Consider the following 144,179-nt stretch of genomic DNA (forward strand, 5'->3'; position numbering starts at 1 on the left):
AAGGAAACTTACACATACTTAAACAATGTTGACTTAAAACTCTCTTAAACAATCATTTATATAAAGATATACTTATTCAAACAGGAACTCTTACAATCTCTTACTCTCACATATACTCACTTATATACATCAAAACTCACATACACTAGAATAAAATATATGTCGTTACTCAAAAACACAATAGTGAGACAGTCATTCACTCACTAACACACACATATACACACTCATCCACCCATACAGTCCTGCACATATGCTGTCTTCAAAACACATACAAACAATGAGTCAGTCACCAACCCATGCAGCTACTTATACACAAAGTGAAACACGTGATACATATATTTCAATATTTAAAAGTTACTCGCTAATATATGTATTCAATAAAATACACTTAATAAAGCAGTTAACCAATCATTTTTTTAAAAAAAACATCCATTTACACACTTATTTAACCATTTATTCTTCCACCAACCTTTACAAATACAAATATTAAACATATTATTTTAAAGAAAGACACACATTCACTGGCTGGTGTCATCAGTGATGTCATGAGTGATGTCACTGACGATGTCATGAGTGATGTAATATGTGACGTCATCAGCAGTGCATTGCAGGCACGCTTGTTATAGTGTTTCCAACTAACTATAACGTTGGAATTTCTATGGTTTTATGTCAGTAACATTTCCAGCTAACTATAACTGGTGTGAAACCTATGGTTTTTCAATGAATATATAAATATAAATATATATATATATATATATATAACTGTATCTGTAGTTCTTTATTAAGTGATGGATATATATATATATATATATATATATATATATATATATATATATATATATATATATATATATCCATCACTTAATAAAGAACTACAGATACAGTTATGGTCATGAATTAAACCATAAATGTCACTGCTATTTGCTAGTTATGGTTATCTCTGTAAACCATAACTTACAGAACAGCCATGTAGATCGCTAACTTGGAAAGCTTACCCACTTTGAAGAGCCAACCCCAGCTACACAACAGATTTTCCTCAAATGAAAAGGGGAGGTGAGAGGAATATCCCAGATGGGCTTATCCTCCTACTTACACACCTTCAAAACAAGAGAGCCCATCTGCACTCTGTGTGCTTATCCTCCACAAGATAAAGAGAAAAATCTAGGTTTTCCTACATAGACCTCCCCCAGCAGGGTTGCCCCCTGGTGGCAAACTTTATGATAGGGTTCCTCTCATTCTGCTGCAGAACTGGGCGTGCTACGACCTGAGAGTCACACAGGAGTACTAAGCAGTATGCTCTAAACGATGAAATGACTAGGAGCGGGAGAGGTATTGTGGAAGGTTTAAAAATACCTGCCTGGGAGGTAAGTAGTACTTTCATCCATCCTCCAGGTGGTACAGTTAAAACGTGGGGAGAGAAAATAGAAAGTGTAGGTTGCAATGTGCCTTCCTTTCTATAGGCCTTCATATTTCAAGCCAATTGCCAGGGATTTTCTTCAGGACCAAGGGCCTCATTTATGAGGCAGTGCGTCACTTTTACGCCACTGGTGCGTCACTTTTTGTGACGCACCAGTGGCGTAAAAAATGCGCCTTGTTGCGCCATATTTACATGTGACGCATCTAGGTAGATGCGTCACTTTGTAAACCCCTGTGCCACATTATACCTGCGCTGGGTATAATGTATGCAAGGGGGGGCGTATTGACGCAAGGAAGGGTCGTAGAAATGACGCAGTGAAATCTATGAGATTTCACTGCGTCACTTTTAGGACGCCGTTGCGTCAAAATCTTGCGCCTGCCTCACAGCAGGCGTAAGACTGACGCAGGCCCTTTCACATGGGGCTTGCCCCATGTGAAAGGACGCATTGCTGGAGTTGCGTCACTTTTGTGACACACTCCAGCAATGTGTCACTTTTGCGCTTACAGATACGTCAGAAATACTGACGAATCTGTAACTCCTTGCGACATGATGCGTCATACATTAAATATGACACATCAGGAATGTCGCAAGGAGTGCGCCCTGGGAAGTAACGCATCGCTGCTTTCACGAAGCGATGCGTCATTTCTCATAAATGAGGCCCCAAGGATCTAACTCCCTAATTCCACTCCTTAAGTAGTATTGGCGTAAAGTGTCGTCACACACTCTGCTTTCTAATAGGAAACATTTTTAGCACCTACTTGGTGTTACTGCTTGTCAACCTTAAATATATAATGAGAGAGTTAGCATGCCAAAGTTTGGCAGAGTGGTAAATTAAAGATAGCCTGCTGTTTATGCTTATTATATATTCTTAAGAAATCACCTCTGCGTGGCAGGTTATGTGAACCAAAAAACGATGCTTGCTGAGGTGAGCACATATGATTAAACAATGATCCCTGTGACATAAAACACAAAGAACAATAACACACATAAAAGTAGCACAAACACTACAAATGGGGCAAAACCTTTGCATTGTAGGTCCTTCGGTGAACAGGCAAGTCTGTAGCTACACTATATGGGGTAAAGAAACATAAATCATGGGCATCATGTTGTATTGGTAAGAATGAGCTCACTCCGAAAAGTAACTATTCCTTATGGGCACTTTAACGGCTGTGCTATTCTCACTGCTTCAAGGCATTCCCTAGGCTGAATCACCTAAGGAACTGCACCAGGCCTGAATATTACCGTCCTCGCCCCATTGAACGTTCGCATACTAAGTGCTGGTGAGAGGGTGCAAGGCCTGTGCGCTCGCTCGTTTCCAAAATGGCGACCGCGATTGGAATCACTTCCTGGTTCTCCTAGCAGTGCAGCGGGGTGTAGGCATGGACACGTTCTACCTGCATGTCCTTTTCTGCTTTGGGCCTGTCTTTAGTAGTTGTTATGTCACTTATTCATGTTTTCACCTTCCGGGTGGTCATTGCCACCTAGTGGAGGTTACAGAAAATACATTACTCTCTGGTATTGCAATTTGTAAATTTTCGAAGTTCCCACGCATTGTTGTCATTGAAAGATACAGATTTTGTACCCTTCGTTAGTTGACATACATTTCACCCACCACATGGGTAGTGACCAACTACTGGAGACATCATACCCTGTGCCTGTCTGATATCCGCTGTGGTCCTACGAGGGAGTGTGCGTATTAATACGTTTCCTCGACTTTTTCCTCGTCTTTGGGAGAACCCTGATTGCATTGGCTTGCCAATTTGAATGCTAGTACCCGTCCTTCCCAAAAGGTGGGACCTTTGAGTATGGCCCTCATGGTGATTTATTTGGGGCTAGGTTCTTGTCAGTTATTGTGAAGAAGTCAGTGCAGTCAAAAGGCAGTGTTTGTTTTATCTCAGTGTTTAGGGCATGTCTAAGGCTTGTAATTTAAGCAGCTTCGCTCTACATGGCCTTGTTTCTGCGCCTCCTTGAAGGAATTCTGGTATTTGTTGTATGAATGTTTCAGTGGGAGACAGTACTGGAAGAACTACTTAGAATACTGGGAAAATTAAGTTATCAAAAAGGTGACAGCAATGTGTCTGAGTCAGGTTGGTCACATTAAAGGATGGCATGTTGTTGTTCAGCAAGGAAATGGGACATAGTTTAAGACAACAAGCTACTAAGGGATTGTGGAATAGGCAATCAAGAAGTGATGGCCGTACATATGGCGGTATCAGTGCGGGCGCATGTCATAGTTCAGCAAGTGTTTTATGGGTGAGACATATGGTGTTGTCACTTGAACAAGTGTGGGGCATCCTCTCCCTCACCAAGGACCCACACACTGTCAAAACCAACCTCCACGAGGGAATGAAGGCGGTCGCCGTCTGGATGAGGAGCAACCGTCTGAAGCTGAACTCGAACAAGATGGAGGTCCTCATCCTCGGACCCGCCCCCTCAGCCTGGGACGACTCCTGGTGGCCGACCACACTGGGAACAGCACCAACACCCACCGACCATGCACGCAATCTAGGATTCATCCTCGACTCCTCCCTCTCCATGTCTAAGCAGGTCAACGCCGTCTCCTCCTCCTGCTACAACACCCTCCGCATGCTCCGCAGGATCTACAAGTGGATCCCGACCGAAACAAGAAGAACGGTGACACAGGCCATCGTCAGCAGCAGACTGGACTACAGCAACGCACTCTACGCAGGAATCCCAGCCAAACACCTACGACGACTACAATGTATTCAAAATGCCTCCATCCGACTGATCGTCAATGTCCCCCCCCCACAGCCACATCCCCCCCCCCCCACCTGAGAGACCTACACGGCACCCGGTCGAAAAGAGGATCACCTTCAAGCTCCTCACCCATGCACACAAAGCACTCCACAACGCCGGACCAGCCTACCTGAACAGCAGACTCAGCTTCCACACCCCCACCTGCCAGCTCCGCTCCGACAGCCTCGCCCTCACCGCTGTCCTCCGCATCCAATGAACAACCTTCAGTGGCAGATCCTTCTCCTACCTCGCCGCCAAGACCTGGAACACCCTCCCTACCCACATACGGCAGACCCAATACATACTCGCCTTCAGAAGACTCCTCAAGACCTGGCTCTTCGAGCAGTAGCAGCTCCCCCTTCTCCCCTCAGCGCCTTGGGACCCTCATGGGTAAGTGGGGAGTTGTGGTCAAGGATTATTCATTAAAGAGGCTAACAAGCAGTCAAATGGTCATCATCCTGGAGCTATCCAATGTTTGCATTTCAGACGTTTTACTCAAACCATAGTGGGTGGTGTCACATATCATAATCATGAAAGCCTCCGTTTTCAGGGGAAGTTTGTCCATGTCACTACCTCAAGAGGCAGAGTGTATAACATCAAGAAAATTTATTTTTTATTCTATTTCAGTATAAGAAGATTTGCAAAAATGCTGACCAATAGTTCAGTGGCCACGTTGCATCTAATTCGAGATTGCTGTTGGCAGACCGTTTTTTTATTTCATGCTTGGTCTTGCTGATGTAATTTTTTTGTTTTGATTTTACAAGGGCATAGAATACTATGACTTTGACACGGTCGACCATGTCACTCTAGTCGACCGTGTCACAGCCCTGGGGATAAACGGTCTGGCCAGGGATCTCATCTCATCTTTCCTGGCAAACCGTACCCAGACAGTGAGGCTGGGAGACTTCTACTCTCCTATCTCTGCACTCCCTTGTGGAGTCCCACAAGGCTCCTCGCTAAGTCCTATGCTATTTAACATCTATGTAGCGGACTTAGCGAGGGTAATAAAGGCCCATGGGGTACGGCTTACATCTTACGCAGATGATACCCAGCTGGTTCTTGGTATCCACAGGGACGGCCTCACTGTGGCAGCCAACTTCCAGAGAGCTATGCTTGAGGTCAGTATCTGGATGGCCTCGAATTGTCTTAGGCTCAACTCGGACAAGACCGAGATTATGACCTTCGGAAAACTCTCCCCTGAATGGTCCCCTAGTTGGTGGCCGGAAAAGCTCGGCCATCCACCTGTCCCAGTGGAAAAAGCCAGAAATATGGGAGTGATTTTTGACAGCAAGCTGGCTTTTGACCTCCACACTAACAAGGTTGTCTCGTCATCATTCTTTATTTTGAAAAAAATGAAAAAACTACTACCTTATCTCCCCCCCTCAGCTGGGAAGACTCTGGTCTCCACCTTAGTCTTCTCTGAAATAGATTATGGGAACGCTCTTTTTCTTCATACCCAGAAGCGTGTCATAACTAAGCTGCAATCCATCCAGAATGCGGCTGCCAGGATCCTTCTAAACATTCCTCGCCGCAAATCCACCACTCTTGGCATTCGTCAGCTCCACTGGCTGAGAGTTGAGAGCCGCATTAAATTTAAGGCCCTCTGCATTGCATATAAGGCAGTACATGGCATAGGACCCAGGTTCCTGACTGAAGCTTTTCAGCTATATACTCCCAGAAGACAATTAAGATCGGCCAACACCAGTCTCCTCCCTGTGCCAAGCACAAGAACGGCCACCTGGGGAGACAGGCGCTTCCTTGTGGCCACTCCAAAACTTTGAAATCTTTTGCCACTGGCCATCAAAATTGCCCCGAACCTGATGAGCTTCCGCAGGCTCTTAAAAACATGGTTGTTTAACCAGTAAGAGGATGGCTGACTCCAGTAGTTCCACAGCGCCGAGACACCCCAGGGTATTTGTTGCGCTATAAAAATTACGTAAATAAAATAAATAAATAAATTAGGTTTATAGCTTGAGAGCATTTTTGAGGTGAAAACCATGCCTTCTATAGCCTGAGAACAAACAGAGCATCCCACACAGCAGTGATGTTCATGAACAGGTTCATGCTTCCACATATCTCTGATTGTTTGAAGAGCTTTTGTTGGTGGAACAATATAGGCTCTAACTAAGTGGAGATGGTACCTGGTTGAGTTCTAAGTGAAGAAAGGATGTGTTAGGTTTACTTAATGTTCTTTTTGAATTGATTTGTAGAGGGACGGAAGGTGGACACACAAACCATGGCTTTTTGTTAGTTCTTTAGTTTGCGTTCGAGTAATGTTTCTTGTGGGGTGTGAACCATGCCCTTTTGCAAGCTTGTCTGCCAATTTTTTTGATATCCCTATGCATCCCCATACGTTTGTTTTTCAAGATATCAGAGTCGGTAAAGTATTCATTTTTTTTCCTTGTAGTCGTTCAAATCCTAAGGAATTGGCCTTAGGTAAGGTTGTCACATAGATTTTTTGGATAGAAGCTGTCCTATCATAGGAGGATTAAAAAAAATATATATTCAGTCCTCATTCGCCTTGAAAAAACAAAAAAGAAAGACTCTGGGGCCCCCTTGATCAGCACCTACCGGAGATCTTTGTTTTGAGCCAAGGATTGTGCACTTTACACAGAACCTCTCCTTCCGCGGTTTACTCTGACCAGAAAGGCTGCCTGCAAAAACTGCAGTGAAGTAACACAGTATAAAGGCATAATTATAGGACTATTCAAATCAGAAGATTTTAGCCAATTTACACATGGGTACCAAAAATCATTTCTTTTATTTACCAATGCTCTATCTAGCCTAATCGCGTATTTGACTGATTTAATCCAATCTATCCTAGTCGGGGGGACTTTTCTTATCCAGTTTTAACAAATTTTTCTTCGAGCAAGCAGTATCAAGTAAAAACCCAGCTTTCTTACGTTAATTGACATATTGGGCCAGAACCTCAAAGAACACAAAGGCTGTGCTTACCTGAAGTGCCACACCCAGTATCATAGACATACAATTACTGACGTCTGATCAAAAACATTGAATCTCAGGGCACTCCAGGAACATGTGTAAGCCATCCACCTTTTCTTGGCTTCATTTTGGGCATCTCGGAGTAACATCCTTCCCCAATTTGGTGAACCTTAGGGGTGTCAAATAAGCTCTGTGAAGACAAAAAATGAGGTTTATCCTTGAATTTGCAGCATGCCTGTGGAGTACAGAATGTTACAAGATACTTGCCATAAGTCTTCTAACTGCGTCCCCGGCAAACTCTTTTCTCACAAGTCAGTGTGCAGTCTAAAATTACCATCCGATAGGTCCATCAAAAGCCAGTACAGGTTTGTCACCTCTTTCCTTCTTGGCACTTTGCCGGCCAGCATGGACTCCAGCTCATTTGAGGAACCAGTCTACTCCAGAAGATTGGTACCAGCTTTTTATTTGGAAATACTTGATCCATGATAACTTGTTTTTTTTTCTCTGACCACTTGTTCCATGGAACCAAATTTCTATCTTCAACTAGTTGTTTCCATATCATTGTCCCTGCCTCCCTCAGAGGAGCCGCCAGGCTATCCTTAGCCAACTCTGGGGAACCAGGCGCGTCCCATATTGGTGCCAGCCCACTGTAGTAGCTGAGTTTTATCTCCTTTCTGATCTTATACCACGTGACTGCTAAGCCTTGTAGAGTCTTGAGACGCACCATTTTAAAATATTTAGGATCTCCAAATTTGTAGATAAAGCCTTCCTCCCCCCTCACATCTGATATCATCACTCTTAACATTTTCCCAATGTCTGATCCATCCGATTCATTCAGGAGCATTTTCTGAATCCTTAGCAGCAAAGCCCAGGCATAATAGTGATCAAGCACGTAGCCAATAAATTGAGCCGCATTAATACTCAATATCTTCCCACTACTTTGGCCCATACATATTCACCCAAATCCCTGATGCGCTGGGGTCAAGTTTATGTATCTTTCTTCAACCTTCCTTACTGCTAAAACGTATATTTAAACATCCTGCATTATATCTAAATTTAACATATGTAATCAAATTTTCATCTACTTGGTCCATGAAGCAACTGGCTGAAAAGTCGATGGTGATGGGAATTCTAAGAAAATTAACAATCAATAATTTGACAAAAGGAACCACAGACTCTTGGTAAAGTTATGTAATTTTATCTAGTAATAATAAATGCTCAAAGCAAACGTTGTAAACTCAAACACTAGAAACCTCAAGAGAGAGTAACAAACTAATCATATCATAAACGCAAGCAACATCTCAAATAAACGTTGCATACAGTGGATAGATCAAGAGACATTAGACGCAAAAATAAAACATATTGGCATTAACCATCAATTTCAGAGGGATAGAGGAAGAGACAAAAGCACAGAAGAAAATATAACTGCGACAAATATATTTCTGCAATGTTAAATACAAACCCAATGGATCTGTAAAGGGGAAACCACCATCCAGGCATAGGCAGTAGTGAGGGACCCCTGAACTAAGAGTCAAGGACCCAAGATTCTGGAAATCGGGATAGGGCAGGAACAGCAAGGTCTCTCAGCAAACTGACGAACAGTGGGGCACCCTTCTCTCGGACACCTCAACCTACGCAATCTCTCTCCCGTCGGCATCATCTAAACCACACTCCCAAAGCACCTATTATTATACTTTAAAATTACATGACTGTCCCACAATATTTGCAATCTTCATATTTTCTAAGTAAGTGATTGGTTGGTTCCTAGAAGTGGATTGTCACCCCATCATGAAATCACTCTTCTTTCAGCTATACCATTGTTCAAAAAAAAAATTCCCCTCCTCTCTCTCATGAGTACACATGTTACAAAATTGTTATACAATTTAATAAATTCATTGACTACTGGTTCTGCTTCTCACGATGACACCAGCTTGGCTGGCAGTCAACGTCTTGGTCCTTCACCAGGTCAGGCTCTTTCAGCTTAGCACAGCATTTCAGTTACGTGGTCACATGGTTCTTGATCGCACACAAATCTACCCTCCCTCTAGTTTGGTCAAGTTATGAACATGGAGGACTCTTTAACCACTAACAGAACAGGAAATAGACATTTATTAGTGAAACGATTATACAATTCGCACTGTTTACCACCCAATTTAGCACTAATTCAATATTAACGTGTCAACCTAGCATAGCTTAAGCAGAAAGCAGCGTTATTTGTGAGTTTAAAGCATCACACACCATCCATTTTACGAATTGCACATGCGGCCTTGCCATGCAAAACCCTTTAATCCATTCTGAACACAAGATTATTACATTTACGGGTTTTTTCACATTAATTCTGATTAGTTCGTGAATATTTGCAAAGTAAGCTTCCCGCGTGTAGTGTAAATGTGCACATTAGTCGTTTAGACACTACTTACCGTTAGTACGTATTAAAAGGGTGATCTATCGAACAGGACTCTTTTCGCGAAATCCCGCTCCATCAATAAGATAGGAGGGTATTTTTATCCCTAGGGTTAAAGTAACAGGTGATTGTCAGGTATTTGTTGTTTTTGGTAACGGTGTTGTCTAGGGACTTGAGGTTCAATTGATTGGGATTCGATCACTGAAAGAAGCCTTGTAATGTATTTAAGCTTCCATTTTTAGATGTAGAAAATGTCATCTGTTTGCCTGTACCATAAAGATATGTTATCTATAAAAGGATTGTTCTGGTAAATATGTTTCTCTCCATATTCGCCATATAAAGCATTGCCATCTCCAAAGAAAAGGGACTGCCCATCACCATTTCTTTGGTCTGTAGATAGAAATCACAATTAAATAAAAAGAGATTCCTTGTAAGTGCAATATTGGCCAGTATATGGTAATTGATGTCTTTCAGTAGCTGGTGAGCTCTTTCTCTTTTATCCAGATAAATTTTGACGATTTCTAGTGCATGATCCTGAGGAATATTGGTGAATAGAGACACAGCATCCAGTGTGACCAGAATTTTCTCCTCTTTCTTGAATGGCAGCCCTTGGATGTAATGAATGAAATCCGTGGTGTCCTGTATGTACGTTTTTGTGGTCCATAGGAACGGTTTGAGGAAGAAATCCACACACTTGATTAACTGTTCCAAATTGGAGTCCCATCGTGAAACATGATCAGACTTTCGGTTGGATTCTTGGGTTCTTGCATATTTTGGGAAGGAGGTGCACACAGGGATCAAAGATGATTTGTTGTGCAGCAAGTCAAATTCTTTGAGTCCTAACCAGCCTTTTGCCACACCATATTCAATTCATTGGGGGATTTCCTCTATCATTTGTCTTGAAGATTCACTTTCTAGTTTCCTGTATTGGTCTGGATCTGAAACCTGACTGAGCTCTTCTTTACTGTACTTATTTGTACGTGTTTATCTTTATTCAACAAAAATATAGCACCTCCTTTGTCAGCAGGTTTTTCTAATCCAGTTGCGATTTTCTTTTAGTTCAAAAAGAAATTTAGTCTGAGCTTTAGATGCCAGGAGGTATTTTTGCAAAGTAGTGGAGAAAGGGGATGTGGCCTCTAGTCACCTAACAGCAATCCAGCTGTGTGGGGCTTACTAGAGGTAACAGTAGGGCTAGTTGGCCCCCAGTGACCTTCAAGAGGCAAGGAGTCTTCATCACCCAACCAAGAGCGTGCCACAAGGCAGGTTTGCAGAGTGGAGGAGAAAGGGGGCGTAGCCTGCGACTACCTTCTCTTTAGCAGCTGTAGAAAACTATGATGAAAATGGGTCACTTCACTGTATTGAACTTTAGGTAAACACAAGATACATTTGCACACCTTTGACATCATTTGCTGAATAGAATAACACTTTACTTATGAGTCAGTAGTGCGCTGGATATGATGTCACTCGTTTACCGCAATTGTCCTTTACCAAACAGTACATACCTGCAAAATGCCGGTTTTGTAACCAGGATTTCCACATTATAGTAATGTTTGACTTCATGTCATCAGGTATGGTGTTTCTTTTGGCAGTGGTGGATACAATCCACCAAATCCACTTTAATATGTGGAACTCTTGATGGGTGCTTCCATTACGTGGCCGTGACATCACACCATTAAATTCCAAACTCAAGATGGAGCATTCAGTGGGTTAAAAAAATCCAATTTATTGTTCCACAGATGCGTTTTAGCAAACATGCCTTTATCAATCTGAATACGCAAAGCAAAAAATGGTGATCACCTGACAAGCTTTTAAATCAGTCTTTGCATACTCTCTTTGGAAGGTAAATAGAAACTAGAGAAAATTGACTTTTAAATCACCATGGAGTTTTTCCAACATCATGAGCCATCAGTGAGATATTCCATGTATTAACTTTGTTAGTGACTCCCATACGTTTTCCTTCTCTTTAGTAGATCTTCAAAACTATTGAGCTAGATATGATGTCCCTCGTTTACCGCAATTGCACTTTACCAAACAGTACATACCTGAGAAATGCTGGTTTTGTAACCAAGATTTCTGCATTATAGTAATGTTTGACTTCTTGTCATCAGGTATAGTGTTTCTTTTGGCAGCAGTGGTTCTGGCATTTTTCTGCAATACAATCTACCAAATTCACTTTAAAATGCTGAACTCTTGATGGGTGCTTCCATCACGTGACAGTGGCATCACGTCATTAAATTCTAAACACAAGATGGAGCATTGTGCAGGATATTTGTGCATCACAAGATTTCAAACTTGATATTTCTGCTCCTCAATACTTTTTTCACAATATTTTGTCTGAATACCGTTGTAGATTTAGTTGGAGATGTTGTATCTGCATCGCCCATGGTTGGTCTCCTCCTGTTTGTCCTCTGCCCAAAAAAGGCTGTGGGATGAGGTGTCTTTTGTAGATGTTTTTGTTGGATGTTCCCTCTTTGAGGTCGTGCTTTGATTCGAATGATGAGGTATCCAAGAATGTAATGGATCTATGGCTTGAGGGTCCTTAGTAGTCACTAAGGAATCTGGTTGATTCTGGTCTGGAGTAAGTGTCCTCCTTCACGCACAGCTAGGTGACCTCAAGTTTGAAATTCTTCTTGTCTTTCTTAATTTCCACAATCCATCAGCAGTTTGTAATATTCATATGTCGCATTTCCTTTTTGAATTATTGAAGTTTTGTCTTCAATACAGCTATTTTGAATGATACCAATAATATTTTTTGCAACTTAGCGGAACATCAATGGGTTTTCCCGGAGCACCAGCCTATGCCAACACCTTCATGGCTAATTTTGAACACAGAGTAAATTAAGCCTGGTTGAGAACCAGGACACCAGTACGCACTACTTAAATTGAATTTAGACGTTAATACATTTATTGAATTTTCTTCAGTGAGTTAGCTTAAATCAACATAACATTCATTTTCATGTTACATTTGCTCTGGCGCATATACTTTTGCCAACAGATACATTGTTGTTTGCAATAATTAAATCATAAACATCAGATTATCAATACATTCAGCGTTCACCCAATGCATTTCGGGGCGCGAAGCCCCTTCGTCAGGGGTCGCGAACTAGGTAGGGTATGTTGAACGAATCGCGAGTTTAGGTGAATGGTGTGGATCTGTATCAATGTACTGGTGTAATCTTGTAAGGGCTGATTTGATAATAAGGAGCCTTAACGTCCTGCTCAGTGGATGTCAGGCTCCACAAGTACTCAAACAAGAAGCCTTAGAGTCCTATAGCGTGGGCGTCAGACTCTACAAGCGTTCAAGCAGATTTGTAGTAATGATCGGAGCTCGGTGTTTGGTGTTTTCGTATCAGCGTTCTAAGAACGCAAACAACAATGTATCTGTTGGCAAAAGTATATGCGCCAGAGCAAATGTAACATGAAAATGAATGTTATGTTGATTTAAGCTAACTCACTGAAGAAAATTCAATAAATGTATTAACGTCTAAATTCAATTTAAGTAGTGCGTACTGGTGTCCTGGTTCTCAACCAGGCTTAATTTACTCTAGATTTAATAGTTTGCAGGCTACATACCAGCACAGCACACATACCGGATTAACGTCCCCACACGTTTAGTAAAAAGAGTGCAGTCACCCCTCTAAATCCATTAATTTTGAACACAACCACATTTTGTCGAGCTCCACTTGGACAAATGATTTGATTTTCTTTTGTCATTTCATTGATGACATTTTTCTCATTTGGAAAAATATGAAAGATGCATTAATTGAAAACATTAGAATACTCAATACCAAGGATCCCAGAATACAATTCACACGTGCCATCAATAAAAGAGGTCTGAACAAGTGAGCAACCCAAACAACCCTTGAGGGCTTGGGCAAACATAAATGAAAGGGTAAGAGGTGCCTTCAAGGGAATTTATTTTTGATAATTGCTCGCATTTAATGGGATCAGTTATAAGGACAATTCAATGGTCCCTAGGTTGAAAACTCAATAAAAAAATTTCTTCAAGTTATGTAAACATACAAAAAATGTTATTATGAAAATCCTTAAGAAACAAACAAAGCGGGTGTATATGAAATATTGAATTTATCAAAAAGAATAAGGCAGAAATACATACAAATATGAAAACAGACCCACAGGAATATCTGTAATAAATCAATATAAAACACTGTAGGCTCTGCAAACACCTTTCATATTTGTATGTATCTCTGCCTTATTCTTTTTGATAAATTAAATATTTCATATACACCCGCTTTGTTTGTTTCTTAAGGATTTTCATAATAACATTTTTTGTATGTTTACATAACCTGAAGAAATTTATTTTTTTGATTGAGTTTTCAACCTAGGGACCATTGAATTGTCCTTAGAACTGATCCCATTAAATTCGAGCAATAATCAAAAATAAATTACCTTGAAGGCACCTCTTACCCTTTCATCAATAAAAGAGGGCTCGCGTTTTGGGATGTTTGGATAGAATTGTAATCGAACAGGATAACAACAAGGATGTATTCATCACCCGAACTTGGTCAGGAATTTACCATACTCTCAGTTCCTGAAATCACAGAGAATAGCCTCAGAAATAACAACGTATGCACTAACCATGGAGATGCAAAAAAGAGCTACATGGAACAGGGATACCCAAAGGAGCTGCTGGAAAAACACACACAACTGGCTATTACCATTGAGAGGGAGGATTTGTTACAGAAAAAACAAAAAAGGTAACTAAAAGAATGGTGTTTGTATCCAGGTTTTCCACTTTGTCCACAGAGATCAAGACGAGCATATGTAAATGATGGGAACTTTTAGAGGAAGAGTTGGATTTTCACGGATTGTTCACTGAGAAACCACTTTTTGTATAAAAAAGATCACGCAACACTAAGGAAATCTTATCATGTAATAGGATGAAGACACCATCATGGAAAGAAGGAACTAAGAAATGTTGTAATTTCATTCACTGCAACAATGTCATTGCAGGAGACACATTACTTCATCCTAGAACAGGAGAATGCATTAAACTAACACACTCCGCAGATTGCAATGCCAGCAATGTAGTGTACGCCATTAAATGTCCATGAGGCCTATTAGATGTAGGTAAAACATAAAGGAAAATTACAAATTGTCTCACAGAGTATAAAAGCAAACTAAGGAATAAAAACATGAATTCAAGTTTGTCAACATACTGGATTCAGAGTCGACACACCATTGCACAATAACATTTCAAATCATAGAACAGGTACCCATCCTCCAAGTAACAGATAATTCCCCAACATTATTGCAACTAGAAGCTTTTTGGATTAAAAAACTGAATACTCTAATTCCGAATGGTCTTAATGTCAAATTTGAAATGGCATGCTTTTTATGATAGTGGAATAATTTCATCAGTCATTCTAAACAAAGATCCTCTTAGACACATAGTTTTAAATCAGCAGATGCACACCACACATCTAAAGTAACCTGGATATGAGCACACACCCCACACAAATAGGAGATGGTAACGACTCAGATACAAACTCTGTTAAACTTACAAGGTGATAATGTCCAGCAATCTCAATATTGTCTATTTAGACATCCCATATGTGAGATTTCTGATATAATTTGGATAGTGTATATTTTTCCATCAACTTGTGTATTACTTGTGGGAGATTGTCATTATGTGATGTAATCATGTCACCACTGTTCACAGTTTTTCATAGAACATTTAATGCAGATGGCTCTGCTAGAGTTGAGGCACACCACAAGTTAATGGGAATTATAGTGTGGCACCGTAAATGGGCAGCGTGACCGTACTTGCGTCTTGGTAGAAGTGTAGTAATGCTACATTGTGGAAAGCAAATAATATTTAGGACCTAGGCGGTCCCTTACTGTGGATACTTGAACATTTGTATGAGTTGTCCCGGATTCTTCATGTTCTTAATCCCCTCTAATATGGCACCCATTCGATAGGTTGCAAGGTTATTCTCTGCTACCTACTCCTAATTCCAATATGGCAGCCATGGGGCAAGTCACGAGTGATTTCAATATTGTCCCATTCGTTTTTCATAGACGTATTTTTACTGACCGTGACACGATCGTTCGAGGTGCGTAACATTACAATTTACAGCCAGGAATTAGGTTAGCTGCATATGTTTATTGAAATAAACTACAATATGGTGCCTAACGTGGAACATGCACGATATCGTGAGACTATGTGATCATTAAACATTCCAGGTGCGCCAGTGTCATTGATACAAGGACGCGTAAAGTTGGTGAAGAGTGTTGCTAGAGAGGTAAGCTTCACTCATAACTGGAAAGATAGTTTACAACGTTTCCGATGTGGTAAGCTCATGGGATTTTGATGGCATGCTGTTTCCTTTTGTTTATTAAGAACGCATTGGAGCGGTTGTTCTTTTCATTCAAGTACACATTGGAGCGGCTGATTGCAAGCTCCCAGTGATCTAGAAGAGGTCCGAGTATTGCTTTGGTGTATGTTTAACAACAATAGGGTGGTGAGGAATGAGGTTACCATGATTCGTGTTCTTGTAGGTAGCTGCTGATTTTGGCGCATGGTGGCAAGTCTCGGAAGGAGACCTATGATTGTAAGTAGAGGCGTTTAACACACACATCCTTGATAATATTGGAGGCATGAGCACTCTATCTCTAAACATCAGTGGGTAATCACGTAACAGTGGTGGCATGTGCAAAAATGGTCATAGTAGGTTGACTTTCACTATAAAGAATTGTATCATGACAAGTGAGAGTACATGCTGACGTGTTTTGAACCAGTGATGTACATTAGTTGATTATTGTTTGTTTTCAACAGGTTTGCCCCTGACAAAGGGACAGTGGTCCCGAAATGCATTGGGCGCCGAATATTGAATCCATATAATTTATGTTAATTTACGCTGTTTATTTTGTTATGGCAATTTGAACTATGTAATATTACATGTTTTGTACATATGTTTGTGAATATTCAATGACTAACATATAACAACTAGAAAAATAAATTCTGGAGTATAAAAGGAAATACATTTGGTTGTAATAAAGTGATTGCTGTCTACGCTTGAGCTCAAGTTGCCTCTGGAACTTGGCCACTGTTACATGTATTTCACATGCAAAGGCCAGCATTAAAAAGCATGGCAAGCTGACCACTTTAACCTTTGAGAACTTTGACTAATCTCAATATCATTGGTGTGCACAATCTACTCGAATTCTCATTTCCTTGCTGAACACCAACAAGCCATCCTTTATTTTACCCAAACCGACTCCTTCAGATGCATGGCTATCACTTTTTTGATTACTTAATTTTTCCCAATAATGTTATTGATTCATCCAGTACCAGCTCCCACCACAACATTCATACTACAAATCCCATGATTTCTTTATGGGCCGCTTGTATTGCTGAAGGACGATCAACAGCATCCAAATTGGAGAGCTATGCAATTGATTGTTTTTGGTTTATTATGGAACCACACATATTTTTGCCCCTTCTTAAACTTTGATAATGCCTAACTTCTGCCATCAGAAGCTCAGATACAGACTTCCATATAGTATTGCTCATCCAATATGCTTTACAAGGCACTTGGTGACTCCAGTTTCCCCACAAGCACTTCATATATTAAACTAATGTAGCCTTTTACTTTATTTTAAACCACAAAAGGATGCCACTGTGAGTCAGGGACACAGTACCTATCCAGTATGCAAGTAAACCCCCCAAAACCACACACCAACTCTCCTTTTTCATTTCCTCCCCTCTCTACCAGCCCATCCTAATTGTGGCATTAAAAGAAATCATATATATTATTTTCTCTTGGCTTACCCCAGAGCCAGCACATCAGCCCCTGTCCTGAAAAGAACAATAGGGGCAAAACGTGTCAGAACAAGATGTTAAGGCAAACAGGACCCTAAAGGACATTAATATTCAAAACCATGTGGTCACCCTGCTGCACATCACAATCGAGGGTTTAACTTTTGGGTCTCACCCTTGACTAGACACTTTCACAGTGGGGCCTCGGTAAAGTGGCTCTACTATACTTACTTCAGGCCCCTATTTGTGTTCTATTTGTGTTCTAAATCATTGGACTGATGTCTATTTCACTGCATCTAATTTCATTCTGTAATTTCAATACCATGAAAAAATTTGCTCAATCAAATTTTAAATATTCACGTTTCACTCACCTTTATGATTTTCATTGGTGAAAGGCGATTTCACCCATTCTCTCCTCCCGACATTGATTGTGGATATTGCTGCGAAAATAGTTTTAAGGAATATTGTACGTAATGAACTTTTATTTTTTTTTAAGTTTGAGTTTATTGAAGTATGATGAAGCAAAGACAGAAAATGAAGAAACAGTCAAAAGTTATAAAAACAAGAAATCTCTCTTACATAAAAGTATATATGATTGATGAAACGATACGTGAAAACATATTAAGTAATAATGTTACTGATAAAGAAGTAATGAAGTCATAACCTGTAAAATAAGACACGTAATGATATGAAAAACATTAAATGCAGTTAAGAGAATAAAATCATGGTGGTTTTTGAACTTCATCAGTGCGAACCTGGAAAGCAGGTGGTATTGTATCAACTCTGGATAAATACTCAGTAAGGGGAAGCCATAAAAGATCACGTTTGATTGCAAGGGAAATGGGGGAGACAAAATGAGTATCTAGACGGTCGTTCAAACATACTGCATTCCACCAAGCACGAAATGAGACGTCATTAGCTTGTTTCCAATAAGAGGTAATATGATATAAGGCAATAACTATGAAAAGGTCAATTAATTTATAGCTGTGTGGGGGATTGGCAAAAATAGGGGAAAGAGAACCTAGAAAAATGTTGACAATGGAAAAAGGAAACTGGAAATTAAAAATCTTCTTAAACTAGGACCAGACCAATTGCCAAAAACGTAAAATGGGAGGACAATCGAACAACATATGTTTCAAATCAGCAGAAGAGCAGGGACAGGACCAACAAGTGGAAGGAGTGTCTGGGGAAAAGGATGACAAAAGTAATGGAGTAAATAATGTACGATTATGAAAAAAAATAGGGTTTGAGTAATGTTAGCAGCTCTGGAGGTACTATTGATTTTTGACCAAATTGTATCCCATAAAGTGAAAGACCAAATCTGAGAAAAATCTTTTTCCCAAGCCAACTCAACTTTAGATTTGATTCGATCAGTAGAAGATTGAATTGATTTATAGAGAAAAGAAGCAGAGGGTGAGTGATCAAGCGCAGCGGACACAGGAAGATAGGCAATAGGGATAGAATTTGTAGCAGGGAGTGAATGTAGATATTGGGTAAGAGAGGGAATAAGTGATAGATATTGTGAACGAGAAGAGGAGGGTAAGGAGAATTGCTTCTGGAGATCCTGAAAGGGAAGTGGTTGATTGCCCAAGAGAAGTTGAGAGATCCATTTTAGGACAAGAGAGTGCCAGGTTTTCCAATATAAAGAGCGATTACGAATTTTGAGGTGCTTATTATGCCAAATAGGTTGGAGATGAGTGGAGGAAGCAGAGGGGTAAGAGGATGGTAAGTATGGTTGAAGAAGAGAACGAGAACGAGAAATGATGGGGGAGCAAAGAGACGTCACATTGGAAGAGAAGGAGAGAACCTCGGTAAATTCAAAAGGATGAAGGAAGGAAGATTCTAATTTAAGCCAAAGAGCAGGATAAAATGGCAGGTCAGAAGAAAGCCATCGTAAAGTTTGCTTTAATTAGAAAGCGTTATGATAAGATTTGAAATTAGGAAATTTAACCCCTCCTAGTGATTTATCTTTTTTCAAAGCAGCAAGAGCTATTCGAGATTTTTTACAAATCCACAAAAACTTGAGCAGAACAGAGTCTATCGACTTGAAGTAATAGTCTGGAATATGAATGGGGATCATTGAGATGGAATAGAGCACCAGAGGTGGCAACATCATTTTGATGGAATCGAGACGGCCCCACCATGAAAGGAAGAGAGGGTTCCAGCGGACAATTGCCGCATTTAGTTTTGTAGAAAGCAAATCGAAATTAAACTTAAGAGTACCCGAGAGACGTGGAGCAAACCAAACACCCAGGTATTTGATTTTAGAGGGTTGCCATAAGAATCCAGAAGCATCAAAGAGATGCTTTTGACAAAGAGGATTTAGGGGTAAATTTTCACATTTATCAATATTAAGACGGTAACCAGAAACATTAGAAAAAGAGGAGACTTGATTCAAAATATCATCAGCATAAACTGATAATTTAACTTGTTGTTGGGAGCCAAAATGAAAACCAGAAATGTTTTCATCAAGTCTGATCTTTGTCAAAAAGGGTTCTAAAGCTAAAACAAACAAAAGAGGGGATAAGGGGCAACCTTGTCGTACGCCCCTTTGAAGGGAAAATAATCCGATATTATACCATTTGCAAAAATTGATGCATGAGGGCTAGAATAAAGTAAAGAAATGAGAGAAATAAATTTAGACGAGAAACCAATCCAACGAAGAGCTTGAAACATGAAGTCCCATCCTATTCTATCAAATGCCTTTTCGGCGTCAAGGGAAATGGCAGCCAATGGATAGGAAAGTGAGGGAGCCTTACTTAAAATATCAAAGAAAACACGGGAATTATCCGACGAAAGATGACCTTTAACGAAACCTGATTGCTCTGGGCCAATAAGTTCTGGTAAAAGGGGGTCTAATCTGAAAGCTAAAATATTGGCGAAAATCTTATAATCAGTATTTACAAGGGAAATGGGGCGAAAATCTTTACACAGGGTATGGTCTTTGTCTGGTTTGGGAATTAGACAAATTAATGCTTCCTGAAAGGTCCCCGGAGAAGATCCAGAATCGACGAAAGATTGAAATAACAGGAGCAGTTTAGGAAGGAGAAGAGAGGAAAAGTGATTGTAAAATTCGATAGTGAAACCGTCAGGTCCAGGCGCCTTACCACGACGAAGCACAGAGACGGCGTGTGAAATTTCAGAGAGGGTGACATCCGAATCGAGTGTGTGAAAATCAACATGAGAAGAAAGAGGGGGAGGAATGTTTTGAAAATAAGTAAGAAGATCAGTGGGGTCAGGACGGGATTCAGGAGTATATAAATTTTGATAGAAAGAAACAAATTCATGTAGTATGTCTTTATCTTTAAACATAGATACTCTAGCGGGGCCTTGGACAGATTCAATCTTTGTCCTTCCTTTCCGTAATTTAAGATAGTTGGCTAGTAACTTTCCCATTTTGTTCTGGCCTCCATAATATCGGGAAATACATTTATGTAAAGAATTAGAAGCAGCATTTGTGGTAAATTTATTAAAATCGAACTTGGCTGAGATGAGCTCGCGAAGGGAATTTTCAGAGCCAGAATTATATTAAGTGTATTCTAACTGCTTATTTTTATGCAAAAGTTGAGTTGACTTAGATATCGACTTCTTTTTCTTTTGGGAGACATAATTAATGACGAAACCCCTAACAGCTGCTTTAAAAGAATCCCATACCATCACAAAGGAAGAGTCAGGGAGATGATTAAGTGTAAAAAATTCAGTGGCAAAAACAGTGAATTGGGTACAAAAATCAGAGTCAAGGAGTAAAGAATTATTAAATCTCCAGCATCCGGGGTGGGGAGAAAAGGGGATAAAGTCAATATCAACAAAAACGGGAGCGTGATCTGAAATGAAAATAGAACCAATGTCTGAGTGAAGGACAAGTTGAGCTAAGGATTTGCTAAGGAAAAGGTAGTCAATGCGCGATTGGGAGTGATGAGTAGGGGAATAAAAAGTATATTCTCTAAGGTCAGGGTTACAAAGTCTCCATATATCTACTAATGCGTTGTTATGAATAGATGCAGTGAATTGGGAGTGCATTTTGGAGGTAACAAATTTAACCTTAGAATTCCTGTCTAAAATGAGGTGGAGTACTTGGTTGCAGTCACCACCAAAAATAACATATTTCTCCTCAAGCGTAACTAGTTTATCAGAAATAGCAGGCCAAAACAATTTATCAACACCAGTGGGAGCATAAACATTAAAAATAACTATGGGTATTTTATCTATGAGTAGATTAACAAGTACCCAACGACCATTAACATCACATTCTTGGGATATAACAGAAACAGTTAGCTTTTTATGACAAAATATAACAGAACCGTTTTTCTTACCCAGAGCAGGAGAGTGAAAAACATGACCCACCCAACAACGTTTGAGTTTCAAAGCCTCAGTTTCCGAAAGCTGGGATTCTTGGAGGAGAGCTACATCAGCTTTAAGTCTAGTCAAATGTGTCAAAACTCGTTGACGTTTAATGGAGTTATTTAACCCCTTAACGTTCCAAGTGACTACTCGAAATGTAAATCAAGATAGGATGATACGGAAAATTAGATAAAATAGATAAATGAGATGATGAAAAGAGATAATAGTGAAGGAAGTGGAGACAAAGTGGTAGGTAAGAGAAGTAAATAAAGAGAAAATGGAGAGAATCCAGGAACAAAGAAGGAGAGAAAAGAGTGAAGAAAAGAGATAGTAAAATAGATAATAGAAGAAAGAACAGAGCAATATAAGAAGAACAAAGAAACATACCAACAGATACAGAACGAAGAGTGGGGGTGACAACGCCAGAAGATGACGACATCAACAACGGAACATACGCCATCAAACACCTGAGGAACCAGCATAGGACTGAACTGAATGGATAACACCGGGGTGAAGAAAAGGGAGAGCATCTGCAAGGAAAATAAAAAATAAAGAAGAATCTTAGAGAAAAGTGTAATATACCAGGGCAGGACAAAATCAGCAGAGAAGAAAGAACAATAAAATGACACGATAGGATGATGAAAAAACAAATAATTCAATCAAACATAATTAAACAGCTCTTGCAGTGTCCATGACGTCACCTCCTTGTTGACGAAGAAATTCTTGAAGGACAAGTGGGTCATCAAAAGGTGTTGTCTTGTCTTTATAGGTCACCTTGAAGAGACATGGGTGAAGCAAACCGAACCTGGCATTTAGAGCTCGTAGCTGTGGTCTCAATTCTAGGAACTGCTTCCGACGGTCCGCTGTCACCTTAGCCACATCCTGGGATAGATATAACCGATGGCCTTCCCACATAACTTGCTTTTTAGCTTTGGCAGCTGAAAGAACCTGAAGGAGATCGGTATATTGTAGGAACAGCATGATGATGCCACAAGGTTTAGCGGAGATTTTAGGACCAAGTCTATGCGTACGCTGTATATTGAGTGAAGAGGATGGAGGAAGGTCCAACATTTTTGGCAGAAAGGATTGAAAAAATGCAGTTGGGTTGGACCCCTCTGTATGTTCATGAAGTCCGTAAATTCGTAGGTTATTTCTTCAATTACGATTTTCCAACTCCTCCGTCTGCCTCCTCAGAAGTGAAACATCTTTTTCCAGAAGTGAAATCCTAGAGCAAGAGGCTTGAAAGGACTCCGTGGATTGTTCCACTAAAAGAACACGCGATTCAAGAGAGGACCATTTGTCATGAAGAAATTGTAATGTCTTAGTGGTCTCAGCCATGAAGGGTTTTAGCGCACGAATTTCCTCAAGAATGAGATCCATAGAGACAGAATGTGATGAGGAGCCTGGGGAGGGGGGATCTTTTTTCAGGCGTTTTGTCAAAGCAGGTTGCAAAAGTTTGCTCGAGGAAGTAGTTTTTGGAATCGCCCCAGGAGCTAAGTCAGACTTGTGAGAAGCAGGATCTTCCATAGTTGGAGGTGTAGAATCAGAATCCGAGGAATTATGTGGTTTGACCGAAGAGGTAAGCTTGAGGGTACGCAATTTCCCCATGTAAGAAGAGAATAAACAATGTTACAACTACAGTCTTCAGGAAAACCTCTGTGGAATTAGTGCACAAAGGAAAAACACAGTGGCACACCAATATTCAATGCGTACAGTACATGCGGTCAAAAAGGCGCCAAACAGAGACAGCAATGTTGAGGAGACGTAGGTTCATTTAATATGGCGGCTGTACATCACAACCCCGTCTTCAGGAAAACCTCTGTAGAATTAGTACGCAAAGAAAACACTGTGGCACACCAATAGTCAATGCGTACAGTACATGCAGTCAAAAAGGCGCCAAACAGAGACAGCAATGTTGAGGAGATGCAGATTCATTTAATATGGTAGCTGTACTTTACAACCATCATCTTTAGGAAAATCTCTGTAGAAATATTGCGCAAAGAAAAACACTGTGGCACACCAATAGTCAATGCGTACAATAAATGCGTTCAAAAAGGCACCAAACATAGATAGCAATGTTGAGGAGAAGCAGTTTCATTTAATATGGCAGCTGTACTGCAATAGGAGAAAAGGAGAAAATAGAACTGTGACTGAAAACGCATCCCACAGGGATTCCAAGGTTGATGAAAGAGGAGGCAGACAACATGAGGGACCGCAAACAGGAGAAATGAGGCATTCGTGAAGGAATTTGCACTCGTAGAAAGTCTCGGCAAAAAAGAAAATGGCGGCCGCGGTAAAAGCGGATCGCGTCACGGCGAAAATTAGCGCATATCGCTGGCTTTAATAAGAAAGGAGCAGAGCTACTTGCTCACCTCATGCTCCTACAAGCGATACAGGGCTTTGCAGTTGAGGAACTCCGGTGTGCGCGAAGAAATCTGCCGGCGCCGGTGCTCAAAAAGCGGAGCTCTGACGCTAAGCCGCCATCTTGTGCGGCGCTCAAGCCATGCCCCCCCATACGTAATGAACTTTGACCTAATATTTTTATTTTACCGTGTGTTAAATACAAGTAGCACGCTGCTTGATGTAAACAATGTAAAAATACTACCTTGCGAATCCTGTAATGGACGTATTGAATTTATTCATATACAACAATGTAAATGTCTATATTTTTTATCACAATATTAACAGAGGATGTAAATGTATTATTTATTTGGCAAAAAGGTGACAGTTAATTAGTGATAGTTGCATCAGAATCTTCATAATTAGCGGGAGATTATCTCTGAAATTTTTGTGGCTTCAAGACTAGCAGTGTTTTCTGTGGGAGAAATTCATGATAACCCTGGACATGCGTTACTTGATGCAAATAATACCAACATGCAGCTAATGCCCAAAACATGGCCCTCATTCGTCAGGGGAACGAAAGACACCATAGGGCTTCTTGTAGGGCCAAAAACATCTAAACTGGGCAACATTTTGTTTCAGTCAATAGAAAGTAGATTACTCAGAAACATACCTCAAGTAGTCCTTCTGAAGCCTTCCCCTAGTATCTACTTATTCTTTCTGATGTGCAGACAAAAGAGGAATTCAAAAATTGTATCATCGTCATCATCAGCTTACCAGAATTGAAAGGTGACAGTAGAATAGGTTCTAATTTTTAGAAGACCATAAATGTTATGTTTACTCCGATTAATCCTTTTTTAACGATCTACAGATAAATAAGTTACAGAATTGCAGACGCTTTTTTCCGCATTAGCATATTTTAATTAAAAAGACGGGTCACATTCTTTTCTCACAGTGATTTCTTACAGTTTCGCAGTGAAGCAAGAGAAAACAGTCATTGGACCTCAGGAAGATTTTGATGGCAGTATACAGCAAATTAAAGATATTTAAATAACTAATTATTAGATTGTTCGTGAGTACATTTCAGATTGACCTGTAGATGTAGAATTTTTTTATTCATATAATGGGTCAATAAAATATAGATTCTCCCAAAAGCTGGAGAAAAAAAAATCTAACAACAACAAGCATTGCTTTAGTATTAGAGTCAGAAAACCACGTTGTCAGCAACTTTACTTTAATAACCGACATTATTAATGCTAACGTAAAATAAAGGGTGTGAGAAACAAAAAGTTTCTGAAAGATTAAAGACTTGAAGTAGAAAATAGTGGTACTTTGTATTTCTCCAAAAAGCAATGGTAAGGTAATTTACTGCATGATTATATTTATAATTAACAATACATTTTTAGCTACTGTATTCCAACACAGTTTTGCTGCTTTTAACGCTAGATAGAACAGAGTTAAATTTACCTAAATGAATGGCACTGAATGTAATGGAACAATAGAATGGAAACTGTAATTCCACTAATACAGAACCTTCCTTAGAAGTCTTGTTGTGGAGGAAAATACATTACAATTGCTTTTTGGGTGATCATAAGTTACTACTTTTTTCTTTGAGACTATAGAAAAAGAAGACAATGGCTTTCATTTAATAAATGGTACACAGTCACCTAGGAGGAAGAACAAGCAAAAGACATTAGTGAGTAGGTAGCTTACTACTGACATTTTTACGGTATGCTGCAGGTTTAGCTTACCCTTGATGCTTGAGATGGCTCTGTATGTGGAATGCCCCAGCCTGTATTTCCAGAGGATGGCTCACTCTAGCTTTTAGCCAGCTGTGGCCTGTGGAGCGAGTTCTGTGGGGCGGAAAGGAAGGGCGGGGGAGGGGAAGGGTGAGGGGTAGTAAACAGCGGAATATGGATGATTGCAGGTAAGTAAACAATTAAATGAATAAAACGAATTTCGTAGCGAATGCTGCATCGCATTTTGCAATGGAGGGTGCGCAACGAAATTCATTTTATTCATTTAATTGTTTACTTACCTGCAATCATCCATATTCCGCTGTTTACTACCCCTCACCCTTCCCCTCCCCCGCCCTTCCTTTCCGCCCCACAGAACTCCCTCCATGGGCCGCAACTGCTTTTAGCCCTTCAGTAGCAGCCTTGAACCCGATTGCCCAAACCATACAAACCAATTTCACCGGGGGCACAAGATCCTTTCCATGCCTCCTTGTACTGATATGACGGTAATCCTGAAATGTTGTGTAGTTGCTGTCTTGACAACGTGTTGCCTCCATGTGTGCGCAGTGTGCCTCCCACAAACATATAAGGCAAGAGAATAACAAGCCATGAATGTTTGGTGTGCTTCTGACTTGATTATACAAAATTAAATGCATTTTTTTATTTATTTATTTATGTTTGCACGACTGAGGAGGCTAGCCCTTATGATAGCATACATACAATATTATTGCACACATACAATATAAACACCGACCCTTAGAAAATGTTGCTCGGATCAAGCACTGAGACTCGAACCCTGTACATCTATAAGCCAACTTGGCAGGTCTGTCAGTAATGCCACCTATATTAATTGTGTCCCTGTAACTACCAACAGTTCCTGGTTTGCAAAATACTTTTAACAGAGTTCAAGTCTTCAACGCCTCCCGAGCTGTTATGCAATGTTCTGCATGCATTAGGTTGTTACTGCATGATTTTTTAATATTTTTATTATGCCCTGCCTAATCGTAGGCTATAACATTATTTTAGCGAGCACACCATATTAGATTTACAAGAACAAGCATTGACATTGAGCAACTGTGGGAATTTCTATAAAGAGAAATGTAAGCTGGAAACATGCCCGCCCCTTTTGCTTAGGCTCCTCAGTATACAATTCACAATGTGAGTGCAGTGGTTCCTGTCCCCCTTAGGGACCGGTGCCACTGTGTCTGCTGCACTATTGAAGGCTACATCTTGGGCACCGCTTCCCCATAGTCTTCAATGCCTCGTTATCTTAACACCATACACCCCTGATTAATACCAAGTCCTGATGCCCACCATGACCCCATCCAAATTCGCAGGACTTATGAAGAGTACACAGCAAACTACACCCCAACACTTTGTGATTGGCATATATTTCTAATCAGTACACTCAATTTCCAGCCTATGTTTGAACTCCTAGCGGATTAGAGAGCCCGTTTTTTTTTAATGAACATAAAAACGAAATGTAAACATTCATGCTTTGTTGTTGTTTTTTTAAAAAAACCCTTCCCTCCGAAGCGATGGCAGGAATCAAACCCATGACTGCCGACTCTTGCACGAACCACTGCGCTAATGGCATTGCTCTGAGCTACAACGGAATTGACTGCCATTCGTATCAAATATTCCATAGCTGTACCTCCAAAGGCAATCATGTGCAGCAATTGAGCCACACCCGTTTTTTGGAAGAATGCGTTTGAGTTATTTACCCTACTGTCCCTGTGGTTTTAGATTGCAGTTCGAAGACATTGCCAATTCATATTTACACTGCTTATTTATATTCCACTGCCTACTCCTATTCTGGAAGCAGGACACACTCCCCCAACCGACCTCGGGCTGGCCTCTGCACACCGCTGCAGCCTCACACCCCAGCTGCTTTATTATTGTGCCCCTGACTGGGATCGTCCCCAGAGCAGCTCACCAACAAGACTAAGGGCTAGAAGTATCAAGCCGTTTGCGATTCGCAAAGGCCGGAATTCACAGAATTCCGGTGTTTGCGAATCGCAAACAGTCTTTTTGCGAAGCCTTATTTTGCTTAAGCACTTAAGGAATCGCAATTTTGCAATTCCTTAAATGCTATGTATGTAGCATTTTGGAATTGCGAATTTAGGTTAAGAAATCGCAAATCACTACCAACTTGTAGTTGGTAATTTGCAAATTCTTTTAAAAATGCACAATTTGGCATTTGTGAAGGTGGCATGTGATGCACATACATGCCCATAGGGCATGTATGTGCGCCATATGCACAAACATGTAAATTTCAGGGGAGCAGCAGGGTGTGTTTGAGACACCCCTGCACCCTTGAAATTATTCTCAATTTGCGATTAGCACATTGCGAATCGCAAATTGAGAATTATTTCACAATCATTCCTATGGGCCTTCTGGCCCATAGGAATGAATGGGAAATTATTCCTTAATTGCAAATTTGCAAATAAGGAAGATTAAGAAATCGCTAAAAAATTGCGATTTTCTACATACATCCCATTTTTCGATTTCTAAATAGCGATTCCTTAAAAATCGCTATTTAGAAATCGCAAAAGGATATGTTGATACATCTACTCCCAGGTTACTACATATTGAAATGTAGGCAACCGTGTCCACGCCCCCCACCAACTGGGCAGCCGCGAGAGAGGGGGACTGTCTCTTGCAGCTCGATAATGATGAATAATACCGCGTTTGAACCTCAAAGCAAATGCAACAACGGCTGGATTTCCAGGTTCAGAACCCCACGCTAGTGCTGGAGCTCGCAGGTCAAACCTAGCGATGAACAGCTCAAGCCTTCATACAGCATCTGCATCAAACCCACACACCTTCTGCAGCGAGAGTACGGCACAATATGGCATGCTCAATCACTGCGCTATGCAAGGTCTGTAGTAAGCTACATAACCCATGCAGGGCCACTTTCACCCTTCCAACAAGCCCAACGCGCAATAGCCTCTCGAGTTCTCCTACTCAGGTGTGCGTCACTGATAACCAGATGTTTTGTCTAATTTTTTGTGCCCCTGAATGATTGTGCAATGCGCCAAAAAAACGCACCAGCAAAGCCATCTGTCCCACACCGCGGCGAGATCCAAGGCCTGGTACAGCTTATTACAAAGTAGGAAGCCGTGGCCACGCCCCCCCCCCACCAACAGGCAAGCGGGCCCCTGCATACCGTGGCAGCCTCACAGCTTTTCAAAGACGCATCTCCCTTTTAATCATAAATATAATAAGGCGCACAATGTATTTTAAAACCGTCAATACATATAATCATAAAAAGCACCATGAAGGAGGGATAAAATGAGAAGAGGAGACTAAGCCCACGTTACGTCAAGTTAATCATATATGTTATTTTGCTACGCGTTCAATTCATGATGTGCAAGTACATCGTACAGTGCATTCAATGATGAGAATTTAAGTGGAACAAGTCTGTATCTAGGGTTACCAACTGGCAGGGTGCAAATTCAGGACAGTCAGTGTAAAAATTCAGGACAAAGGGTCAAAATTCAGGACAAAAATTTGGGACAAAACATAAGTTTTACAGACAACAGAGGAGGTGGCACAATAATATATAAGTAAGTAAATAGACAACCAAAATAAATAAAATTCAAAATAAGTTTATATAAGGTTAAGCCAATCGGGCACTGCACAGTTTTTCAGTATGCGCGCAACTTTGCAAAGCGACATCGGGCCCTTTCTGCAATCAAGATTTGTGCTAATAACAATAAACATTAGTAAATAGTATTTTTTTTATTTGTATGTTGAAATCTGTCTTTTAAATGTACAGTGAAAACGGGTGTTAGTTATTTTATTTTTATTTTCTCCAGCATGGCGCCAAGACAAAAGCAGAATTCTCTGCCCTAGTCCAATGCAGGAGAAGGCACACCACATGCTGTCACTACAATTGGGCCCATTGTCATTCTAAAGTGCTAATCAGCTGCAGTCTCAGAATGACAATGGGCCAGTACACAGTCTGCACGAGGGAGGTCGGGAGGGGCCGCTGCAGGCAGCCTCTTCCGTTTAAAAGATAACTACGAGAGGCCCAGAGTGTAATCTTATGAACTCAAGGGCCTCTCGCACGGGTAACAGCATTCCTTACTGAGATTTCCCATTTCGATTTTAGTATGATGTCTGTAAGGCGTCCGTAATTTGGGATCCCCAAATTACGGACACCTTATGACAGGGGCGCAACTAGGTCTTAATTTCGGGGGGGGGGGGCTAACATTGCAAATGAAGGGGTGTGGCTAATGTTAATCAATGGGGCGGGGCTGAAATGGCAGATAATCAGGATCGATTAATGCTCAGGTCAAGCGGAGAAAACATGCAACCCTAAAATTACCCCCTGGCACCGCACAACCCATTACCACCCTGAAATCATCCCCCTAGAACCCCAAACCCCATACCTGTGCTGATCCCTAAAATTACACCCCTACCCCCCAAAACCCATACCCACCCTAAACCCTAAAATTACCTCTGGCACCCCAAAACCCATACCCGCACTGATCCCTAAAATTACACCCTTGCCCCCTCAAATCCATTACCACCCTGAACCCCAAAATTACCCCCTAGCACCCCACAACCCATACCCACCCTGAACCCTAAAATTGCCCCCTGGCACCCCAAAACCCATTACCACTCTGAACCCTAAAATCAAACCCTGGAGCCCCAAAACTCATACCTGCGCTGATCCTTAAAATTATACCCTTGCCCCCCAAATCTTATACCCACCCTGAACCTTAAAATTACCCCTGGCACCCCAAAACCCATACCCACCCTGAGCCCTAGAATTGCCCCCCTGACACCCGAAAACCCACACCCACCCTGAAACCTAAAATGTCCCCCCTCACCCCCTAAAACCCATACCCGCACTGAACCCTAAAATGAACCCCATGGCACCCCAAAACCCATTACCACCCTAAACCCTAAAATTACCCCCTGGCACCCCAAAACCCCCACCCAGCCTGATAACCCTAAAATTGCCCCCCTGACTTCCGAAAACCCACACCCACCCTGAACCCTACAAATCCCCCCTCACATCCTAAAACCCATACCCACCTGAAACCTACAATTAACTCCATAGCACCTCAAAACCCTTAACCACCCTAAACCCTAAAATTACCCCTGGCACACCAACACCCATACCCACGCTGAACCCTAAAATTACCCTCTGGCACACCAAAACCCATACCCACCCTGAACCCTAAAATTACCCCTGGTTCCCCAAAACTCTTACCCACCCTGAAGCGTAAAATTACCCCTGGCACCCCAAAACCCACACCCACCCTGAACCCCTAAATTACCCTCCTGGCCCCCAAAACCCATACCCGTCCTGAACCCTAAAATTACCCCTGGCACACCAAAACCCATTACTACCCTGAACCCTAAAATTCCCCCTGGCACCCTAAAACCCATACCCACTCAGATACCTAAAATTACCCCCTGGCACCCCAATCCGTAACCCACCCTAAAATTACTCCCTGGCACCCTAAAACCCACACCCACCCTGAACCCTGAAGTTACCCACTAGCACCCTAAAAAATGAACACTACAAACTTACACTACATTTGCATATTCGGAGGGAACTCTCCTCTTTGACGTTTCCATGTAAGTGAAAAACAACATTCACTTAGAGTAACCTAGATATGCAGGCAGTAGGTAATGCTTTGCTGAAGAATGCTTTAAAGTTACTGAAACTTACATAAAAAAACGGCTGCCTGCTCTTCTGATACTATTCAGTTGAGTTGGGCTGATCAGCAGCACTGCATCCTGGCATCTAGCCCCTCCCGAAAATCTCACAGTGTGGACAGGTGTGGGTCAAATGTTTCCTGTTTTCTCCTTGCCAGGACCTCCTCTGCTTCTGCGTCGTTGGTGCCCTTGGATGCAAAAAGAGAAATGGCTCTGTTCACCATTTATCTGGTGAGCAGTGCCCTGGATGTGAATTCCCTACAAGTACACAGACAGCAGGGGGAAAGGGATGTCCAGTGCAGGTGTCGCTTTTCCTTTGTAAATTAATTCCTGCTGGCATCATAGCCCAGGGTTTGCTGTCTGTGCACTTGTATGGAATAGTCAAGTCAAGTCAAGTCAGATAATTTATATAGCGCACTACATACCCAGAGGGTCTCAAGGCGCTTAGGAAGGGGAGGAGGATTACTTGTCGAATATCCACGTTTTAAGTTGCTTTCTGAATGCTAGGTGGTTCTGGGTAAGGCGAAGGTCAGCGGGGAGTGAGTTCCATGTTTTGGCAGCCAGGTATGAGAAGGATCTGCCTCCCATGGTGGTCTTATTGATGCGAGGTACAGTGGTGAGGGCTTGGCTGGAAGAACGTAGTTGGCGGGGGGGGTGTAGAAGGACAGTCGTGAGTTGAGGCATTCTGGTCCGATGTCGTAGAGTGATTTGTGTGCGTGGGTTAGCAGTCGGAAAGTGATTCTCTTATTGACGGGTAGCCAGTGGAGGTCTTTGAGGTGACCAGAGATATGTTCGTTGCGCGGGATGTCTAATATGATCCTGGCTGATGCGTTTTGGATTCGTTGGAGTTTCTTCTGGAGTTTGACTGTAGTACCTGCGTAGAGGGTGTTTCCGTAGTCCAGTCGGCTCGTGACCAGAGCATGGGTGACTGTTTTTCTGGTTTCGGTGGGGATCCAGCGAAATGTTTTTTTGAGCATGCGAAGAACGTTGAAGCAGGATGAGGAGACGGCGCTGACTTGTCTGTTCATTGAGAGTGAAGAATCCAGGATGACGCCTAGGTTCCGTGCGTGGTCTGTCGGGATGGGTGCTTTTCCAAGGGCTTCCGGCCACCAAGAGTCGTCCCATGCAGAGGGGGATGTACCTAGGATGAGGACTTCTGTTTTGTCTGAGTTCAGTTTCAGACGGCTTTGTTTCATCCATTCGGCAACTTCTTTCATTCCTTCGTGTAGGTTAGTTTTGGCGGTGCTGGGGTCATTGGTGAGAGAGAGGATTAGTTGAGTGTCATCCGCGTAAGAGATGATGTTGAGGTTGTGTTGGCGGGCGATGGCTGCGAGGGGGCTCATGTATACGTTGAAGAGGGTGGGGCTGAGTGAGGATCCTTGTGGTACTCCACAGATGACTTCAGTGGCCTCGGACTTGAATGGTGGAAGGCGGACTCTCTGGGTTCTTCCGGTGAGGAACGAGGTGATCCATTCAAGTGCTTTTCCTTGTATTCCGATGTTATTGAGGCGTTGTAAAAGGGTGCTGTGGCAGACTGTGTCGAATGCTGCAGAGAGGTCGAGGAGGATGAGGGCGACTGTGTCTCCATTGTCCAGTAGAGTTCGAATGTCGTCTGTTGCTGCGATGAGGGCGGTCTCAGTGCTGTGTTTTGCTCGGAAGCCAGATTGTGAGGAGTCGAGGGATTTGTTGGCTTCGAGGAAAGCGGCGAGCTGGTTGTTGACAGCTTTCTCGATGACTTTGGCTGGGAATGGAAGGAGCGAAATGGGGCGGTAATTTTTGAGTTCGGTGGGGTCCGCTGTGGGTTTTTTCAGAAGGGCGGTGAGTTCGGCGTGTTTCCAGTCTTCCGGAAAGGTGGCGGAGTTGAAGGAGCAGTTGATGACGTCTCGGAGGTGCGGTGCTATGACGGAGTCTGCTTTGTTGAAGATGTGGTGAGGACATGGGTCTGTGGGGGATCCTGAGTGGATGGAATTCATCAGGCGGATTGTGTCCGCAGTGGAGATTGGGTTCCAGTCGTTGAGGGTGTTCACGGGGGGAGAATGTTCAGCAAATGGTTGAGTGGGTTGGTCTCCGGGTTGGTTGTCGAAGCTGTTGTGGATGTCTGCAATCTTGTTGTGGAAGAATGAGGCTAGGGAGTCGCAGAGGGCTTGAGAGGGGGTGATGTTGTTGGAGTTGGCCGAGGGATTTGAAAATTCCTTGACGATGTTGAAAAGTTCCTTGCTGTTGTGGGCGTTGTTGTCAAGTCGATCCTTGAATGCTGCTTTCTTGGCGTTACGGATTAGTTGGTGGTGAGTGCGGGAGGCGTTTTTGAAGGCGTCCTTGGTGCTAGTGGTTGGGTCTTTTTTCCAGGCCTTTTCAAGGGAGCGGAAGAGTTTCTTGGACTTCTTACGATCATCGTTGAACCATGAGGCCTTCTTGCTGCCAGGTTTGCTTTGACGTTTTTTCAGTGGTGCTAAGGTGTTGGCGGTGTTGGATAACCGTAGGGTGAGGTTGGCGGCGGCTTGGTTTGGGTTAGAAGACAAGTGCACAGAAAGCACACCCTGGGCTATGTCACCAGCAGAAATTCCTTTACAAAGGAAAAGCATCACCTGCACTGGCCGTCCCATTCCCCCTGTTGTGTGCATCTTCCCACTCCCACCCCATGCTGAACACATCAAGTGCTTAGGTGAAATCCCTGCCTTCAGGCAAGGATATCACCTCGGCGCCAGTAAAGGAAAACAAGAGGTGGGGGCAGGCGGTTCACTGAAACTGTTCAGAGGCTGGCTGGCTCGGGATGCTGAGCCTCTCAGAAAGCATAATAAAAATGACATTCTCAGCTCCGATGCGCAGTCATTTTAGTGCGTGTCAAATTAGCCCAGGCTGAAGAAGACGAGGGGGGGGGAGCTGGGCTGAAGCCGGGTGAGCCCAATGGGTGTTGCGCGCCGGCTTTGTGGACATCATACTAAAATAACGGACGGTCCGTGAAATTTACGGGCGGTTGGTCACCCTAGGTCTGTATCTGTCAAAGTGCGATTGCCATAACTTAAGATAAACTGCTAAATTGATACCAGGAATCGAACCCACAAACTAGCGCTCTGGACACTATGAGGTAAATTAGCTGAGCTAACAGCTCCCTGTTAACCAACACTACCCTACACCAGGCCTCCTGGAAACCCACCATGCCATGCCGCCTCGCTCGTTTAAGATGTCCCTGCTGCTTCTCAGGGATCCAATGAGACAAAGAGGACGAGATCCCTGGGGCGCCGCCTTAAATAACATAATTGTTAGGTTTCAGTTTCATTTAGGTATCAGAGACGTCCCCAAGGAGGAGACTTGGCTCCGTTGCGCGACCAAGGGCGCCCCTCCCCAAGGCGCAGGGGGCGCCTGCTCAATTCCATTAATACAGAACCTTCTTAAAAGTGTTGTTGTAGAGGAAATTGCATTACAATTGCTTTTTGGGTGATCATACGTTACTACTTTTTTCTTCGCGACTACAGAATAAGAAGACAATGGCTTTGATTTAATAAATGGTGCAAAGTCACCTGGAGGCAGAACAAGCAAAACACAATAGTGAGTAGGTACCTTACTACTCGCATTTATACGGTATGCTGCAGGTTTAGCTTAGCCTTGATGCTTGAGAGGGCTCTGTATGTGGAATGCCCCTGCCTGTATTTCTAAGGGAGACAATTTCCTATCTGCTCCACCTGCGAGCTGGCAGTTGATGGGGGTCTTTCCAGCCACACAGAGCATTACAGATAAATGGCCTTGTGATCTCTATGGGGAAGGGTTTCTCCAGTGAAGCACACACATTTGAAGGTACGTACGTTTGCTCACTTCTCCGACAACATGCTGTCTGATTCCTTCTACCGAAGTGATAGAAGAACTGCTCTGTCATTTTTTTTCATACAGTTTTTTTTCCATTGGCTTCCCTTGTGTTACATAGGACCAGCATTATTGGTGGCTCCCAATATTATCTGCTTTTTATTAACTTTATTTGGACTTTCTATCGTTTACCTTTGCAACTTTATTGTGTTGTATCAGTTATTAACCACGTACAAGCAACTCATAGAAGAACGTTTTTATCCCGGCCATGGTATTAGAAAGTGAGACAAGGGTACACAAAAGCAGTTTTTGGTTTGTATGGAAATTATCACCTTTACAAAGTTGTCCTAGAGGCTTATCCATATCACATGTAAATGCCCTTGCCTTTCTGCCTCGTTAGACTGACTGGTAGATTTCCTAAATTGTTGACTAGAGGTTTGGATTTACACGAATGTTCAATTTCTGATTTAGCCTTTCCAGTACAGAATACAGTTGAAAACGCGATTAGTATTTATTTTGAGAAATTGCATTGACCTAATATTTTAACAGGGTAAGGGGCCAGCCCCTAAACAGCATTGCAAAGGGAGGGATACTTGCAATTCCACCAAACCCCTGAAATGTAGGCTCGGGTAGAACCGGTGACCTGACAATAGCATGGGCATGGCCAGAAACACTCAGAGAATGATTCTGGGAATGGGAACAATTTGGAAAAGCTCGAAGGCTGAGAGAGCCAAGGTTCCTTCAAGACTAATCGCTCTAAAACGAATTCAGGCAAACAACCCGTTTCAAAAGATTCGCCCCAGGAGAATAGGGGAACGTTCGATTGGAAAAAAAATTATGTTGCCTATAAAGGCTAAAATCAAGCGGACTTTGAGGTTCATAAAATAGCTCAACTCCAGTTGGCCAGAGATAAAATGAGTTATGTAAAAAGACTGAAGAAGCTTGACATTGATGGCCAGGAAGTGTAGTTCAGTACTTTTTCTACTAACACTAGCAGCCAGACAGATCTGAGAGGTAATGCGTCTTGGCAAAACTTAGGCCCCATATGCGAAAGAACATAGCTTTGTAGGGAGTAAAGTTCTCACAGCTTTGATAGCTGCTTTCAAAATGACTTGGGCCAGGCATTATTCCGAAATAGGAAAACTAAACATTTCCATTGGGTAATAACCAGCACAGAGTCCTGAGGTTATTTTATCTGTACAGTCAGAGACGTAAACTACGAAAACACACATGAAGGAAACTTTTTAGGAAGTTTACCTTGATTCTAGAACAGTATCCGAGAAACTTTAAGGACAGTAGTAAAAAGGATCACCTGAACTAATAAGCTAATGAAGAGACTCCACTGAATCCGTTCCTTCTTGGAATAAAAAAAAACAAGCAGAAAGCGCGGAAGAGTTGTACAGTTTAATTGCTGGAGAGGATGTGTATAGAAATTGCTTTCTGGGATTACATTAACACATCGAACCCTATGGTTCTTGTAATGGTGGCTGATAGGTCAACCACATACAGAAAATGGAATGACATGTACAAATGGGAAAAGTGATTTTATATAAAGTGCATGGGAGCGGTATGCATATTAAATTCCCTCATGAGGCTTCAACAGGGCCCTAGAAACCAAAAGAAGCAAACTTGTGCACGCTGTGCACCAGATGTGGTTAAAATTAAAATCTCTTTCAGGAAAGGTTATCCTTTGGTGATTGCAGTTCAAAGCAAGGTCATCGGATGTGGGTCCACCCACTTATCTCTTAGTTCCTCTTTTGTGAGGTTCCTGGAGTTCTATTGAGTTCAACGGACAATGCAGGTGAGCTTTAATTGATTTGGCATTCATGATATTTCCCTGTGCTAATGACTGTGCTTCGTGGGCACTGTAGGAATATGAAATGAGGTGATCTCTCTCAACTGGGCAGAGGGACTGCAAGTACCCTTTTCCTGATGAACTAATCCCCATCCACAATTCACATGGTGGAAGATGAAACTCTAAACTATGTGTTCTTTGCCTTAGTTGTTTCTACCTTAGTCAGGGCCGGACTGGGAACAAAAACCGGCCCGACAAAGTGCTTGGCCGGCCCCCTCTCCCTCCCCCCGGGGGGGGGTTGGCGGTGCGGGCGAGCTTTTTGCCGGGGCCGGTTTTCGGCCGCTTTTGTTACAGGGCTGATTTTGCAGCAATGCTGCAAAAACGGCCCTGTAACAAAAACGGCCCCCAGGGGCCCAAAACCGGCCCCCACCCGTGCGGCGCACCGGGGAATTGCCCGGTGCCTTGCGGCCAGTCCGGCCCTGACCTTAGTCACATGAGATGTGGTTCTCACAGCTCTGAGTAAATCCAAAGTGCAAGTGGTAAATTAGAATAGTCCTTCAGAAATGCCAGGTGACCATTTACCTTCCAGGGCTATCAAAGGCAACACATCAATGGTTGGGTGAGCACTTTGTTTATACCTTTTCTGCAAGGCTGCCCACTGTAAGCAGAGAATGGAGTTAAGGAGCTAAAGTTACCTAAAAAAAAGTAATTACAGTCATTTTGCGGGCAGAACTTTTAAAGGATGCACCTACAAGTATGTTATGATGGGACTCATTAGGCGTTACTTTTCCTGGTTTAGTTGTGAGTTGACAAAAGTAGCAGACTAGACAAGGCATGAGGAATGCCAGTGTCTGCTTAGCTGGGGACATTTACCTAGAGTAAGCAGAGACTGTTCCACCAGTAATACTATTCCACATAGTGTAAAAATCTCCAAATATTTTCATTCCCCTCTGTGCTATTTAGGAACCTCCACTAAGGACCGACCCCTGTGCATCTGCCTCGGATTCACGACCTCTATCCAAGCATATTTACTTATGATTTAGGTACATTTTGGCCAAGGTCACGCTGAAAGTCTTCAAGAGCCGATTTTTAGAGTTTTAAATATATTTTCGTTTTGTTAGGTTACATAGTAATGCAGGTTATGAATGGTTACCTTCAGAGTTCTTTCAAGCCATTGCGGGATTCCATCTTTATTGTCACCTGGATTAGTTATGTGCCTTAGCTGTGTGCTTCCCATACTGTCAAATGTCCTGACATGTAATCATTTGCACACCTGTTACACCATACATTTCAGATGGCACATTTTGCATTTAAATGGCCACTACATTTGCACAGACAAACAGTTTTACTGATAAACATCTATAGCACATAAACTATGTGTGAAAATCAGGTTTCTATGAATATTTATCAGTTGTGCATTACCAAGTAAAGTGTCTTGATTTGTTTTGAGGCTATTAACATCTCAGTTTCCAGCACACTTTTGAATACCAAAAAAATGTGCTCCATTTTTACTTTCCTAACTGCTGAATACACACAGTTAATTTACAGCAGTTATTTAAATTTTATTGCGTATTGCAACAAAAACTACACCTTACAGACTTTCCCTCCCCACTCTCTGTACTCCAGCAAGATTGTCACATAATTCACTTTAAAAACTCCTCCCTCTTTGCAATACAAGAAGAAAAATAAACCCTGATCCCCATATTAAAAGACTAAGCAACAATTTATCAGAAGAACTAAGCTGACATTTGTCTTCTGTCTTTGTAAACCAATGTTAAAGGAAAAAAATAGTTTATCAGTTTATTGGGAAAAGCATGCCTGATTTCACAGGATTGATCTGTTTATTATGAAATGTTATCACAAAGACAATAGGCCTGACCTACTTACTGTGAAAAGTATAATTTAAAGTCAGTAGTCTTTTAAGGATTGATTGTTATTACACTGTGCTTAAGCCTGTAGGTAGGAACTTTATTGATTGGAATATCACTAATTATTGTGGTAGGCAAGGGTTTTAGTGTTGGCGATCTACCCAAACAGACTGAGGGGATAGAAGATTTGCACTGTAATAACCCTTTTTAGGATCTCTTCGGAGAGATAGCACTTTGCCAACTGTAAAATCTTATATATTTGTACTTTTATGACTATGTCGGATGGTTGCCTTGTGGAAAGCATAATCTCAGTGTAATGGGCCTCAGATGGTTACGGTGACAATCCAGTAATAAAGGCAGTCTGCATGATTGGTACAATTAAGGCAGTAGGCCTTATATATTGATTGTGAAAAGCATTTGTTAAAGTCAATAGGCATTTATGGGTGGATTAGTATTACTCTGAATTAAGGCCCACAGATAGGCTTTTTGTTACAAGGAATCTCCTATATTAACTTAGTACCAAGGGTTTTGGTTATCCTCTCTCGCAAACAATGAGTATAGAAGATGTGCAGTGTGAGAATTTCTGTCAAGGCCTATTTGGAGAGATACTATTTTGCTTTTCCAACTTTAATTTTCAATACATTTGCAGTTTTATAACGGTTTGCATTATGATAGCCTTGTGGGAAAGTTTATGCTCAGAAAAGTATGCCCGAGTTGGCTATGGTGACAAGTCAACAATACCAGCTATTGGCTTAATTGGTGTTGAGGGAAATCTTATGGCAATGCCAATGTCTGGCCTGGTGTTAGATCTGTCGGCCTCAGAGTGGTGTAACCCAAACCTTTTGCCTTCATCCCTCCTATTTTAACAGAATTTTGTTTTGTTGTGCTAAAGTGCTCATGTTCACTCCCTAAAACATGATAAAAATGGCTTACACCTGATTGGCATATTTAATTTACTTATACATTCCTATAAAGTGGTTTACAATATACTCAGGGCTGGTAATGTAAATACTACTAGAGGGCTGCATCTTTTATTGTACCCTCAATTAAAGTAGCTCCCTAAAATGGGTCCTAGCTCTGCCTTTGCAGCAAGTATGCAGTTTCAAACTGCCAAGTTGACTTGGCAAAAATACCCCCTGCCATGTCTAAAACTCCCTTTTCATATACATAAGTCACCCCTAAGGTAGACCCTAAACAGCCCATAGGGCAGGATGCATTATAATTAAAATATTGGACATGTAGTTTTACGTTTTACATGTCCTGGTAGTGAAAAATTCACAAACTCATTTTTTACTTCATAGGGTAACATTGAATTACTTTAATGCATTTAACAAGGGCTAATATTTGATTGGGAAAAGGTAGGAAATCCAGGTTGGGTGTCTGAGAAAACGTCTTTTAAAATCCTCATTAATGGAAACATTAGATTTTAAGACAAAATTTTGGAAATGCCACTTTTAGAAAGTTGGCATTTTCCTGTGACAACTTTTTGATGGCTTCAACCTGTTCCTGTGGCGAATGACTGGGTTTAGTGGCTATTGGCCTTTGTATATTCCTACCAGATAGCCACATAATAGAGAGACTTGGTGTACCTAAAATGGCAATCACTAGCAGCATGTGTGAGGGTGGAGCTGTGCCCAGCCCTATCAGTAAGTAGGACCCTGCTTAAACAGTAAGAGCTTCATACTAGCCCATTGTGCCTGTCGGCAGCCTGAAGACCAGGAAGGGAGGAAGGAAATTCCAAGCTCTTTTCAGATGGGAATCTTTACAAACATGTCTTACTTCAAAGGAGAGACCATGTAAACAAAGAGGACCCTCAGACATACTCTTCAGTTCACTCTTGGACCTATGGGCTTACTTTTAGAGGGCTGCCTTATGCTTTGGCCTGCTGTGTACTTCAGAAGGACTGCTTTGCTGCACCAAGAAGTACTGCTCAGCTGTCTGAAGCCTGCTCTGAGCACCAGAGGTCTGACCCGCTGTATGAGTCCTTTTCTTCTACTTGACCCCAGGACTTCCAAATGTGACACCTGGACCTTACCCGAGTTAGTAGTGACCCTCCAGGTGGTGGCATCCCAGTCCTGGGCTCTAGGGAATGGTGCTCAAGGTGCACAGATATCCAAAACATTGGACTTAAAATATTTTTAGCTGAAAAGGAATCTGATAACCGAGAGGAGATTAGGACTTACCTGCTCATTGATCTGCCTGAGGTGCATCACTGGTCGATCTGACTTCCTAATAGCTTGCCCTACATTCTTCTTCAAAGCATTAACCCCTATTAACCTGCCTGAAGCCTGCTCTGAGCCCCAAAGGTCTGCTCTGCTGTTCGAGTCCTTTTCTTCTCCTTGACCCCAGGACTTCCAAAAGTGATGCCTGGACCTTACCAGAGAGAGTAGTGACCCTCCAAGTGGTGCCACTTCATTCCTGGGCTCTTGAAAATGGTGCTCAATGTGCCCTGATATCCAAAACATTGGACGTAAAATATTTTGGCAAAAAAGGGCACTGTGAGGAGACCGGGCCCTACTTGCTCATCAATCTACCTGAGGTGCATCACCACTCGACCTGACTTTGTAATAGCTCACTTTACATTTGTTTCCAAAGCATTAAATCCAATTCAGCTGCTTCTCGCAGAAGGGTCAACGGTTGTGTGGAGACCATACCGGCTATGCCTACATCTTTCTTCCACTGGAGATTTTTTACTTTCAAAAACTAAAATAACTTCCAATGAAGGATTCTTCACCACAACTTCGACCAGCAGTTCCATGCGATGACACCTCCTCTGCAGACACTGCGAGCAGCCTTGCCCCTCTGAACTTTCCTGTCTCAGGCATTTTTCTCCACATTTTATTTTAAGTCCGATGGTAAAAGTAGACCAGGCCCAATCCACTCTTTGGATCAGACCTGCACTCCATCGTGGTTGGCCATACCTTTCGTCTTTGCTCTGTTCTCACACCACTATATGTCCACGGTTGGCACTTTAATATTGTAGGTGCTTCATTTTTACCTCAGATTTTACAAATTCAGAACTCTGGTTCTACTGATAGGATATATGTCATTTCAATGTTAAATCATTTATTGAATTTTACTTGTGGCATTGTCTTACGCTACAGACCTCTTCCTTGCCACACTAGAGGTTTTTGACAAAAAAAAAGATTCTAACTTAGAAATCTTCACCCAAGGCTCCCTGAGGACGATGCTCCCTCCTTAAACACCTGCTGCAGCATTGCCCCACTGAATTTTACTTTCTCAGAACGCTTTCTTAAAATGTCTTTTTTGTCACTTTGGTGTCAAGTAATGTATTAAAATGTACTCTATTTTCTAAATTCGTGTGTAGATTTTCTTGTGTTGTGTTTTCACTTTTTTGCTGGCTGTGTACTACATAAATACTTTCATATTGCTACCAAGTTAAGCCTGACTGCTTTTGTGGCAAGCTGCCAGAGGGCTAAGCACTGGTTAATTTAGTGACTTTGGTGGTTCACCCTGACAGGGATTGAGGCTGTTACTTGAGCAGGGTTTCACCCCATTCAATTAACGAACCAATTTCTTGTACCCGTTTATTATGAAAAGTTATTACAAAGGCAATAGGCTTGGCTTATGTATTAGGAAAAACATGGTAAAGCCTGTAGGCCTCTAATAGTGGATTATTGTCACATTATGTTACAGGCAGTGTTCCCTGTAGGCCACACGCATAGCCTTGCTACTTCGAGCACCCAGACTCTCTCCGGGAGTGCCCTTGTCATTCCCAGGTTTAATACACATAAAAAGGAGGTGTGAAATTTCCCTATTTTCTCTTTTTTGTGGCAGGTGGCATACCAGGAGGCCTAGCAAATTCCTCAATGACCAAAGGGGTTGTTTCTTTGATTTAAATTCGGAGTGATGTTTGAAGCCAGCAGCAGAAAGTGTGAAATAAACGTTTGTAATTGTGTTTCACAGGGCAATGAGAGTGTGAGTTTGTGGAATTAGTACCAAAGCTGCTGACTTTGGTTCTGAGAAAATGGGTTCCAGTACGATGCTCAGGTAAAGCGCTCCAAAACTTTCAAGTTGTGTTTGCTACATAAAACTGCAGATTTTTTTTTTTACTTTCAGGAAGTTTCTTAGTTCAGTATAAAAAATCACTTAAAAAAATCCTTTGCACATAATCTGATGTACTGAGGTCAGGGCGACTGGAATTATGCTACAAGGGAGCATTAAATTCTGTGACAGAGTTGACTCAATTATGCAGCAAGAAAAGGAAAACTATGTGGCATAATGCAGTACCTTCCCTGCTTGTATTAATTCATTTTTTGGTCATTTTTACACATGATAAAACTGTACAAAGATTGCACCTCATTACTACCAGTTTAGGAACCAAATGCAGAAATAAGAAACTGAAAGATGACCAGTTAACATTTGCAAAGGGGCTTCCATTGCATGCGAACACATGTAGCCAACTTTTTTGTAACATTTGATCCGTTTGAGCTAGAAACAACATTCCTTTTGTCAAAATCTGCAGATTATACGGCAGAAGATGGATCAAGTGGCAAGTATGGCAAATCCATAATTTTGAGAATAAAATGCCACAGCTGCTAGTTATTGATTAATTCCAGTGGCTCTGACGAAGGTGAAACAATTGAGCATTTAAATTATTTTCATTTTCAAAACACATTACCGTATTTTTAAATGATCTGTGCTGGATGATTGACATGCAACATATTTTCAAGTCTCAGCTTCTGCATGGGCTTTTAAGAGCTAGAGCCAACTCTTGGCTCAGCTGTCCCTGTTAATTGGATGGCTCGCCCACCTGCACCTTGTACCTTGCACCATAGTCAAGACCCCTAGAAGTATGCAGCAGGAGTGGACCAAATTATGCTTCATTGTTGAATTATGCGGAAAGAACAAATTATGTGGTGTAATGCAGCATTTTGCGATAGTATTACATTATTATTTTAGCATTTTCATTAATGATAACTGTCTGGGCAAATGTTGCACCTCATTAGTACTAATTTAACACCCAAATACAACAATTAGAAACAGAAAGGTGCCCAGTTAACCTTTGCGAAGGGTCTTCCACTTCACAGGAATAACATAACATAATGTCCTATTACTTACCGGTAATCTTCATTACCCTGGGTCCCGTAGTCCTCAACACCTTCATTACAAAGAGAGATAATCCATCTCACTGACAGAAAAAAAGGAACAAAGGAATGCTGGACCTACCCTCCCCCTCCAGCTGGGAGTACATAAGTGTACAGGTCCCAGAATTCCCTCTGAAATACCAAGCCAAGGATGAAGGCCGGCAGATCGGGAGGGAGGGAGGGAAGCCATGAAGGTGTCGAGGACTACGGGACCCGGAGTAATGAAGATTACCGGTAAGTAATAGGACATTACCCCCAGGTCCCTACGTCCTCGACACCTTCATTACAAAGTGAGAAATACCAAAGCAGACCCCGGCATTCATCCAAAAAACACAACAAACCACCAGGACAGCAAAGAAACCCAGAGATTTATTGACAAATCAGAAGATTCAGGAGCGAACACATCCCAACACCCCCAAAGCAAAACCGCCCTCATCCCTCAGCAGATTGAGAAGGCGGTAATGCCTGATGAAAGTATAAGAAGAAGCCCAAGTGGCCGCCCCACAGATCTCAGAGAGAGGAACACCCCGGACCTCCGCCCAAGAGGCCGCAACCCCCCTCGTAGAACGACCCTGAACACCCACAGGAGGAGGGGACCCAGAAAGAGAGTAGGCCAAGGAAATGACCTGCTTCAGCCAACGACCGATCGACACAGAGGAAGCCCTACTTCCACGGGAAGAAGCCCCAAAGGAGACAAAAAGTGAATCAGTCACGCAAAACGTCACCGTGCGCTCAAGATAAATTTGCAAAGCACAGCACACATCCAGCAAAGACCAACAGGGACCACCAGGGGAATCCAGAACATAGCCTAAAGCAGGCAAGACCAACTCCTGGCATCTGTGAAACTGCAAAGCAACCTTCGGCACAAACAAAGAATAAAGGCGAAGCACTACCCCACCCTCTGAGAAGGACAAGAAAGGTCCACGCGCCATCAAAGCCCCCAACCCGCCAAGACGACGAGCAGAGCTGATGGCCACAAGAAAAACAACCTTGAGAGTAACGAACTTCAAGTCCACCTCAGCCAAGGGCTCAAAAGGAGGATCAATCAAAGCACGAAGAACCAAGGGCAAATCCCACAGGGGAAAGGAAGGGCGTGACACAGGACGAGAAGGAGAAAATCTGCGTAGCAGACGAGAAACCAAGTCCTCGCCGTCCAAAATGTTCCCCCATGGGGAACGAACTGCCCGAACAGCCGCCCACTGGGCATGCAAAGTGGACACAGCCCAACCCTTCTCGAAACCTTCCAACAAAAACTGAAGAAAAGCCTGCAAAGAACAGTGCAAAGGAAAAAGGCCTAATGCCGAACACCAGCAACTGAAATTACCCCAATGCCGTTCATAAGATTTGAGGGTAGAAGGCCGACGGGAACCCTGAAGGGCCACCGCTAAATGTTCCGGGAAACAGCGCCGCCTCCACCCCTGCCTCTCAACCTCCACACCGACAGCCGCAATCAGAGAAGAGACAGAAAGAGCATTTTAATGTCAGCCAGCAATGACAGAGAAACATATTTCCCATAGACACCATCCCGCAAGGCCAGGTGGGAACCAGAATAAACCTTCCTGAGGGCAGCATCCGCCGTTTTATCCACTGGATGCTTTAGCACGGCGTGCTCAGCCCGGACAGTGGGACCCACCAAACTAGCCACAAAGGAGTCAATAGGAATAGAATCAGGAAGTTTAGCAGCCATCATCTGCAGAGGATACAGCCGAGCCATAAAAAGGGGAATCAAAATGCGATCCGGATCTGCCCACTCTCTCTTCAGGACATCCTTAATGAAGGGACACAGGAACATCAACCGTGGCCGTACTCTGAAATTGGTGCAAAAAAGGACCCTTAGAGGTACTGGGAACAGCCTCATCCAGAAATCCCATGTTCTCCTTCACATGTTTCAGAATGCCAGGCATAGCGTCCTTATCACCATACTTGCCCTTCAGGTCAGCATCCCCAACCCAGGCAGATTCATCGCCAGAAGACTCAGAAGACACCGGAGCTGGTCCCCTGCGGCGGGCTCCAACATCAGCCATCTCAGACAAAGTCTCCCTGATCAAGCGCTTAAGACGCGCATCCTCACCCCCACCACGGCGCCTGGACCGGGCAGGAGAAGACCGGGAAGCATCTGAGGTCGAGGAGGAGGAAGACCGCTCCCTATAATGCCTCTTCCTCAAACTTTTCCCCATCGCACAATTTGCCTGAAGAAGAAAATAACCAATGCAGCACTGTATAGCAAAGAATCCTGAAAGACCGCTACACGGTACTCACCCCACCGACCCGGTTTTTAAACAGGAGAAAAACCGCCGGGAAATGAAGGCGCCTGAACCTCTTCAGGACGGAAGACAGGCACCATCCAGCCGGAAGGCATCAGCAGCAACCAGCCAATCCGGTGACACGGAGAGGCCGCGCCCCCCAGTAAGCCCGGCAGACCAGGAGGGGCGGCCATCGTGCAAAATCGGAGCCCACGCGGTATCACCACCACAGTGCGGCTCGGGAAACACTCAGCATAGCCCGCACCACTTCCCCCAAGCCCGGCAGGGAAGGAGAGGCAAACACCATCGGAGGGAATGAACATCAGTGCCACCACGTAAGTACAGCAACACAGGAGCGCCCACGCTCCTGTCACGTCCTAAGACACTGTCAGAATGACAGAAAAAAAGAGCACAGAGAATGCTGGGACCTGTACGCTTATGTACTCCTAGCGGGAGGGGGAGGGTAGGTCCAGCATTCCTTCGTTCTTTTTTCTGTCAGTGAGATGGATTATCTCATATTCACGTAAAGGTATCTTGGCGCTGAATAATAAATGTTTATTGTTACCCCACTCAATAGTACTCACTTTATTGACCTCAGAAGGAGTGTGGACCCACCGGGATTTGCATCTGTGACCATGAGGTTGAACACAAGCCCCTAAAGTGGAGGCATTAGTCCACTAAGCCACCAGACCCGGCCAAAGCAATACAGGTAGTACTAGTTTTATTAAATTTTAATCCATTTGAGCTAGAAACCTTTTTTTGGGTTAAAATCTGTAGCTTGATTATGTAGCACATGTGGCAAATCCATAGATATGTGAAATGGTCATGGCATTGCATAATTCCAGTGTCCCTGACATTAGTATAAGGGTGTGAGGGTTTTGTCAAGTATTGGTTTTATACTGGTAGGGGATCCTTCTAGCACAAAAAAAATATCCTTTAAGACATGTCCCACTGTATGTGTGCAGTACAGTGCAACACACATACTAAGTTTGAAAAATATAGAGACTTTTTAAAGTTGCCTCACTGTTTTGCCTGCCTTAAGGAGACATATTTTTGTTTCGCATATTCATGTCTGTAAATGTAAGTAGATAGGGATGTACCTCAAAACTCGTAAGTGTGTACATGGGAACACCCATGAGCCACCCATGGTACGCACCCTTGATGGAAAGAGGGACAAGATAGCACATACTGCTACTTCACATTAATGTGGGCAACGTTCCCACGCAAATCATGATTTGCATTGGAAAGTAAATCCCACCACAACACTGTGCTGGGTTTGCATCACGTTTGTGATGCAAACTCAATGCAAAGTAAGTGTTAGTAAATGGGGAGGACCAGAACCTCCAAGCAGGTAGATGTCAATTTTATTAGGACGCTTTGTGTTCTTACTGCAAGCTAATGGAAGTTTATTAAAGGACCAATGCTGACTAAATGTTGCTGGTCTGTGTAAAATCAGAAGGCAATGAAGTAGCTAAAGAGAAGGGGCCCTTGAAGCATGAGAAAAAAATGGTTTGTTCATGAAATTGATCATGGCAATTTTGTAGTCATGCCCTGGATTGTAAGGAAGTTCTAAAGTTACTTGAACAGATATTATTTAGTTAAGGTTCTTGTAGTCATCTAAATCTGAAAATGTACAAAGACCTAAAATTTCAAGGGGACTAAAAATATAGCTGTGGCAATTCTCCTAATTGCACATTAGTGTATTCATCAAAATAGTAGGTAAATTTTCACTCTCTATCTGGGGCACCTCATCCTTTTCTACAGCTATGTTCAAAGAAGCATGTTTGAATCGTCTTTTAAATGTATGTGCCTCCCATATAGGCCACACTACATCTAACATCCTTATCAACCAAGCAGTCCAAAGGTGTGCCCAGAATGACAATGCAAATCAGAATATATCACAGCATTGTCCAGAGTATTTAACTCTATATAAATACGAGAGGACCAAACAATCCTATCACTATTCCAACTCTACAGCCATCACAAGTGGTTAGGTGTGGATGTTGGTTTCTTACTGGTGGCAAGGGTGGTGGAACATGGTCTGGCCAAGGCCGCCTGCCCCATTACCTTGTGAGGATTCTAGAGGAGGTTAGTCAAGTGGGGCAGAGGACATAGTGAGTGCCACCCTGTACTGTGATATTAACATGTGATTTTAGTCAGGGGTGTGGCTATTTTTGCTGCAGCCAGCGCAAAGACACTATGGCCCAGACGTGAAAGAGGCCCCGTCTTCTCTGCACTAGCTGCAGTTTATTTTAGATCAGACACACAAAAGGCGATGGGAAGAATGCTTGCAATGAGTCTAATCACTGGCAATCACTCTGGATAGCATTCCAGCACATTGTCTTTTTTGACTACCATGCCACCTCAGTTTGGACTCAGCCATATGCAATTCAGTCTTGACTCCAATAGGAACAGTCCACCCAAACTGCAAGGGCAGGTTTTGACCTGATTTTGCCAAGAATGTTTGATGTGTCTTCCTGGGTTTAGCTCTATGTGGGCTCTTCATCTAGGCGGGGTTGGGGAGAGTCATGTAAACAGAGGGTGAACCCGGTCCCAGGCAGGCATTGGTAAAACTAAGAACAGAGAATACAACAAAGCAGAGGCCAAACATTCAATCAATGAGTCATGCAGGAGCTTTTCATAAGGTAGAAAAGAGGATAAGGAGACAGGGTGGAAGTTGATGGATGAGGCGAAAAGGCAGCAGAAATGAAGAAAAACAGTAGGGTGAGAATAAATAGAGGTAGATAGAATGAGGTTGGGGCATGTTCAACTGTGGAGCTGTGATATTAAGGAAGAAAAGACTGGATGGGTGAGATTGAGATATGAAGTAGAGAGAATAAAGGAAGAGGTGAAGGGGTTGGAAAATGAACAAAGTGATAATAAAGACAGACTGAAAAGATAGATAGGAGAGTAGGGAGAAAAGATATGTTTGAGGATTGGAAAGATAGAAAAGGTACAGTATAGGGAAGGAGAAAAATGATACAAAGATGGAGTGGAAAGAAGGTTTAGGAGCCGAGGGAAAGGAGAGACTTAAGTGTAGAGAGAAAAGGAAGCATAAATGGAGAGGATGAGCTATGGAATTGAGATAGAAAAAGGAACAAGTGAATAAGTGAATAAGCAAGAAATGGAGCTGACAAGAAAGAAAGGGGACATGAATGCAGAAAGGAAAGGAAAAGGAGATAGCAAGAAATAAGGAAGAAAAATCTGATAAAACAACCTAAAGGGGATAGGTAGACCAAGAGGTGACAAGCAAGGAGGTCTGAGACAAGAAGATAAATGAGGTGTGTGAGAGAGAGAGAGAATAATAGAGTATGGTTGAAATTAGAGAGAACAGAGAGATTAGAGGGAGTCTGTGGGAGAGAGAGAAGAGTAGTACGTACATTGAAGAGAGGAGACAGGATGAGAGACACTTGGAGCAGAGCAGAAATAGAGAAAGACAATTGAGGAGGGTAAGGAGGAGCAAGGAGAGAATAAAACCTTAAAAATGGACAAAGGAGATAAGGACAAGCAAGAGAGATGGAGTGGTAGTGGATAAGGAAAATAAAATGTGCAAGGAAAAGATAAGAGTGGCATGGGGATATCAAATTGAGAGGAATTGTAGGTAAAATGATGAAGTCATAAGATGCAGTGGCACCCATGGACAAGGGTGCGAGGAGCCCACTGTGTCCCTGTAATGTGTGTCTTTTAATACTTTTAATACCAATACCAATCAAGATATGAGGGGGCATTTTTCTTTTATGCATTAGTACCCAAGGCACCCTTACTAACTCACTGATTTCGGTAGCTTGCACACTACACCACACATGCTTGCATATTAAGTTGCAGCTTATCTTCAATGCATGCAGCCTTAGCTGCAGTGCACAGAGCACCTTTATTGCCTCACATAGAGGAAATATATAGAAGGAACATGTAAGCTCATAGATTACTATCATAGACAAGGGCTACGATGTTGGTCACGCACTATGACAAACCTTGGGAGTAGAATGTCACTATGATATTAGGTCCTTAATGAGAGGGGCTATATATTATTATGCCAGCTGTCAGTTTGTCCATATTTGTAATTTCATACATTTATGCCTGGTGATTGCCAGATTCAGACCATTTATGTAGGCCTGGGTTGTATATAGTGTCAATCCATTGGTAAAGTGTAGAGGTTATATCAGTTCACTGGGAAAAGACATGTCAGATTCCTTCAGTGTGATCTGTTCATAATGAAAGGCTATGACAAAGCACGTAGACATTTCTTTCTGTGAAAAGTATGTGTTAAAGTTAAAGGCATACAGCTTTTAAGGGTGAAGTGTCATTACACTATGCAAAGCCTGTAGGCAGGCAATTTTCTACGTAGAATCTCGCAGATTACTGCTGTAGGCAAGGGATTTGGAGATGGTGACCCACCTGAACAAACAATGGGGATAGATAATTTGCACTAGAGCAGTCATAATTAGGCTCTATTAGTAGGGATGTTTCTTTTGACAACTGTATTTCGTACATATTTGCAATAGTATTACAGTATACCTATTGGTTGCCTTGTGGAAAGTCCTATGAACCAACACATTAGGCCTGAGTTGCTTATGGTGATAAACCATTGATTCGGGATATAGGCTTGATTCTTTCTAATGAAACGTTACGATAAAGGCAGTAGGTCTGACATTTTGATTGTGAAAATCATATTTTAAAGTCAATAGGCATTTAAGGGTAGATTTATTTTACTATGTATTACATCCTACAGCTAGGTATTTGGTTACACAACTGTTGGGTTAATTTTGTAGAGAATGATTTTGGTGTTGGCTACTGCCTCTGACAAAGCCTAGGGAGAGAATATTTGCAATGTTGCACTGCAATATTTCTTGCTAGAATCTCTACTTATATGTCTGCCAGGATCTTGTAATAAATAAAAATAATTAAATAGTACATACAGCCAGCAAGCCTTTGGGTCCACTCTATTTTACTGTTAGTCTGTCAGAGTGATCATTTACATTCTGGTTTCATCCATGACAGCGAACTGTGTGGTGTCATGGTATTTTCTTATCACATGTGTGCATCTACCTGAAAATGTATATCTGGGCTGGTAGCTTGATTACCCCTCATTTCACCCTCAGTGCTTCACATTCCATGTGGCCACCTCCTCTAAACTAGGAGATCATTATTTAATACTGTTGTCTATAGTGTATCATTGTTTTACCATTCCAGGATGGCCAATATGTTGGTTCTAAATGTGGTGTCCATTATCAAACCTTAAAACAACAATAGACTACTTATAATGCGTGTCAAGATGGACACCCGCTGCTATGTATGGCTGCAGAGGTTAGAATGCAGCGTTTTGCAGTGCAGTGATGAATTGATGCATGGGTGCAAAGATAAGTGACAAACCTATGAGTATGATCACTTATTGAGTGTCTACACCCATTAGTGTCACAAAAAGCACTTTCATTCATAAGCTAGATGGACCTAGACTAGGTTTACCACACCTCACCAGGATTTGATTTCGACACACTTTCATGGGCGTCCGCAGAAATGTTTCCAGGGGGGGGGCAAAATTTTAACTTCATCACCATCCTCCGACATGGTTGAAAACAAGTATTCAATACATTAAAAAAATCTTATAAGACAAAGAGCTTAAATAAACAAAGAAACCCATAAGGGGAAGAGAAAAATCTTGTGAGGCGCCACAGCAGACGACCGGGCAACTACAATAAAACAGAGGGAAAAACTAAAAATGGCCGGAAAAAAACAAAAACATTCTAAATCAGGTTGATGTGGTTCTAGAGCATGGGTACTCACAAACTTTCTCTCAGGGGCCAAATTTACAGTGTGGTTTGTGGCCGAAGGTCGCACCTGTGGGGGCGGGGTCAGTGGGGGAGGGGGGTGGGGCTAGCAACAAAAAAAACTATGACCATGAGGTTGAACACATACCCGGCAGCGGCCGTCTTCATCCACTGAGCCACCAGACCCGGCATACACACATCTATCTTTCTCTCTCTCTCTCTTTCTCTCTCTCTCTCTCTCTCTCTCTCTTTCTCTGTCTGTTTCCCTCCTTCTCTCGCTGTCTCCCTCCCTCTCTCTATCTGTCTCCCTCCCTCTCTCTATCTCTGTCCATCTCTCCCTCTCCATCTCTCTGTCTCACTCTGTCTCTCTCTCTCTCCCTCCCTCTCTGTCTCCCTCCATCTCTCTCCCTGTCTCCCTCCCTCTCTCCCTCCCTCTCTGTCTCCCTCCATCTCTCTCCCTGTCTCCCTCCCTCTCTCCTCCACTGTCTACCTCTCCCTCTGTCACTCTCCCTCTGTCTCCCTCCCTCTGTCTACCTCCCTTTGTTGCCCTCTTCCCTCTGTCTGTCTCCCTCTGTCTATCTGTCTCCCTTTGTCTGTCGCCCTCTGTCTGTCTCCCTTTCTGTCTGCCTCCCTCTGTCTCTCTCTCTTTGTCTCTGTCTCCCTCTCTCTCTCTCTTTGTCTCCCTCCCTCTGTCTCCCTCACTCTTTGTCTCCCTCTCTCCCTTTGTCTCCCTCCCTTTGTCTCCCTCCCTCTGTCTGTCTCCCTCTGTCTGTCTCCCTCTGTCTGTCTCCCTCTGTCTGTCTCCCTGTCTGTCGCTCTCCCTCTGTCTCCCTCCCTCTGTCTCCCTCTCTCTTGTCTCCCTCCCTCTTGTCTCCCTCTCTGTCTCTGTCTCCCTCCCTTTCTCTCCCTCCCCTGTCTGTCTACCTCTGTTGCCCTCCCTCTGTCTTCCTCCCTCTGTCTGTCCCTCCCTCTGTCTGTCTCCCTCTGTCTGTTCCCCTCTGTCTGTCCCCCTCTGTCTGTCCCCCTCTCTCTGTCCCCGTCTCTCTGCCCCCCTCTCTCTGTCCCCCTCAGTCTGTCTCCCTCAGTCTGTCTTCTTCCCTCTGTCTCCCTCCCTCTGTCTCCCTCTCTCTGTCTCCCTCCCTCTGTCTCCCTCTCTCTGTCTCCCTCTCTCTGTCTCCCTCTCTCTATCACCCTCTCTCTCTGTCTCCCTCTCGCTCTGTCTCCCTCTCGCTCTGTCTCCCTCTGTCTCCCTCTCTCTGTCTCCCTCTCTCTGTCTCCCTCTCTCTGTCACCCTCTGTCTGTCACCCTCTGTCTGTCACCCCCTGTCACTTTACCCCAGCTTCCCAGGCACACACACAGCCGTACCCGAGTACTTCATATTGCTTTTTTTCCCTTCCAGCCTCTGGCTGTCATCCCTGTAGAGGTGATACTCTCAGTATTCACATATCCCCCTTAATGGAAGAAGCAACAACGTGCTTGAAGTGCTAGTAGTGAGTTGTCTGCTTGTTTAGGTAGGAGCGACCCTTTCTGGTAGCCACAGTGCTGCTAACAAGTCACGTCAGGGCAGACAGTGTCTTCTCAAAGGAGGTTCCGAGACTAAAAAAAACACCCTGAAGGGAAAAACCTCTGATGGAAGAGGTGACTCCAGAATCCAGGCAACAGGACACGAAAAGGAGGATAGTCAGCAAGGGGATGACAGACCTGCGTAGAAGAGGAGAATTGCAGAAGAAGGAACCCAAAGGACCAAAATACCAAACTGGAGAAAAGTGTCACCAACAGAAGTGAATATATATCAACAGGAGAAAAGAGACACCAACAGGAGTGAAGAGTGTTGCAACACAAGAAAAATGAGAATTCCAGCCCCTTATATATACAGAAGGACAGTAAGGAAGTGACGCAACAGGAAAAGGAGAACCACCAACTTGGTTTAGGAAGAAAAAGGAAGAAGGTTATAAAACCTCCATCTTGGAATGGTGAAGAAAAAACAGTACTCAAGGCACTCTGGGAACCAGACAGAGGAATTTTGGAAGGAAGGAACACGAAAAAATAGCCCCTAACGATGACTGCAGGCAACTCATATTAAGGTCACTCTAAGATTCAGATAAGTCTACAGCACCTGGTTTTCCCAGGCCGTCTCCCATCCAGGTACTAACCAGGCCCGACCCTGCTTAACTTCAGATGAGATCAGGTGCTTTTAGGGTTGTATGGCCACTGCCCACAGTGGCGGCGTACCCCAAGAGAAAAGAGAAGTGCTTCATGGTGCGTCTTTGCACCCAGAAAAGAAACAGCAGGGCGCCACACTGAGCTGCGGCATGCCAAGCGTACAGAAATAGGTGCCACGGACCGAGTTACAGCCCGCAGCTGTGAGGCGGGAGGTGTGCAGGTCATGACCCAGTCCACGGCGTATCACCACATCTATTAGATTTTCAAAGTTTGTGAATGTCTGACCATATATCATACCAACTTTTCATTCTGCCTCCCTCCCTCTATCTTTCTCTTATTCTACCAACCCCTCCTTTATCATACTCTATCCCATTATCCATCTCTTTCATTATCCATCCCTCTTTTCCTCTCTCTCTTCCCGTTGTTAACCTGATTTTCCCATTTCAATTGCCCCTGCACTATTTCCCTCCCTCTCTCTTAGTCTATAATTTACCCCTCTTTCTCACTTGTCTCCCATATACACTCTATACTTCGTTCTATTTCTACCTCTTATGTCCTTAGTCCCCACTCTCCAAATTCCTATTGCTTCTTTGAGATTTACGTCAGTTCTTTTTCCTGTATTTAAAATTCTCCTGTTCTTCAGGTATGTCTTCTTATGCCAACTAACTGCTTTATCAAACCTTGTCATTTGCAGAAGACCCTTCTCTGTAGATATTAAATAGATTCCTGTCCCTGTGAGTGCTTTCAGTTCTGCATGCTTCTAAAGGTTAGGAAAGTGGAAAGACCTTGTTCAACCTTTATTAGGCATTCGATCAAAAGAAAGTTTATTGTTGAGTGGTAAAGGAAAATCCACCTATTTCTGGAGGAGTTGTTGGATACCGTGGAGACTCCACATGTGGCATTTCTTTTACCAAACTATCCTTTTCCTGAAGTGATAGTGCCATATTTCTTTGATTCTACTCCTGATTTGGCACTTCCTCAAGGTATCACCAACCTCTAAATCATGCTGTAGGCTGCTGAAAGTTAGAACTAAGAAGTGCGTGTGATGCCTTGATTCATCCTTTCCTTATTAATACTGACCAGGAAACTTCTAATAATCCTCTTCAGCATCCATCCATTGCGTTGTCATTCACTATTCTTTTTACTCCCCTTGCCATCGCCCTTCTCCGCTTTCGTTTCCTACCCTATCTTTACCAATCTCTTGCTCTAACCTTCTCTCCACTTACTCTGTTCTCACTTCTTCTTTTACTTGGCTGTTTCCCTCTTCCCTTTCCCCCTCTCTCCTTGTACTTATCTATAATTATTTCCCCCCCCTGTCGCCTCTATTCCTATATTCTCTCGTCAATCATTTCTCCCTCTTTCCTCTCCCCCTCTCCGTTTGTCTCTGCTCCCCACTCCGTCTCTTATTTTTCCTTTTGGCTCTGTCTCTCTCTTTATCTCTCCTCTGCTCTTAAGTGTCCCTTGGTCTCAACATGGAGGGTTAGTAAGATTTTTCACTACAACATTGTCAAAATCGAATTTTCTTTTTTTTCTCTCCATTTCTAGTCATATTGTTCTTTAAATGTAGTTATTTCAGTCTTCAGTGTTTTTTCCGGATTTTTTTTCACTCTCAGCTGTGTACAGCACTCTCCCCATTGCTCAAACGGATTAAGTGCAACCTGTGTTGTCACGTTAATCCAATATCTTCATAACACTGAGACTTTCCTTTACCTCCAAAAAGGAGTCAGAGATGACTTACCAGAGATGAGCTGCACAAGTTGCCTCTCCTTCTAATGATCAAACGTAGCTGCTGCTTTGACTGGAGTAGAGTTTTCTTTTAAAGTGGTAGACATTTCCACCATAGGTTTCATAGAGGGAGGGGGTAGTTATGGTTCAAGCAGTTATGTCTGTAATGTATATCATCTTTTATGCGAACAATAGAAATACTGGCACAGTTACTATACATTGTTCTGTTAACTATGTCATTATCAGCGTCCTGCTTTGCATGTACTATATTCACCTAAAAAACTATAAAATAGATGGTGTGGTAGTTTCCTTTACTCCCACATAAGTATTTGTTGACATGAGAGTCGGTCTTGCGATCCTGGTATTTGAATTGTGACTTTCAAATAAAATTGATCTCCTTTCCCTTGGAAGGATTGGTTCCCTTTAAATCCGACTATTAGTAGTAATGCGCATTCCGTGATCCATCTAACTCAAAGTGATGGGGCTCACTGCAGAATACAAAGTGGGCAGTGCTTAATATGAAAATAAATAAGAAGTGCTAGGGATACACATTGCTCCAGCCAGCGCTGCCAATGACAACCCCTATCTATCACACTGTCACCAATGTGACAATTCTGAATATTCCAGGCCCCGGCTCAAATCTGTAACAATGGCTTAGGTTGCAGCAGCCTTCCATAAATTGCGGTGTTAACAATTGAGTGTAGTGTCGAGCACAGGAAACAATCGGCTCAAATTAAATACTAAAAGAGGGCCCACTGAATTTAAACATATTTCACAGATATTCATTAGACTTGGGGTGGTGGGGGGAACTAACGGGCTGTGGCCTACGAAGGGTAAGGGGTTCTACTGCGCTGCATGGCCTGTCCACACTGAATCTCCAGCTATAGCAATCACGAGCCACTTCAACAAAAAGAGTGTTGGAATTTCATAAGAATTACACTTTCAATTTCAATTTCAATCCGGTCTGTCACTTCACAGTTTTTAAACTAAGAATGTTGGCACTCACCCCGCTCCCCAAACGCCCCCACCCGCGCCGCATACCTTTTTATCCGATCGTTGTTGCCTGCTGTGAGGGACTAAAGATCACGTCCCCTGCCTAAGACTTGTTAATTGTGCTGCTCGAAAGCATCAGCAGCACCCCAAGGACTCAACCTCTTCTCCTGAGGCGTGGGATGGGAGGAGATGCTCCATGCTGTGTCTCCTCTGCCGGCCCATTATCATTCTGACCATGACAATGCAATTGCTGACTCTGTGACCCGCTGAGAGTCACACTCGGGCTGTAGCAGCCTTTCAGGTGTTGCCCCAGCAGGAAAGTCGGCCCAGGTATGTGGGCCTGCTTTTCCACTTCAGAATCGCCTTGGGAATCGGGCCTAGATCCAGGGGGGGGGGCAAGAGCCCCCTCTTGCCCCCCCCTGCGGACGCCCATGCACACTTTGAAAGACAGTTGAAATGGAGAGGAGAGGTGTGGCGCAGCGGCCAGGACGGGTGACTCCGGGCGGTGATTCCAGAGCGCGGTGCTCGATCCTCCGTGGCAGCTCAGCTCAGCACCATGTGATTCTGGGCAACAGCTCACTTAATTTCCCCTTCATCCCCCGGCGCTATGAGAAGTGGATGAGTAGCTTTACAAATACTTGATTAAATTTAGATTTAGATTATAATGTATGCAGTCCGTTGGCGTTCAACAATTTTCCTATTTGGTTAAAAAAAATGTTGACAAAATTCGGAAATGAGAAAATACATATAGTATTTGCTGGAGATGTTGTCAAGTTAAATAATGTTTGTCCACAAAAGGCAGGTGCTCAGGTGAAAGAAGTAGAGATTTCAAGAACATTTTTGGTTATTTAGTTGTTTACGGTCAAAGTAAATTTAAATAAGGTTCACCTACAAGGCTTCTTGTACAGATAATAAACTTTCACAACCGACAAAAATATATGTAAACTGACCGTTTCTAATGAGTGTGATATTCAGCCAGTTTTTATTTTTCAGGAAACAACACTAAGAATGTTGGAATTTGAAGTTGCAATTTTTGCTTTTTAAGTATGGGCTTAGAAGTGCCAGCCAGCATTTTCAGTGCGACTGCCAGAAAACCAGTTTAGGCAGAACGCCTCCTTCGGAGCATGGTGCCAGTTAACAGCTGCGGACATGAGAACGTTCGTTTTAGCACATAATTGGCAACAGATTCCAAGTCATGTAAGTTCGCCCCTCTTGCTTCACCAGGCTAAGCAGTGTTTAATGCTGCTTGCAAGAGTTCTGCCAGTTTCATCTCATATTTGGCAAGCGGAAACCACCATCACCTTCACCTGCTGCTTAATGCCAGCAAGAATGCATTTCTATTTGATGAAATTAAGTTTAGCACTTTGAAGTGAGATACATCACTAACAAAGCTGAAGGTTACCTCCAAGAACCACGGTCTCATTCATGGAATGTGGCGATATGTAATCGTGCTAAAAGGCCGAAGCCTTCACCCCCCAGAATGGTTAGAAGAGGAAAACAAGCATTTGCAATGCAACAGGTCTCGCATTAGTTAGAGTTAGAGAATTTGGCATTGTTTATATTTAGCTGGATATGTTTGCTGGTTTGTGTACTGTGTGTTTTAGGGAATGGCAGGTTTGTATGTATCTGTGGAGTAAGTATATGTATTATAGCGTTCCCATGCCATGTTTACATTGACACTGAGGCTAACAGTAAACATATACACAGAGACAAACATACAGAGAGACACATGCACTGATACACACATAGAGACAAACGCACACAGAGACAGACAAGCACATAGAAACATACACACAGAGACGCACAGACAGTCACGCACACATAAAGACTGACACACGTATAGAGACGCACACACAGAGGCACACATAGAAACAAAGATGCACACACAGAGAAGAGACGTACTTACAGAGACAAATGCACATATAGATACGCACACACAGAGATAGAGACACACACACAAAAAAATACACGCAGATAGAGACATGCACACCAAGACAGAGATGTGCACAGAGGGACAGAAACAAGCACATAGAGATGCACACACAGAAACAGATATAGAAACGCGCACCCAGCAAAAAACACACGCAGACAGAGATATGCACACAAGAGGGGATGTCACTGTTAGGGGATGCCATGACAGAGAGGCGTGGGAGGTTGGCTGGCATGTACAGGGAAAGAAACATACATTACCATTTTTTTTTTTAACTTACAAGAGAACGATGGGAAAACTCAGAGGAGGTGAACAAATACAAAAAAGTAAGTGAGGGAGATAGATAAAAACGAGACCTATTGGCGATGCCAGTGCTTGTTTTACTAGTAGGTGTTGTTTATTGGCACCCGGCAGTTAGGGTTTCTTAACTGAACTGTGCCTGTCAGGGTGACTGGTATTTTGCTTATGGCCAGGCTTCCCCAGTCATAGCTGTCAGGGAGGTGGGAAGCAAATACACAGCTTCATCGTTCTCAGATGGAGCACTGTGGTTGCCTGTCCGAGCCAATCCTCGCACTGCACTTATGCTGTTTACTATTATAAACACCATGAAAGCAGTGCTACCAGTGGCTAGGATGCATGGTGTTTAGTTTCACTTTACCCGCCTGGCATGCATTGTTCAGCTCTTCTATTCAGCTTGTGATGCGGATGGATTTCAGACTTGGCCCGCACGCGTGCAAAGAAGGTCAACTGCTGAGGTAAGTTGAATGTTTATTATTATGTTTATTTATTATTATTAATATTATTATATAACTTCTTGTGGTGTGTTTTATGTAATGTAAAGGTGCTCATGCAAAGCGCTCTAATACTGTTGGGCGAGTTCGGATTATGTAAAAACTGCAAAAATAGATAAACAATGTTAAGGTAGCAGCAGGAGAAAATACCCTATAAACATCCCACTATTTTTGAGAGTCACCAGCAGCCACTGCCATGGAGGAATAGCCACATTTTCGAGAGCCACTGGATGCTGATTTTTGAAGGTCGGTCACCACTACCTCATTCTTCAGCCCCACAGGTTTTATGGTAGCAGTTAACACAGATAACATATATAGGCAAAGTAAGATAAGATGTATACTTTGGGGTGAGAAGCAGAGTGGGGCCAAGGCTGCATGTTTGCCATGAGGATACAACGCCCTGTGGATGGAGCGGTTAGGGCAGAAGGAATGTAAAGTTTGAACACGGAATGGGTGAAAAGTGAGATGACTGTACATCATGCTCGAAGAAGGGGGTGGTTTTGGAGCGGAGTAAAGCGGTGTAATCATAGAAATAAAAGAGCCTTGGAACATGACAGGATTGATGAAAAGAACTAGACAGTTTGATAAGAGAAGGTGTAATATGGTCAGCTGTGCTCTCCATGGTGTGAGAAATGTATTCTAAGGTGATTTTAATTTCAGACACGCCTTCCCCAGCTTTCTTCTGAAGATTGTTGGGTTGTTTTACCAGCAGCTGGTATTAAGCGCAGAACCCGGGCTATGGCATTGCCTCTCTCCAGCTATACCCCCCCCCTGCTTTTCTTCTTACTGTATTATTCCATTTCTTTATTTCTGTCAGTACACTTCTTGCCTGCTGAACTTCCTAAAGTACCTTGCTTCAACCCCTGACCAAGCAAGGCTAAGTCCGGTCAAAACATGACCTATCTGAATTCTTAAAGACATGGGCAGAAAAACAGATGGGGAGTATGGGGCAGAAAGAGAGACAGAGAATGAACTTCGAGTGGGGCAGAAAGAGTGGCAGAAGAGGTAAAAGGAACGGATGTGGCAGAAAGAGGGGCATGGGGAGAGTGAGCAACTGATGAGGCATACAGTACAGTCCCCTTGTATGTTATTTGGGGTTTCACCTACCCACCCTACCCTACGAACCATTAAAATGTCAGTAATTATTTGTTGGTTGAATTTTTTAAACTTAGTTAACCAGTCAACCGTTTTGTTTCTGAGGTTATGCCAAGATTCTTCTGTTCTCTTTTTAGGGTAGGAACACCGGCTAAGATCAAGACATACGGACATGCAGCTGGGGTTAGTTTTAGAATACCAGTGTTGGGGATTAAATCAGTTCCTTTAGGGTTATATAGTACCCCCAGACCTTTGCCTGTTTCTAGAGGGTCAGCGGCCACCTGAGTGCGTTGTCTGGCACTTGGTACTTTCTCACCAGCATCTGCTAGTTCTGTCCTGCCCCTTGCATTTCCGCCCCTGCTAAACTTATCAATTGGGAGTTGTTCCATAGCTTGCCCACCACATATGGATCAGTATCTAAATAACTAACTTCACAGACACCACTATATAATATTTCTCAAAAACATAAACCTAAAGCAGCTCATATTTATAAACTATTTTCATTACATGTTACTGAAAGACCTAAATCCCTTACTGAATTAGCCTGGTAATCTGACTTATCTTTTACAATACCTGTCTCTAATTGGGATAAATTATGGTCTAAGTTATTCAAAATTTCAACTGCTGCACGTATTACCCAATTGCTCTACTTTATTTATAATAGAGCAGTGATAACTCCTGTGTGTATATCCAAGTTTTCCCCTACCTCGTCTCCTTTATGTTGGACTTGTTCTAATTCCACTGGAACCTCAAAGCATCACATCTATGATTGTGCTAATGTTTTGAGCTTTTGGCGTTCTATTTGGTCTACGTGTATGAACATTTTCAATTGTAATCTAATGTTATCATAGCAAAATGTTTTTCTCGGTTCATCTTCACCTGGTTTTGGTGTTGATACTCCTACATCTTTATTGTTCGAGCTATTTATAGCATTAGCTTTTAAAGTTATTATGCCATGTTGGAAAGATAATTCCAAATTATCCTCTTTGATTTGGTGGAATTTCATTTGTGATGAACATAGAATTGCTACTGTCTCTTCTCCCACTTTATCCCAAAAAATTAAATCTGATCTTCTTTGGTTACCTTTCACATCTTATCTTGCTTCACATACACCTAAGTCTTACATTCATCCTATCTTTTCTTTTTTGAGGATATTATCATCATATTTTATCCTGTACATTTCTACCCTCCACCTATTTTTTTTGTATGCTCTTTCTCTCTTCTTTTCTTTTATTCCCCCCTTTTTTCTGGTAGCCTTTAAAAATATATTTTTACAGTATTTGCTCTTATATTATTTGTTTTCTGTTTTATTGTTCTGATGAGGATGATATCTTTTTTTTGGTTTGTTTTCTGTTTTCTCAATAAACTCAATAAAAATTATTAGACAAAAAAAGATGTACACATCTGCGAAATATATAATTTCAAAGAAGTCTCCCAACAGTTTGAGCACCCACCAGTGACTAATCCTTGTCTACTGCCTCAAAAATTCTTTCGGGAAATGAGGAATAATCCCAAAGTGGTGTACCCTCATTTATTGGAATATGGAAAAGTTGGCAAAATACAGTCCATATGCGATAAGCGGTTTTAAGTTTCTTGAAGTTGACTCTCTTCTAGAAATTTGGATCAGTGGCATTTAACCAAAACCTGATTACATTACGTTCAATCCACATCTGAAACATCTGATGACATCTAACCGCTGAACTAATATTAAGCAAGCAGGATATTTGCTGATACATCATCACAAAATATTAAAATTTAAAGTGCAACTTTGTCTAATGGGAGCATAACAATTCAAATCGGTCTCCATGTTTTTTTATGATCCTCTTTATAACTATTGAGTGAGGAGATGATTGAAGAAGTTGTTTTACAGAGGAAGGAATATAGAGAGGAAAGGGTATAGAACGGAAGATGTATACAAATTTAGGAAATATATTTATTTTGACTAGGTTAGATCAACTAACTAAATGATGGATAGATGATATTGATATAATGGTTAAGAAGGGCTTTGTGAATTAACTGTATAGTACATCTGACATCTGCTCATATTTTAACACAAAAAAATTATAAACTGAAACAAAACGACAATCAGGTATTTTTTTGTCATTAGAAATGATTTGCTTTTAAGAAGTATTTCATTTACACCCGGAATTATACCCGAAGCTTTTAACTTCCTCACTTGTTGATTTGATCACTGAAATAGATCCTGGAAAATAGACTGTTATATCACCAGCATACGATGAAAGCTCTAATTCAACCCCATTGATAACAAAAATAATGGTCTGATTCTGTTGGATGTACTGAATATATGGTTCAAGATATATTACAAAGAGTGATGATGAAATAGGGTGTCCTTGTTGCATTCCTTTTTACCCACAAAAATCCGCATGAAACAAGATGAAAATACTCCCTGGTGTCTAAGAGAATTATACTGGTCCGTTTGCAAAGTCACATGAGTGGCATCAAATAGAGCGAAAGTGTTATTTATATGTATAGTTATAGTACGACCAGCAATAAAACTATGTTGCTGCTGATTCACTAAAGTCGAAATTGCATCAGAAAGCCATAGTGCCAGAACCTTTACATATATTTTAGCATTAACATTAATAAGAGAAATGGTCCAATATGATCCACATTGTTCTAGTGGTCTACATTTTTTAAAAAGATAAAGGAATATTAGTAATAGTACTGGAACTTTGCCAACTGTATCTATCCTTTAAGTAATTTGCAATAAAAATGGGACCAGTGAAAAAATCAGCCTATTTGCTTCGGGGTAAAAACAGAATCTTATTGAGAATCTCCTTGAGGTAGAATTCTGAATGAATGAATGAATGAGTACGGATTTGTATAGCACTGGCTACCCGGACCTGGCTACCCGGAGGCATCCCAGCGCTTCGATTCTTTATCAAAAACTTAATTTTTTTATTTTGGGAGAGAAATTGGAGATAGAAATCATTTGAGTTGTACTTCGGTACTTGTCTCTGCATTAGTGTAGGAGCTGGTGCAGTGTTTAAATTGCTCAAGAATATCTTTGCTCTGCCTAAATGTGAGACCCTTCAAGACATTTAAGCATTTAATTGTGGCATGAATATTTATTTTCGTTATTTTAAACATTAGTAGTGGACCAACTATCTCCCCATATTCTCATTTGGCGGCTACCTTTTCTGTGCGGTAGCGACAGACAGATGGTTGTTTCACTACCATCTGATGGAATTGTATACGTTCATTGTCACCCGTCTATTATGGACTTAGCATGAACTACTTCAAGCCATCGTAACTTTGTTTTTTCTGATTCATCTGTTGAGTCAATCTCTCTAATATTCTGTGATCTGTATTTATTTGTAGGCCCCATTATAGTGGGTTGCACGGTGTCACACACAACATGTAAGGAACCAGATTCTAACTTAGGGGTCGATTTGGATGGCGGACGGACAAAGTCCATCCGCCACCCCAGAGGTGGAGGGACTGTACGCAGGGGCAGCGGCAGTTCCTCCATTGGAATTAGGATGTGACCGGCACTCTGGCGGTCACATCCTCTATATGTAAAATTATGGCGGGTGCTACTTTAAGCAGCATCCACCACAAAGTGAAAAATGCATGTTTTCCTTTGACATGCACAACGTGGCGGGCACCGAGTGGTGCCTGCCACCATGTGCATGCCAAAGCAAGGGGGTACCATAGGTACCCCTCATGTGCACCCCCCAACACCCCGGGGGCCCACAAGGGGCCCCACGGGGCCCCAAGAGGCAAAGGTCCACATGCTTTTCCACAGCGGTAAAGCCGCTGTGGAAAAGCATGTTTCCACACCCATCCTAATGTGGCTGGCGGTGTCTTTCAGACACCGCCACCATATTGCGGTCCACACCCCGCGGCGGATCAGCGGCGGATGGACCTGCTGTCCGCCGCTGATCCCACCGCCATCATAAACTGGCGGTGGGTGCTTTCTATGCCGCGGCGGTGAATCCGCATTCTCCGGGCCGGCGGTGGCTTCCATCGGCCCGGAGGATGCAGATTCACCGCCATCGTAATCGACCCCTTAGTTATAAAAAATTCTTGACATGTTTAAGCATATGTTCTCGATATTCAGACTCCAGAATAGGCAATCAAATGTCCATCTTCTTCCACAAGAGAGACTGTTATTGCACAGAATTCTGATGAACAAGGGGTTATGATCAGAGAAGGTCATTTGACTACTCTTATTTCTGACCATGGAATGAAATTATTGGGAACAAACAGCCATATCAATCCCAGTGTAATGCTGATGGACCAAAGAATAAGTATCGCTCTTCTTTTGGACCTATTGATTACCTGCATAAATCATATAGTCTAGGGCCGGCTTTGGGTAGTGTGAACAGTGCCGTCACACTTAGCACCAAGCTCAGGGGAGACACATTTTAATATATCTTATGGGGTTAACGATACATGCTGCAGAGATATTTGTGCGCCCAGAATTTTCAATGAAGATAATAATAAAGTCAATATACTTATGTTGCTTAATGTACTTGATCTGTGTTTTTTCTGTCACAGTTTTGATTAATCATAAAGTAGCACAGAGGGTTAATGATTCTGCAGCAAAGCACAACATGTAACATGCTGATTTTTATTTGTATTTTATGTAGATAGATCAGTGGGTTATTACTTTCCTCACATAGATACATTTATTACTTGCCTTCATAAGTTATAGTCCTTCTAATACAGTACAGTGAGCTGTGAAACAGAACCAATAAGCTGCTTGCAAATTGCAAGTTAAATGTTTCGAATCTCATTGTTATTCGCTCTTTTATTCTTCTAAGGTTGCTAAAAATATTTCCTTTAGATATTCAGTTTCAGTTTGTAACGTCTTTATTTCGAAGTTCTTCTTCATAAAAGACAGGCATATAAAATACATACACAAAACACACAACTAATATGTACAGATTTATACAGACAATTAAAATTTTCCTTCAAGAATCTTGTTTAAAAAACAATTAAATTGCATAGAAATACGTTAGTGTCAATGTTAATACAGATATAAGTGGTCTATTTAGGAATGCTTCCCGGAAAAAATAGTTTAACAGATTAGACACTTAGCTATTAGCACTTCGTAGTTACATATAATACAAGTTAAAAAGAGACATATGCCCAATCTATAGGAGCCTATACCTGGTCTAAGAACATACTACAAGAAACCACATTACTGACTAGGGTAAAATATAAACTAGACCCTTAATAACAGCTATTCAACCATTGCGGAGTTGGATGTTGGAAAAAAAGTGGTACTGATTATGCTAGACCTGTCGGCGGCTTTCGACACCGTTCCCCACGCACTTCTTCTTTCCAGACTCTGGGACTTTGGTCTGCGGGGAACGGTGTGGAATTGGCTTAAATCCTTCTTAGCCGACCGCCGACAGACAATCTGGGCGCCTCCCTACTCCGCCGAGATGTCACCACTAGAAGTGGGGGTTCCCCAAGGTTCCATCTTGAGCCCCCTCCTTTTTAACATCTTTATGGCCCCCCTGGCGGTGACGGCGGAGTCTTTCGGCGCCCGGATTGTCACCTATGCTGACGACACCCAGCTCCTCTTTGTAAGCAACAAGGATGGCCTGTTTGACGATGCCCAGGTCAGGGGCTGTTTGAGCGCTGTTTTTGAGTGGTTTGGACGTCATGGGCTGAAGTGCAACTCCAACAAGTCGGAGTTGCTCTTCTTTGGCTGTACCTCTGAGCCTGATTGGAAACCCTGGTGGCCGCAAGATATGTTTCCTCCCACTAGTTCGTCTTTGAAAGCCAAAAATTTGGGAGTTATGATTGACAACGAGCTATCTTTCGGACCGCATATTTCATCTCTTACTGGGAAATGTTTCGGCATCCTTCGGATGCTTCGTAAATTCCTCCCTCTAGTTTCTATCCAGCACAGACAAATCATTGTCCAGGCTCTGATTGGCTCTAGGCTGGATTATGCTAATGTTTTGTTTCTGGGACTTCCCAAATATCTGGTCAGGCGTCTGCAAATCGCCCAGAATTCTGCAGCCCGAGCCATCTTTGGTCTTCCAAGAAAAGCCAGAGCCACTGATCTTGTCTCAACACTACACTGGCTTCCAATTGCTAAAAGGATTCTGTTTAAAACTTTGACCACGACTTTCAAGGCCTTACATGGTATAGGCCCCAAATATATTTCCAAACGATTGTCCTGGTATAACCCCCCCAGATCTCTCAGATCTTCGTCCCTATCAAAAATGAGTGTTCCCATTATCAAGCGTGCTAGAGCAGGAGGACGGTCTTTTCGCTACTTAGCTCCTCATGCTTGGAATGACCTCCCAATCTCTCTGAGACAGACCTCTAGCCTTCTGTCCTTCCGAAAGGCCCTTAAGACATGGCTTTTCCCTTAACTTGATGCTGCTTCCTGTGTCTGCACGTCCTCTCAGTGTTATGTTCTCCCTTCTTCGGTTGGGTTTCCTTCGATAAAGCGCCGGGATACTCCGTGGAGTGGCCGTGCGCTATAGAAGTATAAAAATAACATAACATAACATTGCAGTATTAATAGGGTATGTCGTGTCTATGGGGGGCTGAAGGGCTAATATCACCCCTTTCTGGCAAACAATTGTATACTGCTGTAGATCTTAATAAGGGGATGAGTGGGGTACACGGATAAAAATCATACAAATCCCAGATGGAGATGGGACCGTCACCTTCATGGGGCTGTGAGGATCGTAGATAGGGGACGATGTTCCTATTCCTAAATTTAACAAGGATTAGGTCCCCCGGAATGTCCTTGGCTAGTGACCCTAACCAGCCCACCCTTCTAACACTCAGGATACCACCATCCATATTTGGTGGCAGGGGTCTATTTTTATCTAGCCAGAAAATGACCTTGTACAATAGGTCCTGGTATCTCTCGGGTTTCCTGTGAGCGGGAGCTGGAACTCCCGAAAGAACTAGCACAAAGGGGGCGGCTTCTGGAGGTAGGTCTATATGTGCAGTTCTGTTATACTCTGCTCTAATAGCAGAGTAATTTGTTAGCAAAGGAATGGGGGCAACTTTAGTGACCGGTGGGGGTTGACTCTTGGGAGGCCGTCTATCAATCTGGACCTTTTTTATATTATCCAAAGGTTTGTGCGCGATTTTAGTAGCAGTTGGAGGTAACTTGCTTGGAGCTGGGACATTTTTTGTTAACAAAGGCACTTCAGGTACAGATCGTGGAATAGAGCAATTGGGTGTTGTCAACTTTATAACAGGTAAAGAGTTGGCTTTTATGGCGGACTCTATACTTGTCAGCCTATCCCCTAAAACGGAAATTTGTTCTAGCAGGGGTGCTACTACAGAATTTAACAACTGTTTGAGCTGGGGCAGTAGTTGCAATTGCAGCGATGGTACATTGACATCCAAATTTTCACTGACCCCCCTGGGTGTGATGGAGTTTATAACAGGCGATGGGGGATCAATACAGCGTTTTTGTGTTTTAGGTTGGAGTTCGCAATCAATTGCCCCTTCATGTTTCCTTTTCATACTTTGGCCCAGCGATAGAGCAGTTGCCTCGATGATATCCTTATTGGGTAATAGGGAAAGTTCACATGGTCTGTCAGGGGGAGTGTTAATACTAGGGCCTTTTATGGGGGAGGGGGATGTCACTGGAACAAAGTTAGACCCACACAGTGCATTTAGTTCCTCCCAATAGGGCAAGTTTGGCAGATTAACAGGGGTTTGTGACGGGGATAGCAGTTGACGACGATCATCAATAACCATTTCACAAATAGTGGTAGGTGATGCATAGCTCAGAATAAGTTTTTCCATTCTCTGACTTTAGTATGGAAAGTTCGTATGCCCCCTTATGTTTCGCTATCAATAAAGTATATTCAGTTAAATGTGACAGTAAAGGGGGAGCCTAGCAGTCCATAAATAGTCATGTGGGTAGTATGCAGTACTATACCATCTTTAGCGTTGGAGCCAAGAGATGTGGCCCGTCCCGTCCTCCTCGTGCCTCTGAGGGCCACAGAGGGCCCGCCCTTTGCCCGGGCTTCGCCCGGCGTCCGCACGCGTCCGCGACGCGGAGGGAGCTTCCTCAATTTGAGCGCCTCCGGGCGCGCTGTTCCTGTGGCTGTGTGGGCGGGACCGGAAGTTCGCCCAAGGCTTGCTGGGAGCTGTAGTTCCCCCCAACTGCGGCCGTGGGGCTGGAAACTACGGCGGCAGGGGGAACGAGCAGCGTCAGGGCCCCAGCAGCAGGTAAGGGAAAATGCGCGTGCCTGCTCCCCTCCTCAGCCCGATGTCCGAAGAAATGACCCCCGCTCCTCTGTGGGAGCTTCCTCAATTTGAGCGCCTCCGGGCGCGCTGTTCCTGTGGCTGTGTGGGCGGGACCGGAAGTTCACCCAAGGCTTGCTGGGAGCTGTAGTTCCCCCCAACTGCGGCCGTGGGGCTGGAAACTACGGCGGCAGGGGGAACGAGCAGCGTCAGGGCCCCAGCAGCAGGTAAGGGAAAATGCGCGTGCCTGCTCCCCTCCTCAGCCCGATGTCCGAAGAAATGACCCCCGCTCCTCTGTGGGAGCTTCCTCAATTTGAGCGCCTCCGGGCGCGCTGTTCCTGTGGCTGTGTGGGCGGGACCGGAAGTTCGCCCAAGGCTTGCTGGGAGCTGTAGTTCCCCCCAACTGCGGCCGTGGGGCTGGAAACTACGGCGGCAGGGGGAACGAGCAGCGTCAGGGCCCCAGCAGAAGGTAAGGGAAAATGCGCATGCCTGCTCCCCTCCTCAGCCCGATGTCCGAAGAAATGATTAGATATTAATATATTCTTATTAGCGCGCACAACCTTTGTTGTTGAATCCTGAAATTGTGTTTCTCCTGGCCACAAACTATTAACATATAATATGTACCACTATGGACACGTATCAGCTACTCCTTTTAATTTTCTTTGTCTTATGTAATATTTCCTATACATTGATTCATAGTCTCTATATAATGTGTCTGTGATGTAAAGTGCTCCTACATTGGACTAACTAGTGCTCTTAAAGAAATTAAATGTGAAAAAGTGGCTATGAAGAGACAAAGGGCACATTTGGAGGGTGGGTGTAAATTAAATACAAATACAAATACAAATGTGGTAATGACGTGGTGTCAACAAAAATTGTCACACAGAGCACCACCAACATTTAAGCCAGCTTGGAGATTGTCAGTTCACCCTAATTAAATTTAACAAGGCTGAGTTAACCTTCTGCATACGGGGCACAGAATGAGTGTTAGTTTTATCCCTTTGATATTCAATAGTGTAATCAAAATCCCCAACTACCATAATTAGCAATTCGAAGCCTCTCAGTTAATTGCCAAAATGATTGTATAGTATCATCAATGTTATGGCTGTAGACAAGTAAAATAACAAAACAGTGCACCCCTATAATGAGTTAGGCTATGTTCATTGTTCATGAGTATTAGCAAGTGTCTTCAATATACTGATTTTAATAAATATTGTATTGTTCGGATTCAAAATCACAACTCCCTAACATGTATTTGTTGGGTGTATAAATAGATAGCTCAAAGCCCACATATTTTAGCGATGTTCTCAATTTTCATACAATGTGCGTCTCAAAGAGATAAACAATAACAGGTATTAATTGAGTTACTTCACCTTTCACAACCCGCTGTTTGTTAAGACTATTCTATTTCAACTAATGGCACTCAGCATAGAAGTCTAAATATTGCAGATTTGAAGTGGTAAGGACTTATTTGCCCATTGTAGAAGAGCTGCACAGTTAACATATGAATACATGAATTCACTAAGATATACTTAATAAGTCAGTTATACAATCAATTTGACAAAAAAAACATTTAGACACTTACCCATTTATTTTTCCATCAACCTTTAGATAAACATTTATAAAAAATATTTATTTTTCAGAAAGACACACAATTACTGGATGATGTCATCAGTGATGTCATTTGAGTTGAACTAACTATAACAAGGGAATTTCAATGGTTTTGTATGAGTGAAATGTCCAGCTAACTATAACATGTGTGAAACCTATGGTTTTTTCAGTGAATTTGCAAGGTTTTTTAAATGCTAATTCCTAACTATAACGTGGCTGAAACCTATGGTTTTTTCAGTGAATTTCAAAGGTTTTTTAAATGCTAATTCCTATCTATAACATGGCTGAAACCTATGGTTTTTCAGTGACTTTCAAAGGTTTTGTAAAGGATAATTTTTAAATGTATTAATTGTTATATTTTTTTATACTAATTTGCTACATTGTTTTAAAGTATTCATTTTTAGATATTTTTTTAATTACATTACATATTTTTAATATAAATTGGATTTTTTTTAAAAAATATTGAAATTGTAATATATATTTTTTTATTTAATATTTTTTAAATGTATATATATTTTATATAGAAGGCAATGATATCCTATGGAAGGAAATTCAAGGCGAGGGCAAGATGGGCGAGGGCAAGATGGCTGCCGAGACACCGTAGGGGAAGGTCGCACCCTACCCTGCTCCTGAGACATATTGATGGAACGAATGCTCACCACTGTCATTTATCGCTAAAAGCAAAGGAACTGGGCGGCGAGTCACGTAATATGTAGCAATCTATTCAGCAACATAACTCAGCAATATATCCTCTGTTTGTGGATGCGATGTTTGGAGTTCTGGCGGACTTGCCTTCTTTATTAAGGGATTCTCCGCTGGTCAGGGAACAGATCAACGGAAAAGCTCTACTGGAATCCCTTACTGCCCTAATCACAAGGTCATTTCAGGCGGGACGCTCTTACTACTACAGAGCGATGGCGCCTAAAATATATCGTATTAGTAAACAAAGTCATAACCCAGTCCCCTCGGAGGAGGAGGAGGAAACGTCGGCAGATGGACTAGGAGCCTCAGCCTCCAGCTTGAGAGCAAAATCAAGGTCTAAAGCACAGATGAGGCGTGAGGCAGCAAAAGAAGCAAAAGAAGCCAAAGCACGGAAGCTGCGGGAAAGGGCTACAACCAGAGCGGGAAAAGCGGAAAGCACACGAACCCGCAAAGGATATCCTGACTTAAAGCCGGCTGAGACGTGCGGAAAGGAACCGGTATACCGACAAACCACTATAGTGGAGTCTTTCATACCTGCGGGAGCCGTGGTGGGTGTGCAGACGGTGGAGGAGCAAGCTGCCGTCCCCACGTTGGCTGCTCTATGCGGAAGGAGGCTGGGTCGTGCAAATGTGGAAATTACTGGACCCGCCACTGTGGGTCCCGCTGCTGCCGCTGGAGCCTTGGAGGTCGCTACTGATGGTGCAGGGAGCGCCGGGAACACAGCCAGCTTCCTAGTGCCTCTCACTGGGCAAAATGATGTTACAGAACCCGCGGGAGAGGACGCCCTTTCAGCGGTAGCAGCAGGGGGCGTGGCCATAGATTTAAAGGGCCAGGAGCTCCGTGTGGATATAACAGAAGGGGGAAATAGGCTTAAAGCTGCGCCTACAGACTCCACTATGATTGGGCAGTGCAATCCTGATGCTGTGAGTAATGATGTGATCGCTCTTGTGGACAATCCTCCCCCTGGAGGCAACGGCGGGATGCAGGTTATGGAAATGGGGATGGGGATTATAACAGAGCAGCAGATACAGGTACAGGAGACGATGGAAGTAAATAACCATAGCCTGGGGGACACAAGCACATGCAATATAAAATCTATCCAATGTGTTCCTGAACAAATGTTGGCATCACCTGGCGAAGAGATCTTTTTCACTGGGAATGATGAGGCAGATGACGAAGAGGATGAAGAAGGTAAGCTAGATGGAAGCGAAGTCAGCGGTTCGGGCCCTTCTATGACGGATTCGGAATCAGGTACCTCAGATTCAGTGGTATATTCAGGCTCAGAAACTAACATATCTGGATCTGACAATGATTCAAGTAGTTCAGAAAGTGATACAGAATCAATGGAGCACGAGACCGTACAAAAAGTGTCAAGATCAAAAGTAAAAAAAGACTTAAGAGAGGCGCTAAAGACCACAAAAATCAAAAACTCCAAATATAAGGGCAAGGCGAAAAATGAGAACCAAAGACGTTTGAATCAATCTAAGGAACCTCATAGAGGGCAGGCGAGACCAGTTGTTAAAAGGTTAATCTGGGATAGCTCAGCTGAGTGTGGTACAACTCAGACTGGGGCAGCTATAACTACGGATACAGGTGTTCAGGAACCAACCTCTCAGGGAGCTGAGGGGGGCTTTGATAGAGGTGCCTCAAACTTTGAAGTTCTCTTCTCAACTTTAAAACAGATCCAGTCTGAGGCGCGTGTTGAGAGTCAGAGAGCCAGCAGGAGGGCCAGACATGCAAATAAAAAGATACAATCCTCACTCCATAAAGTTAATAAATTGTATGAGGAAATGGTTGGGAGAGTTTCTGAGATCGAGGCCAGAACTAGCAAATTGGAAGATGACTTTGTTAAATTGAAAGACGCTGGTGATGATAAGGACAAGACAACTGCTGACATGCTCTGGAAGCTAGAGGATTTCGAAAACAGGCAACGACGGAACAATGTCAGACTTATTGGAATTCAAGAGGGAAAAGAGGGTGGGGATGTGCGAGCCTTTGTAATTGAATTGCTGAAAGGTGCGTTCCCCGACTTGGCTTCTTGGGACTGGGAACACGAGATACAAAGAGCGCACCGATTCCCGTTGGTACGAAAGGAAAATCAGGGCAAGCCCCGCATAATTTTGATGTATGTCGGTAATTTTCTTCTGCGTGAGGAAATTATTAACAAGGCGAAACCTCATTCTAAACGTTCCCATAAGGAAATTGAGTTTTTTGCCCGCCCTGATTTCTGCCACGCCACCGTAGAAAGAAGGTGGCGGATGAGGCAGCTCATTACCCAATTTCAAAATATAGGCTATGAGGCTTTCCTTTTGTTTCCTGCACGTCTGAAAGTTGGCCTAGAGGGTAACTTTAGAGTGTTTCATTCAGAAATAATGGCGCAAGAATATCTTAGCTTTCTGAGAGAGAATAGAGGTCGTCAAAAATCCCAACGCAATGTTTTGGAGATCGAAGACACACAAACTGGATATGTCAGAACCATACCCCATAAAAAGTAAAGGAGGAAAAAAAGGGGGGAAAAAAAAAAAAAAAGGGGGGGGGGGGAACGGAGAGGACAGGGCAAGAGTGGTATGTAAAAGGAAAGTAAGGTAGTAGTATAGCTAGCAATAACTAGATCTTTACCTTTGAAATGTTAAATGAAGATTATCTGAAGATTATCTATACATATTATTTCTTCTAGTTACCCTCTCCTTTTTCGTTTAAAGTATATTTTTTCGAAGTTGTATAGTTATTTTTCGAGACTCTATCTTGGTGTTTTTTTAATCCTCTGCTATGTATTTTCTAACACTGTTAAATCTGTGGAAATGTGGGAAATGCGGGTGTGTTGTCTGATGGTTTAAGCACAATGCTTAATGCAATGCTATCACTTAATTGGGTAGTAGCTGTAGATGAAATCTTGAGAGATAGCATATATGATTAGTTCCTTTTTTTTCTTTTCTTTGTTTTGTTTTTTGGGTGAGCTTTGGTGAGCATTCCGAATGATGTATATAATTAAGGAAAGTCAGGGACGGGGGTGGGTGAGACAACCCGGTGGTATGCTCCGGCCACACATGGGTCTTATGGACCTATTTGCCCGTAGGGGGGGAGGGATTCTGAGGGAGGGTTGTCTGGGGGGTGGGAGGGTGAATACAAGGACAGGGCACAATGGTATCGAAATCTGTAGGGGATATGTTGGGCGCATGTTGGAAAAAGTGATAAAGCAGCATAGCTGTAAGGAAGGGAGTATTGAAACTAATATTCTTACATTGTATATATTTGACCTAATGAAGATGATTCTTGCTAAATTAATGAGTACAAGTGAACAGACAGTTGATGGTTCTGGAAAAATCAGAGATGACACTTAGGTTAGTAACCTGGAATGTGTGCGGCCTAAATGATGTCCATAAAAGGTGTAAGATAGGAATTCGACTACGCCAGATGAATGTGGATTTCATTTTTTTACAAGAGACACACATAATGAGTACGCAGGAGTATTGTCTGAATCAGCTGGGTTTTCATCTAATAGTCAGCTCCAAACAAGGTGCGAAAAATAGAGGAGTCGCTATCTTGTCAAGGAGTAAGAACTTGATAATAGGGAGAAAACTGGAGGACAAATGGGGAAGATGGGCCATGGTAGAGATAGAGATAGACGGTGTTTGGACAACAATGGTGTCAGTTTACGGATCTACCCAGGATGATCCGGAGGTATTACAGTTCCTAGACTCTGAGCTGGCTGCCTGGCCCCCGCAGGTTATTATAGGGGGAGATTTGAATATTAATGGGGCAGACGGCTTAGGATTCGGGCAAAATAGGGGCTACAAAGGCCGCAAGAAAAGAGTATATAAGGCCCTCGCAGATCTCATGCTCAGTAATAACCTGAATGATGTTTGGGGGACACTTAGATCAGAACAGAAAGGGTACACATACTACTCGGCGCCACATCAAGTCTGTGTTAGACTCGATTACTTTTTGATTTCTAACAGCTTGATACCACTAGTCAATATCGATAGGCTCCCAAGAATCCTAAGTGATCACAACCCAGTAATTTTGACAATAAAGTTAAAGGGAAGAATAAGACCTAACCGGGTATGGACCTTTGAAAGAAGACTTCTTATAGAAGAGGATTATGTTTCACATATGTCAAAATGGATCACCGAGTTTTTTGAGTATAATAAAGGAAGTGCATCGGTGGGGGTTATTTGGGACGCCTTTAAGGCGGGTGTCCGGGGACAAACATGTAGTTATAGCATCTACAAACGTAAAATGGAAGGGCTTCGACAAAGAGAGTTAGAGAGAGCCGTCTTAGAATTAGAAGAACAACTTAATAACGGTGTTATTAGAGGGGAACCACTTGAACAGCATATAGTAGATCTAATAAAAGCTAAAAGCGAAGCTGAAGATGAACTGGCAAAGAAAGCGGCAGTAATCTATACAACTCGTAGGGAGAAGTGCTATGAATATAATGAAAAAGTTGGGCATGTACTCGCTATGCGTACCAGGCAGATAGCGGCCGCAGGGACTGTTAGGGAGATTAGAGATGGGAATGGTAATCTGCAAAAAGACCCGGAAAAGATTAGGGAAGTATTTAGGAAATTCTATCAAACCCTTTATGATTTTCAATACCCCTGCAGTAAGGAAGAGATCAGGGATTATCTGGAGAATATACCAACTGAGAGGATCTCGGATGAGGAAGCAGATAGACTAGAAACTCAGATGGATGCGGAAGAGATCAAGGAAGCTATGGGTAAACTTCCTTCAGGAAAGGCTGCTGGTCCCGATCAGATACCTCTAGAATTCTATAAAACTTTCTGGGGAGTGTTGTCTCAAGAACTAACAAGAGTGATCCAATCTGCCCAGGCCGGTCAGTCTATACCAAAGTTGTGGGGGGGGGCCGACATTGTTTTAATTTTGAAAAAAGGCAAGCCACATGACGAGCCTGGGTCATACCGCCCCATTACATTAATGAACAATGACACTAAAATATACTCAAAAACGTTGGCAATGAGATTCGCAGAGGTAATAAGTGCCTTAGTTTGCCCTAATCAGCATGGCTTCATTCCCGGTAGAGGTACGACCCACCATACTAGGAAAGTAGTCACACTGTTGGATGCCGCTGAGGTCACAGGAGACCCAATGGCAGTAATGCTTCTGGACGCAGAGAAAGCGTTTGACCGGGTCTCCTGGGACTATCTGTGGTATACTTTAGCAAGATCTGGACTCAGGGGCGGGTTTATAAAAGCATTACAAACTTTATATAATGAACCGGTTGCGGCTTTAAGAGTTAACGGGGGCACCACAGGGCAATTTTCAATTAAAAGGGGTACACGGCAGGGGTGCCCATGCTCCCCACTATTATTCGCTATGTATATGGACCCCCTGATCCGTAAGTTAGATCTCTGTCTAGAGATAGCTCCGATGCCAACATTGTTGGGACCTTGTAAAATATTGGCCTATGCTGATGACGTGGCGGTGATAACACCAAACCCCACGGAGGCAACTGTTTTTATAGAAGAAGAGGCCCGTAGATTTGGACGGATATCGGGGTACGCCTTAAATGCATCCAAGACCCAGATTATTAAAAATCCAGTGACTATATGCGACGATAATCGTGTGGTTCAGGCAGGGACCTATCTCGGAATAAATATAACAGCCGACTTAAATAATTTGGTAGAAAATAATATTGCTCCAATAATACGAAAAACGAAGAAGGATTTGGACCGCTATGAAAATCTACATCTATCACTAGTAGGGCGGGTCAATATTATTAAAATGATGATACTGCCAAAATTTTTGTACATATTTAGGGCAATCCCACTCTTATTCGAAAATAAGTGGTTTAAGATAATTGAACAAATGATCAATCGCTTTATATGGGCTAAAGGGAAGACTCGGAGGGCACTGAGATATATGTCGCTTCCGCGGGAGCGCGGGGGTTGGTCTTTGCCAGATTTAAAAGTATACTACTGGGCTGCTGCATTCCAAAACATGTTGGGTTTGGTTGGGGGGGCCGAGGTTGATGGATGGGATACTGTTGGTTCACTTACTATTCATGGTTTGGTTTTGGGTCAAAACGTGGAAAATATTTTTTTGAGATTTAATGAGGAAAGTTATTACAAGAGAACAAGGTTTAAGACCATAATTGCTGCTTATAACGTTTGGAAGGGAATTTCGAAAAAGATAGGAATTGGAAAATATAATTTCTACACTAGGTTCAAAAATAACCCCTCCCTATCTAGCGTGGTCTTCTCGGGAGCTGTATTCCAAGATTGGGAGAGGCGGGGGATAAGAAAGATTGGAGACATTCAGGGTCCCCAAGGTATTTTGCAATTTGTAGAACTACAGGCTCGATACGCCTTAGATACAAAACATTTCTTTAAATATCTCCAAATTAGGAGTTGTTTAATAAATAAGAGAGGAGGGACTTCGGGGTTCGATAGAAATGTATTAATGGATATTACAGAAACAGGCTCCGACTGCACTATAAAGAGATTTTATTCTGAGATGATAAAATTAAAGAAAGACGATATGGAGAAATGGGTCAATAGGTGGTCTGCAGATCTGGATATAAATAGCGATATCTTTCCAGAGTCATTAGAAATGGGAAGAAAATTATTGTGTGCTTCATCTTTACAGGCTCAACATTATAAGACCTTATTCCATCTGTATTACACGCCTGGGAAAATTGCTCAATGGGGGGGTATCTCGGGAACCACTTGCTTTAGATGTGGCAGCCCGGGGGCGGACCTAATACATATCTTCTCACTCTGCCCACACCTAGATAGTACAAAAAGGGAGATTGAGAAATTTTTCCAGAACGCATTGTCAATCACAATAGAATTAAATCCAGCGGTGATACTATTAGGAGTCGACCCTGAGGCCCACGTGAATAATGAAAACTTCGTATTTGTAGCTATGGCCATTTTTAGATTGCTAGTGGCCACGGAGTGGTTAGAGCCTAACCCGCCTACATACCATCAATGGCTGGGCAAGCTATTATCTACACAAAAGTTAGAATCAGCAATCTATGCGAGGAAGGGGAGAAAAGGCAAGAAACTTGGTTTGCAAATATGGGAGCCCCTCATTCGTTGGAAGCAAGGTCCTGATTATTGATTGATTATTGATCTAAATCTTCTTTCTTTTTTTTGGGGGGGGGTAATCGAGTACATAGCGCATTGTAGTGCATACTCCTATTGTATATATGATTCGTTTCCGGTTAATTTATGTATGATTTGATATGAGATATATTTTCTCCCTTCCACTTTTCTCTGTATAAATTTCTAGTGTATATATGTATATATGATTCTGTGCTGTGTTATATTGAATGCTATTGTGCCCTGCTCATGTCTTTGGGGAGAAAAGGGGGAAAAGCTTTCAATAAAAATATTCAAAAAAAAAAAAAAAGGAAGGAAATTCAAGTTACTGGTAAGTACAGTTAAATTTACTTTTCAGGAATAGTAGTGAGCCGAAAGATGCAGCACTGAGGTATCTCCTGATAACAGGTGAGTAAATCGGAATTCGTAGTTCAGCTGATTTTAGTGGAATTTTTTAAAGTTCCAAAACTCCACACTTGGAAAACTTTCCAAGTGAAACCAGTTAATGTTAGCCTATGGAAGGAAATTCAAGTTACTGTAAGTACGGTTAGAATTACTTTTCAGGATCAGTAGTGTGCTCAAAGATGTAGCACTGACGTTTCTTGTGATAACAGGTGAGTAAATCAGAATTCGTAGTTCGGCTGACTTTACAGGAATATTTTGCTCAATAGTGAAGGAAGGGGGAGGGGCCTCAGGTAACATGTGTGCAAACACGCCATGTGGCGCGTTTTAGATTGGGGAATTAATTCCTCTTCAATCCTGAGGTCCACTGTGAGCCAACTAGCTCACCAGGTACCTCCAGAATGCGCCAGGCAGCTGTGTTGCAGAGAGGTGTTCAGAGGGCACGTCCCCTTTTTACAACACTCCGTGGCTCTTACTGGAGATACCTATTGGACTAATTGCTCCATAGGGGACCTCTGGATTGAAGAGAAATTAATTACCCACCTTAAAACGCTCCCCAGGGCATGTTTGTACTCACATCACCTCAAGCCTCGCCTCCTACCGTCACCACCGTGCAAACGCGCCCTGTAGCGTGTTCTAAGTTGTATACTGGAGGTCCCTGGGGCACAACTAGCACCAGGAACTTCCAGTATGCACCAGGGGGCTGCGTTGCAGAGAAGTGTAAAAAGGGGCGTGGCCTCATTACACCTCTCTGCAACGCAGCTCCCTGGTGCATTTGAAGAGGGGGAACTAATTCCCCTTGCATACTGGAAGTCCTTGGGGGCCAACTAGCCCACCAGGAACCTCCAGTATGTGCCAGGGGGCTGCCTTGCAGAGAGGTGTAATGAGGCCACGCCACGCCCCTTTTTACACCTCTCTGCAACGCAGCCCCTGACGCGTTTGCAGAGGGGGAACTAATTCCCCTTGATTACTGGGGGTCCCTGGGGGCCAACTAGCCCACCAGGAACCTCCAGTATGCGCCAGGGGGCTGCTGTTTGCAGAGAGGTGTAATGAGGCCATGCCCCTTTTTACACCTCTCTGCACGCAGCCCCTGGAGCATTTGCAGAGGGGGAACTAATTCCCCTTGCATACTGGAGGTACCTGGGGGCCAACTAGCCCACCAGGAACCTCCAGTATGCGCTTGGGAAGGTACAGAGTACAGTACAGAGTACGGTACTTCGTACCCCGCGATTAAAAAAATTAAAATAATACATTTTTGGCCTTGGGGGTCCTTGTGGGACCCCCTGAGCAGGCCTAGGGTATCAGGGTTTTCTACCCTCCCCCCTTTGCGTGTTTTACACCTTTGTTTCACTGCTTTCTTGTGCCTCGGTTCTACCGAGGCACAAGATGGCTGCCAGCACTTCCTGTTTTGGAGTGTTGACAGACAGTTGACAGCCAATGACCATGCAGCTCGTGCTCGGGAAGGTAAAGAGTACAGTACAGAGTACGGTACTTCGTACCCCGCGATTTAAAAAAATTAAAAATGAAAATATTGGCCTTGGGGGTCCTTGTGGGACCCCCTGAGCAGGCCTAGGGGGTCAGGTTGTTTCTATCCCGCCCCCTCTGCGTGTTTTGCACATTTGTTTCACTGCTTTCTTGTGCCTCTGTTCTACCGAGGCACAAGATGGCTGACAACACTTCCTGGTTTGGAGTGAATATATGTATGAGTGACTATATAGAACTGTTGGTGATGAGTGGATGTAACTGGTATGGGTATCTCAATTTTTTTGAAAATTTTAGTTTCTATTTTTGAATATGTGTTTCAAGGGTTACATTACACTGAAAGGAGGTCTGTCACTCTGTCACAAGGATGGTGTCATCAGTGATGTCATGAGTGATGTCACTGACCATGTCATGAGTGATGTAATATGTGACATCATCAGCAGTGCATTGCAGGCGCGCAAGTTATAGTGAGTCCAACTAACTATAACGTGGGAATTTCAATGGTTTTATGTCAGTAAAATTTCCAGCTAACTATAACCGGTGTCAAACCTATGTTTTTTTCAGTGACTTTAATAGGTTTTTTTAAATGCTAATTCCTAACTATAACTGGTGTAAAACCTATGGGGCCTTATTTATGAAGGCCTTGCGCTGTCGGTGCGTCACTTTTTCCCATGTTAAAAGTGATGCACAGGCGGCAAAGGCCTTCATAAATAAGGCTCCTGGTTTATTCAGTGAATTTCATAGGTTTTTTAAATGCTAATTCCTAACTAATACTGGTGTGAAACCTATGGTTTTTTCAGTGAATTTGAAAGGTTTTTTAATAGCAAATTTCTATAGCTATGAAATTTAATATTTTTTATATTGAATCCTATATTGTATATTTATGTAATACTATGTTTTTATGTATATTCATGGTTTTTAATTTTTTTAAATTTATTTGCCCTGGAGCGCTCCCAGTGCGCGTCCCGGTGAGCGGACCGGTAAGCGCAGTTTGGCGGCGCGCCCCGTGGCGCGTATGGGTGAGCGTCCCGTTAGCGCTATTGCCGCGAATGAAAACATCATCGTCACATAGCCGCCTCCGCGTGATACGCACGGCGTAAGCGCACCCAGGAGCACTCGAGCGCATACGATCGCGCTACGTAACCATCCGACGCGCTTACGCGACGCACCCCGGGGCTCGCCTCGGGGCGCGTAACGTAAGCGCGTCGGGTCATGTGACCTAAAAATAACACTTTTTATTGGTTTCAGACAGTTTTGGTTTCCAAATGATGAAAGCCCTGGTCATGTGACCTGAAAATAACACTTTTCATTGGTTCAGGACAGTTTTTTTTTTACTAATGATGAAAGCCTCCACCTTTTTTCCTCATTCTCACTTTGTACTTTGAGTGAGGAAGACCTGTTTCCAGAGCTATTACTAATTTGTACTCAGAAATGGCTTCAGTAGCAGCAGCAGCAGGAGAATCTCAGCCACCACCACCACCACCACCACCACCAAGAGGACCACCACAACACCACAGTGGTGGAGATGAAGAGGAGGAGAGGAGGAGGTTCCTGCCTGAAGATACTACCCCATATAGGCCAAAGCAACACATTATATGGGAGTTTTTTTCAATCCCAAAGGACCTCAAGAAAGTAAATGCGCCAAGGGTTACTTGCCTACTCTGTGGCACAGAACTTTCAAGGGGGAACCCTAACAAAAAGTACTCTTTTGGCAATAACACCATGATTCGCCACATGCAATCTCGGCACCCTAACAACTATGCTGCGGCAGAGGTCAGAGAACTGACCAGAAACCCTCCCCAATCTTCTCCCAGCACCTCCAAAAGCAAGCAACCCACTTCATCGGGTCCAGAGACAAGGGAGATGGTCCCAAACAAACAACCCCAGTTTGGACAATACAAAATCGTTTGTATATTTTGTGGTAAAACAATCACCTATGGTGAGCAAAGCATTAAACTCATCAACCGTAATGGTGACAACCACAATTGCCCAAAAAAAACTTAATTTTTTCCTGTTTTTTTTTTGCTCCAGATGAGCCGTTTACAATACCCTGTTTTTTGTTTCTCCCCATAAAAATAACAAAAAAAATATAAAATTGTTCATAAAAGCCAAAAAAAGTAAAAAATGTTCAAAAAAACAATAAAAAAATATAAAACAACAAAAAGAAGAAAAAAAACAGTTCTTTTTAGAACTACCTCCAATTTATAAAAAAAAGTCTACATTTTTTTAAAACTCTGTCATTCTTTTTTCCCCATGGTACGCTCCCTGGTTCGCGTACCGGGCGCTCCCCCCGCGCAAATAAAAAAAAAAAATACTTTTTTTGCCCTGCGGGGCCCTTTTATGGCCCCCACATCAAACCTAGGTGGGCAGGGGGGTCTACTTTACCCCCTTTTGGTCATTTCCCCCTTTGTTTTTGCCACCTCTTGTGTCTCGATCCTACCAAGACACAAGATGGTGGCCGCTCCGGACTGTTTGGAATGTTGACAGACACCTGAGAGCCAATCAGCTTTCCGGTGCGCGTACCGGGGCGCGCATATAGATATATATATTTAGTTGAACCTAAATTACTCAAAATCCACTGGAGCACATATCATGAGACATAGCAAAGGCACATCGGGCTACCAGTCCCTACAATTTTGCCAAGTTTGGTGGAAATCCATTCAGCCGTTCGGGCTAAAAGTGAGTCCAACCGCCCTATGGAAATTAACATGGGGAAAACACGTTTTGGGACCACCCTTTTATGTAGGCCCCCGCTTGACGAATACCCCCAAACTTTCAGGGAAGGAGCAGAGAGCAGCGAGCCAAATTTAAGGAAAATTACAGGCAGATTCCTAAATCGTCGCCAAAGTTATTTCCAATAGAATGTTGCGGATTTCTATGGAAAACAATCCTAACTATAACTACCTACTGGCGACCGCCAGTAGGTAATATATATATATATATATATATATATATATATATATATATATATATATATATATATATATATATATATATATATATATATATATATATATATAATTTTTTATTTTTTTCACTGAAAAAAACATAGGTTTCAGGGACGTTTTAGTTAGAAATTAGCATTCAAAAAACCTTCCAAATTCACCGAAAAAAACACAGGTTTCAGGGACGTTATAGTTAGAAATTATCATTTAAAAAACCTTACAAATTCACTGAAAAACCACAGGTTTCAGGAACGTTATAGTTAGTTGGATATTTCACTCATACAAAACAAGAGAAATTCTGCCATTAGAGTTAGTAGAGATACCTATAACTCGCGACCCCGTGATGCACTGCTGATGACGTCACATATTACATCACTTATGACATGGTCAGTGACATAATTGATGACATCTCAAATTACATCACTGATGACATCCCGGATGACATCATCCAGTGACTGAGTGTTTCTGAAAAGTTTAAGAATGTTATCTATATATACGCCAAGGTGTATTGAAGAATGAGTAGGTGTATGAGTGTCTGTATAGATCACTTTGTGGGTGCGTGACTGACTGTATAAATGAGTGATTAAAGGTGTCTTAGTTAACGTATGGGTAAGTGACTAATCTGTGTAAATGTCTGATCTGTCTGTCAGTTGGTGTGTTAGTGGCTGCATAGGTTGTTGAGTAGCTACATGGGTGTCTATATGGGTTAATGATTGGTTATCTGAGTACCTGTATGGGTGCCTGAGTGTCTCTGTGGGTGGGTGGGGGGTGGGTGACTCCCTGCATGGATGTGTGAGTGGGTGATTCACTGGCTGTATGGGTTTATAAGTGCATCTGTATGGGTGAGTGAGTGTGTGTATGGCTGTGTTGGTGAGTGAATGGATGTCTCAATGGTACATGTGTGAGTAACTACATATGTGAAAGGCAGTATTTGTGATTGTTGGAGTATATAAGTTACTATATGTGAGAGTCAGTGATTGTGAGAGTGGCTCTATTGATGAGTGTGTGCTTGTGCAAGTGATTGTATAAGAGAATAAGTATGTGTTAGTATCTGTATGCGAAAGCGAGGTGGTGTGTATATAACTGTATAATGAGTAAATGGCAGTGTTATTGATTCTTTGGCTGACTGATTAGGTGTGTAAGTAATATATCAGTGGATGTATTGATCAGTGACTGTGTGTCTGATTGACTGTGTGGGTGAGTGGATGTGTGTGTAGACCTATGAATCAGTGAGTGGGTATGTACTAACTGGTATTGGTGTGTCTATGGTTTCGAGAATATTAGTCTGCATTTTTGAATAGGTGTATGAAACATTATATTACGGTGTAAGTGCATGTTTATGTTTATGTTTATGTTTAGAGATTTGTAGAGCGCATGGCTGCCCGTGAGCATCCCAGCGCTGAAGGTAGAATGCAAATGGTAAGTCCTGGGAATAAATTAAGGGAACAGCCAAGTCTTCAGGAGTTTTCGAAACATGAGGAGATTAGGCTGAGCCTGGATGTCTAAAGGCAGTGCGTTCCACAATTTTGAAGCGTTGTAGGAAAAAAGACCGCCACCGGATCGTGCCCTCTTAATCCTAGGTATTGAAGTCAAATGAAGGTGAGTGGACCGGAGAGATCGGTTGGTTTTATCAGGGAGGACAAGGTCCTTTAGGATGGAAGGGGCCTTGCCATGCAGGATTTTATGGGCAGTGCAAAGGGCCTTAAACTGCACCCTTTCAATTATGGGCAGCCAATGGAGTGACCTAAGTGCTGGTTTGGCTGAGCAACGGTTATTGGTGCCCGTCAGAAGCCGGGCAGAGGTGTTTTGTACAACCTGAAGCTTTGCTGCCACTTTATTAAGGGCACCGAGATATAGGGCATTGCTGTAATCCAATCGCTACAACACAAGGCCCTGAATGAGAAGCTTTTTGGATTGAGTAGGAAGTAAAGGTAAGATTTTTCGTGCCATGCGTAGTAGACCGTAGCATGCTCCGGAGGTTTTTCTGGCCTGGGTATTAAGTATAAGACCTTCATCCAACCAAATCCCCAGGCTTTTGATGTCAGACTTTGGAGTTGGGGGTGGACCCATGCTAGGGGGCCACAAGGTCTCCGGGCGGAAGTGTGATTGATTGCCCAGGACCAGGATCTCTGTCTTATCGCTGTTAAGCTTGAGATGGGACCTGTCCATCCATCTCGTTATGTCGCCCAGATAGGAGTAAAGATCGGTGGAAGGGAGATCCTGCTGGCTCAACGACACAACAAGCTGGGTGTCATCAGCGTAAGTCAGGAGTTTGATACCATAAGAGGTGACAATCTTTTCAAGGGGGGACATGTACACGTTAAAAAGTGTTGGGCTTAAAGAAGAGCCCTGGGGGACTCCACAGTGTACAGGGGTTATCTTAGAGATGAAATTACCGTCCGCCACTTAAAATGAACGGGCATGTAAAAAAGATTTAAGCCAGGACAAAGCCAGCCCTGAGATACCCAAATCCTCCAGTCGGCGAAGCAGTATTAAATGATTAACAATGTCAAAGGCCGCACTCAGATCCAGGAGGATCACTACCACTGATCCTCCTGAATCTATGATCTTTCTGGCCTCTTCCACCACCGCAATCATTGCAGTCTCCGTACTCTGGCCCGGGCGGAAACCCGTCTGAGACGGTTTGAGTAGATTATTAGTTTCAAGGTAGTCAGATAAATGGCGGTTAATGTACTTTTCTGCTACCTTGCTCATGCCAGGTAAAAGGGAGATTGGACGAAAATTATTCGACTCCAGGGGGTCCAGATTGGGCTTTTTTATCAGTGCTTTAACAACTGCCCTTTTCCAACTTGGCGTTATAGTGCCATGTGAGAGTGAGCTATTACTCAAATTGGCCATGGGTGGAAGGATGGCGGGGGTCACTAATTTTAAGATGTTTATGAGGGCAGGGTCTAATGGCGAGCCGCTTTTATTTGATTGAAAGATGGAATGGAGGGTGTCCATAGTTATAGGGGCAAACGTGTCAAGGCTGGGCTCGAATTGATGTACTTCTGACCGAGGCTGATCAGTAGTGTTATGTAAAGGGAGAAGGTTCAAGATTTTTTGGATTTTTTGATCGAAGAACTCAGCTAGCTCGTTACACCGGCTGTCCGAGGACTCCACAGAACAGAGTGGGTCGGGAATTTTTAAAAGCTTTTTTGCAATTTGGAAAGTTTCTCTCGATGAATTTGCAGCGGACCTTATTTTTCCTTCAAAAAATAGGGCTTGTGCCGATTTAAGAGCTTTTTCATAGTTCAGAATCATGCTTTTATATTCCTGTTTCTTAAGGGGATCAAAGTTCTTCCTCCAGATCCTCCCAGATTGTTTGCAGAGTTTTTTTAAGACGCGGATTTCCTCAGTAAACCATGGTGATGTCATCTTGCCACGGGGTTTGCGGATAGATTTTTCCGGGAGAACTATGTCCAGAGAATTTGCAATCCACATTGAAAATTCAGTGTCCGCTGTTATGGGGTCTGTCTACCCGGGCGGAAGTGAGGGCTCCAGAATGCGCTTCCATTCCTCTAGGTCTAATTTAGACCATGGGCATGCAAGCCTACTGGGAGCAGGTCTAGGGGGTGGAGTGGTCGGGAAACGCCAGCTGAACGGTATGAGAAAGTGGTCTGACCACGGTACCGTATGGGGGTTCGTACTCTGAGGTCAGGAATGTTAGAAAAAATGGGGTCCAAAAGATGTCCCAAAATATGGGTAGATTGGCGGCTCCCCAAGAGAAGCTGATAAGTTGCTAAATCCATTGTCAATTCGGAGGCAAACTTGTCTCCGCTTTTGTCAAAATGAATATTTAGATCCCCATAGATCATAAAGTTGGGGAGAGTGGTGGCCAGGGCCATCGAGTTTTCTAATAATGAATTACAGAATTGTCCCATGGCACCTGGGGGACGATAGATAAGAATTCCCGAGAGGGATTTGCACGGGGATGTTTGAATAGTAAAGTGGACATTTTCACAGTCGGATAAAGGACTCCCATGAAGGCGACAAGAAAGATGGTCCTTATAAATTATAGCATCAGATAAAAAGTAGATTGTGTCATCAGTGATGTCATTTGAGATGTCATCGGTGATGTCACTGACCATGTCATGAGCGATGTATTATATGATGTCATCAGCAGTGCATTGCAGGGGCGCCAGTTATAGTAAGGTCTACTATCTATAACAGACGAATTTCTCTGGTTTTGTACAAGTGCAAGGTCCAACTAACTATAACGTCCCTGAAATCTGTAGTTTTTTCAGTGAATTTCTAAGGTGTTTTAAATGCTAATTTCTAACTATAGCGTCCCTGAAACCGATGGTTCTTTCAGCGAATTCCAAAGATTTTTAAAATGCTAATTTCTAACTATAACATTCTACAAACCTATGGTTTTTTCAGTGAATTTCAAATTTTTTTCAATGCTAATTTCTAACTAAGAAACGCGTAGAAAGAAGCAAGAGAAATGCAGAAAGAGGCAACAGAAGTCCAGAAAGACAAAGAAAGGTGCAGAAAAGAGCAAGAGATATGCAGAATGAACCAACAGAGGTACAGAAAGAGGCCTTGTTGCAAAGTCATTGTTAGAACTGGGATTTCTGGTTGGCTAAGGCTTGTGCCACAGCCAGGCAGAAACCACCACTCTAGTCAGGGCAAGGGAGTTACATGCCAAAGATAACCCCTGCTCACCCCCTTGGTAGCTTGACATGAGCAGTCAGGCTTATCCCGGAGGCAATGTGTAAATCATTTGCACACGCACCCAGCCACAACATCCCAGGCACACAACAAAAGGAACTCCACACAAGGTTATGTAAAAATTGCATTTGTATTCTCAAAACACATCAGATAGTAATCACACAATATACATTGTACCAACTGGCACGGGCAATATTCACAAGGGATTATTTACACATGACAGGGCCACGTGGGCCACTGTCAGGATTAACATGTACCAGAAATTGGTACAAGTAAAAATAGACCATAAACCCACAACATGTAGCCACTGGTAATCACTGTACTCCACCTCAACCTGTAACATAGATTTACATTGTGCACAGTTACATCAGGCCCCAATTACATCCTGCGCCATCCTCACTAGTTTAAACACATTAGACCCTACCTCCTAAGTATAACTCACATTGGGGGCGTAAATCACACAGTGGCGTACAATCTCACTAACCCAAACCTAAATAGGTAAAACAACCTCATAAGCCTAAACCGTATCTAGAGGTATCAACAGGGTGCGTAAAACATACTTAATGCATTACATTTCCTAGCACCACATTTAGAGCACATCAATCACATTAGGGCCTTGCGCCCTACGCATACACCACCCCCCCTGGCCAACTGGCCATCCAAGAAGGGGCTCAAATGCCCTCTGTCCAGAATGTCAGGGCGCGCTGCTGAGGCAGCGCCAGTCAGGGGTGCGCCATCAGTGCCAACCTAAACATTGCAGCTGCCCACTACTTGCTGGGCAGCTGAGAACAATCACTGGGAGGCCTAAATGCTGCAGCTGGCACTAAGTGCTTCACAGCTGTGGAAGGCCTGGCACCACTGTGCCAGTTCTGGGGCTCTCTTAAGGGACTGGCAACATGTTGGAGCCACCTAGGCTCTGAAAATAAAGTATGCCCCTGGGAGCACTCTGGCCCCTGAAATAACTATGCGCCCACAATAGGAGAAGAACTTGCCCCCAAAAACTATGGGGCGCACTGGCGCTGTAGCCATAGACCTGCCCACAACGTTGGAGTCATCTGACCCTGAAAGCAAATAAGGCAACTCTGACCGACACAGGCCCTGGAATACTGAGGCCAAATCAGAACTTGCCGTTGAGGAACTGTGGTTTTTGAAGCAACAGTGGTCCTTAAACAGAACTGTGAGAACATACAAAATAAAATATAGTCAACAATAAGCACTATATTTGTTCGTGTCTAGCCGGACACATTTAATCAATGAAACAGAATTTCACAAAATAAGCGTGATGTTACGGACAAGCAATACAGTGGGATACAATCCTGCATCCAGTTTACATGAAAGAACAAACAATATAGTGGGACACAATCCTGTATCCACTTTACACAGAAATCACATAAAAGGAAAAATTGGGTTAAATACAAACAAAAAAGTATTTTCAGGAAAAGGTTCGGCGGGAGCTTAAGGTCAATGGAAACATATAGACAAGCTATCCGCGATAGTTGGCACACTAATAGGACACATTTAAAAAGGTAGAAGAGGTACAGAAAGAGGCAAAAGAGGTACAAAAAGAGGTAAGAGGGGTGCAGAACGAAGGAAGAGAACTGCAGAAAGAAGGAACAGAGGTGCTGAAAGAGAGGCAAATGATACAGAAAGAGCAAGATAAGTGCAAAAAGAACCAACAGGGGTGCAGAAAGAGGCGAGAGAGGTACAGAAAGAGGCACGAAAGGTGCAGAAAGAGGGAACAGGGTGCAGAAGGAGGCAAGAGTGGTACAGAAAGAGAAAATAAGAGTACAGAAAGAGGCAAGAGAGGTTCAGAAAGAAGCAAGAGCTGTGCAGAATGAACCAACAGAGGTACAAAAAAGAGGCAAGAGGAGTGCAGAAAGAGGTAGGAGAGGTGCACAAAGAGGCAAGAGAGGTACAGAAAGTGGCAGGAGGGGTGCAGAAAGAAAGAAGAGAAATACAGAGGTGTTAAAATAGGCACAAAGGGTACAGAAAGAGCAAACAGAGGTACAGAAAGTGGCAAGAGGAGTGTGGAAAGAGGTAGGAGAGGTGCATGAAGAGGCAAGAGAGCTATAGAAAAAGGGAAGAGGGGTGCAGAAAGAAGGAAAAGAAGTGCAGAAAGAGGGAAGAGAAGTGCAGAAAGAGGCGAATGAGGTACAGAAAGAAGCAAGAGCATTGCAGAATAAACCAACCGATGTGCAAAAAGAGGCAAGAGGAGTTTGGAAAGAGATAGGAGAGGTGCACCAAGAGGCAAGAGAGGTATAGAAAGAGGCAGAAGGGGTGCAGAAAGAAGGAAGTGAAGTGAATAAAGAGGCAAGAAATTACTGAAAGAAGCAACAGAGTTGTAGAAAGAAGCAAGAGAAGTCCAGAAAGAGGCAAGTGAGGTACAAAAAGAAACAAGAGCAGGGCAAAAATAACCAACAGAGGTGCAAAAATAGGAAAGAAGAGTGTAGATAAATGTAGGAGAGGTGCACAAAGAGGCAAGAAAGGTACAGAAAAAGGCAGAAGTGTTGCAGAAAGAAGGAAGAGAAGTTCAGAATGAAACAACAGAGGTGCTGAAAGAGGCACACAGTTTGCAGGCAGAGCAAGAGAAGAACAGAAAGAACCAACAGAGGTACAGAAAGAGGTAACAGAGGTGCAGAAGCATGCAGGAAAGATACAGAAAGAGGAAACACCGGTGCAGAAAGAGGCAAGAAAGGTGCAGAAAGAGAAAAGAGGGGTGCTGAAAGAGGCAAGAGGGATGTTGAAAGAAGCAAGAGCTGTGCAGAATGAACCAATAGAGGTACAAAAAAAGAGGCAAAAGGAGTGCAGAAAGAGATAGGAGAGGTGCACAAACAGGTAAGCAAGGCCCACAAAGTGGCAGGAGGGGTGCAGAAAGAAGGAAGAAGGAAGAAGGAAGAGAAGTGCAGAAAGAGGCAAGAGAATTGCTGAAATGTAAATGTAAATGTATTTGAGCTTATATAGCGCACAGCTACCCGCAGTGGGTTTCCCAGCGCTTGCTTAGGGAACCCTTCCTGGTATTCCCCTGTGAGATATCCTGGCACAAGGTGAAAGCCAGGCATCCCGCCGCAAGGGGCCGTTGTGGAGATTAAGCAAGCTATTGCCCAGAGTCGCAGAGTGTGAACCCGTGAGTCGATGAGGCACCAGAGCGAGAATTATCGAGTCTGTGGAATTTTTTTAGCCCAAGACCTGCCGAGGCGGGGAATAGAACCCTGGTCCAGGGCCGATCTCAGCTTCCGGGTCTGCCGCCTCTAACCCCTGAGCCACGCTTCCTGAAAGAAGCAACAGAGGTGTAGAAAGAATCAAGAGAAGTGCAGAAAGAGGCAAGAAGGGGCAGGAAGAAGCAAGAGCAGTGCAGTAAGGACAAAAAGAGGTGCAAAAAGAAGCAAGAGCGGTACAGAAAAAGGTAGGAGAGGTACACAGAGATGAAAAAGAGGTACCGAAAGAGACAGGAGGTGTGAAGAGAGAAGGAAGAGAAGTGTAGAAAGAAGCAACAGAGGTGCTGAAAGAGGCGCAAAGGTACAGAAAGAGCAAGAGAAGTGTAGAAAGAACCAACAGAGGTACAGAAAAAGGCAAGAGAGGTTCAGAAACAGGCAGGGAATGTGCAGAATATTGGAACAGGGGTGCAGAAAGAGGCAAAAGAGGTGCAGAAAGAGAAAAGAGGATTGCCAAAAGAGGCAAGACGGGTGCAAAAATAAGAAAGAGCATTTCAGAATAAATCAACAGATGTGCAAAAAGATGCAAGAGAAGTGTGGAAAGAGATAGGAAAGGTGCAAAAAGAGGCAAGCGAGGTATAGAAAGAGGCAGGAGGGATCAATCAATGAATCATCCATTTGTAAAGTGCACTACATTCCAGCGAGGGTCTAAAGGTGCTGGGGGGCGCTACTGATCGAACAGCAAGGTCTTGAGTATCCTCCTGAAGGTCAGCAGGTCTTGGGTCTGTCGTAGTCTCAGTGTGAGGGTGTTCCATGTCTTGGCGGCGAGGTGGGAGAAGGATCTCCCACTGGTGGATGTTCTTCGGATGCACGGGACGGTGGCGAGTGAGAGGTCGGTGGAGCGTAGCTGGCGGTTGGAGATGTAGAAGGAGAGCCGTCAGTTGAGGTAGGCTGGGCCAGTCTTGTGGAGTACTTTGTGTGTGTGGGTGAGGAGCTTGAAGGATATCCTCTTGTTGACGGGGAGCCAGTGCAGGTTTCTCAGGTAGGGGTGATGTGGCCATGGCATGGTACGTCAAGGATCAGTCGTGCCGAGGTGTTTTGGATGCGTTGAAGTCATTTGATGAGCTTGGTCGGGGCTCCTGCATAGAGGGTGTTTCCGTAGTCTAGTCTGCTGCTGACGAGGGCCTGAGTGACTCTCTTTCTTGTATCTGTTGGGATCCATCTGTAGATCTTGAGGAGCATGCAGAGGGTGTTGAAGCAGGAGGAGGAGACAGCGTTTACTTGCTTGGTCATTGAGAGCGATGAGTCGATGATGATTCCCAGGTTGCGTGCGTGGTTGGTGGGTGTCGGGAATGCCCCCAGTGCTGTCGGCCACCAGGAGTCACCCCAGGCTGAAGGGTTGGAGCCGAGGATGAGGACCTCCGTCTTGTCAGAGTTCAGCTTCAGACCGCTGGTCTTCATCCTGTCGGCGACAGCATTCATTCCTTCATGGAGGATGGCTTTGGCTGTGATGGGGTCCTTGGTGAGGGAGAGGATCAGCTGAGTGTCGTCAGCGTAGGAGATTATGTTGAGGTTGTGCTGTCGGGCTACATGTGAGAGCGGGGCCATGTAAATGTTGAACAGCTTCGGGCTGAGGGAGGATCCCTGGGGTATGCCGCAGATGATCTTGGAGGCTATGGGATGGAATGGGGGGAAGCGGACGCTCTGGGTTCTGCCGGAGAGGAAGGAGGTGGTCCAATCCAGAGCTGTGTTTCGGATCCCCGCTGTGTGAAGGCATGCTCGCAGTGTGCGATGGCAGACCGCGTCGGCAGAGAGGTCTGGGAGGTTGAGTGCTGTGGTCTTGCCGTTGTCCAGCAGGGTCCTGATGTCGTCGGTGGCGGCGATGAGAGCAGTCTCGGGCTGTGGTTGCTGTGGAACCCTGACTGGGAAGGGTCCAGGATTCTGTTTTCTTCGAGGTATCAGGTTAGCTGTCTGTTTATGGTTTTCTCAATGACCTTGGCCAGGAAGGGAAGCAGAGAGATGGGCTGGAAGTTCTTGAGGTCTCTTGGGTCTGCCTTAGATTTTTTGAGTAGGGCGTTGATCTCGGTGTGTTTCCAGATCTCTGGGAAGGTCGCAGTCTCAAGGGAGAGATTGATGACGTTCCGCAGGTGGGGTGCAATGGAGCTGCTTGCTCTGTGGAAGACTTGGTGCGGGAATGGGTCCGACGTAGAGCCGGAGTGGATTGAGCGCATGGTCTTGATGGTGTCATCGATGCTCACGCTGGCCCTGGCTAGCAGGGGGTCGTGGTCGACGGTGTACAGAGTGTCTGTTGTGTTGCTGTCTGTTGAGGATGTCTGGGTGTTAAAGCTAGAGGTTCTGCGATGGGTTTGCTTCTTTGAGCACCTCTGTTGCTTCTTTATGAACTTCTATTCCTTCTTTCGACACCCCTCCTGCCTCTTTCTATACCTCTCATGGATCTCTGTGCACCTCTCCTACATTTTTCTGCACTTCTCTTGCTTCTTTCTACACCTCTGTTGCTTCTTTCTGCAATTCTCTTGCCTCTTTCTGCATTTCTCTTTCTTCTTTCTGCATCCCGCTGTCACAAGCCCTGTGCGACTCCCTTGCCACCTTCTTCCACCGCATGATAGCAGACATCCACAACAGCTTTAACACCCAAGCAGAAAGCCAATGCACACAACAATTTAGTGTGATATCAATCATCACCAACAAATGTTGAAAAAGGAATACCACGGATGTGTTCTTTTTGTGTCGTTTTTTTATTTTTTGCAATAAAGTTTTCTAGAACATGAAACCAGCTGACACAGGTTTCGTCAAGCAGGGAGTTAACCCGTGACTCTTCAGGGCTGGGGGTAAGACAAAAGGAGGGGAAGTGAGTACTGGCATAGATAGTGACAGAACACATGGGAGAGGAGAAAGAGAAGGGATAGAAGGATAGCAGCGCCAGTGGTCTGTGGAGAAAAAAGAGGGGGGGGGGGTGTTTTGGTGTGTGTGTGGTGACCGAAAGTGAGGGGGAAGTGAAAGTACAAAAATGCAATTTGTGACACTTAGTGAGTGGAAATAAGTAACCAGTCACCCTAAGTGGGTGAGTACAGAAAAAATAATAATAATAGTCTTCATTTTATCAAAAAAAGGCGATGCACAATAAGTATTGACATTCCTTATCGAGTAAAGAAAAACAGAGGAGGAAACCGAGCATTTATCAACATTTCAACGCTTTGGCAATATTGGCTTTAAAGGATAACCTAGGTACTATTCTGCGAATTCGCTTTGACAGTATTGGCTTAAAAGAATAACCTGGGTACCATTCTGCGAATTAAGAGAAAAAACAGTTCAGTGGCTGGTGACACCTGAATTTGGAAAAGAAAGTGCAACGTGTAAAAGGGTGAAAATACCAGGAAAGAATAGAAAAAGACGGTAATGGTGTGGTCATTAAATCAACACAAAATATTATAATTTACAATTTAGAGCATAGCTACTGGTCAAGATTTATGTAAGGAAGAAAATCTCTTCCTGTCTTTCATGAGTAATTATTTATCCATATAGTTATATTTTTGTTCTTGTAAGGCTGCTGTTTGTCAGGAAAAATTAAAATATGTCTAAAGTGAAAAGTTGCGGTTATATTAGGTGTTGTAAGGTGTGTTGAGACTAACGGTGTAAGCTTAAAAAAAACGATTATTGAATGTGTTGTCTTGTCTTTAAATGTATTGCGGTTAACCCAATTTGTACAGCATAGGCTGAGTGTGAAAGAAGTGTGTGCTGAGTATGCACTATGAGTGTAATGTCGGTAAATGGTAAAATCTATAAGTGAGAATTTCAGTATAGCTATAACATTTTTTTAACCGAATAGTGATATCCTTGTAATAGAAGAAGACAGCATTATTACCAATAATATTCTCCTTTGTGCGATCAATGTGAGAAATGTCAAAAGTGAGTAGAAAAAACTCTTTCGTATATGCAGGGTTTGTGATTGGTCTTATGCTCATATTTTAAATGATCATATTGATATGTTGAACGTATATATAATTTTCAACAGTAGCTATTCTGGACCAAGTGATTCGCGAACACTCATTGTGGGGTTAATTGTTCACTGTTTCAATACACATTGAGTAACAATACCGTTTGGCCGTTCACATAATTGAAGTTACAATAACATTTGGTATCATATTTGTCGAACAGAGTAGCATTTTGACATTGTATTTGGGTCTCCTCGGATCGAAGATATAAGAAAAGGGAGGTTCATAGGTAAAGAAAAAGACAAATGAGAAAAGAGAATAAACACAGTTTACACGTAGGTTGTGCCGATAGTGTTGTTGGCATATATATAACAAGAAAAACGGTACCTGTCAAATGAGCATGAGGAACGTGGTCTGCAAAGTGAAAATATGGAAAACATTCTTAATTAAAGGATATGGGGAGGTGAATGGTTTTATACACTAGCGTACTCAGAATTTTGGACAGTCCGTAGGAAAAAATGCAAAGCTCACCGGTGGAACGGTGATAATTCCGACCCGGTCCTGATCGGGTGTTTACGCAGGGCGTGGTTAAAAAAGGATATACATCTTGGTCAATGTGCAAAGTGGTGAAAACGGCGGGTAATGCCGTGAGCAGAGTCAACGTTCTTTTGGGTCACATCTTTGGAAAAATAAAGAGGTACATTGCGTGTTACGCAAAATTGTCGCCCAAAACACGTCTATTGACGAAGTCTGCTGAGGGCAGATCAAGTGGGGCTGAGAAAGCGTCTTACCTGGGGTTCGATGTCATTCAGGGTTTGGTTTGGAAACGGGTCTCGCCGAGTATGGTGATGACCCGGAAGTACAGAAAGTACGTTATATTTGAGGGCCGTAGGGAGGACCGGGTTCAGAAAAAACTAGACTACTGAGTGTGTTCAGGACTAGTGAGTAAAAGGAGATAAAAGACGGACTGTGTCGCGTCTGGTGTCTTTATTCTGGGATAAGTCCAAAACAACTGAGAAAAGGATTTGGCGGTAGGAGTAGTCTAAATGGAGTAAGTAAGAAGGTTTGGCAGTGTTTAAGACGGGATGGTGATGGGTTGAAAACCGGACAATAATGAAGTGAAGAGGATAAAAGAATGTATGTCAAAGAGATGAAAGGCGGAAGGTTTATGAGACAAAATATGATAGTAGAAATAGACAACATATTAAAATAGAATCTAACAACAATTATATATTAAACAAGACAATGCTTATGAAAGGTTTTGAACATGGAAAGCATAGTCTAAGAAATAGGGGAAAAGACAGACATATTCAGAATGAATCTGAGAGAATATACATGTCAAAAGAAAAAGTTTAGAAAGGTTCCAAAATCAAAATTAGAGAGCACTGTAAAATAGAAATTGTCTGTATAAGTTTCAGTTAGTCCCGGGAAATCCATTTAATTAACATTGGATTCTGCCTTTTTCTTGGGACACAATAGTTTGTTGTTTTCAATTGTGTATGTGATTGTTTTAATAGCAGATAGTTCTTGTACTTCTTGGGGGCAGTAGTTGGTAGATTATGTGCCCAGGAAGTAGTGAAGCTCGTCATCGGTGTTTTGGCCGTGCTTGATATTGTGAAGATGCATTATCCAAATGGCTTCTTGGCGTCTCAGCCTTAATTCACGGTTGCCACCCCTTACATTTGCCTCTGTTACATCTATGCCATAGAAGCAGAAATTCTTAGTAGTGCCTTGTGATACACAGGTGGCCATGTGGGTCGCCATAGGGTATCGTACATCTTGTTGTAGAATGGCTCGGGCATGTTCTCTAATTCGTTCTCTTAGGGGTCTGATTGAACTCCCAATGTATATGCTGTGACATGTGCATTCGATGATATACACTGTGTATCTGGTACTGCAGTTGATATTGGTTTTGATGGTAAATTGTTGTTTAAGATCGCCTTTGAAGGACTTTGTCCCATGTTTTGCTTTGCTGCACATGCTGCAATTGCCACATCTGTAGAAGCCTTTTGATTTTTCAGTTAGCCATAGAGCATTGCTCGTGCCCTTTGGTACGGTAGGACAGAGTCTATTCCTGAGTGTTTTCCCTCTTCGATAGGTTATCTGTGGTCTGGTCGAGATGGCGTGTCGTAATGATTTATCCGCCAATAGAATATCCCAGTGTTTGCTCATGGACTTTTTCACTATGGTGCTCATTTCGTTATAGTCTAGGATTAACATGACCGGTTGTTTGTCATTTGTTTTTGTCAGTTTTGTTGTGAGTATAGTTTGTCTGTCAGTTTGTTTGGTCCTTTTTTCTGCTTTCCTTAGGATCTGGGGTTTATATCCTCTTTTGAAGAAACGTTGGGACATGTCCTGTATACAGACTTCAAATTCCTCATTGTCACTACAATTTCTTCTTGCGCGGGTAAATTCTCCATATGGGATTGTGTTGATTTGATGACTCGGGTGTGAACTCTCTGCGTGCAAAATCGCATTGCATGCGGTCTCTTTGCGGTACATGCGGCTGTGAAGGGTGTTATTCTTTATGTAGAGTTCTACATCCAAAAAGGAGACACAGGAGGTACTTATATGACTGGTGAATTTCATATCCATTTTATTGTTATTATTATGTTTCTTATATAGCGCCTGAATCGACCCCCGAAGGGGTATCTCCACGCTTGCCTTGGGAACCCGTCCTGGCTTTTTTTTCCTGTGAGATGGCCCCTACAGGGCATCCCCAAGGTGAGAGCCAGGCATCCCGCCGCGGGGGGCCGTTGTGGAGATTAAGCAAGCTTAATGCCCAGAGTTGCAGAGTGTGAACCCATGATTAGGTCAGGCACCGAAGCGAGAATTATCGAGTCCATGGATATTTGAGCTCAAGACCCCGCCGCGTCGGGAATTGAACCCTGGTCCCGGGTCTGACCTCTGCTTCAGAGTCTGCCTGCTCTAACCAGTGAGCCACACTTCTCCACTGTTGTTCAGATACTTATAAAAATCCTTAAGGGCTTCTTCAGTGCCAGACCATATTAACAGGCAATCGTCAATATACCTTCCCCTGTATATTATGTGGTCTATCCAAGGTTTCACTTCCCCCTCACTTTCGGTCACCACACACATACCAAAACCCCCCCCCCCTTTTTTCTCCACAGACCACTGGCGCTGCTATCCTTCTATCCCTTCTCTTTCTCCTCTCCCAAGTGTTCTGTCACTATCTATGCCAGTACTCACTTCCCCTCCTTTTGTCTTACCCCCAGCCCTGAAGAGTCACGGGTTAACTCCCTGCTTGACGAAACACGTGTTGGCTGGTTTCATGTTCTAGAAAACTTTATTGCAAAAAATAAAAAAACGACACAAAAAGAACACATCCGTGGTATTCCTTTTTCAACATTTGTTGGTGATGATTGATATCACACTAAATTGTTGTGTGCATTGGCTTTCTGCTTGGGTGTTAAAGCTGTTGTGGATGTCTGCTATCATGCGGTGGAAGAAGGTGGCAAGGGAGTCGCACAGGGCTTGTGACAGCGGGATGCAGAAAGAAGAAAGAGAAATGCAGAAAGAGGCAAGAGAATTGCAGAAAGAAGCAACAGAGGTGTAGAAAGAAGCAAGAGAAGTGCAGAAAAATGTAGGCGAGGTGCACAGAGATGCATGAGAGGTATAGAAAGAGGCAGGAGGGGTGCCGAAAGAAGGAAGAGAAGTTCAGAAAGAAGCAACAGAGGTGCTCAAAGAAGCACATAGTTTGCAGGTAGAGCAGGAGAAGTACAGAAAGAACCAACAGAGGTACAGAAAGAGGCAAGAGAGGTGCAGAAACAGGCAGGAAAGGTCCAGAAAGAGGAAACAGGGGTGCAGAAAGAGGCAAGAAATATGCCGAAAGAGAAAAGAGGGTGCAGAAAGAGGCAAGCGGGATGCAGAAAGAACCAAGAGAGGTGCAAAAAAGAGGTAAGAGGAGTGCAGAAAGAGGTAGAAGAGGTGCACAAAGAGGCAAGAGAGGTACAGAAAGTGGCAGGAGGGGTGCAGAAAGAAGAAAGAGAAGTGCAGAAAGAGGCAAGAGACTTGCTGAAAGATGCAACATAGGTGTAGAAAGAAGCAAGAGGGATGCAGAAAGAAGCAAGAGCAGTTCAGAATGAACCAACATAGGTACAAAAAGAAGCAAGTGGTGTGCATAAAGAGGTAGGAGAGGTACACAAAGAGGCAAGAGAGGTACAGAAAGTAGCAGGAGGGGTGCACAAAGAAGGAAGAGAAGTGCAGAGAGAAGCAACAGAGTTGATGAAAGAGGCATGAGGAGTGCAGAAAGAGGTTGGAGAGGTGCACAAAAAGGCAAAAGGTACAGAAGGAGGCAGGAGGGATGTATAAAGAAGGAAGAGAAGTGAATAAAGAGGCAAAAGAATTGCTGAAGGAAGCAACAGAGGTGTAGAAAGAAACAAGTGAAGTGCAGAAAGAGGCAAGTGAGGTACAGAAAGAAGCAAGTAAAGTGCAGAAAGAAACAACAGAGGTGAAAAAGAAGTGAAAGTGGTTCAGAAAAAGGTAGAATAGGTGCAGAAAGAGTCAATAGAGGTACACAAAGAGACAGGAGGGATGCAGAAAGAAGAAAGAGAAGTGCAGAAAGAAGAAACAGATGTGCTGATAGAGGCACCAAGGATACAGAAAGAGCAAGAGAGGTGCAGAAAGAACCAACAGAGGTACAGAAAGAGGCAAGAGAGGTGCATAAACAGGCAGGGAAGGTGCATTAAGAGGGAACAGGGGTATAGAAAGATGTAAGAGAGGTGCACAAAGAGAAAAGAAGGGTGCAGAAAGAGGCATGAGGGATGTTATGTTATGTTATGTTATGTTATGTTATGTTATGTTATCAGTTTTGTAAAGCGCACAGCTGCACCAGCAAAGGGGCGTCCCGGAGCTGCCACAGGAGGACACACCAACTATTAAGACCAGCCTAACAAAGAGACAGAAAGAGCAGCAGGAGATAAGCTAGGGTGAAGGAAACAAAAGAGTTTTGATGGCCTTCCTGAAAGAAGACAGACAGTCGATGGCGCAGATATGTACGGAGCGGGAGTTCCAGAGCTTAGGCGCAAGGTACCGGAAAGCCCAACCACCGGTCCTGGAAAGCCTAATTCTGGGCACCGTCGCCAGATATAGTTCTGCCGAGCAGAGATGGCGAGATGGAACATAATGGGAGATCAGGTTGCTCAACAAGGGAGGGCTTGAGCATTTCATAATTTTAAAAGAAAGACAAAGTGTCTTGAAGTGGATGCGTCTATCAATGGGAAGCCAATGCAGCTTACAAATGGTGCTGGAGGCCGAGCAAAAACGCGGCAAGCCCACCAAAGCTCTAGCAGCAGCATTTTGAATGCGCTGCATTCTCATTATTCCTGCCTCATTCGCCCCCAAAGGAGGGAGCTCGAATAGTCAAGGCGTGAAAGGATGGTGGCTTGCATGATGAGTTGGCGCACTGAGGGGGCAAAATATTTTAGGATGGGTCTCAGGCCGCGCAAGGTTCCAAAACATGAGGCGGTTAACTGCTTAGTGTGGGCCTGAAAGGAAAGGGAAGAGTCCATCATGACCCCAAGGTTTTTTACTACATTTTTAGAAGATGGAATTGCTCCTAGGGTTGACGGCCACCACTGCTCATTCCACAGGTTGACGTTCTTACCCACCAACAGAACCTCCGTTTTCCCGGCATTTAGCTGTAGACAATTGGCTGCCATCTAATCGGCCACTGCCGACATGCCGTCCTTGAATTTGGAGGCTGAGGGGGAAGAACCATTAGGCAAGGTGACTACTAGCTGCGTGTCGTCAGCATAAGAGACTATCGTAAGGTCCCACAGCTTGGCGACCGCAGCTAGAGGCTGGACATATAAGTTGAAGATCAGTGGGCTCAAGGCCGAGCCCTGAGGCACCCCCTGATCAATGCTGTAGATCTGAGAGGAATAGGGGGGTACCAAGACTCAAAGGATCTATTAGTCAGGAATGAGCAAAGCCAGTCTAAGGCTAAACCCTCTATCCCTGCTTCCTTGAGCCTCCGAAGTAGAATCTCATTGGACACCGTATCAAAGGCGGCTCTGAGGTCTAACAAAATCAGCGCGCACTTTGACCTTTGTCCATGAGAGATCGCAATTGCTCGGTAGTGGCCAGGAGGGCGGTTTCCGTGCTATGGCCCGGTCTGAACTCATTCTGGGAGGGATCGAGAATGTTGTTATTATTCACAAACTGAGTTAGTATGTTGTGAGCTTCAGCGATTTTTGCCACCCAAGGCAGGAGGGATATTGGTCGGAAGTTCTCCGGTTTATTGGGGTCTGTGTTGGGTTTTTTCAGAATGGGAGACACCCAGGCATGCTTCCAGGGGGCCAGGACAGTCCCAGATAAGAGGGAATTGTTGATTATATTGCAGAGGGGCTCCCAAAAGATGGAAAGGGAGTCCTTAAATTGTGATGGCTGCACGGGGTTCCAGAGTGTAACCCAATCTAATTTTGCCACTAAGTCGAATAAATTCGGCCTCCGAAAGGGGCGGGATAGACAACAAGGAGACCCTAGGTTCCGCACGAGGTCTGACATGGTACGCACTTTGTTGACGAAGAAGGTTGCTAATTCGTCACATAGAAGCATAGATGGTACAACCGGGGTATTCACTTTCCTAGTCCTGAGGTCTTTAAGGATTTTAACAATACATTTAGTGGGGTTGTGGCTGGAGCTAATCTCCATGGCATAGAAAGATGCGCATGTTTTACAGATCGCCCTGTGATAAAGTTTAACCTTTGCCAGGTAATAACTTTTTTCTCTGATGCATAATCTTTCCTCCAATTGCATTCCGCCTGTTTACAGGCTTTTCGCAAGATGGTTAAGGAGTTGTTATACCAAGGATTGGAAGTGGAGGTGCGCCCTTTCACCCATTTGGCCGGAATTAAGGCTTCAAGACCTCGTATGATCCATTCGCAGAACCGGTCATAGTCTAGCCGATTCTCGAGAGGATTGGCATTAAGAAAGTGATGAAAGTCATCAAGCTTTACTTTGTGCCAGGGTCTTTTAAAAACCGATCTTGGGGTTCCATTGTTAGAGGGCTCGGTGAGCGGGACGAACCATCTGACCAGGAAGTGGTCAGTCCAGCCCATGGGAGTGGGACGTTCCATAGTTATAGGATGAAGATTGGAAAAAACTGGGTCGAGCAGGTGTCCCGCTGAGTGCGTGGGTCCAGGGACTAATTAATCCAACTGGAGGGCAGCTAAGTCTGCTCTAAAAGTGGCATTATCCTGGATCTGGTCCAGGTGGAGATTGAGATCACCCCAAATACTGAAATTAGCCGAGCCTTTTGCAGAAAGAAGGAAGAGAAGTGCAAAAAGAAGCAACATGTACTGAAGGAGGCAGGAGGGGTACAGAAAGAAGGAAGAGAAGTGCAGGAAGAGGCAAAAGAATAGGGATGGGTGGCAAATTCTGTTCAGCTCGCGGAATTTGTGAAATTTCAGCATTTTCGCGTTCCGCGCAGAAAGCGAAAATGTCAAAACTTCCACGATCCGCAGCGGAACGGAATTGTGTTGCAACTGTGCTGTCTTCTTGGATAAATGTGCAGGGCAGGATTCTTTCTGGCACATTGCTCCTGTCACAAAAATGAAACCTCAGCAGGAAGCACTTACAGATATAAATAAAGCAGGTGCCCGAGTTGCAGCTCAAATTCAGTAACTCATTAATCAGCCCAATAAAATCGTGAGCTTTGTCGAGGCTGGGCAGGTGTGCTTTCTCCCCATATCTACTGTCGAAAATTAGCTGTGATGCTTGATAAAGGCCTTTGCATCCTTGACTTTCACGAGCGCAATCCCGTGCAGTTCCTGTGACCAGGTTCTTCTGTCTCCTCAAATGCTGCTCTGATCGATCTCTGACCTTTTATAAACACAAGAGGCATGTGTACTCACAAAGTAGCCGGCCCGTTTTGCCCTGCCCCACACACTAGCAGTGTGCACCATCTTCCTGCCCTTTACCCACTAGGATGGACAGCTCACTCAAGGGACCCTGGCCCCCTTCAGCACGATGGCAAAGTTATACACACATGGTCACTGGAGACAACTCTTCTGGCCCTTTACGCAGCTGTAGTGTAGGAAAAGCACTATACATTTACCCAACATGGTAGCACTTACTGATTATCAAGTAGGAAGTACTCCAGTTGAGTTGAGATATCACACAAAACAGCGGTGACTTCTTGGATAAATATGCAGGGCAGGATTCATTCTGGCACGATGCTCCTGTCACAAATATTAAACCTCAACAGGAAGCACTACAGGTGCCCGAGCTGAAGCTCAAATTCAGTAACTCATTAATCAGCCCAAAAAAATTGTGAGCCTTGTCGAGGCTGGGCAGGTGTGCTTTCTCCCCATATCTGCAGTCAAAAATTAGCTGTGATGCTGGATGGAGGCCTTTGCATCCTTGACTTTCATGAGCGCAATCCCTGTGCAGTTCCTGTGACTAGGAGCTGCTGCTCTGATCGGTCTCTGACCTTTTATTAAACACAAGAGGCATGTGAACTCGCATAGAAGCCCACCCGTTTGGCCCCACCCCACACACTAGCGGTGGGCACCATCTTCCCGCACTTTACCCACTATGATGGACAGTTCACTCAAGAGACCCTGGCGCCTTTTGGCACAATGGTAAAGTTACACACACATGGTCACTGGAGAGACAACTCCTCTGGCCTTTACACAGCTGTAGTGTAGGAAAAGCACTATGAACTCGCAAAGAAACCCCGCCCCCAAAAATCTCTGTGAACACGCGAAATTCCACATGTTCGCAGAGATTTTTTGCTGCTTCGCTTAAGTTTGTGAAAGGCAATTTTGCAAATTCCGCCCACCCCTACAAAAGATTTGCTGAAAAAAGCAACAGAGGTGTAGAAAGAAGCAAGTGAAGTGCAGAAAGAGGCAATTGAGGCAGGTGCAGAAAGAAGCAAGAGAAGTATAGAAAGTACCAAATGAGGTGCAAAAATTATCAAGTGCGGAATAGAAAAAGGTAGAAGAGGTGCACAAAGAGGCAAAAGAGGTACAGAAAGAGGCAGGAGGGGTGCAGAAGGAAGGACGAGAAGTGCGAAAGAAGCAACAAAGGTTCTGAAAAAGGCACAAAGGGTACAGAAAGTGCAAGAGAAGTACAGAAAGAACCAACAAATGTACAGAAAGAGGTTAAGAAACTGGCAAGATAGGTGCAGAAAGAGGGAACAGGGGAGCAGAAAGAGAAAAGAAGAGTGCAGAAAGAGGCAACAGAGATATAGAGCGAAGCAAGAACAGTGCAGAATGAACCAACAGAGGTGCAAAAAGAGGCAAAAGGAGTACAGAAAGAGGTAGGAGAGGTGCACAAAGTTGTGGGAGGTACAGAAGGAGGCAGGAGGGGTACAGAAAGAAGAAAGAGAAGTGCAGAAAGAGGCAAGAGAATTGCTGAGAGAAGCAACAGAGGTGTAGAAAAGAAGCAAGTGAAGTGCAAAAAGAGGCAAGTGAGGTGCGGAAAGAAGCAAGAGAAGTGCAGAAAGAACCAACAGAGTTGAAAAAGAAGCAAGAGGGTACAGAAAAAGGTAGAAGAGGTGCACAAAGAGGCAAGAAAGGTAAAGAAAAAGGCAGTAAGGGTGCAGAAAGAAGGAAGGGAAGTGCAGAAAGAAGCAAAAGAGGTGCTGAAAATGGGACGAAGAGTAAAGGAAGAGCAAGAGAAGTACAGAAAGATCCAATAGAGGTACAGAAAGAGGCAAGACAGGTGCAGAAAGAGAAAAGAAGGGTGCAGAAAAAGGCTAGAGGGGAGCAGAAAGAAGGAAGAGAAGTGCAGAAATCAACAACGAAAGTACAAAAGGAGGCAGGAGGGTTGCTGAAAGACAGAAGAGAAGTGTGGAAAGAGGCAAACGAATTGCCTAAAGAAGCTACAGAGATGTAGAAGTGAAGTACAGAAAGAGGCAAGTGAGGTGCAGACAGAAGCAAGAGAAGTGTAGAAAAAACCAACAGAGGTGCAAAAAGAAGCTAGAGCGGTACAGAAAAAGGTATAAGAGGTGCACAAAGATGCAAGAGAGGTACAGAAAGATGCAGGAGGGGTGCAAAAAGATGGAAGAGAAGTACAGAAAGAAGCAATAGAGGTCCTGAAAGAGGCATGAAGGGTACAGAAAGAGCAAGAGAATGGCAGAAGGAGCCAACAGAGGTACAGCAGGTGGCAAAAGAGGTGCAGAAACAGGCAGGAAAGGTGCAGAAAGAGGGACAGGGATGTAGAAAGAGGTAAGAGAGGTACAGAAAGAAAAAAGAAGGGTGCAGAAAAAGGCAAGAACGGGTACAGAAAAAAAGCAAGAGCAGTGCAGAATGAATGAACAGAGGTGCAAAAAGAGGCAAGAGAAGTGCAGACATAGGTAGGAGATGTGCACAAAGAGGCAAGGGAGGTACATAAAGAGGCAGGAGGGGTACAGAAAGAAGGAAGAAAAGTACAGAAAGAGGCAAAAGAATGAAAGAAAGAACAAAGGTGAGGTGTAGAAAGAAGCAAGAGGAGTGCAGAAAGAGGCAAGTGAGGTAAAGAAAGAAGCAATAACATTGCAGAAAGAACGAACAGGTACAAAAAGAAGGAAGAGTGGTATAGAAAACGGTAGAAGAGGTGCACAAAGAGGCAAGTGAGGTCCAGAAAGAGGCAGGTGGGGGGCAGAAAGAAGGAATATAAATGCAGAAAAAAGCGACAGAGGCATTGAAAGAGGCAAGAGAGGTGAAGAAACAGGCAGGAAAGGTGCAAAAAGAGGGAACAGGGGAGCAGAAAGAAAAAAGAGTGCAAAAATAGGCAAGAGAGGTGCAGAAAGAAGCAAGAGCAGTGCAGAATGAACCAAAAGAGGTGCAAAATGAGCCAAGAAGAGTGCAGAAAGAGGTAGGACAGATGCACAAAGAGGCAAGATTGGCAAGAGAGGTACAGAAAGTGGCAGGAGGAGTGCATCAAGAAGGAAGATAACTTCAGACAGAGCTAAGAATTGCTGAGAGAAGCAACAGTTTAGAAAGAAGCAAGAGAAATACAGAAAGAGGCAAGTGAGGTACAGAAAGAAGCAAGAGGAGTGCAGAAAGAGGTAGGAGACGTGCCGAAAGAGGCAAGAGGTACAGAAGGAGGCAGGAGGGGTAAAGAAAGAAGGAAGAGAAGTACAGAAAGAGACAAAATAATTGCTGAAAGAAGCAACAGAGGTATAGTAAAAAATCAAGTGAAGTGCAGAAAGAGGCAAGTGAGGTGGAGAAAGAAGCAAGAGAAGTGCAGAAAGGGGTACAGAAAGAAGGAAGGAAAGTACAGAAAGAGTCAAGAGCGGTACGGAAAAAGGTATAAGAGGTACACAAAGATGCAGAAAGTGAGGTGGAGAAAGAAGCAAGAGAAGTGCAGAAAGAACCAACAGAGGCGAAAAAGATGCAAGAGCGGTACAGAAAATGATAGGAGAGGTGCACAAAGAGGCAAGAGAGGTACAGACAGAGGCAGGAGGGATGCAGAAAGAAGGAAGAGAGGTGCAGAAAAAACCCACAGAGATGCTGAAAGAGGCATGAAGGGTACAGAAAGATCAAGAGAAGAGCAGTAAGAGCCAACAGAGGTATGGAAGGTGGCAAGAGAGGTGCAGAAACAGACAGGAAAGGTGCAGAAATAGGGAACAGGGATCTAGAAAGAGGCACGAGAGTTGAGAAGGAGAAAAGTGGGATGCAGACAGAGGGAAGAGGGGTGCAGAAAAAAACAAGAGCAGTGCAGAATGAACGAACAGAGATGCAGAAAGAGGCAAGAGGAGTGCAGAAAGAGGTAGGAGTGGTACACAAAGAGGCAAGAGTGGTACAGAAAGAGGTAGGAGGGATACAGAAAAAAAGGAACAAAAGTACAGAAAGAGGCAAAAGAATTACTGAAAGAAGCAACTGCAGTGTAGAAAGAAGCAAGAGAAGTCTAGAAAGAGGCAAGTGAGGTACAGAAAGAAGCAAGAGCATTTCAAAAAGAACCAGCAAAGGTGCAAAAAGAAGAACGGAATGGAAAAAGGTAGAAGAGGTGCACAAAGAGGCAAGAGAGGTACAGAAAGAGGTAGGAGGGGTACAGAAGGAAGGAAGAGAAGAGCAGAAAGAAGCAACAGAGGTACAGAAGGAGGCAGAAGGAATACAGAAAGAAGGAAGGGAAGTGCAGAAAGAGGCAAAAGAATTGCTAAAACAACAGAAGTGTAAAAAGAAGCAAGCAAAGTACAGAAAGAGGCAAATGAAGTGCAGAAAGAAGCAAGAGAAGTGTAGGAGGCAGAACCAACAGATGTACAAAAAGTAGCAAGAGTGGTATAGATAAAGGTAGAAGAGGTGCACAAAGAGGCAAGAGAGGTACAGAAAGAGGCAGGGGGTGTGCAGAAGTGAGGAAGAGAAGTGCAGAAAGAAGCGACAAAGGTGCTGAAAGATGAGCGAAGAGTACAGAAAGTGCAAGAGAAGTGAAAAAAGAACCAACAGAGGTACAGAAAGAGGCAAGTGAGGTGAAGAAACAGGAAAGAAATGTGCAGAAAAGGGGAACAGGGGAGCAGAAAGAGAAAAGAAGAGTGTAGAAAGAGGCAAGAGAGGTGCAGAAAGAAGCAAGAGCAGTGCAGAATGAACCAACAGAGGTGCAAAAAGAGGCAAGCGGAGTGTAGAAAGAGGTAGGAGAGTTGCACAAAGAGGCAAGAGAGGTACATAAAGTGGCAGGAGAGATGCAGAAACAGGGAGGAAAGGTACAGAAAGAGGGAACAGGGATGTACAGAGATTCAAGAGAGGCACAGAAAGAGAAAAGAGGGGTGCAGAAAAAGGCAAGAGGGGTGCAGAAAAAAGCAAGAGCAGTGCAGAATGAATGAACAGAGGTGCAAAAAGAGGAGTGCAGAAAGAGGTAGGAGAGGTGCACAAAGAGACGAGAGGTATAGAAAGAGGCACAAGGGGTACAGAAAGAAGGAAGAAAAGTACAGAAAGAGGCAAGAGCGGTACGGAAAAAGGTATAAGAGGTATACAAAGATGCAGGAGAGGTACAGAAAGAGGCAGGAGGGGTGCAGAAAGAAGGAAGGAAATTGCAGAAAGAAGCAATAGAGGTGCTGAAAGAGGCACAAAGGGAACAAAAAGAGCAAGAGAAGTGCAGAAAGAACCAACAGAGGTACAGAAGGTGGCAAGAGAGGTGCAGAAACAGGCAGGAAACGTACAGAAAGAGGGAACAGGGATGTAGAAAGAGGCAAGAGCGGTGCAGAAAGAAAAAAGAGGGGTGCAGAAAGAGGCAGGTGGGGTGCAGAAAAAGCAAGAGCAGTGCAGAATGAATGAACAGAGGTGCAAAAAGAGGCAACAGGAGTGCAGAAAGAGGTAGGAGAGGTGCACAAAGACCAAGAGAGGTTCAGAAAGAGGCAGGAGGGGTACAGAAATAAGGAACAAAATCCCAGAAAGAAGCAAAAGAATGACTGAAAGAGGTAGAGAAAGAAGAAAGAGAAGTTCAGAAAGAGGCAAGTGAGGTACTAAAAGAAGCAAGAGCATTGCAGAAAGACAACAGAGGTGCAAAAAGAAGAGCAATATAGAAAAAGGTAGAAGAGGTGCAGGAAGAGGCAAGAGAGGTAGAGAAAGAGGCCGAAGGGTTGCAGAAAGAGGGAAGAGAAGTGCAGACAAAAGCATCAGTGGTGGTGAAAGAGGCGGGAAGGGTACAGATAGAGCAAGAGAAGTGCAGAAAAGAGCATCAAAGGTACAAAAAGAGACAAGAGAGGTACAGTAACAGGAAATAAAGATGCATAAAAGGGAACAGGGGTGCAGAAAGATGCAAAAGATGTGCAGAAAGAGGGAAGAGGGGTGAAGAAAGAGGTAAGAGGGGGATAGAAAGAAGCAAGTGAGGTGCAGAAAGATGCAATAGAGGTGAAGAAACACACAACAGAGGTGAAGAAACACACCAGAGAGGTGCAGAACAAGCAAGAGAATGCGGAGGATGTGCAATTACTATGCGGAATGCGGGACATGCAATGACAATGGAATAATTTGTTTCCCCTGCGTATTATGGAACTTGAAAGCAGGCGCCCCCTTGAGTCCCCAACCGCATTAACCCACAGTCTCAAGAGTCTATTCGGTGGGGGCAGATGCGGGAATCCGTTTCGCCCAGCGTGGAGTACAGTGACACCAACACCGCTCTATCTCCTCCTGGAACTGGTGATGGGCTCTGGCTTGTCCAATCCCTTGGACAAAGTAGAAATCCGCCGCAGTAGGCACCCGAGGAAGCCAGGCCAGTTTAATGATGTGGGGGGCCTCTGAAGCGCGTCTCTGACCACCGCGCTAAAACATGAAAGTAAGCTCCTGTGAAACCTGTTCTATTTCGTCTTTTTCCCCTGTCAATTGTGTACCCATCTTGATCTTACTGATATACATATTGGCTCTATCATACCTTGACTTCATGGCAAGAAGCTTACCACAGTTCTCCCCTTGATCAAACTCCCTCATTTTGCTTAACTCCATTTTTAGTGCAAAATTTCTTCAGTTTCAAGTTTAAATTTTAGTTGACACTCCTCCATTTTCCTTACCCACTGCTCTTTCACCTGATCTTCGGGGGGGTCGCGCCCTTAACTCATCTTCGGTCCTCACTATCTGCAGTTCTAAGTTGGTCAATTCTTCCCTCTCTAACCTAGCCCACGCTGAGACTGCCCCTTTTAGTATCACTCTTAACAATGTCTTAAAGGCATCCCAAACAATATACAATGGGCAGACTGTGAAATGGCCCCTCGGGTGCTGACCCCGGGGACCCCGTTACGTAAGCCACCAGGGCTGCCACCACTCAGACACTCACCTATCCTGGCGGATCCGTCGACAACAGCGTCCCTGACAACGAGAACCCCTCCCCTCTCTGTTTTGCAGGAACCAACCCGGAGAACCCAAGAACCGGAAGCACACCCGCCTGACCCCGGAAGTCCCGCCTCCACACCGCCGGCCACTAACAGAAAAGACGGAGGTGGGAGAGCAGGTGGAGTCCCCAGGAGGAAGCTGAAGAGCAGCCGCAACTCACCAGGAGAGTTGCGGCGGAGCGCGTGAGTAACACCTAGCCTCTTTGTTGCCCCTTTAAATTCCCTGTATATAGTGTAGAGTGTTTTTCCTTCCTACCTGACACTGCTTAGGCACGTTAACCCTGCTAGCTCACTGTAGATACATGTACAGCACCCTTATGTAAATAGCCCCGAAGTACTAACCATCCCTCGCCAACACAACTCACGCTGCTACTCAACCTCTATTTCTTCGCCCTAATCCTGTCGTCCTGAACCTCCCTTCCCTCCTTCCCTCACGGTACTTTTCGTTCACCTCACGAGCCGGTGATTGGTGGGGGTAATACTGTTCCCCGTACGGTGGGACTAACGGCTCCTTTGTCTGTCTCCTCTTACTGCCCTCCGGAGAACTCCCTAGGATGAAGCGGACCTTCACCCAAGACCCGGACCTTCACACCGATCCGGATCCTCACCCCAAGACACGGACCTTCACCCAAGACCCGGACCCTCACTCAAGACCAAGACTTCCCCACCATCTCACCTTGTTTGAACTACGCAACCAAGACTCTCCCTGTTTAACAATAAAAACACACTATTGCACGCTATATCCGGCCTCCTTGCCTGATTTTCCACCCCGCCAACCGCCCACAACTACATCTGGTGTCAGAAGTGGGATTGCCTGGAAGCATGGAGGCCGCGGTGAAAAGGATGGCCGAGTCCCAGGAACAACTGGGGAAACTCATGGAGCAGTTCCTGAAGACCGCCGAGGCTGACCGTGGTCAACTACACGACATTTTGAAGGGACAAGGGGACTCACATGACCAAGCTATGGGGAAGCTCACTGACGTCCTGGGTCAACAGAGGCTGATGACCTCCCTCCCCTCTGTCGTCCTTCAAAAGTATGTTCCGGGGGAAGACCCAGACTATTTTTTCACTAACTTTGAGAGGTTAGCCCTGGCCGCTGCCTGGCCGAATGATCGCTGGGGTCATTATCTGGGCCCATTGTTGACGGGGGACCTACAGGCGGCATACCAGCAGGCCAATATACAGGGCAACACCCCATATCCAGATATCAAGAAATGTATCCTGGAACCTCTCGGTATTGATGACGAGAGATATCGGGTAAAATTAAGACAGATCAGAGAAGGGCCCCAGGAAACCCCCAGAGCCCTGTCCTTTAGAGTTAAAGACCTAACCAACCGATGGCTCAAACCCGAAGTATCGACTAAGGAAGAGATCCTCGAGAAGCTGTACCTCGAGCAATTCCTGGCCTCCCTGCACCCGGCCACTCAGAGGGGGGTGAGACAACACACCCGCCTCACATTGAAGACAGCTGTGGAAATAGCGAGCGCATATAGCCGGGCACAAGAATAGCAACGACACAAGGAAGAACCCCCGTTCAAACCTCACCTCCCTACAGGCGTCCGCTCTCACCGTCCCCCTTTGCCCCGAAGACCAGAACTGCCTCCTGTTATACCTGCCCCGATCCTGTACAGGCCGACCAATCCAGGGCCGCAGTGCTACAGTTGTGGTGGGTTTGGCCATAATGCCCGGGTTTGCCCTCAGAAAGACGAGCCCATGGAAGTGGGCTTGGTACACAACTACGTATGCTCTCCTCCTGAGCTGGCACCTCCTCCATTTCGGTGCCCAGTGAACATTAACGGACATGAAGTATTGGCCCTAGCGGACACTGGCTGTCGTCAGAGCGTGCTTAGACCACAAGACATGCCTTCTCCGGTGGACCCTCCGTCGGGCATGGTTGCCATACAGTGTGTACATGGGGACACTAAGAGATATCCCACCACCCAGGTACATGTTCAACACCCTAAGGACCCCGGTACCGCTCTCACCGTGGGTCTCATACCCGCTCTCCCCGAACAACTCATACTGGGAAGAGACTATGCAGGCCTACCGCAGCTTTTGCAGGACCCCACCGATTCCCTGACCAAATGGTGGTAGGAAGCACCATATCCACACGAAATGTCTCCACCAGCTAAATACCCCAAGGTACACAAAACCCGAGCCCAGAAGAGAAGAGAAAGGAGAGAACACACAGAGGTGTACCTTACAACAGCAGAAGATCACCCGTGGCAGACCGACAGAGAATTCAGGGCGGCACAACTGGAGGACCCCCTCCTGCAAGAGGCGTGGGACAGAGCCCTTGAAAACGAAGACCCCCTGAAAGTAGGACCATATTTTTTTTAAAAGATAGGATTGTTGTACCGTAAGGGAGGGGCCCAACAGAATCCCCAACTCCTGATCCCTGGACCCTTCCAGGATAAGGTCCTCTACCTGGCCCACAGTCACCTCCTCAGGGGCCATTTCGGTAACGAGAAGACCAGCCAAACCGTATTGGATAAATTCTACTGGCCTGGCGTTTATCAACGTATCAAAACATACTGTCAGGAATGTCCACTATGCCAGAAGCACAGTAGATACCGACCCCCTAGAGCACCGTTACGCCCTCTTCTGGTAATTGACGTCCCGTTCAGCTGTGTTGAGATGGACATCATCCGACCCCTACTCCCCTCCAGAAGCGGTTGTCGATATGCACTGGTGATTGTGGACTACGCCACGCGGTTCCCCGAAGCCCTTCCCCTACGTCAACCCACTACCCAGAACGTTGCTAAGGCTCTCATTTCCGTGTTTTCCAGGGTGGGGTTTCCCCGGGAAATCCTAACCGACCAAGGCACCCCGTTTGTTTCAGCACTAATGAAGCAGGTCTGCTCCCAACTGGGTATAAAACAAATCCAAACTTCGGCCTACCACCCGCAAACCGACGGCTTAGTCGAGAGGTACAATGCCTCTCTAAAACAAACATTAAAGAAACTATTGGGACTTGAAGCCAGACGATGGGAAGAGATGTTGCCGCTTGCCTTGTTCGCCATCCGGTGCAAACCCCAAAGCAGTACCGGATATTCCCCCTTTGAACTCCTGTACGGACGCCCCCCTCGCACACTGTTAGACATGGCCCAAGAAGCATGGGAAGCAGAACCAGATCGCACCCGTCCCCTTCCTGAATATGTCGACAACTTAAAAACTCATCTATCCGTGATCCGGGACATAGTCCGACAAAACATTGAGAACGCCCAGCTCGCCCAGAAAGGCCAATACGACAAGGGAGTTTGTCGTAGGCGACCTGGTTCTCCTGATGATGCCATCCTCAGACCAAAAACTATCGGGCCAATGGCAGGGACCGTATTCGGTCCTACGAAAGGTAACACCTGTCATGTATGAACTAGAACTGGATTCCAACCATGGCACAACTCAGATCTACCACGTGAATCTGCTAAAAAAAACGGGAAGGACCTCGCCCTGTCCTAACGGGCTCTATCACATCCCTCCCTCTCTCTTTCGACCCCTGCTTGGATCCAGACCTGACGACCACACAAATACAAGAGATACAGAGCGTTCTATACCCCTTACGACAAGTGTTCTCCACCTCCCCTGGAAGGACCTCTGTAACCGAACACGTTATACAGACCGAACCAGGGAAAATTGTCCGCCAGCGTCCCTATCGAGTGCCCGAAGCCCGCAGAGAAGTGATACGGAGGGAAACAGAACAGATGCTGAACATGGGGATTATAGAACCCTCGGTGAGTGACTGGAACTCCCCCATCGTCCTCGTCCCGAAGCCTGACGGGTCGGTTAGATTTTGTATTGATTTTCGCGAAATCAACAAAATCTCTACCTTTGATAAGTACCCTCTACCCCGTGTCGATGAAATGGTGGAACGGATAGGGAAAGCAAAGTACATATCAACGTTGGATCTTTGTAAAGGATACTGGTAAATACCCCTCCGGACTGAAGATAGAAAGAAGACAGCCTTCTCCACCCCTGACGGGTTGTTTCAGTTCCTCGTCTTGCCTTTCGGTTTACATGGAGCACCCGCCACGTTTCAACGAGCAATGAATCACGTTTTGAGACCTCATTCCCAGTATGCTGGAGCATACTTAGATGATATCATCATCTATAGCAACAGTTGGTCTCAACACCTGGAACACCTGAAGAAAGTAGTCTCCTCCCTGGGGTCTCTCGGTTTCACCATCAACCCCGCTAAGACCACCCTGGTAGCCCAAACCGTGAAATATCTCGGATATCTCTTAGGCGAAGGCCTGATAAGACCACAAAAGAACAATATCGATGCCATCCATACCCTTCCCTTTCCTCAAACACAAAAGGATCTCCGGGCCTTCCTAGGGTTCTTAGGCTATTATCGAAGATTCGTTCCTAATTTCTCGCAAAGAGCCGCCCCCCTCACCGATCTCCTCAAGAAAACCACCAAAACAGAAGCAGCCCTCAGAAACCCTATACCCCTACTATGGCAAGCCTTCACTGATCTAAAGAATGCCCTAACGTCTAGTCCCGTATTGGTGAGCCCGGACTATAGCCAACCCTTTCTACTCCAAACAGACGCCTCTGATCAAGGTTTGGGGGCTGTACTTTCCCAAAAGGACCACCAGGGGAATGAAAAACCAATTCTCTACCTCAGCAGGAAGCTGTTCCCAAGAGAGAGAAATTACGCTGTGGTGGAGAAGGAGGCCCTTGCCATCAAATGGGCCGTCGAAAGTCTGCGTTATTACTTGGAATGCCGTGATTTCATCATATACACGGATCATGCACCCCTGGAGTGGATGGCACGAAACAAAGGGCGAAATGACCGCGTCCTACGTTGGTTCCTCTCACTGCAGCCGTATCATTTTAAAACTCTCCATCACAAAGGAACTCATCAGGGCAATGCTGACTATCTCTCCCGATACCCCAGATCCCCTACCGGTACAAGAAGGACAGCTAGGGAAAGGGGATGTGAAATGGCCCCTCGGGAGCTGACACCAGGGACCCCGTTACGTAAGCCACCAGGGCTGCCGCCACTCAGACACTCACCTATCCTGGCGGATCCGTCGACAACAGCGTCCCTGACAACGAGAACCCCTCCCCTCTCTGTTTTGCAGGAACCAACCCGGAGAAACCAAGAACCGGAAGCACACCCGCCTGGCCCCGGAAGTCCCGCCTCCACACCGCCGGCCACTAACAGAAAAGACGGAAGTGGGAGAGCAGACGGAGTCGGAAGATCGTGGCAGGAGATTGCGACTAGAGCGGAGGAAGAAAACGGAGAACCTGAAGAAGCAGACTAGTGGTGCGAGGACTGGTGGAGTCCCCAGGAGGACGCTGAAGAGCGGCCGCAACTCACCCGGAGAGTTGCGGCGGAGCGCGTGAGTAACACCTAGCCTCTTTGTTGCCCCTTTAAATTCCCTGTATATAGTGTAGAGCAGAGTTCTTCAAACTGTGGGGCCCGCCCCCCCAGGGGGGCTCGACACCATCCCAGGGGGGGCGCGCACTCGGCCCTAACATCTTACCTTTGTTGTCCTTAACACTGATCTCCGCGTGGCAAGTATTTACCCATTTCAAATGGGAATTTCTTTCCATTAACGAACTCCGGTGACAGAGGGTGTGGAAGGTGAGGGAGGGGAAATACCTGGGCGCGCTGTGCTGTGCTTTTGTCTGCTAAGTGCTAAGAGTTCACGTCCCAGGAGGGGGTTAATTGCTGGAGCTGAAATGCTTCAGCTGCAGTGGGAGGCAGGAAGTCTCCTCTAGTAACAAGCACTGGCAAAACCAGCAGGTTACACCTTTACAAAATCTATTGGCTTTCAATTGTTTTACATATTACACAGCACTAGAGCTGCTGCACAACATAGCTTATGATGAAAAAAAAACAATATGACACAGTCAATGGTGCACGCATCATAGCACTTTTTTTTTTTATTAAGCCAGGTTTCACAGAAGCTCAACTGCTATGCAATATGTAAAAAAAAAATAATTGCCAAACCCAATAGATTTCATATAGTCGAAACCTATTGCCTTTTGCCGATGCAGGTTGTTCAAGTTGGCAGTTATGATGGCCTGAGTGAACTTGTTCTCCCTGTTCAGCAGGAAGTGACCATACCAGAGGAAGGGCTTTAAGTAGAATGAAAAAACTTGCGGGGGCTCCCAGAGGGGCATGGTCGATGTAATGAAGGGCGTGACTTAAAACCCCTAACTGAAAATCCATGCCCGGTATAGTGTGTCACCCCACTGGTATTTTGCTGCTTCATCATTCCATCCATATACATGTAACATTACATCTACTACAAGCCAGGACTATTGTCTTTGTCAATGGTTGTTAGTTGCATAAGATAAATATGCATCAGCGATGGCTTTGAAGCTTGAGAGGGGTGCTGCTAAGGGTGAGAGTGCCCTGCGAGGGGTGAGAGAACTGTAGCTGGTGTGAGAGCGGCGCTGCGTGGGTGTGATGGGCGCTGCGATGGTCTGATGGGCGCTGCGAAGGTGTGAGGGGCGCTGGACAGGTGTGAGGGGCGCTTCGGGGAGTGAAAGGACACTGTGAGGGGTGCTGCTGGGGATGAGAGTGGCACTTCTAAAGGGTGAGAGGGGCTCTGCTGGAGGTGAGAAAGAACTTCAGGTGGTGTGAAAGCTGCACTGCTATAGCGAGAGAGGCCCTGGTGGGGGTAACAGATGTGCTGAAGAGGGAGCGAAAGGGCACTGTAGTAGACAAGCAGTATTTAGGTATGAGAAGGGTACTAAGGGGTTCCGGGACGGAGGATGCAGGGGGCAAGGGATGCGCTGCAAGGGTGGAGAGAGGACATTGCTGGTGTGAGAAGGGCACTGACGTGTGTCTGGGAGTTGTGCACGAGAGGGGATCGCTGCAGACTTCATCGAGGGCATTGATGAGGGTGAGGCTGGTGGCACACCCAGAGAGAGGAGTACCATGGCAGTTGCTAACAACAAAAGGAGTGTGATAAGTGTGTAAACGGGGGCACTTTGAGTGTGAGATTGGATGCCCCACGGAGGGAGGCCGGGCAGCATGCAACTGTTTGAAGATGTAACTTGGGGAGTGATCAGAGGTGCGCATCTGGTAGTGAGCCGTCACAGTGAGATCTTGAAAGGAGTGAGTTTGTATGGGGGGGAAGTCCCTGTCTACCGGGACTTTGTGTGCACGAGTGTGGCTGAGGTGTGAATAGGGTGCACACTGCAACAAGTCACTGTGGGGTGAGTGGATGTGTGCATGGGTGATAGTGAGTGTATGGAATCACCGTGTGAAGAAGGTTGCATCCGTGCAGGTGGTGGGGAAGCAAAGAGATGGTGAACCAGTGTTGTAATGACTGTCTGCTGGCGGACTGTGTGTAGCGATGAGGGGCTGCTCGGTGAAGGTGTGTGCAGCGTGATTGTGAGTGGACAGTGAGTGCAGGTAGTGTCCGAGAACAACTGTCTGCCAGCAGTGCGTGATACGTCACCGGGGGACCTGAAAACGTGCTAGCGGTACATATAGCGCTGTGACACCCCCTCATGGAAAGTGCGTGCAAGGCGCATGTCTTCAGAGAAATATGTGCACCGGGAACCATTGTGCAGACGTTGTATCAGAGGGAGTGTGTCAGTGAGATTGTGCATAGAGAGGCTTCTTGCAGAAAGTCACTGCAACAAAGTGTGTGCAGGGGGAGTGCGTGTATGGGGGTCACCAGCTAGGAAGTCACCACAGCCGATTAGGAAGTCACTGCAAGAATAGTGTGTGCAGACGAGGTCACCAACTAGGTACCCTAGCCACAAGCCACTGCAGGGAGAGTGTGTGCAGGGTGAGTGCGTGCATGGTGAATACCAGCTAGGAAGTCACCACAAGGAAAGTGTGTGCAGGGTAAATGCGTGCATGGGGGGTCACTGGCTACGTGTGTCAGCTCGGCCTGGAAGTGTGTCTAACTTGAATACTACAATTACATTGTAGCAGAACTAACGCGCAAGCCGCAGAGCTGCAAACAGATTTAGCAACATTATTTGTCAGATATGACCCGTGATATGCACGTGGCGGTCGATTCCAGAAATTTCTGTCAAGTCGTGGGGGGGCCCAACATCTAAAAAAATTGAGATGGTGGGGCTCAACCTACAAAAGTTTGAAGACCTCTGGTGTAGAGTGTTTTTCCTTCCTACCTGACACTGCTTAGGCACGTTAACCCTGCTAGCTCACTGTAGATACATGTACAGCACCCTTATGTAAATAGCCCCGAAGTACTAACCATCCCTCGCCAACACAACTCACGCTGCTACTCAGCCTCTATTTCTTCGCCCTAATCCCGTCGTCCTAAACCTCCCTTCCCTCCTTCCCTCACGGTACTTTTTGTTCCCCTCACGAGCCGGTGATTGGTGGGGGTAATACTGTTCCCCGTACGGTGGGACTAACGGCTCCTTTGTCTGTCTCCTCTTACTGCCCTCCGGAGAACTTCCCAGGACGAAGCGGACCTTCACCCAAGACCCGGACCTTCACACCCGACCCGGATCCTCACCCCAAGACACGGACCATCACCCAAGACCCGGACCCTCACTCAAGACCAAGACTTCCCCGCCATCTCACCTTGTTTGAACTACGCAACCAAGACTCTCCCTGTTTAACAATAAAAACACACTATTGCACGCTATATCCGGCCTCCTTGCCTGATTTTCCAGCTCGCCAACCGCCCACAACCACACAGACCTAAGATTATTCTGGAAGAAGGTTTCAGATTCAAACTTCAAAAAGCTTGGCGTAGAAGATAGAAGGAGAAAACTCCTATTCAGTGTCCACCTTCTTAAAGAGAAATACGGAGGAAAATCTAATTTAAAAACCATAGCACCATGATCCGAAAGGTGAATGGGCATGTATTTGATTAAAAGGACCCTATGTATGTTCGCATGCTCCATAAATACATAATCTAATCTGGAATAATGAGAGTTCTTTTTACTATAAAAGGAATACTCCTTAACCTCACCATGTTTTTTCTCTATACATCACATAAGTTGAAATTTTTTAAGATGTTCAGGAGATGCGCTTTTACACAGGGGGCTGCTATCTGAGTGCGAGGGGAGGACTTGTCTAATCTATTATCTAAGAGTACATTAAAATCTCTGGCCAGGATCAGTGGGGCTTCAAAGTTGGCAAGGGCCAAACAGAGAGTATTCAGAGGGAAGATATCATCCTCATTAGGCCCATAGAAGCTAACCAGGGTCTGTTTAACCCCCCTAAACTTAATCTCGAGAATGACCCAATGTCTTCTGCAATCTACCTGGGACTTAGTTACCTCCACTCCTGAGTTTCTTTTTAGAATTATTGAAGTCCCTTTAGAAAAAGATTGCTGATCTGAAGCTACAATAATGTCCACCCATTTATATTTACTGAATAGTGCCTTGCACTCTGCTTGCATGAGGTGAGTCTCCTGGAGCAAAAGGAGTTTAGCTGAGCTATTCCTTCTTCTTATAACTCTCAAGCAATTAACATTCCAGCTGAGACATTCAAGATGTTTATTTTCAACCTGGGTAGTCCTATCCCCCAACATAGATCTGATTCCACCTTCTACAGTAGCTACTAAAGGTTGCAATGTCACATGATTTTACAATATAAATGTATTTTTTATTTTTACCCAATGCTCCCCACCAAACAACCTGAAAAATACCAAAACATTCCAACACCCCCAGCAACCCTTCAACCGGCGGGAACCCTCCTATACTGCCTACTGGCAATAAATATTGCCTATTTGAGCCTAGAGCCCCTAGCCTCTGTGTATCTAATAAAGTGTTACAGCAAAAAGTTGGATGCTGATTCACTAACCCCCACCTTAAACAGCTGCATTATGTTGTGCCAAAAGCTGTCTACCTCCTCAGGGAATCTGAAGTTATGCATTTTATTTGCAAGGACTACATTTAAGAAGGCTGGAAACTGCAACTGCATCTGTAAGACTGTATGTAGACCAAGATCTTTCTGGATTTTTTCAGAGGCGGATTTAACCTGAAGAGTCTCCATGGATTCGCTGTATTTCTGTCTCCCAGACTGGGGCAGATGCAATCTGTGGGAAGGCATTAGTCAGAATATTAATGACATAGGCGTTTAGATTATCTCCTTCCAACCCTTCTTTTAGGTCTAAAATCCTAATGTTGTTCCTCCTGGACATATTTTCCAGACTCTCCAATCTCTCTGCTCTGTCCCGCACTCTATCTTTTAATCTCAATATCTCTTGGGCGTTGTCCTTAGCCTCCTGCCCGATGCTCCCTACTTTTTGTTCAAGGTCGTCCATCCTGTGAGTGAGTGCCAGGAGATTTTCTTCTAAGTTGGTACAGGTGTCTTGTATTTTTTTTATTCACTTCCGAGATAGAGATGCGGCCCCCATTTCCAGACGATTAAGAAAAAATGGTTCTGTTGGGTAGAACGGACATTGATTCTAGGTACAGTAAATGTAATATAGAGATGGTTTGCTCTCTTAATATACAAAATAACTAACTACCCAGGTTCTGAGGGACAGTGTGGCTCAATGGTTAGAGCGGCAGACCCTGATGCAGAGTTCTGGCCCCAGACCAGGGTTCAATTCCTGCCTCAGCGGGTCTTGGGCTCACTTTCCTCGGACCTGACAATTCTCGCCTCGGGCCTATACTAATCATGGGCCCCACACTGCAACTCTGGGCAATAGATTGCTTAACCTCCACACCTGCCCCAACAGCGCTAGGATGCCTGGCTTCACCCTGGGGGTGCCCAGGAGTGGACACTTCACAGGGAAAGCCAGGAAGGGCTCCACAGTGGTATGAGTAATAGCACCAGGAAACCGCTTGGTGGCAGTGCGCTCTACAAATACCTTGACATTTACATTTACATTTACCCCGTTTTTTGAACTACCCCCATTTCCAGAGTCAAACGTTTTAGTAGCCCCTGAACCGTTTCTGCACTTTGGAGTCCCTGTTCCAAAGGAGCAGGCCCTACCTCCATAGGTTCTTCTTGCCTTTCCTCCCCGCTCAATAGAGGAATAGTACTCAGAGGTGCAAAACGATTAGAGAGTATGATAGAAGAGTCTACCACGTCTTTACTTTCCTCTGCTGTGACACTACTACCCCCCATCTAACGGGGTCGAGGTTGCCCTGAGAATTAGCCATGAAATAGGACCGGAGTGAAGGGACGAAAATTTATGGGGGCTAAGTTCTTTGTTTTCTTTTGGCACTTTGCAGGCATAAGCCTGACAGGTTTATTAACTGGTTTGTTAGCTTTGTTCACTACCTGCCTCTGTTTGGCTTTTTGTCTGGCTTCACCTTGATCTCGCTCCGTGACTCGCTGTTGCTGTGTTGCCTGGTCCCCCCAAAGAAAATTGTGTGATCTTAATTTATACCTTCTCCCCCAAGACGACTCAGTGTATGAGATAGAGGGAGAGGTGGTGCCACTAGGGGTGACACTAAAGGTGGTAGTAGGACCCAGACAGGCTGAGATGTCAGAATTTGCTGTATAAAAGTGTACCTCTCCTACATCCTTCACGGCCTGTGGTACACCCAGCTGTTGAACAGATTGTAGACTAGCTACCTCTATGGAGTAGAAGTGTGGATCATATCTTAATTTTGAAGATTGATTCCAACACTCCAAAAGGTAAACAGAGGAATCAGAAGAGGGGCACTCTCTTAGTCTTGTCAGTCTGAGTGGGTCTGTACCTAGCTGTAAATAGGGGCCCTGCTTTGACCCGGACTCGCCCTTACTAGTTGTAATATAGGCGGCGACCCTGAGCAAGCCCAAGCTGTAGAGAATATCGCCCCACGTATGCTGCACCGGGCACGGCAAAGCTCCACCAGAGCCCCTACGGCTATGGTGACAGCCTGCTTTTCAAGCATCAAGCATCAAAATAAACAGGAGAACAGACTGATGTAACTAATAATAATTCAATGCAGAGGTCTAGGATACTTTCTTTCCCTGTATATGCGGCTCAAATATAGGGCGCGCAGAGTCCTATCTAGCCTCCTCCTGGAAACTAACTTTTCAGCAGCTTCCTCAAAACAAAAAAACCTAAAAAACAAGTTTCCACTATTTTCACACAGTCTTCACCCCGCTTGCCTCATATACACCCCTTCTGTCTCCCTTTCCACCCCTGCGAGGTCCTCCCCTCCCAGCCAACCTTACGGCAGCTCACCGGCAGCTCAGAGGCATCGGGAGCCGGGGGGGGGGCGTAGTCCTCAGGGGCACTCCCCCGCAGGTCGAATGAGAAACACACACCGCAAAACGCCCTGAGCGGCTCTGAGGGGAGACATAAGCAAACGGAAACACTAAGGTGAGACACGGGCGGCGGAGATCTCCGGCGGTCATCTGCGGTCTCCACCCACACCCGCTCTCACCTGGGGATGGCAGCAGACTTTGGTGGTGGCGTACACAGGCTCACGGTTACCGGTGCTCTCCGGTCCTGGTCTAAGCGAACTGCACCTTAGCAGCAGTAGCGGCAGACAATTCGGTGAGAGGGAAGAAACAAAAGTACAAATCAGTGCCACATCCCAGCGGTGGAGGCTATCTGGGCTCACGACTCGCGACCGGCATCTAGCTGGCCGCCATGTTCCCTTCTAGTCAGTCTCAACCAACAGGGGGATTGTTGGAGTGCATGGGTAATACCTGGATAATTGGAGGCGTGAATGAGTAGTGTGTGGGTGGTTCAAAGGCTACATGTAGAGTACACAGAGCATTGTAGCAGTGCACAAGTTAGTGCCTGAGTCATTGCATGAGTACATGGGTAGTGACCGAATGATTTGAGTAGTGCAAAGAGAGTGCATGGTGAATTTATAAGTGCTTCGGTATTGGCGGAGTGATTGGATAAGTACATAGTGCTGGATGGGTGATTATAGAAGTGCATGGGTAGTGTTTGGGTGAATTAATATTTCCTGTTTTGAAGTAGATATGAAACTGATTGAAAAAAAAGTCACTCCTTTTTTGTATTGTAAATTCAAAATAGTTTTAAGTTTAGTAGTTTGGTCTGTAAAAGAGAAGAAAAAAGTCCTGTTATTACAAATGAAATGATGTTATAGTTTTAAGAACACAACATAATTTTACAATTACATAACACATATTTAGTGCTCCTTTTTTGCTGTCTTCAGATTGTATTGAATTTCACCATACACAGTGATTTCAATATCGATCAGCCTATGACAGCGGGCAAAAAAAAAACAATCAATCAGATTGTTAAAAACAACCCATACATGTGGTCAAAATATCTACAAGAAACTCAAATATCTATTTACATTTTCACAAATTAACACCCTCATTACGTTGTATATAATAAAAAGATCAAATATATAAGCACCTTCTTTCAAACACTATTTTCAAAATGCAATATCAAAGAACAGAATCAATAATTCAAACCGTAATTCTCGACATCTTCCCAAGTGGTCGAATGATGTTTCTGAAAAGATTTGCATTGAGGATATCCAAAATAAACTTCTGAAATCATACTGACACCATCCCAATAGGCCGAATGATGTTTGTGAAATCATTTGTAGTGAAAATATACTGATTAATTCATGTTGACATTTTTTCAGAATTTTGGCATCAGAAATATTAGATATGAATTTGGTAATTCATAAGGCAACCAGTAATTGAACACTAAATGTGCATCATTGCAAAGTGTCCTTTCTGTATTGCATTTTAAATACACAGTATAGTGTCCAGATGTTGAAGTAGGTCCATCGTGGAAAAACAATAGCCACTGTTTTAAAAGTTTCTCCTGAAATTGACAGTTGTCCTGCTACAACATTTTTAATTATGGTTTCCAATTTTGTTCTATCTGATCTGCAACGTTGCAGCATTAAAGTAATATATTGTACACATCTTTCTCTAAATAATGTTGACAACATTTCCGATTTGCACAGAGTACATTCCATAATTCGATTAGCTGATTTCACTAACTTATTGAAAGACACTGTTTTGCAATCTGGTGTTGTCAAGATGAAAATGAACAGCTGTCACATGTATGATCCCATCTGTAACATAGTCCAAACAGATTTTCAATTTGTATTCCTTCCTCTTTCAACACTGTAAGCATAAGCATAAGAAATTCCTGAGCATCTTGCTGTACATTCTGTGTAAATTGTGAAGAACCAGAACATATATCCAGAAGAATTTACATGCCAGAAGCAGTATAGATTTTAGTTTTATCCGTTTTCAACCTTTCAAAAACATAATGTAACAAGGAACAGAATCTTTTTTCTCGATTTTCCATAATTGCATGCTGTAGAATTTCTAAAAAACACAATGTTCACGATTACATTAGCATAGCAGTTGATACCTGAACTATTCTCTAACTGATATCCTACAATATTAGCAACCAGGTCAACTTCCATTTTCTTTCAAGCCTCATCATTCTTTTCAGTTCTTTTCTTCTTTGTAACCTCACTAGAATGTTTCTCATATTTTTTCATTTTGGACGTATCAAACTTTTTTCATAAATAGGATATTCACCTAAGTTAGGAGCATAGAGTCTTCTTAAGCTATTGTACACTTTTGCACAATTTACATCTGCACTAACTTTTTTCTCATCAAAATCAATCAAATACAATCCAGATAATGTCCTTACTCCAGACAAAGCAACATATGCCATACCCTCTTTAAACACAGAACTTTCAATATTTACAAAAGCACTGTCAACACTTAAACCTTTTGATTTAGTCACAGCATATGCTAAACAAACCGAAAACAGTTTTGTACGAACATACAAATCTTTTACAAGCAAGAAACGAACACCACAACGTGCAATATGTTTCACATCTTCAATCTCATCAAATTTAATCTTAAAAAATTCAATTCCATCTCTATTTGGAAAACTAAAAAAGTCAAAACTTTCTCCATTGCTCCATTTACTAAACCTTTCTCAACGTCTAAATTACGCCGTAATATTATCAGACAGTTTACTGATACACATATGGTCCTTTCCAAATCAGCAGTCTGAGATCTTGATTTTTCCAAAGAGTCTAATTTCAACTGTAATTTATTTGACAGAAGAATAGGTACTCCTTCATGTTCTATTTTATCAGTGGCTACCATTTTCATAATCGGTTGTTTCTCCAGTTTCAACAGTTCTTCATTAAATGTAGAGCATTCTTTCAGTGTTGGCATAAGGCAAATTATAGACTTCTTTTCTGCAATTTTTTTGTAGATTGTTTCAGGTGCAATATTTTCTTTTGGTAACAAGTTTGTTAGTAGCCGAATTTCTAAAGCTTCGAATTGCCATCCTTTGTTAAGACACCAATTCTAATATTTTGTAGAATGTTTCCATAATCTTCGACATTTGCTTGTTGCATGTTCTTAATGCGTTCTTTATATTCAAAATAGCTCCAAATGTTCACATTTCCAATACTAGTTTTTCTCCAAATAAAACATAGTAATTTGTTTTTAAAATCTGCTGCATCCTCAAATGTACAAACGCAAGCATCAAGTTTGAAACCATTCTTACCACATCATTTTTCAGAAGTTTCATTTTCTCAGTACTCTTCAAACTTTGAAACAAGCTTCTCCAGATAGCTTGTGATATTCCAACTAATTTTCATGTTCTACTGGTATCATAAGCAAACAATGTAATGTAATTCCTTTTGATATTGTGTGCTGCTAATTCTGTTGGAGCAGTTACAGCACACTAAAAATGTCAATCCGTTGTTTTCTGAAGATAACTTGACAAACATTTAATCAAGAAACGTTTTCCTGTTCCAGCTTGCCCACTGATGTACATAAGAATAGGTTTGAATGGTGTACATTGGCAAACACTCTTTTCATGCAGTAATCCATGTTCTATTTGTTGTGTAACTTGGGGATATATTTCTTTCTGTTCAGTATTCAGTTGTTCTTCTAAGTTTTTCAAATCAATATTGTCCTGTTGTGCTTGTTGCATCACCGTTTCCACTTCACTCATTGCTATTGCTGCTTCATTTTCAAGTATGGCTTCTCCTAGTGGATCTTGACTTTGTGCAACAGAACTCTGATTATCTTGAGGACTATCTCTAGCTATCTCAGCTGCAATAGTACTTTCTTGATTAATCTCTTTGTTCAACATTTGGAGATAATTGGGAAAAATTGTACATTCAATGCTATCTGTACATGCATCGAAAGAATCTTTATAGCAGTCAAAATCACCAAGTAATTCCATTTCACTCCGCCAAGGTTTGAAGAGTTGCAGAACAGCTAAATAGAAAACTCCCTTTTATCCGGAGCATTGAAACTTAGCTTTCTATGATTAATCAAATTTTCATTGGCATGTTTTACCAAACATCCTTCATATCCACTTACAGCATATCCTCATTCATATATATTTTCTGTAACATTTTTCTGAAAGCTGTAATGTTTTATTACTTTATATAGACACATCATTTCCAGGTGTGGACTTCTATTTGGATCGTACGTTTCCAACATATTTGTTTTAAGAATATCTGTACTTTCCAGTTCATTCAGTGCAAAGTATTCAATTTCTTGTACAGATTTCTAAACACCATTTCGTATTGCAGCAAGACCTAGACTTATCCAGATGATTCCTCTTGACTTTGAATATAAACATGCAGATTTTAATTAATCTGAACATTCATACGATCCAATTTCCCGATGTACAGCATCTTCAAGATGAAGCTGTACAATTTTTTGCTAAGTGTCTTCTCCTGTGAAATTTCCTCCCACATTTCTTTCAATTCTGTCTTCTCAGATTTGGTAATATATGACGTGATTTAGTGAGCAACAACAATTGAGTTATCATCAAAATCACTGGATTGTAATCCTTAATGTTCTTCGATTCTTCTGTTCTTTTTTGGTGATTTTTGAGTGATAGTATGCCTGACTGCTGACATAAAACTGTTCACTCTCCCTTTGGAAATTACTGGACGTGGAAAGCCAAACCGACATGTTGTGTAAATCCGTCGACAATATTTTCCACATCGATGATTTTGAAACCGTAAAACTTGCTGTCTCAAGTTGTTTCCTGCTTTTTTCCTTGGTATGGTAGAGGTACCATGTTGTTCAATAAAAGACAGAACAGTCTCAACACTGTCAGTTTCAAATGTTGGTCCATTCTTGATCCATACCAGCATATGAATATGAGATGTACCTCTAGCTTGATATTCCTTTCTCCAAAAGAAATCAATAATTTCACCAATAGGTGGATTCTTTTTTATTACAGATGAAAGACAGCATAGCTTCAAACCTATGATTAAAATAACTGCACACATTTACAGGATCCAGGGAACACAGTTCTCCAGCTGTCTTCAATTCAATATTTTCTATATTTGTATTTACTTGTCGTAGAAAATCAAGTAAATCATCCCATGCGTACTAAGCACAACTAAGTATAACAAACCACGTAGAGGGTGTATAGTGTAATGTTCATAAATTACTTCTTTTCTGGAGGTCGGAGGTCTCCACTTTTTCTATTTGTCCACTTGAAATGTCTGTTTCATCTTCTAAACATATTTCTTGTTCTTTCACATTTACAGTTTTATAGTAAATATTGTTTTGCACCAGATATAATGTAGCCTTTTGTACTTTGGTAACATCTTTTAACTTTTGCCATATTTTCCGACTCTTTGTGGGTACACCATTAACAAGAATGACTAAAGGGTCACTTTTCTCTTTTTGGACTCCAACAGTTTCAACATTTTTCTTTAAATCTAAAGGTAAATACACAATTCTTTCTTTTAAACCTCTTTGCAGATCTGTTGGTGACAGTTTTCCTGTTTTAGGCTCCATACAAATTATAGCCTGAAATGTGTGAACAGATTGAATAAGAATGCACTTATATGTATTTAAATCTTTACGTTCTGTAGGTACAGCAACTAATTCTAGGCCATTATGAACAGCTCTAACTGGCATTTTGTTCTTTTCTAATTTATTGTAACCATATTTACAAATACGTTGATCAGTACCCAACTAAGAACGACCTTCCACAAACAAATAAACAGCAAATTCCCTCCATTTATCGTTGTTTTCCTTTTCACTTTTTAAAATCACATCTACATTCATAATTAGAATTTTATACTGAGTATGTCAGTAACAAATACAAACATAGTTGGGATTTTCACCAGAAACTACTTTAAACTTTGTTATTTCTTTTTCAAACTTTACATCAGTAGTATCTTCCATCTCTTCATCACCACCTACACTTATCAATCTGTTACATTCTCTATACTCCTCTTGACCAGCAAACAAATGTAAATCTATATCATCACAAACTTTTTTACATCCAACACTGAACCATGCAAAAGAGCTGTATTAATTTCATTTCAACATAATGCAGGACTTTTCAAGTAGTATAATCTAACTAACTTCTGCATTTCGGAATGATGTACTGCTAACTTTCTTAAATGATGAAATAGACTTTGACACACTTTTCTAGAAAGACAAGCCAGAGAATGACCTTTCAGCCCTGTTTTTTTTCTCACTTTGCAAGGATCCCTACAAATACTACTACAATCCCATGTAAACACTGGAGCCTGTGTACATCTCCCTTGAACTTCCTCAGCTATTAGTTCTTCTACATTCCTAGGAACAATTATTTCTTTTTCAATTGGACGTAATTTTTTAAGTTCGTAACAATGACCGCAGGTATCAACTGCTTGAAGTAATGTATTTTGTTGAAAATAGCTTTGTTCATTAAAAAAAGGTTCCGTACTAGAAGTATGCTTCCATTTCCCAGAATATATTTTACAAAAGTTACACTGCAGTATTGTATTTAAAGTATTCAATCTGTTTAAAACTAAGATGAACAATTTTCTTTTCAATTCAAAAGGCTTTTTCAATGACACTTAGAATCTCCTTTTTTGTTTCTAAAATGCTGATCTCATTTAGTATTTTTTTTACATTTAAAAAAAATGTAGTACTCTATTTTTATACAATCTTTTTTGAATCTCTAAAAATTGTTTCTTCCTTCTTTCAACATATTTCTTTCAGATAATTCAATTTTGCACCTTTTGTACATTTTTGTTTTCCTTTTGGTTCACTGTACTTCTTTTGTCCCTCTTTTCTTCATTTTCAGAATTTGTTAAACTCTTTAAATCTTTTTTTACGAATTGTTTAGCTCTCTTACCAGAAGAGTTTTTCTCTAACGGTTCATTTTGCTGTTTATCTAATTTCTCTTTTTCTCTTTCCTTTAGAAATGTTTGTTTTTTTCTTCTGTTTTCCTTTGCTCTTTTTTTGTCATTATAATTCTGTCTTAATATTGATGCAAAATATCTGTAGAATTATTTTTTTAATGTTTAATATAATCAAAATAATTTTATACAAACATTCACACATATAAATATAAAAATACATTCAATTATACAACTACAAACATATCCACATATAATGTTTACATTATAGTAACACTTACAACTTATATATGTTGTACAATTGGATAAGTACATGGTGCTGGATGGATGATTGGACGAGTGAGTGGGGAGTGAAAAGGGGATTGCTGGTGTTCATGGGTACTACCTGGTTATTTGGAGGAATGTAATGTATTGTAATGGGACATTTTTATAGCGCGACTATCACTCCAGGGAGCATCTTGGCGCAGGTAATGAGGCCAGTTGGAGAGAGGCCTGCTGACTGTTGAATATTTGGGAAATCCTGCGCATTTACACCAAGGCTTTACTGGCGGTATCAGTAAGTCTGAAAATCCAGGCAGTGGAAGCTGATTCCATGCCCTGGAGCCCAGTACAGCAAGGGATTTTCCTCCCTTGGTGGTGAGCCTAAAGCTTGGAATCCGCAGTAAGTTCTGATTTGATGACCTAAGAGTACGAACTGGTGAATATCGCCTAAAGGCGTTTGACAGATACTTAGGTCCTTGTGAGTGGAAAGCCCTGAACGTGATGACCAGTATTTTAAACAAAATACGCTTATGTATTGGCAGCCAGTGGAGGGCAATGAGTGCTGCCGAGGCAGATGACTTCCTAGACCAGCCAAGGACAAGGCGGGCGTCTGCATGCTGGACCATCTGCAACCTGTGGAGCACAGATTTATTTGCTCCTGCATACAGGCTGTTGCAGTAGTCCAATCTTGATGTTATAAGGGCAACTGCCACCTTTTGCCACGCTGCCAGGGGGAGAAGGTCAAAGAATGAATCAGTACTGTGTAGGTGGTTCAAAGGCTGCATAGATAGTACACAGAACATTGTAGCAGTGCACATATTAGTGCCTGGGCCATTGCATGAGTACATGGGTACTGACTGGATGATTAAAATGCTGCAAGGACAGTGCATGGTGATTTTATACCTACTTGGGTTTTGGCGGACTGATTGGATAAGTACATAGTACTGGATGGCTGATTGGAGGAGTGCATGGGTACTGACAGGGCAATGGTTGGAGTGAAAGGCTAGTCCTCATAAGATTATAGCACTGCTTGACTTAGTCCCTGGATCATTGCATTAGTACATGGATACTGACTGAATAATAACAGTAGTACAAAGAGTGTGCATAGTAAATGTATAAGTGCTTGGGTATTTGCAGAGTAATTGGATACGTACATGGTGCTGGATGAGTGATTGGAGGAGTATATGGGGAGTGACAGAGGAATTGCTGGACTGCATTGTGATTTTAAAAACTGCTTGGGTTTTGGTGGAGTGATTGGAAAAGTACAATTTACTGGATGGGTGATTGCAGGAGTGCACGGGTACTGACAATGGCTGGAGTGAAAGGGCAGTCCTCATGGGATTATAGGACAGAATGAGTTAGTGCCTGGATCATTGCATGAGTACATGGATACTGACTGGATAATTACAGTAGTACAAAGGCAGTGCATACTAAATTTACAAGTGCTTGGGTATTGGCAGAGTGATTGGATAAATACATGGTGCTGGATAAGGGACTGGGGTACTGCGTGTGGTGTAACAGGGGGATTGCTGGACTGCATGGGTAGTAATTGGATAATAGTATGTAGCTATTTAGAGGTCTGCATGGATAGTGCACAGAGCATTGTGGCAGTGCATATGTTAGTGCCTGAGTCAAGAATTACACCAGCTTCACAGACAACCGAGCAACAAAAAGCCATCTGTTCCACATTCGGGGCATACACACTGCACTTTGTCACATCTCTCCCACTCAACCTCCCCATAGCAGCCGCAAACCTCCCTTTAGAATCCACGACCTGTTGCGTTGGCTGGAAGGGAACCCCGCCGTCACCCAAATCAGTGCACTCCTAGCAAAAGCAGAATACGTTGTAAAAAAAATCTGCCCCAACCACCTACGCTGCAATGCCTGGCCTTCAGCTCCGTCCATGTGGGTTTCTTGGAGAAAAGCTATCTGTACCCCTCTACGCACTAGATAAGCATGGACCCTGTGGCGCCTCTGCATCGTGTGCATTCCACGTAATACATTTGAACTCGGGGATGTCACCATAGTGCGGCGTACCTCTGTTCCACACTCCCTGCACTGGCACACCGGTGGCACTAACTATCCCAAAAACAATCCCCAAAGTATCCCCACGTCCCTGCACCAAAACAGGCTCTAAACAGCTAGTACCCATGTAAACTATCCACTAACAGTCCCTCTGGTAGCTACCAGGGATTCACTCTAGGAGTAAAACTAGGGGGTGAGCTCTAGCGCCAAGAAGATCTGGTCCGTAGTTTCACTACAACCAAACACCACTATAACAAAAAATAAAGAAAAAAAAGGGAATCCCCTTCAACCCCGGGAGGGCCCCAGACAGGTGGCCAACTGCACAGTGCGACTGTCCACTCTCCCAAGTCCATCGAGCAACTGAGTCTCTCTCAATCAACCCCGTCCAAAGGCTACAGTACCAGGACCACTTGACCCCTCTTACTAGTCACATGAGACTTTCTCTAAGGTCATCTGCGATCTTGTCCGCCGTCCCGTGAGTGACATGTGCAGAGTGACACTCCCTGCGTCTGTTCCATCAGAATCCATTCCTTCCGACCCCTTTTCCAAATCAGACACTCCCAGCAACGTGGTCCCGCTCGTCTGTGATATCTCCATCATGGCCTGCAGGGCCTCCGACCTCTCTTTCTCCGTCTGCGACGCGGAAGGCTTCTGTGTCTCAGGAAGCTGTCTTCTGATAAGCTGGGTTTGGGGCGGTCACGGCGCCTCGACTGTCTGCCCTCCAGTTCCTCCTGTTCCATCCGTCCCTGCTCTGCAGGTTTCCAGCCAGCGCAATATATAGGGGACCCCCTCTGAAAGAGCAAAAAAGGTCAGGGAGAAGAGGGGAAATACGAAACATCAAGATAAGAATCTCCCTCGCGACCTACGATCTTATTACATTAACATTAATTCGATTCTGAAATGTGAGGCACCAAGAAACTATTCAAAGACACAATCAGTTCACAGAAATATATTATTTTAATTAATTTCTTTTATCAAAAATGTTTTCATCATCCTATTCTCTTTTTTTTTTTACATACATTAAACAATAATACACAGATTATTCAAAATCAAAATATACATATGGAAAAGGAAAAATAAGGAAACATTATATACACAACAAATGTCAACCCCTGGTAGAGAGACACACACCAAGTTCACACAACACGTTTTATACCACACTCTCACCATCCCAAACCAGCCTTCACACACATCACATTAATCTGGGAAGCTCTGCTACAGAATGATATAGTAGTTTAGATGACCAAGTCCAGCAACTGCATGTAACTGGATCTTAACAAGGCTACGGTCGACGCGTTTCGGTGGCTACAACAACAATGACATGCCACCTTCCTCAGGACCTACCAAATATCGAGCCTTATAAAAAGAGGCGCCTAGTCAACCAGGGGAAGAGATGCAACTAATGAGTCTTCTAGCATTTGTAAGGGTCCATCCAATTTTAAGTATATCCAACACCAAACGAGTCAAAAGAACCACTCTCCCTCTTTTATAACTTGCCAGTCTTCAGATCATGTTTCGCTATCCTCAAAGCAACTGAGTGAATAATGCTGCCGCTAATCACATGAACTGTACTGGACGGCAGGCATGGGCTGTTCAATAAGCCCGGATAACCCTGTAGCTTGTATTTCTTCAATTGAAGTACTCGTTTTTCGGTTTTCTAACACATTGCTCAGGATGTGTCACTTGAGGGGCAAGAAATGCTGATCCCATCAAATCCTCAGTCTGTATCTATATCACAGGTTCTTCTTAGCAAACCAAGTCACAGTCAACTTATAAATAATTCATTCCTCATATACACCAAGGCCTGTTCCACAAGCTTATGCCAGTCAGTTACGTCATTCAGCGCCATTCACGCATTCACGGAGTGTTGTAGTTTCTTCAAAGAGTCGTGGCACGATTCAAGGTTTACCTTGAACTTAGGTTCCCAGCCCCACCCTGTCCTGAGGAAGACCCGTAGCTGAGGAGTACAACTACCCCGTTGCGTCTGGGTCAAAACGTTGACAACACCCCCTGTCTTTGGGGCCTGCACCCTCTTGTTCCCTTCTCCCATCCCAATCCGCAGGGCAGAGCGGGGACACACTGCAGGCAAGGTCGGCTCTCCTCTCGCGGCCAATCACCCAGGCAGCCGCTTATTCTGTCCGCCGTGGTTGAGTGTAGGGGCCCCAACTCACCCCTGATGTTCACGTGGCCGTCACTCACGGGCTGCCGGATCAGAGATCCCCGCCCGTCTCTGTCAACACTACACCAGGAATCGAGTGGTCCTCCATGCTTCACTTTCACCAGTTACTCCATGCGCCAGTGCGGTCGGACGTTCATGGGGCCTCCCAGGGTCCTTGTCGTCTGTGATCGTAGCTCCCTCTTCATGGTGCACAGGGGGGGGCAGGATCTTGCTGCAGGCTCTCGCCCCCCTTTCCCGGGCAGAGCAGGTTCCCGCAGCAGGCCGGGCCAGGCTCGCACCCGCAGTCAATCCTTCAGGCAGCAGTTTACTACACATGCCTCGGCGAGGCGTAATGGCCCCTTTCAGCCCTGATGTGCATGTAATTGTCACCCACAGGCCGCCAGTACCGGGACTCCGCCCGGTTTCTTCAAGGTGACTCAGCGCAGTGCGCGGTCCCCCTCGCCTCTTGGCAGCCTGCTCCTCCCTTCGTTACTACAGCCGGGTACTCCCTGGGCCTCCCAGGGGCCACTCCGTCCACACCGGTCGCACCCCCCTCACAGCGTCCGGGGGGGCAGGACCTCATCACAGGCACCCGTCTCTCACAGCTTCCAAGGGGGGAGAGCCCTCATCACTCCAGGGCACCGAGCTGCGCCGTCTATCACTCCCTCTCCATGGCTCAATCCGCTAAGATGGCCGTAATTGCCCTCCTACGCGGAGCTCTTCGCTCACGTGACCATCCTGATCAGCGTCCAAGCCACACCCCTATATATATATCTTTATGCACAATGATTAATAACTGTATATATTTACTATATATTTACAAAGTAATGCAAATCTGCTTCTAGAGGAGGTATATATATGGTACACAGAATGATAGCCTAGTTAGTCAAGATGAAGGAAACCGACCAAGACCTTACCCTTAATTGATGAAAAAAGAGCAAAAGATCAATGAATCCTCCATAAAAGGAAAAAAGAATCTAAGAGGAAAGCTAAAATACCTAAGATATGTATGTAAGTAGAATTAAGAGAAAAGCCTTGATTGCATACCATTTCAATGCCTGCTATGCTGTGTAACTCACCAGCTGGCATATTACAGGCAGTTTACTTTTAGTTCTTTTTAAATCTTACTCCGCATCACTTAACCAAGAAGCTTGTCTACCAGTCAAGGCTGATTTATCCATTTTCACATTTTTCAATAATTCTGTAGCGTTTGATGGGGTCTCAAAAACAAGTTATACCCTGTGAAATTATTTTTAACCTAACAGGTTCTTCAAGGACAGCATGTGCCCTGAGTTCTTGAAATTCTGGTATTGGCACTGAAAGCTGTTGTCACCTTTCTACAGTGGATTGACCATATCAGACCAGACAAAAAGTAACATTGCGAGCTGAAACAGGTTTAATCAGTGAAAGGTCCTGTACCTAAACGGTATACAATGGAACCCCCTGCCACTGACCCCATTGCTGCAGACCAGCATGTGGGAAGCTGGTTGACTAATACTCTAGACTCGCTGATTCCAAAAAAGAGAAGGCCCATCAGGAAAAGAAGAGTCGGCTCCGCTCCTTGGTATACCCCCGAGCTTAGGGGTCTTAGAACATCATGTAAAGGATCAGAACGAGCTCAGAACGAGCTTGGAGGAGAGAACGAACGGAAGAAAGTCGGGAAGATTATAAGGTAGAGATGAGGAAGTATTAAGCCGCTCTGAAAGATGCCAAAAGGAACTTCTTCAGCGATAGGATCGAGAGGGCAAGTAACTCACCAGGGGAATCGTTCAAAATGTTTAAAGAATTTCTGAAGGCCCCGGTCCCCCCAGTTGTGCACGACAATCCTCAAGAAAAATGCGAAGAGCTAGCTGACTTTTTTCACTCGAAAATAGAGAAGATCCTGTCCTCGTTGCCTGCGACCCCTCAGATCCCCTCGGACCCTAGCCCAGTAATATGCCCCGCTGAGCTATCCTCCTTTGGCCCGTTCTCTGAGGAGGAGGTTATAAAAGTCCTGAAAGGGATGAAGAGTGGGTCTCCTAGCGACCCGGTGCCTATGAAATATCTTAAACTTGTGGCAAATATTTTGGCCACCCCGCTTACAGACCTCATTAATCTCTCACTCTCTCAGGGCATTGTGCCGCAGAGATGGAAAAATGCAGTTGTCAAAGCATTATTGAAAAAACCAGGATTAGACTCTGCAAATTTGGCCAACTTCAGGCCTATATCACTTCTACCTGGCTTTTCAAAAGTCGCTGAAAAGTTGGTTAACCGCCAGCTTTCTTGTCATCTAGAGTCCCACCACCTGTTGGGGGACTCCCAGACGGGCTTTCGCCCTGGTCAGGGAACAGACACAGCCTTATTGGCAGTGGTGGAGGAAGCAAGGAGCATTCTTGATTCAGGGGGGTCAGTGGCAGTGATCCTCCTGGACTTGAGTGCTGCCTTTGACACCGTAAGCCATCAGGTGCTCCTCCAACGTCTGTCAGGGGTGGGTGTGACAGGGATGGCCTTAAAATGGCTTGAATCCTTCCTTTCCAATCGCTTCTATAAAGTCTGGGAAGGGGCAGAGCAGTCGACCTTGTTCCCTCTTCAATGTGGAGTCCCTCAGGGCTCATCTTTGAGCCCTACCTTATTTAATATTTACATGACTCCTCTTGAAAGAGTGGTCTCCCCCTCAGGAGTGAGGATCATCAGCTATGCTGATGATACTCAGCTCGTGGTAGGCCTCACACAGCTGGTGGAACAACCCGAAGTCCTTCATGACTGCCTCGCTAATGTCCATCATTGGATGTCCCACTCTGCCCTTAAACTCAATGGTGATAAAACCGAGTTGATGCTGATGGGCAAATCCAGTCCCACACTCATTGCTAGCTGCTGGCCCCGGTCCTTGGGTGACCCACCATCTCCCAAGAAGGAGATTAAGACCCTGGGAGTCTGGCTGGAGGAAGATCTGTCCTTTAGGACCCATGCCAGGAAGACCGCGGGGGTGTGTTTTGGTCTGTTGCGGTCAGCTCGCAATGTTTTACCACTGCTCCCTAACTCGTCTAGGAAGCTTCTGATCCGTGGTCTAATCTTGTCAAGGCTTGACTACGGGAATGCCCTGTTTCTCGGCGCTCCCGAAGCGACGTTTAAAACCCTTCAACAGGTGCAGAATGCAGCCGCCAGAGTGCTGATGGAGGTTCCGAGAAGACACTCAGCCGCCCCGGCTCTGAAAACGCTTCACTGGCTCCCCGTTAAGGAGCGGGTGAAATTCAAAGCGTTATGTACAGCCCATAAGATCTTGCATGGCAAGGGCCCCTCTATCCTGTCCACTATGGCACGCCCCTACAAGCCCACACGCCCACTGCGTTCGGACCAAAGACATCTTCTACAGTCAACCAGAGTAAAAATAGCTCGCTCTGGGGGCCGTCGCTTCTCAGTGCAAGTGGCGGCACTGTGGAACTCCTTGCCCCTCAAGATTCGTTCAGAGCCCAACATCTTGCACTTTAGGAAACTCTTGAAGACCCATCTGTTTCCGGTGTAGCGACGTAGTTGAGCGTTCTCTTCCTGTGTCTACAGCGCCGGGATGCCCCCGGGTTACTGAGCGCGGTATAAATTTTATATAATAATAATAATAATGGTTGGCGAAAAACACCCTGGCAAAGCTGTTCTAAACCAGTTTACTCTCAGACAAAACAATATACACTTTACAAAGTTATTTTTCCACAACCTTTATCAAAAATCCTACTCCTAATTTGTGAATAAGTGGAAAATAACTTTGATTGACTCATCTTATTTTCCACATCCAAGTTACATACAAATTACTTATATTCATAGCTAGGCATGTTCATTGAAAGGGTGTTTTTCTCTACACAGTGATACATAGCTTTTTAAAAATGAATCATTGTAGGGTCTTGCTTTTTCTCAATATCATAGCCTACAACACATTTTAGGTCTGGCTTGGCAACGCAGCTCTCTGCTGACCTACTGTTATCAATTCTCGAACATATAGCATGGGGATTGGCTCCAACCACATGAGAATTTTTCCCTTTACCTCTGATATTAGCTTTTTGGTGCAGTATTCCTTCTTCAATAGAGTACTTGCATTGCCTTGCAATACGGGAGTGGGAAGGGGGGTTAATTTACATCTCAAAAGTGGACCAAATCATCACACTTAAAATGATTAATCTGATGTACGCATACATCATTTACAGAATGGAATTTATTTTGTGTTTTCATTGCAGCAGGCTTTTTAAAGTTTTATTCAGGACTTTGATGCATGTCCTCCCAGTCTGCCTACCCCTTTAATCTTTCTCCTCTGTTCCATTCCTATTTAATTTCCATTTATGCTTATTTTCTGTTTTTACCCTGTATATGTCTTCCTTTGTTCTTTCCATTTCTTTTATCTATTGTTGTTCCTCCTCTGTTTTCAAACAAATAGAATGATTTAAATATGATAGCTCATGCAAATACAAACATGCACAACTGCTATTCCTGTGTGTTAGTACATTGAAGTCAGACCGATTGGCTGAGCCAATACTTAATATACGAAGCACCCACCCCATTGGACTTACAAGGCACTCATTTGGAGTCACTTAGTTAATACATACAATTAGGCTTTCATATGTTGCAGTGCGCTTTTCCTGCCATGTTTCACAGCATTTGTTTTAAGCTCTAGTTTAGCCAGAGCACAATGGTGCTCATTGAAGCCATACTCTTTAGTCATATTATTGGGTGGTGTAAATGCACACCATAGCCAACATATTACATTTAACTTCCACACTACTGGTGTATTTTCTGTCCCATGTACAATGGCCTTTTTTGAAAGTTATATAAGCCAATTAGGTGAAACTGGGGAACAGTAGTATGTTTTAAAGGAGTGCATGTATACAGTGACACTGTTAAGGCACTGTCATAGGACACAGATCGAAATAGAAAAAGGGGAGAGGCATTACAAATGTAAGCCCTTTTTGACAAATGGTGAGTGTACCATTTTTACATTCTTAAATGAAGAAAGGGTGTGATTTTGAAAAGTCTTTGTAAAACAACATCACCATTATTTTTTTTGCAGCTCAGAGTGGCAATTATACTTCTGCGAGACCTAAGTCAGCAGGGCGACCGTCAGAGTTTCTTGTGTTAGGCGCAGGGTTAAAACACAGACACTATGGAAACGCTTGACTTATTAAATTGCTTAATACTGCATGTCAGTTTGACGTTTTGGAGGTTAGTTTACAGGTGTCATGCTTAACACCAGTACACTGAATTATACCAATGGGGAAGCCTTTTATGGGAATCTTATCCATAAAAGGTGTACTTTTTGAGCGTGATCATAGTCGTATCTGAACTTAGAGTGAAGGTCGCAGTTTAAGCAGTTGCATGTGAACATGAATGCATTTTTTACGGGCCATATTTAAAAAAGACATCAAAGCATCATGCTTCAGGGCAGCCTTGTAGGGCAATCCAAACCACAACCGCAGTCGTCATTAGCTGTGGTGCTCATTCCTGTTCGGGAAATATCAGAAGCTAAGACCATCACAGGTGTCCTTGCAGGGGGCAGCTCACGCCAGGGCTGGTTTTTCTTCTTCCATCTCCAACTTTCGCCTTACCTCACATGCACCTCCTCTGCCTTTCTCTCACGACATTTGTGACTGTGCTACCTCTTCACAGTTTGAGGCTGTCCATGGACAACTGGTTTACATCAGGAAATTCTGCAATGTCTGGTGGTGGCAGATTCTAGCTCAGTTCCCAACCGTGTCAGCCTACTTCTGCCCCTCCTGTCTTGATCTTATTGCTTTAACCACCATGTCATGAAGGAGCTCTATTCATGCAGGAGTTATATTTGAGTAAGTTATAATATTACTCATTGTGTTCATTTTTAAAGAAAAGATTGGATGGTATCAAAGATGTACTTGCTTACATATGATGGACGAAATTCCTGAATTCTAAACTCGCAGTGGCCTTGATCCCGCTCAGTATTTGTCTATAACAAAGTATCCATCGAATGATCTCTGAGTCTTTACCATTACAACATTTATTCCTTTCCGTAATTCTTCGGTATGATGTTCTTGTTAGCTTTCGATTTAATGTCTACTGAGGTTTTTCTTGTTATACCATTGCTGCTGTAAGATCATTCTAGACATGTGACCTTTTAAAATATTAATATATGTGGTATTTTGGCTTGTACATTTCGTTCAGAGAATCCTTTTTGACTGATTAATTGCGTAATTAAGTGATAAAAATACGCATGTGGTTTAATTGGATATGTTCAGATAATTGTGCTAGGTACCTGAGTATATATTTGTTGTAATAGGTTAATTATGGAAGACAGCACGAAGATTTCAGACAAAATGGTTGAAACTAACCAAACATGCATTTATTGTCTCTATAGTGCAAATCTTGTAAAAACGCTGCTTCTTTGTAAAATATGTTTAAAAGGCATGCAATAGCATTTTAAGAACAAGCGTTGGCAATACCAGTAGGTCTGTGATCTGGCTATTTAAGGTTGTTGGTGAAGATGTCGTCTAATAGACTCCGCCACAAGCAAGCTGCATCTAGATTTGCGTTTTCTTCCAGGGCCTTTTCTCCTTTAATAACATACATTGCATGTCCAGCTTATTGTTCGCCACAGAGAAAATGTCAAGTCAAGTCAACAAAGCTTTATTTCGATATTTGATATCATAAAAGCACAGATAGAGATTAAAAACCCAATTCATAATAAATACATTAAAAAAGGAATTTCATCTAAAAGACTTTTTACAGCGGGTTAATAAAAGATATATTAAACATTAGCAGCTTTGCGAATGATTAAAAACAGTTCATTACACAAATTCTTTATAAAACCTTTCATCTGATCAACCATGCCCAGCTTATGAATTTAGCCACCCCACAGGCTAGAGTTGTACTAGGATCAGCCTTAAGTATTCTTAGTGCAACAGAGTGGTCCCTAGTTTCAAGCTGCTGGCACAAAGGTTTAAGCCATTTCAGTCTGGGTTTTGTATAGGCTGGGCAGACAAAGAAGAAGTGAGGGATATTTTCAGCGACTCCTGCACAATTTGGACAATCCGCATGCGTTTGGTGCGGGGGCTTCCATTTACTGGTACGATCACGAAGAGGAAGGGTGCCCATCCTAAACTGGATAAAAAGAGTCCTGTCTCTCGGCTTTGTAATGAAGTCCAGATAGGGCTCCAGACGAGGTGTATGTTTGTGTTGACGAAATACCTCTGTCAGCCTGCCTTGGTTTGGGTCCCTCTGCTCTTGATCGTCAACCCATGCCCAGAAGACTCTCTTGGTTTCGACCTTTGATAATACTCCCAAGCAGTTGAGAGGCCCGTGGCCAAGAGGAGCTTCCTAATATTAGTTAACCATGTGATCTTGTAGGATCCTTGGAGGTTCATGACCTCTAATAGGCCCTCAGCATACGTGGAAAGCTCTGGGGTACGCCATAACCGGGCCCAATATAAGAGAGGACGCAGGGTAACTAGGTCCTTAATGAATGGCGACCCAGATCACTCAAAAGTGGCTTAGTTGGGGTGCCCCTCGGGAGCAAGAGAAGTTCCCTAAAGAACTTGTTTTCTGAGGTGACTAGCATGTCATGGCTTAAACCACTGTGTCGGAATCTTGGAACTGGGTCGAGCAATACCGCGCTAAGAATACTTAAGATTAACACCCAAGAGGCTATTGTGATAGCTATAGCGAAGTTCCTTGGGTGGGCGTGGAGATTATGTCAAAAGACCAATAACTAGCAGACTGCGACAGTGCTTATTACTACTCTGTCTTCTGCTTAGTAGTTTTTAGTATTGTTTTCAACTGTTTATAAATATTTTTAAAGTTTTATTATCGGTGTATTTGAACTGGGACCAGCCGTTCTGGATTATTATATGAAATGTCTTCTTTGCCCATACGTTTTTAAATCTTTTATTTCAATGTATTTTATCTCACACATTCATATTATTTTCAAAACACGTGACGAAGGAAATGTGAATGTGTGAAATTGACATACAAAAAAAAAATAAACAGAATACAAATGACTATGATGGTAGGTCGGGCTAGTGGAGTAAGCAAAGCGGTGGGTGGGAACTCTTTGCAATCCTAACACATGCACTGTAATACCTAAGCACAGATTGTGATAGTAGTTAAAGCATAAGTTGCTGGTCCCTTTCTTCGGTAAGACGATCTCTAATAAGGCCTCTTGCCAGACATGAGAGTGAGTGAGGCATGACGCATCAGAAGGGGTGCAGCTTTATATCATGGTTATCTATAGCAAGAAAATGTCATCGACCACCAAAGTTATGTTTGGGCAACTTACAAAAATGGCACAATATTAAGGAGCAGCGCCTGCATACAGGAGAAGGGCTCACATCCCAACAGCATACCATAGGAATTGTTGCTTCATTGTAATATAGCCTTGTGAGGAAATCGGTCATGTAAATATTGGAAAGAGTGGGGCAAGGACACAATGATACCATAACCCCTTCTGTAAAACCATCAAGAGTAAGTGGCCTTCCTTGTCTAGCCAATTGGCAACCAAGTATCTGAGTACAGCATTTGGATTGAGGTATTGATCCTGGAGAGAAATTGCTCCACTAGTCCTCTTTCTCCAAACCAAGGACCGTTTAATTATATTGAATACGTGTGACAGGTTCACATATAGCACATATATTTTTCCTATACAAATGTAGCAATGCTTGTTTATCAAGAGGGATAAAATAAACACCTGGTCATGGATAGAATAATTGTATGCATACCCTGCTTAAGCTGACTAACAGAAAAGCTCAATTTTAGCTTAGCAGTCATTTATTCTCAGACAACCAATGTTACAAGGCGTTTTCCAGTGGTGCTTAATAGTAAAATGAACTGGTCCGATAACATTAAATAATAATACTCTCCTTTTTTACTCACAAGGATAATGCTGGCCCCTAACAATATTTTATGGTAGTATGCTTTTCTGATGCAGGGTTCAAAAACTTGTACTTGGACTTGGCCATTTGCGCAGGGTCATACCTAAATGTTTGCCTTCATCCTCCTGTTTTCTTAACCTGTTTCTGTTGGTTTTTAGGACTCTGTACACTTTATCACTGCTAACCAGTGCTAAAGTGCGTGTGCTCTTGCCTTTAAACATGGTAAGATTGTCCTGCACCCCATTGGAACATTTAATTTAATTGTAAGTCCCTAGTAAAGTGGTACCGTGTATCCAGAGCCTGTAAATTAAATCGATGTTGGGAGGCTGGACCATCTCGGACTTGATAGGGGGGGCATAGCTGTCACCTACCACACATGCACATCACAAAGGGTGTGTCTCAGTACACTCACAAAGGATTTGACACTAGTATGTGTGACTCCAGACAAGCTGGGGCTAGGGCAGGGAAGCAGGAAATTCCAAACACATCTGGGGGTGTAACCTCCAGATCCTTCTCATACTTCGCAGTGGGCATCAGGTATAAATAGGGAACACTCTGACCCAACTCTACAGTGCACCTCTGGACTGGTGGAAGACATAAAAGGACTACTGGCTGCTCTACTAAAAGGAGGTCAGCTAATCTGCTGCTCTGCAACTCTGCTGCCCTGCTGCCTGACTGAGAAGGACTGGGTCTGCATCTTAAACCTAGGAGCACAAGAGTGACTCCAAGGGCTAGTTGGCTGGCCTCCTGATAAGAGACTCAGGGACAGAAAAAGCTCCATACACCTTAAACCCTGAAACTGGACTCTTCCTGCTGTAAGTCCTGCTTTCCCAAGTTTTGTCACCCCAGTCCCAGACCCTTGAAAGTAAGCTCGAAAGTGCTCTGCCAGCCCAGCTGTGCTCACCATCACAACCAATACGAGCTGATGTGAAGTGACACATGGCCCTGAAAAGCCTCACCACCCAGATACCAGCCTCATTGGAATTGATGCAGAGTGACCCAAAGCACCGCAAAGCCTCACCGCACAGCTGCCAGTTCGATTGTAACCAATGCAAATCCCAGCTAAGCCTCACCATACAGCTTCATCTGAACTGATGCCGGATGGCGCAAATCCTTGCAAGGCAACACTGCACAAATTGCTCACAAAACTATAAGGAATTATGTTCAGTAGGACTAACTGGGTCACTGTAGATAGCCCATTTCCATCGTCACACCCACATCCAATGAAACACCCACATCCTCTAGTAGTAATAACATGTAAACAGGCTCCGATTACTTCAGCCAAGCCTTAGAGTGAGTCAACACTCCACATGATCATACACTTCAATGGAGACAGAGAGTAACACTACCAGCACAAAGCACAGCACTTACATTTATAACAGAAATAAAAGAAAAATGGTGATAGAGGACACCCTTATACACCACTATGTATAAATGAAAAAAACTTAAAAAGGAAACTAAATGAAAAATGAAACTCACATTATATGGATTTACAAATATTGCTAAATATTAAAAGCAAAATTAAAAATATGTAAAAAAAAGTCATATAACTCCAAAGACTGCAGACAACTAAACAAATCACAATATAAAAACATAACTCATCCCATGCTCACAGCTCATTTTCATGTAGCACTATTCTGCAAGCACTCTAAGCCACATAGCAACCCATTTAACTTTAGTTAAATGGTTTGTCCTTTCCTTTGGGAATACCAATTACGTCTTTGATGAGGGCTTACCAGAGGATGTCTGCTGTCAGAGGAAGATCATGGGCACATTGCACAATCAGTTGGTCTCTTCCTGGACAACACACCGAGCACATGGCTGGGTTTCCTCATGGCCTGGAACACTATTATGGTCATGTGATAGCAGGAGTGTTCTGCAATCAGTTGCCTGCATTGGTCGGGACAGCCAGCAGTGGCTATGAGCAAAGGATGTCAAACTCTGTCTTATTCTTAATGTCTGTAGCTGATTCTGATGAAATAGATGTTACCTACACTTCCTATGAAGGTGGATTGTCAAGAGAGCTCTAAAGGATAGTCCAAAACTAATTTGAGTCTTTGCAGTAATGTCTGTTCATGTATGAATCATATAGAAATGGGGTAACCATGAGAAGAAGTGTCACAATGTATGTGTTCCCTATTTTCTGTCATACTCTCTTCCCACATGTTCTCATTTTGTCCCTAATTTATGTTTTGCTGGTGGATTCTATTTGGGTTCTTTTTGTGGGCGTTTTGGCTCTTCTCT

This window comes from Lissotriton vulgaris, chromosome 6, assembly GCF_964263255.1.
Source record: "Lissotriton vulgaris chromosome 6, aLisVul1.2, whole genome shotgun sequence".
NCBI classification, from domain to species: domain Eukaryota; kingdom Metazoa; phylum Chordata; class Amphibia; order Caudata; family Salamandridae; genus Lissotriton; species Lissotriton vulgaris.